At 32.5% G+C, this 144,179-nt stretch overlaps 13 protein-coding genes across 16 annotated transcripts in view; 8 read left to right on the top strand and 5 right to left on the bottom strand.

Annotated features, from left to right (window-relative positions):
* The window catches only part of WDY (WD repeat-containing protein WDY), a 19,031-nt gene extending 3,662 nt beyond the window's left edge, over positions 1–15,369 (top strand). Inside the window, exons 3-11 of the mRNA XM_070634936.1 lie at positions 340–537; positions 645–693; positions 1,616–1,755; positions 2,770–3,554; positions 5,735–5,925; positions 6,197–6,287; positions 12,838–13,087; positions 14,645–15,001; positions 15,079–15,369. Of these exons, the coding sequence (XP_070491037.1) occupies positions 340–537; positions 645–693; positions 1,616–1,755; positions 2,770–3,554; positions 5,735–5,925; positions 6,197–6,287; positions 12,838–13,087; positions 14,645–15,001; positions 15,079–15,213 (2,196 nt within the window). The 3' untranslated portion in view covers positions 15,214–15,369. The remainder of the gene's footprint in view (positions 1–339; positions 538–644; positions 694–1,615; positions 1,756–2,769; positions 3,555–5,734; positions 5,926–6,196; positions 6,288–12,837; positions 13,088–14,644; positions 15,002–15,078) is intronic.
* Positions 15,370–26,252: 10,883 nt separating this feature from the next.
* On the top strand, positions 26,253–26,681 carry LOC139086473 (protein rtoA-like). Its single transcript, XM_070634931.1, has one exon. The coding sequence runs from the start codon at positions 26,253–26,255 to the stop codon at positions 26,679–26,681; it is 429 nt and encodes a 142-aa protein (XP_070491032.1).
* A 9,827-nt stretch (positions 26,682–36,508) lies between these two features.
* Nha2 (Na[+]/H[+] hydrogen antiporter 2) lies at positions 36,509–90,042 on the bottom strand. Of its 4 annotated transcripts, none has more exons than XM_070634507.1 (12): positions 89,905–90,042; positions 49,295–49,523; positions 48,397–48,593; positions 47,489–47,515; positions 47,352–47,415; positions 43,802–43,984; positions 40,258–40,328; positions 40,074–40,106; positions 39,835–40,013; positions 37,681–38,092; positions 37,452–37,580; positions 36,509–37,165 (listed from the first exon to the last, which is right to left on the bottom strand). In XM_070634507.1, exons 2-12 carry the CDS (start codon positions 49,402–49,404, stop codon positions 37,095–37,097), a joined length of 1,476 nt encoding a protein of 491 aa, XP_070490608.1. In that variant the 5' UTR covers positions 49,405–49,523; positions 89,905–90,042; the 3' UTR covers positions 36,509–37,094. The 4 variants fall into 4 exon arrangements, with proteins under 4 accessions (XP_070490608.1, XP_070490604.1, XP_070490605.1 ...); XM_070634503.1 differs by lacking the exon at positions 89,905–90,042 and adding an exon at positions 87,656–88,130; XM_070634504.1 differs by lacking the exon at positions 89,905–90,042 and adding an exon at positions 60,868–61,094.
* A 1,052-nt stretch (positions 90,043–91,094) lies between these two features.
* Positions 91,095–100,735, bottom strand: LOC139086345 (uncharacterized). Its single transcript, XM_070634768.1, has 4 exons — positions 100,196–100,735; positions 99,169–99,288; positions 92,649–92,735; positions 91,095–91,508 (listed from the first exon to the last, which is right to left on the bottom strand). Exons 1-4 carry the CDS (start codon positions 100,433–100,435, stop codon positions 91,137–91,139), a joined length of 819 nt encoding a protein of 272 aa, XP_070490869.1. The 5' UTR covers positions 100,436–100,735; the 3' UTR covers positions 91,095–91,136.
* Positions 93,225–96,192, top strand: LOC139086098 (UDP-glucosyltransferase 2-like). Its single transcript, XM_070634413.1, has 3 exons — positions 93,225–94,177; positions 95,243–95,474; positions 95,536–96,192. Exons 1-3 carry the CDS (start codon positions 93,278–93,280, stop codon positions 96,066–96,068), a joined length of 1,665 nt encoding a protein of 554 aa, XP_070490514.1. The 5' UTR covers positions 93,225–93,277; the 3' UTR covers positions 96,069–96,192.
* A 2,948-nt stretch (positions 100,736–103,683) lies between the features above and the next one.
* On the bottom strand, positions 103,684–109,213 carry LOC139086561 (uncharacterized). Its single transcript, XM_070635043.1, has 5 exons — positions 108,848–109,213; positions 106,613–107,250; positions 105,093–105,500; positions 104,784–104,943; positions 103,684–104,168 (listed from the first exon to the last, which is right to left on the bottom strand). Exons 1-5 carry the CDS (start codon positions 109,142–109,144, stop codon positions 104,055–104,057), a joined length of 1,617 nt encoding a protein of 538 aa, XP_070491144.1. The 5' UTR covers positions 109,145–109,213; the 3' UTR covers positions 103,684–104,054.
* Positions 109,214–111,881: 2,668 nt separating this feature from the next.
* On the top strand, positions 111,882–114,783 carry LOC139086472 (odorant receptor 94b-like). Its single transcript, XM_070634930.1, has 4 exons — positions 111,882–112,385; positions 112,446–112,769; positions 113,739–114,353; positions 114,415–114,783. Exons 1-4 carry the CDS (start codon positions 111,882–111,884, stop codon positions 114,781–114,783), a joined length of 1,812 nt encoding a protein of 603 aa, XP_070491031.1.
* A 1,236-nt stretch (positions 114,784–116,019) lies between these two features.
* Positions 116,020–116,886, top strand: LOC139086470 (odorant receptor 94a-like). The gene is made up of 2 exons (XM_070634929.1): positions 116,020–116,472; positions 116,533–116,886. The coding sequence occupies exons 1-2, from the start codon at positions 116,020–116,022 to the stop codon at positions 116,884–116,886; spliced, it is 807 nt and encodes a 268-aa protein (XP_070491030.1).
* Positions 116,887–116,888: 2 nt separating this feature from the next.
* Positions 116,889–118,936, bottom strand: LOC139086324 (O-acyltransferase like protein-like). The gene is made up of 6 exons (XM_070634740.1): positions 118,796–118,936; positions 118,364–118,735; positions 117,983–118,181; positions 117,558–117,827; positions 117,169–117,495; positions 116,889–117,109 (listed from the first exon to the last, which is right to left on the bottom strand). The coding sequence occupies exons 2-6, from the start codon at positions 118,441–118,443 to the stop codon at positions 116,918–116,920; spliced, it is 1,068 nt and encodes a 355-aa protein (XP_070490841.1). The 5' UTR covers positions 118,444–118,735; positions 118,796–118,936; the 3' UTR covers positions 116,889–116,917.
* A 4,900-nt stretch (positions 118,937–123,836) lies between these two features.
* Positions 123,837–126,251, bottom strand: LOC139086467 (brachyurin-like). Its single transcript, XM_070634926.1, has one exon. It carries the CDS (start codon positions 124,782–124,784, stop codon positions 123,837–123,839), a length of 948 nt encoding a protein of 315 aa, XP_070491027.1. The 5' UTR covers positions 124,785–126,251.
* Positions 125,259–126,313, top strand: LOC139086562 (brachyurin-like). The gene is made up of 2 exons (XM_070635044.1): positions 125,259–126,113; positions 126,175–126,313. Exons 1-2 carry the CDS (start codon positions 125,295–125,297, stop codon positions 126,241–126,243), a joined length of 888 nt encoding a protein of 295 aa, XP_070491145.1. The 5' UTR covers positions 125,259–125,294; the 3' UTR covers positions 126,244–126,313.
* A 1,012-nt stretch (positions 126,314–127,325) lies between these two features.
* LOC139086466 (brachyurin-like) lies at positions 127,326–128,277 on the top strand. The gene is made up of 2 exons (XM_070634925.1): positions 127,326–128,144; positions 128,209–128,277. Exons 1-2 carry the CDS (start codon positions 127,326–127,328, stop codon positions 128,275–128,277), a joined length of 888 nt encoding a protein of 295 aa, XP_070491026.1.
* Positions 128,278–130,924: 2,647 nt separating this feature from the next.
* Positions 130,925–142,813, top strand: lmd (lame duck). Its single transcript, XM_070634739.1, has 4 exons — positions 130,925–132,458; positions 140,865–140,947; positions 141,336–141,414; positions 141,482–142,813. Exons 1-4 carry the CDS (start codon positions 131,139–131,141, stop codon positions 141,971–141,973), a joined length of 1,974 nt encoding a protein of 657 aa, XP_070490840.1. The 5' UTR covers positions 130,925–131,138; the 3' UTR covers positions 141,974–142,813.
* The last annotated feature ends 1,366 nt before the right edge of the window (positions 142,814–144,179 follow it).

Genomic DNA, 144,179 nt, shown 5'->3' with positions numbered 1-144,179 from the left:
ACATAAATTGCATCACTGATAAGTACCTACGTCGTATTTTCATATTCCAGTATGGCGAGTAAATTCGCAGAAATTTGTGCAAACGGTTGAGTTCAATATGCTCGTGTATAAGAAATTCCGCAATAAAATTTTCCTCTGTTCATTTTCTGGGAAATTGTTACCAGCAAATTTTCATCAAATAAGCCAAAACTGCCTCGAAAAGTGAAGAATTTCAATTTATTTCAATTAGATGAAATTCCTCATTTTCGTTAGCACAAAAATATTTTCATGACAGGAAGGAAATGAAAAAAAAAAATGTTTCTGTCTAAACTTGTACAAACTTTCTCATTTTGTATCCAGGGACAATTTGATACGATGAAATGCTTTGAATTTATGAATCTACATAGCGACATAATTCGTCAAGTTTACTATTCAAGCAGCCTTACTAGCATAATATCAGCATCTGAGAGTTCATTGACACCAGATCCTTACCTACCCGGCGTCATAATTACCAAAATTGACATTCCAAATTCTCAAACTGTCTTCAAGATGAACAACGTAAGTAAATTTTAGCGAAATTTTTTTTCATATCACTTAAAACTTTTTCATTTTCCATCGTCGCTGCCTATCATGTCTTCAAAATTAATGTACACAACAACAAACAGGGCACGACATGTTTTGCTCTTAACAAAAGTTCACAAACTTTGGCAACAGGTGAGAGAACTAAAATTTTGTTTTTAGAAGCTTTTATACCTTTCTTCATTTGACTTGCTTTGGATGCCAAAACTTTCATATTTCTCCTTCTTGATTTGAGCCTCACCACTTGACCAATTTTCTATCGTTGTTGGTAGACGTAGAAATTTATAAATTTACTTCATGATGATCATCAATCTCACAGTTTCTAGTTAATTAATTTTTATATGATAGCTTAGGAGGGAGTCTGGGGTTGTTTGACCTTTTTTTATATTTTACTTGAAATTAGGAGGTTCTAAGTAAAGCGAGGATATTGATGGAAATGTTTGAATGAGGAATTAGTTATGACGCTGTTTTGATGATACTCAATCAGCCTGAGGCCATATTTCATCAAATTTAGCCTAAGGCGAGAGTCAAGCTGGACTAGCATTAGATTTTGAGTCTTTTCTACTCCGTGTGCCTTACAGGCTTATGCTAGCATTGACAATTGCAATATTCCTAAGATTAGCTTAAATATACACACGAAATCATCATTATACCCCTTGTGACTGCCTTCCTATTCTAATTGTAAAGACATTCTTTGAAAATTCATCTCAAACAATTTAATTTCCAGCCTAATCAGCCCACCATAGCGACCAGAAATTTGCACATCTCCTCAAATAATTTTCATAAGCATTAACCGTTTCATGCCGGTAAAACGAAAGGCAGTATCGTCTACCCTCTTCAAGAAAATTATTATATCCATCGTCACACTTTTTTCTTTCCTTTTTCTTCATTTAATTAATTCATAAGTCCCTTTTTTTGACGACGAAGATGAGGAAACTTTCCACTTCCAAGAAAAAAAAGGAACATCATTTATAATTATCGCATTGAGCCTTCTCACATTTACTTTCAAAAAAAACTCAGCGAGCGGTAATAAAACTCTCTCATCTTCTTTCAACAGGTGGACCCGATACAATTTTAAGATTATGGGATATCAAGCAACCATCCATACCAAAGGCTATTTTAATTGGACACACGGCCGGCATTGTCAACATTTTCTTTCAAGATGATGAAAAATTATACACGATTGATAAGCTAAAGGTGAGAATGATGATGGGGTTTAAAAGATTACTCTTTTTGGTTGACTGAACGTGATTCCGAGATTTAAATGTGAATGGAAAGTGTAATAGATTTATGACAGCTGCAATGCTGCTTTTTTTTTTGTTCCGTTCGTAACTTGCGTACTGAATGGAATTAAATGGTAATCGATTATCGGTAATTGAATCAGTGATTTTCAATCCAATTTACTGAAGTGCAGGTTATTGTAAGGGTGCTTAAAATGGAGAATTTTCTGTTCATTCAGAAAAGGGTTAAGATTGAGATATGGCTAGAAATTGAGGATAAGGATTATTATGATGTCAAATTATTCAATAATTTCAGGCTTTAAAGATCAAAATTAGTTTAAAATTGTGCAACTAGGTTCTCTGGGGTCAAACTAGTTAAGGATGAATTAAAACACTGTTTAAGGAGTCAAACTAGCATTAAAGAAGTATGAAGAAGTTGATTAAGAAACGAAGAAGTCGAAATAGGTTTGAAATGATCAATTTAAGTTCAAAAAATTCAAATTTGCATGGAAATGAGTCTAGTGGATTAAGTTGAGCCCAAAATTAGTTTCAAGGCTCAATTATACCATAAACACATTTAAGGCACATTTTAAAAATTGCCAAAAATTCAAATACCAAATATTGCGCAATAATACCCCAAAAATAATTAAGCTTACTCAATTTCCAAATGACATTTATCATAAATATTCACAAGCTCATTAATTGTAAAATTTTACCATAAAATCATGCTGACGTAATTCATAAAATCCATTTGATAAAAATCTCAATGACATGCGATTTCCCATCATTAAGAGTGAATCAAAAACAAAAAAGTTTTTAGTACATCCCACGCGAGCATACATTACTTTCATTCGGAAGCTCTAAATAAGCTCAGATAACTAAAAAATAAAATTTTCGGAAAGATGATGCTAATTACTTTCCGTCTTTTGAATTAAAACTTCTTGTTCCACTCAATTCATTTCCTTACTCTCTTCTCTTCTCAAAAATCTAGTTCGTAAAAATCTGGGACGTTGAGCTGCAAAGCTTACAGCAAACATTTGCGGGCCTTAAGCCAATTTTTCCGAAAGATTTACCAATAATTACATTCTACAATGATGCAAAAAGGGAATTGATTGCAGCTGGAAAGAAAATAGCTACACTGAAATGTAATCCACGCATAAATCCAGACACATCCGATGGCATAACACATACAACGCCTGTTACATTAATACTGTTCAATGAACTCTATCAATTTCTAGCTAGTTGCGGCACCGACAGCACTATTATTGTATGGGATTTGTGGCGAGGTCGAAAGGTGAACTGGATATTTCGAGCACATACAGTCTTAAAGCATGGTGAAGTCATACCAATTAAAATTTCTGCTGGGTGCTTTGACACTAAACATCAATATTTAGTGACGGGCGGCGAGGATGGATCAATAAAAATATGGAATATGAATGAAGGCCTTTGTGTTCGGTCACTACATGTTAATTCCTTCGTTAGGAATATTTTCTGGACTAATGATCGAATATTTGCAATTAGTGACGTTGTAACTGAGTTCAATGACAACAACGACTACAAACAGCAGATTAATATTGGTAAAACATGGTTAGGTTTTCATGCTGGTGATATTACATGTGCATCATTACATTATCCCGATGCTCTTGTTACTGCCTGCTCTCATGGTGATTTGATTTTTTGGAATTACGAAAATGGTCAACCATACATGAGATTTAATATGGGAATGCCTACACAACGACTGCAAATTGTTTATCAAAAAAATAAAAACATGAAAACGTAAGTGCCTTAAGACATTTTTGAATGTTAAACATAAACATGAGTATGGGAAAAGAGTTATGATGGTGGAAGAGATGAAGAATGTGATGAAATATGATGAAGGATTTGTGTTGCTTGTTTTGCTTTCTCTTCGTATGTATTTTTGTGTGTTGGAAGAAGAAATTGGTTGGGATTTTAAGGTATATTGGGTTTGGTGCTGATGGTTTGTCTGGCAGCTTAGTTTGGGCTTGTGATGGTTTGGTTGGAATGTGTGGATCAATGGGCTGTGATTTTGGATATGGATTAGACATTGAAGTAAAGTTGGTATGGATGTCCAACTTCAATTTCATTGCCATTAAAAAATTTCAAACCTAGAATCACGACATCACTAAAATGCGCTCCTCAATCATGACATCCTTAATCCTTCATACCAAAATTCACTTTTCCTCCTTTCTGTCTTCATCGAAAGAACCTTGAAAAGCTTTTTTTACTTTTTTATATTTTGCTCTTTTCCGAAAAAAATATCAACAAAAACGAAGTTGTTTAGGCAGAAAACAAACACACAAGCACAAGCACATAAAGCAGATTCCTTTTTTTTTCTAACTGATGAAAATGTCGTGAAAACAACAACAAGAGGAAATATTCAGTCGCTTTTTAAAAATTCACAAGAAAATTGAGAAAGTTAAAATGTTTTCTTGTCGATGACTGTTTATCACATATCGAATTTCGCTGTTTCGTTTCGAATTTTTATGAGTATCTGCTGGGGATTTTTTAGTCGTAAACAATATTTTGATTGTAAGGAATGAGTGAAATTGGAGGATATGTAACTATAGTGTTGTTGAGATCAACAGGGAGCACGAGTTATTCCTTCGAGCACTTGAATTATATTATTTATTTAGGATATACTTCAAAATTATTGGAAAATATTGTAAATCAATCATGAGCCATTTTGAAATGTTGAAGGATCCTTAAAGCAACAACAATTTTAGTGAATTTCAAAATTGATGCTTTTAAAATTTTTACGATTTTAAACCACTTTAAGCACATTTAGTGATTCCCAATGACACACATAAAACCCACAACGATTAGTTCGTAATCTCAATGTCGACTTTATGTCTACCATATGTACAATATGCATATTGAGAAGCAATTTGCATATTGTAATTTTATTTATGTACTGCTATAGAGTGTGTAGCACTAGCAATCGTAAAATTTTATAAATACACATGACATACACATTGTTGTTTCGATAAATAATGCAATGGCATATAGTAACAATGGTAAATGACTGTAATATTTGATATGATTGTAACATATGATGCGTATTACAGCCACAATATTTGTTGGTTATGAAGATTTATGAGTTATTTGCTGCAATTCTTTGTCTTAAGATGGATTTCCTTTTAAATGAAGTTTTGAATTTATGTGAGATTAATGGTGGATTTTGGATTGTAATTTTGGGGATGTTTAAGGAGGATTTCCATCAAAATTGAGTTTTTGGATATTTTAAGGAGCATTTCCAGGTCTGTTTTAAGAGATTCAACATTTTGAGCAGTAAATAGACAAAGAATGTTCTTCTTATGGTCAATTATTCTCGATTCCCATTATTTTCCTATCAAAATATCCAATCACATACAAATCACTGCATATCCATGAATCCACAGCACAGCTTTAAAGCATAAATTTTTTATTCACATAGCAACTTTCATAAAATTTAATTCGATGATTTATTAACTTTATTGTATTTTTTAAATGCACAAGAGACTCAATGTACTGTAAATATTCATTATTGAGTGCATAAAAAAAGCTTCGATATATTTCAAGGATTGAATTTAATTTAGTGGAGAAATGAGTGTTTGTGGTTGGTGTTTTATGGGTGAGGTAGGGAGGTGATGTATGTAGAAAATGGAAATCAGTGTTAAATTCAGTGAATTTTTAAAAAATGTAAGATTAATTATATGAGGTTGAGTGACACTGAGCTGATTCATTCGGCTTTGGGTTGTAGGCTACTTCAAGGAATTGGATTTGCCATCATCCATGCATGTATCATCATTTCTTCAAATCAATAGCTTATGAGTTCCAAGGCCAAATCTTATATATCGTAATCCAAACTTAATCCTTTTCTCCTTAATTCCACATATCCACAAAAGCCTTTACCAACAAAACCTTATCATGAATTCCAATATAATTTTTTTCTGCAGATCATCATCAAGCAACGGATTCAACATCACATCACATTGCATGATATCGCTAAACAAAAGACCATTAAATGTATCAAATGGAACATTGCTAGTATCATTGTCGAATGGACGAATTCAAGTATGGTCGCATCATGACAATACCAAATGTTATATCACTGATTTCAATGCAATTCATGTGGCTGACGATGTCAGTAAGTGGTTAATTGATGTTCATTCTACCAAATTCTTTTTTTTTCATATACTGATTCTATTGATATGATGACTCTTTCTGACTGTATTTTTTTTTTCTTCCTGACTTTTATGCATGCACAACTTCACACTGCTGAATACATTTTTCATGCCATAAAAATTTATGCAAAAAATTTTTTACAAACATTCCTTTTTTTTGGGTGCTGTACAACAAAAAAAATATCAACACATCGATACACTGGACATAAACAAAATATATGAAAAATACATCAGTCACGGCAATGGCAACAGACAGTGAAAATTGTTATTTATTCACCGGCTCATCGTTGGGATACATAAAAGCATGGATGATTGTCAACTTTTGGTATGTTTTCAATGTTCAATTCTGTAGATGATTTTGAGTTGAGAAACATTTATCCTGTATGGCTTCACATGGAATGCTCGTTGTTTAACTATTCAGACTGTTTTTATATGACTTTTTTTTGGTAGAAGTATGTATGATAAAAATGAATTTGATTGAAAGTTGATTATGTGATCTTGGGTAGGAGTATTAAGCGCATTTAAAGGATGGGATAGGGAGCATTAATCAAATTCTTGTGAGCCTCAGTGATTAAACTGTCGTTAGTTTTGTACCTCATGTATCATGCAACTATGTCTCGAACAGCATGCTAATATGGCACACTTGAAGGGCTGAAATGTTAAAAATTGTTTTTATATCTCCTAGGACTAAGGCTGATAGTAACTCTAACTTTGAGTAGAATTTCATACTTCAATCCATAATTTGCATGAGATGTAGAAATGAACCACTTCAATCTTCAGCTATCGCTGCTGAAGCATTGCTGAAAAAAGTCCAAACTGACTACCTAAAATCAACATTTCTACAAAGAGTTTTTATTACTAAAAAGTCATAAAATTCGTTAAAATTTCATGTGACGACTGAGGATAAATAATAATATCACAGAGACTAGTGCCGACATAGGAAGATGTAAAAAAGTTTTAATAAGTGGAAGTACTTGAGTTGTCTGTATACTTTTTGGCTTTAAAACATAGCCGATTCGACAAAATACGTTATAACTTGTTAATGACTAGTAAAAAACTATAAAAATTCAGAAAATTACATTTAAAAAATCAATTTTTTCTGAGCAATCCAACCATTTCCTACAGCAGCATGAACCAAACCAACATGAATTCTCTAGGTAAAAATCACTTTTTCAGTGTCATTCAATAAATTTCCATCTTCAATATCGGATATTAGAAATCAAAGAAACGATTCTGACGGAAATTACGATTATATATCATTGAACGTGCATACATGCACTTACAGCATATACACATGTTGTGCTTGTACTTTCCTTTCGTGTATAAATTTCACTTACAAATTCACTCATGTAGAAATGTTTTTTTGGGGGTGAAATTTTGACTAGAAGTAGGGGCTATACATAGGTGCATGCTCAATATCATTAAATTATGTTTATCATTCCACATTATGATTGTATTATAATGTTAAGGTTCATTAATTTAATAAGAATAGGCAAATCCTTATTCCAAATCAATTCCTGAATAATCCCCAATTTTAAAGTACCAAAGTATCCCAAACTCACCCCAAAAAAAATTTCAAAGAAATATTTCCAATTGAAAAAGATGAAAAAATGTTTTACGTACGTGAGCTAAAAGCTTGTTATGGTTTCTATTTTACAAAAAAAAATGTAATTCGTGCATGAAAGATGTATGAAAAGAAAATATGGATAAATATTTAAGTACATGACTGAGAAGATGATAGGTTGGAGATGAAGAAATTTCATGCTTTTGATTTCTTTTTTTTCTCTTACTTTTCCTGTGTACGAAAGGAAATAAAATTGTTTTTTATTTCCTGAAATGCAAATATGGAAACTTTTATAATGATGATGAATGATTATTTCTGGAATATGATATGCACGTGTGTTGGTGTATTCAATTAATTAACTCTAATTGAATTATGATGAGGAAATTTAAAAGAAATGTGTATTTCTGTTTGAGTTTTAGGAATAGGGGAGGAGTTTGGAAATGACGATAAATTTTGAATTCTAATTTTTGATATAATGCATCATTTAAAGGCCAAAATGTTCACACGAATGAGTTTAGTACCTCCTTGGAAATATGAGTGCAGTTTAATAAGGTTTTGAGATCAATGCAAATTAAAGACATTTTGTCAAAAAAGATCGAGGTCAAAAATCTTAAAATAACCCCTTTTCTCCCTCCTGCTTCTTGATTCACCCCTGGCTTGAGCACCCCATTTCCAAATCATAACAGCTGCCTACATCATAAGCAAACAATTCCTCCAAATTTCTATTAATAATGAATCATTACTCATACAACATTTTTGTCAGGACTACAAAATATACAACTCAGATAATTTAAACACAATTTGGAAATTCCTCAGGACATGAAATTAATTAGACAAAAAATTTACAAAAATTTTTATGACGTAAAATCAAACTTTTTCTAAGAACAGTAACGTAGTTAGAAATTATATTAAGGAGATCATTTTGAAAATTCTTCGAAAATACTTCCTGCTTGCGATTCTGTTCAGTAACTATATATTTTTCTACATTTACCAATCTCTTCGTTTAGTCAAAAACATCCCCTCAAGCTTCTTGTATCGTTTCAAATTCTGAGAGAGCAAAGTTTAACAACATTAAGATAATTAAAGAAATGAACAGCTTTAAATAAACTTTCATATCAACATTGCAGACGTTCATAAAATACGAACATAGAATATATTGAACTGCAGCAAAAGAAGCATCAACAATTTTGTAAATAACATTAAGGAAGTGTTTAAAGCTTATTACAAAGTTTTCGTTTTAAGGAGCCCGGGATGAACAGGAATTTTGGGGATTCTCCTTCTGAGGTCATACTTGACGATTTCTAAAGCTGAGTGACACTCTCTCTTTCCTTACAAGAGCTTAAAGTTGAGTCGAATTCCATACAAAATCCAAGTCGTCTTCGAGCACTGATTTTGAGACAGTACTTCTGAGGAGATCTAAAGCTCTAAAGTATTATTGCTCGGCCAACAAAATGATACTAAGACAGGAAGGAAATTTAATATCCAAATTAATTAAATAATTTGATACTCTGAAGAAATTGAGATGATTGAATTAAGTTTCTAAGTTTAAACAATTTCATTGAAGTACTTCCTAAGAAAATTCAAGTTTTTCTACATTTTTCTTAATACTTGTTAGCAAGTTCATCAACAGTGTTTAACAAAGATTTTAGATAATTTTAAAAGAATTTGTTTATTAAATTTGAAAAACTTTATTCTACTAATTGTAAATTTGTACTTAAGAAGTGTACATAATTCAAAGTTTGAACGCGTTCTAGACAGCATCCGGCTCCATCTAGCTATTAAATAAAGTTTAGAACTCAACTAGTCAACTAGTGTCCGTAGTCAACACGGATTTTGTATGGAAATGCTGAATCGATTCAATATAAAGCTATAATCTTAATCAAGCTCTGTAGAGTCAAAACTTGATTTAGGGTTGTCTGTTTTGGATCTATTATTTACATCCATGACTTACTAATGCTATGGCAAACAATTGTAAATAACAACAACAATAATCTCGCATTTACACATTTAACAACAAAAATTAATTAACTAATTTTCAACATAATCCTTTCCTATAATTTCCAAAAATTATTCCAACTAGAATATATGTAAATTAGATTAAAATGCATAAACACCTCCAATATGCCTGCTCATCAGAACATGTTGATTCATTAGGTTGTAAAAATAACAGTCATTGCTGCAGTATTGCTGTAAAAAGCTCAATCATAACAAAAATTTTCAGTCTAATACAATGTAAATAATTAAATTTCATTGCTCACAGTGCTCTCTAATTAGCACAAAAATTTGAACCTTTTTTTTCCTTCTCATCTCTCAATACATTTTATGTTGTGCTAAAAGCAACAAAAATAACAAAATATTGGGTAGGTGATCTAATTTTTGGACACTTTCAGATAAAATTTTGAAACTTTAATATCTTTGTAATGGAAATAAATTTCAGAATGAAACAAAAGACAGTTTATAGATCAAAATAGAAATATGTTTTCTGATGAGTTTAAATTTTCCATATGTCAAAGGAAAACTTTGTGGAAATTCAAATCAAACTAAAATCAAAAAAGATACGTCGATTTAGTTCAAACTCGCTTTTCTCTAAATTTTTCCACTGAGTAATACTGAATCTTTATCTTAAAATTTAGTACTTACATTAAACTTAAAAGTTCCGTAACTTTTAAAATTTTTCCTTGGAAAACTATCATGTGACGTAATTTTGAATTTTCCTTGTTCAACATTTGAAAAAAATGGAAAATCTCAATTTTCTCTTAAACTAACTATTGAATTGAAAAACTGGATATGCAGTTTTATGCAGCATAACTGTAAGTAAATTTTGGCATATAAAGCTTTTGAAAACACGATACTTTTTTCGGACCCTCCGTACAGGCCCCGAGGACAAGTTTAAATTAGGGAACTCTTTATATGCCAAAATTTACTTACAGTTATGCTGCATAAAACTGCATATCCAGTTTTTCAATTCAATAGTTAGTTTAAGAGAAAATTGAGATTTTCCATTTTTTTCAAATGTTGAACAAGGAAAATTCAAAATTACGTCACATGATAGTTTTCCAAGGAAAAATTTTAAAAGTTACGGAACTTTTAAGTTTAATGTAAGTACTAAATTTTAAGATAAAGATTCAGTATTACTCAGTGGAAAAATTTAGAGAAAAGCGAGTTTGAACTAAATCGACGTATCTTTTTTGACTTTAGTTTGATTTCCCGAATTTCCACAAAGTTTTCCTTTGACATATGGAAAATTTAAACTCATCAGAAAACATATTTCTATTTTGATCTATAAACTGCCTTTTGTTTCATTCCTAAATCTATTTCCATTACAAAGATATTAAAGTTTCAAAATTTCATCTGAAAGTGTCCAAGAATTAAGTCACCAACCCAATAGATGAAAATATGCTGCAAATGCAAATAATACAACTAGAAAAATATTTTATGTAATTCCGAGTTAATTTTCCATTCCGTTCAACAATAACAAAAACTCATGATCATGGATGATTTTAATTAGTTGCATTGCTATGCGACCAGAAACAGCGGGAGTCAAGGCAGGCAGAAATTTTTGTTATTTTATTTTTTTATTATTATTTTCTTCGTTGCCGTATTGACACACTTACAAACGAACGGAATGAGAGAAAAAAAAATATTTACGGCGCACAAAATGTAAATGAACATGAAAAGGCGTAAGCATTTCATAAATGAGCAGCATAACATATCGTGAGTTCTTGTATTTATTTATAGAATGTCAACAAGCTCAGTACAATAGAGTGAAGAAAAAGCAAGTTAGGAAGTGTTTTGTGGGAGTTTGGGAACGCATTTTGATTAAGGCACACTTAATTCCTTTGGTACGTTAGTTAGGGATGTTCAGGACTATGACATGACTTTCTGAACAGGAAATAGACTTCACTGACCTTACAGATCAATTATGATCAATTCTCTCTTCTAAATTGCACCTAAAGTTAGTTCTTTAGTCGACCATCACTTACTAGGACGAAACTGCATCCTCCTTGATCTGTTGCCGCACTGTTACTCTATAGAGACATCACCCGAGTATCTTGCAAGACTATATCAATTTAAAATCCAACTAGATTACCAACTTGTCTAACAATACCCACCAAAATGACTATATCATGCACGCCAATGTCCAAGAAAAGCAGCTAAATACCAAATCATTAAGAATGGAATCTTTTTGTTATGGAAACATTCGTAGCTAATTTTTACATTCTTTTTCATGTCACAGTTACTGTTTTTCAATTTTTCATCGTCCTCACATTCATATCGTGACGATGTTTGCAAAAAAAAAGACGAACAATGGAACAAAAACAACATAAAGTATATAAAAAAATATATGTGGGGAAGCACAAAAAGAAACCTGTCGTTGGGGGGAGGAAATCATAATTTTTACTTTATATGTCTATTTTCTTTAATTCTCTTCATATTTCATGTATTATTGTGAAACAGCGGAAAATATAGTGTATGACAATAATAATGAATGTCTGTAGAGTATCGACTTTTTTTTTTGCTCCTTAACCTTCTTCTTCATTTCCCCTTTTTCATTTTCATTTGTTTCCTTTTTTTGATGCATGATTATCATGAAATTGTGTTTTTGGTTGACAGGTGGTATAGATAAGAGGGAGGCTTTAGATGCTAGTCAACAGAAATTTTGAGGGGTCTTAAATTAGTCTTAATTTAGTCACTCAATTTGAGAAAGCATGAAACTAGACATTACAAGACAGGACTTGTCCTGCAGGCTTATGCACATCTTAATCCTTTGTCATCAAGTCATGGCGCCACTCAACCCTTATTCCGTACATATTTTCAATCCAATCAACCTGGTAATCGTTTAGTTCATTGAAATTTCGGTTGCTTTTATCTATTTATTTCCTTGGTTTCTTTATGTTCTGCTGTGACATCGATGAAAGGGAAAAAATAACGGCACAGAGAGAAACGAAATTTACAAAACATACAACAAGTCAATGCAAGGTTGTTTATTGATGGAAAAAATTATAGACAGTGTTGCTGCTTGCAATTATGGCGGCATTCGGTGTCTTTAAGTTAAGTCTGTTTTTGAACTAGAGACTCCCATTCTGGTATTAAGAAACGAACTTTCTCGGACTTGAGATGCGCTCAGAATTTGAAATATTCTCAATTTTTCAATGCCTCTTCCCAATCACACATACAATTTACCCTAAAACCTGCATTTCCAACTCTGCCAACCACAAAAAAATTAACATGACTCCAACCATGTAAAAGTATTTCTAAACAACCGCAGTACACAACAAAATATTTTTTTTTCTCTCTCCATTCCAAATAGTCATTCGACGTCAATCGAAGCAGCACCATCTCGCCAAATATTAAATTTGCGCTTTCCATTTTTATTGCGTGACGAGATTGAAGGACGTGCAAAGCGAGCGGTCAGAAATCAATTGCATCCATTGTTGTTAAACTCATATAAAGGACATAAGGGAGCATCAATAACAAGTTTAATATATTCAGAAAAAAATCAGATATTGATAAGCTCGAGTGTAGATAAGACTGTACGTTTATGGAACCTTAGTGGACAGGTATGAATGTAAATTTATTTAAACCTTTTTTTTGCTGCTTCCTTCTTTTTATTATCATTCGTAACTGATGTTTTAGCTTCAAAAGCTCATCCTTGTTGTTGTTGTTGTTGGACATGAATATAGATAACAGATAGTTTCTCACAACTTTTTGCTGTTCCACTCCCGATAGACCTTTTTATGTTTCCTTTTTGTTCATTCTTTTTCTGCCTAAAAATTCCATTAAAATGTTAATTTTTCTTATTCTCGTACATTCTGTCTCTGTTTTGTTCAATTTTGGGCTTTTTTTGAGCAGGTTTGGATACTGGAAATTTTTGCTTATTATGCTTTGGAACTAAAATATGCTGCTTTGTTTTTTGAAGCAATATCTCGAACTCAGAGCTTGAAATCAACAAAATTGTAGTCTGATCAAGTCGACTCGTAGTTAATTGACAATAATGTAGTCAGCTAGACGTCTAATTCAGCATGAATCTAAAGAATGAAAGGGTAAGATGGCAAATATGACCTGGATCTGATTCCACATAATAGCTAGTTGAATCTGGATGCTTTCTCGCTGTTCTAGCCATGCCACTAGATTTGTTAAATCCCAAGACTTATTAGTCACATCCCAAAAATTTTCATGATCACACAAACCAGCTCAAGTCGTCAAATCGTCTCCTCCTTAAACCAAACTTCTCTTTTTATCGCTCACCTATTTATTTGCTCCATATAGACCTTGTGCCATTTTCATTTCTCTTTTTTTCGTGAAACGCATGAATATGTTTGGCTTTAGATACTTTTTTGCTCTTTACTTGCTACATCTATACCTTTATAAGCTCCCAATGTGTATAAAAATACATACATACTAAAATCACATGACATGATAATAAGGTCGTGAACAGCAAAAAGGAAAGTTTAGTACTAAGTTTACTCTTTTTTTTCTCTTTATCATCATCATTTGCTCAGCTAACAAGTTGAGTTCTAGATTCTTCTTTGTTTAGTTTCTTTCTTTTTTGCATAAGCATGTACATGTCGTGTCTCTAGCTTTTCATTCATTCTTTTATTCATGAGTAAGCACATAAAGGATAGAAAAGAAAATGAAATCGATAAACATTGACTGTCTCGTTTCATTCTATAACTGTTTAAATCGTCTTTGAAATACAATGTTGTGGAATTTATTTGTTGACATTTTTTTCCAGTTCAAATAACTACAGGTGGATATACTACTAGACGTTGCTTAGTGATTGGTGATTTTGTGTAGTTCAACTATCGACTGCTTTGTTCTGTTATGGAGTTGAAAAGCTTCTGTTGCTTGATATGCATGTTATTTGTTGATGGAACTCTTAATCCGTTCCTAATTCCATCACAGCAACTAATGTTGACCCTCAAAATTCCTACTCAAATTAGCAGATTCCTAAGCAGCTACTTCACGTAATTACCGTAAATCCACTTTTATATCCACAATCAAATCCAAAACTCATTTTCTATTCCTATAATCGATTCCGCACAGCTTCTCTAATTATGATTTTCCTTATCAGAATAAAAATGACCTTCAAATTTCATTTCTCATTATATTTCCAGTACATAAACACAATAGGTAGTCACGTAAAATGGCAAATGTTATCACCAAACAAACCACTGCCACCTGATTTTACATTTAATTTTCCTGCTGATCTTAAAAGCGTCGTTAGCTATACAACGTTAAAAGTCCTTGAAGGTGGCAACATACCGACTCTCATGACACGCAATATCAATGAATTAGAGAAGGAAGAGGAAGAAATTGTTAAACAGCCAAGTAGTCAATTTAGTGTTGAATCCATGGAATCAAGTCAATATGATAGAATCTTAAGTCGACCGGTTGTGAAGAAAGAAGATGAGGAGAAGAAGAAGGAACGACTGCTGTACGAAAAACCTTCGCTTGACATTTCACTTCCACATGTCAGTGTTTCTTATTCCTTTATTCAATTTCCAATTTTTGACAATTTTCTTTCTTCTTTTTCCATGCTTTTTCATAGATTCCAATTTATCGTCACCTGAGAATTCATCGTACGGTTCCAATCAATCTACCTCGTATGATACCGAAAGGTTTGGAGACAAGCAGTATGCCAAATTTGGAAAATATTTCACATCTCGAACCGGAGGAAAGATGAAGAAATGAAAATGTTGTGTCGAGAACTTTTTTTAAGGCACTTCTTATTCTTCTGTTGATCCTCAAGGGACGTTGTTTTTGGATATAAAATTGTCATGTATTATGTTTTTAGATAGAAAAAAATAAAATTATGCTGATGATGTGTATGATATGTGGCATGAAATGATGGCATTTATTTGGTGAATTTTGAGTATTTTGACTTTGCATTTATTTGGCTTGACTTTTAAAAATAATTTGGCATGAAATTCTTAAAAAGCATCTTAATATCGTGTGATAAAGTGGTTCAAGTAGATGATATGGTGACGAGGAAAGGCTTAATAGAGACATAATAAGCATTACACAGGTTTGGCTTGTCATTAAGGACTCATTGAACTAACAGTCCGTTTATGTAATGTCCAACGCCAAACATGCCAAATGTACAGCATCAAATTCCCGAAGTAGCATCTAAACATCAACTATCATAAGTAAATGACCAAAAACTTGCTAAAATCCCGGCAATTTTATTCAATCTAAATATTTTCCAGACAATTCCATTGTATACATCATTTGTACATCCACACGCAAAACTCATCATAACTTTACCGACGAGGAATCTCTCAATTTTTATCACAAACCAACAAACTTAATTTGAATAAAATTCCAAAGTCAAAGCATTCATAGAATAAAATTTCTCAGTAAGCCGTGAGAAAAAAGAACAAATTGTTGTAAATCAAAATTAAATTTTCTGCTGAGTTTCATTGTGATACGCAAAACGTAAAGTGTAGACGACAAACGACAACGGTCAAAAGGGAGTGGAAGTAAAAAAAAAAGCGTGTATAAATTACACACAATTGGAATCATTGATATTGTCATGGAATCAATTCATCGGACACAGCGTCGAAATGGCAAAATTATTATTCAAACATTGCTGGAGGTTGAGCCTGCCACGACTGAAACAATTACTGAAAAAATTTGCTGTGATTTCAATGTAAATTTTTTATAATTTTTTTGTTTTATGTGCTTCTGAATTATTGTACTGGGTGAGGTGAGCTTCATTTTGTTGCAAATTTGCTGTTGTCATGACTTTCGAGCCTTTTCACATTTATTTGCTCAAAGTCATTGTGATGATTCTGATTGAAAATTTCAAATGTTATAAGAATTCTGAGAATGAAAAATGTCATTGAATTTGTTAAAAAGTAACTTAACTCAACATTTGGGGCTGTTGTCAGGGTTATAGGTCGTTATTGTGACTACTGATCTGGGTTATGCTTGGCATTGGTTAAAATAAGATTAGGTCGACAAGACATGTGGGTGGTCTGTCTAGTAAATAGGAATCCATAGGAATCAATGCATAATTGCTTAATCCAGAATATTGACACAATCTAGCCACAATTTCTGTGCTGTCATGAATCACATACGCCGATTTTCAAGACTATATCCCAAGAGACAATTTGAGATTGATGACAAACTTGGACATCATGCTGGAATATCCAATCAATGCTCTATTGTCGCTGTTACCAAAACTTTTAAAAACAACACTGCCAATAAACTTTATATTCAGATCCACAAAAAAATCAATTTTGAAATTCTAAAGGCCAATCGAGCCAAAACATAGAAACAATAAATTGAATTCCATTAAAAACATTTCTTTTTTGCTGTAGATTTTTCACGAGAAAACAAATGTCGAGAATGTCGTCAAGAAATTTATTCGTGAAGGATATTATTCAGGATTCATTGATGCGAATCAAGATAGGACCTACGAATTCAATCGCTCATTGAAGCAAAACGTGGTGCGTGAGAACAACATTTGTACATTGGACATGACGAATAAGAGAAAATTTGCGTGATTTGAAAAAAAAAAGCACAAGCGGAAATTGATGAAGGAATAAAATAAAATTGAGAACGGAAGAAAGAAATTTAATTTAAATTTAAATCAATTTTTGTGCCTTTGCTGACTTTTTTTCAATTAATGACGATGAAATTAAATGTTCATTTGAATAAATTTTATTCATGAGTATGTGCGAGTGCTATAACTAATTTCCTTTCACATTTGCAGCCACGTAACAATTTTTTTATGATTGTTGTTTGAAAAGCAGGTGGTTTTTTGGAGAATGTAGCTGGCATTTTGTCTTTTTTGGTGGCTTTGAGGTAGTTCTTACTAGAGTTAATTGTGCGGAGCTTACAAATTACCTGTGTTGAACTCATTAACTAGGAACAATGATGCAGTAGAGTGAGATCTATGGTAACGAATCTGCTAGTATAAAAATAAAGCTTCTGTGACCGAGAGGAAAGGCAACCGATCGAATATTTGTAATATTCTCTTTTCGGAGATATAGGTTCGACTCCCACCAAGCTAGACAAAATGGGACCAGGTAAGAACGATAGGATAGAAAACGTGATAAATCTGGCCCTAGGAGGGCGTACGTCTGGTCTGATTCATGATTTCATCGAAACTGGGTCAAGGCGAGTCACATCGGTCTAAGTCCGAAATTTCCCAGATCAAGGTTACAGCCAAATGACCAGCTTTTCCAGTATAATTCTCAAAATTCATCGCTTCAACCATAATCAGCACAAGTGTCATTCCAAACTCGTTTTGTTAATTTAAAAATGTTTATTTTTTTATACAACACTTCCCAAGGAACATATGACTTGTGCTTGCTAACAAATCATTATTCTTAAATAACAATTTTCTTACGAAATGTACACATTTTTCTCTCCTTTTTGCTTGCTATTCATTGCCTTTTTTTTCTCATTCGACTCCTCACTTCCCTGAAGTATCTTAATGGATTTTTAATTATACGTGCATGTTGTGAATAAAGCACACGAGTAATAAAAGCTACTCATTCTTCTTCATTCCTTTTCATTTTCATTTTTTGATTACTAAACGACACACAAAAAGAATTTAATTCTTATATTCATGGGAAGTATGGGGGAATGAGAGGGTTAAATGGAAATTTTCTTTTCTCGTCTTTTTATTTCCATTACCGCCATGATGAAGGAGTGAGTTTTCTTTAAATGCTGAGAAGAATTAAATTAAAATTTCATTTTCAACTTAAAACTTTTAATTTGTTTCTAAAGAAGGAAGAACCTCGAGTTTTTTTTGAAGAATTTTCGATGTGGAAATTTTCTTTTGTTTCCATGAGTGTCGATTTAGGTTTGAATGTTATTGTTACTGAATCTTTTGTTGTTATGAAATTTAATTGTAAGTAATGATTGATGATTTGAAGAGATTATGATACGTTGAGGGGTTATTCGGCTCAATTGTGGTTCTAATTGGGAGCTTTTTAGGGAGAGGAGTCATTCTTGAGCATAATGATTCTAATGACTATATTAGGGAATGCACTTTGTTAGGACTTTTGATGGGCGGCAATCTGTCCTGACAAAGCCTCAAAATGTGTGAAAATCCTCTGGTCATCCTAGAATTTAGCAATTTTATGTCATACGTTAGGGCTTTGTACCTTCTGATATTTCCCACTTGAGCTCTTAATGACAATCAAGCACAACTATTCTAAAATACAGCTAAAACTACTTATCACTTCACCTTGACCTCAAGGTACATATTTCGCATACCTCAAGCAATTAAAAAGAATCAATTACTTTAACAAGTCACAATAATTCTTGGAACTAATCAATTTTCATTTCTGTTAACTACCAATAAGTTTTCATCAAAAAAAACATCCGGAAGTGATGTTTACAAATAAACAACATTGAATATTTACCATGATAAATATAACTTGTATCAAATCATCTGAAAGTGATTCCTAGAAATATCTTAAAGTTGACATTTTATCTTACCAGCAATTATTTGTAAGATTTCATGTTGCTCACTTAGAAGTAATAAATTTATTTTGAATTAACGAGTAATTCTCTTCCATTTTCATTTGCTTAAATGGATGCTGCTATTCATTACATTCATTTATATTTAACTATAATTATATCCTTTAGTGCAATGGGGCAAAAAAGTGAACAGCAACAACTTGAGAGTTTAAGAATGTCCTTGTGCTGAATTTCAGGAATACTTTTGAGACTTTTTGAGCATCAGATGCTGTAAAATTCGAATTTTCTGGATAATTTCTGGAAAGAATTCCAAAATGTCGCAAAAAATCCCAAAAAAGCTCAAAAATCCACAAATTCTCTCCAACAAATTATTCTAAAATCACCGCAAGAGCATAAAAGATGTCTAAATCGTTTGCATGCAACTTTCTTATTTCCCAACATCCCTCTACATCCACCGGCCTCGTCTTAATCGAGAATAATAAATTATGTAAACTTTGTCATTGTTTCTTCTTTATGTACATAAATTCTCTTACCTTTACGCCTTTCATTTTATGCTTGAAGGAGATTAAATGAAATTTCTTTTCACTTATATAAAAAAAATAAAGTAAGATGGTAAGCATAATGACACGACTAGTACCAGCAACGGCTTTTATGAATGATCAAAGTAAGGTGTTTTAATATTTTTTTGTACAGAAAACTTTCTTGTGCATCTTAAAAAATTTTTTGCTTGCTCTTTTGTACGATAAATGGATAGAAGATGGAGAAATGGAGCTTAATGGTGATTAAGTGGATGTTAAGTCACTCTTGGCTCAAATGAAAAGACTCTAGGAAGGAGTGAAAATGTAATGAATGGAGAATAAAGGAATTGCATATGAATGGAACTGGAAGTTGCACCGGAAGCTGAGTATTTATCAAAATTGCTTGATTAACTGTGAGAGTTGAGTTCTAAAGAGTTGTGCTTTATTGCTTATAGACCACAAAGTACTGAGGTTTGACTTGAATTCGATTCAGGTTTAGCCTTTACCATATCTTCAACAGTCGGATTCACTTCCATTTTATGATTTAAAGAGAAAATTTGCCCTACAATCACCATTACATCCAATACTATACACAACTCTAAATTTCTTCTTCAAACCCATCCATTTAACAGTATAATATTCGCAAAAACATCCTAAATCACCATTTGGAATGACTTTAAGCTTCTTTAAGCAACAAAAAATAAGGATAATTCAAGGCAATAACCGTAAACATTACCAAGGCTATTTCGTGGGGATAAAAATCATTTCAAAATGAGATTTAAAGCAGTTTTTAGGCATATTTTTTTGGATGTTTAGATTTTCATCTTTCTGAGTAAATCCTTTGCATTAATATTCTTAAATTATGTTTTCAGAAATTCTTCTGAACATTCCCTTTAAGTTACAAAATATATGTGAACAACCTCTTCCTCAAAAATAATTTAAATCCATTAAATATTGAAAATTTTAACCCCATAACCATAAATTGTAATTAAAAATCTTCGACATAATAATTTTCTCATTGAAAACAACCTTTAAAATGCGAATCCCATCAATTTTCTCACACAAAGTTTTAATGAAAATTTTCCAACCACATGAAAAAAAGTCCATAAAAATTCATGGAAAATTTATTTTCGCATACAATACACATTATAGCTCACAGAAGTTGGTCTTTTCAGCTCAATAATTTTTAATTACTCTATTACAATGTGCAATATTATAATATGTTCATGAAAGACCCTTCATCACTTACTATCGAGTCAACCACACCCAACACTTGTATGCACGGTATTCTTTCAATTTTTTTTTTGTCTTGACATGTATTTAAGGGAGTAATTGTAATAAGGATATTGCAATGAAGAATTCTAGAACTTTTGAGGAAACTGCTTGATAAAATTGAGTTATTTCTTAACAAATAGTCATGATTAATTGTTGATTCTCAAGATTTAACAAAAAATACATGATTGACTATAGATTATAATCTTTGTTTTTCATCGACCATCCACTTCACGTTTTCAAACCTCATTATTTATTTCATCATTCCATATTTTAATTTCCTTTTTTCAGAATCTTTTACATCTAATTGGAGCACATAAGAATCACAATTGAAATCATACATGAACATCGAACACCAGTCGAAAAATCAATTACAACATTTAACCTCAAAATAATCACTCAACTTCCCAGGTCATTACAAAAGCACAAAAATAATAATGAAAATCATAACACAACATAAAGTGCGGCTAACAAAATGAAATAGCACTTTCAATTCTCATAATTGCTCTCATTCAACTTGCCAATTAATGTTTTAATTACGTTCAATCACCAAGTGTTGCCATCGTTTCCGTTAGATTGTCGATGTACCATTACATTTATGTAGAAAACTAAAAGCACATCAAAATTTTTCCTCTTACTCTTTCGTGGAATGTCGATGCCAGAAGCGGAAAGCGCGGAACGAGAGAAAAAAGGCGAAATGAAACGATGGATATACTTTTTAATTGCTATAAACTAAGGTTGGTTTATTATTATTTCTGATTTATAGCCTAACTATAATAGTGACTTTGTATGCTTTGGAATAGAGTTTGAGGACCACTTGAGCTAGCTCTTGCATCGAATGACTGAAGCAAGGTGATTTAAGCTTCACAACAGTCAACATCCCCTTGAATTATATTTTAAAATTCTTATCCACTTGTCTCATTTTCACTTCGATGCTGTTGCTGCTATCGACATAAAAATTGCTGTGTACAATTCCACATTAAAAGGCTTGTTGTTTTCTTCCTACATGTCTTTTTGTTCTTTAACTTTTGAACAATTTTCTAGCAAATGATGTCAATTAAGCTTCAATATGAATCACTTTGGCTTTAAATTTCATGATAAGGATGCCAATATCCTCTGACTTCATCCTTATCTTCTTCATTTCTGAGAGATTTTAAATTAATTTGATCCTAGACAAAGTCATAACAATTACTCTTAGTCCCACATTACATGACATAAGTCACCCACTTTTCAGTGTCTTACAAACTTATTCCTTTCATTTTTTATTTGAAACCATCTGCAGTCTACCGTAAATTTCCGATTATGCTTCAGCTAGTCTCGCTCTCATTTCTTGCTTGTTCTATTGCTGCCGCTGCTTTTTTTTCCTCCAATCTTTGTTCTGACTACATTTCTTTGTTCACTCATTTCATTGTTGTTGTTTTCATGCCATGATTCTCATTCCTGTTTTCATGAGTACATTAAAAACATAGGAGAAAAATCGAGGGAAATAGGAATAAAGAAAAGCTATAATCAAGTACCTTTCAAGTCATAACTGGCTTGATTTTTCTTTTAATTTTCCATCTACTGAATGCTGCACAAATACGTGTACAATTGAGAATAATGAAGTTCTTTTCATGATAATAAGAAAATGTGAGGATGAAGCTTCTAGTGAATGATTTGGGAATAGTGTATTATTTTATGGGTTCTGAGAACATTACTCGTTCTCATTACTTTTCAATTAAGATTAAGACTTAATGGTCTAGTGCTGTGTTGTCGTAGTGAACATTAAATTGTATTAAGAGGTCATTCAACTTTAGAGACTGTAGATGCTTTAATGAAGAATGCCGCTAGCTTTGAACATTATTATAGATCATAATAGCATGCTATACATCCATAGAGATACTATAATAACTTATTTTGTATAATTAAATCCTTTTTAAGCTGTCCAGACACCATCATCTTAGTTGCATGATTAAATGAGATTCAAAAATGCAAAATTCTACTTTACATTGATGATTGCGATTCCAGAACCTCCTACTGTAATTATCAATCCATTTTCAAACCAAACTTATCATATAATTAATTCACACCTAACTCAAATGTCATGCAAAAGTTCAAAAACATTCAATTTGTATGACATTTATTAAAAGCACACCCGAGACTCCATAAAAATAATTAATACTTAGTGTTGAAGTAATACAAATAATCGTCCCCCGTTGTCTGACCGTATGTCTCCATAAGAATCAACGACTCACGCGAACCTTTAAAGCATTCATTATTTTCCAATTCAGACTGATGAATAAAATTTTTACAACTTTGGATAATGAAAAGAAATATGAATTAAGTAAGTTGATGCCTTAAGGGGGATTTTGTCAGAATTTCCATTATACTTGAGATAATTGGACAATAAAGGAATACAACGAGAGAAGAAAATTGAAATTATTTTAGTAAATTTAAACCAAAATCAATTATCCACCAAACAATGCCAATCCCCATGTCGAAACCCTCAAAAATCTGAAAATTGTTCCCACAAAAGCACAGCCTATGTGTAAAAAAGCTGTAAACAATTGAATAATATTCCAACAATTTGAACAAAAGAGAGAAAAAATTTTTTTTTAAATGAACACAGCAAAAAAGGAGCGAAACATGGAAGGACGGTCTCATACAAAATCATTACAAATTATACACAATGGTAACAAAAGCAAGAATAACAATGGCATAAGCAGAAAATAAAACATATAATCAGTTGAAATGAACATGAGGATTCAGAGAAAAAGGGAGAAAAAAATAAACAGAATAAAAACATTAATAAATCATTATAATCATGTGAAATGTCATAAAATTGACCCTTTTTCATGCTTTGTGTACTCCACAGTAAGGCCCAAAAGCTAGAAAACTGCTCATTCGGGAAAATTATCAAGAATCTAACTTGGACTTGTAAATACATTTTTTAAATATTAACAAATTTATACACAGAAGGAGGAGGATTTCAGTTTTGGGAATTTTTCATCAAGTTCTGTATTGGACTTGGCAATTGATATCAGCTTTAATGAGAGTTTACAGGGACGTAATCATCAGGGGGCTATTCGGGATTTTTAACACCGACTATATAGACTTTTAATAGTACTCTGAGGAGAAAGGAATGGTAATTGCTGCTCTGAGGAGTCTGAAAGCCCTATCGGACAATCCGAACCTCCTTCTTAGGATTGAGAAATCAAGAAATCGCTATAAAGCGCCTTTTCCTGAACACACAAAGCAATTTAAACTCAAATATCAAAGTTACTTGCTTTTAAGAAGCATAGCCACTCAAAAATCCAAGAATAAATAAAAATCTATGTAGAAATGTATAATAAAGCAAGCAAACGACAACACAAGCACTTAGAAATCTTCAGAAACTCCAAAAATACATCAATTTACTCTCATAATCTAAATCCAGTCAAAATACACAAACAATTTCCAATTCAATCCATATTAAAAGATGCTCACAATAAAAAGCACTTTCAAAAAAATTTCTGGATCGGAAAAAATCGAGGAAATTTCATTCATTTTGCCTTTTCATCCTCTCTTTTCAAGTGTATCATCCGATATTTTCAACAGGAAAACCTCTCACGAAATGAAAGCAACAAAAAAAAATGGAAGAAAAATGTTGGGTGATCATCATAATAAATTACCCACACCCATACACAATGGATTCTACACACTTCTTTTTCACTTTTATTCAGCTGCTGCTGTATTACTTTTGAAAATGAAATAAGTAAGTGAGGCAAATGGAATGAAGTTTTTTTTGGGATCTCCTTTTTATTTCATTATTTGCTTTTTTTTATTCCTTTTTTTAAATACGAAGAAGTTAAGTTTCCATTCTTCTCCTTTCTTTTTAATTGCTACTACTGCTGTTGCTGTTGCTCTCATAAATAACTCAGTGAGATGTTTCCTTTACGCTTCCTTTTTTTCTTCAAATCTGTTTTTTTTTTTTGGTTTTTCTTCTAAATATAAAAGGTGAATGAGCGTATATGCAATGGATGTATGTAATTGAAATTATGTTTTGTTACAAGACATCCAAGAACTTGTATCGAGCTTAAGGCTGCTATCGAAAACATCATATGTGAAAAATCTCTTACAATATTTGTTGCATGTCTTCTTATTTTTGGTTCCTAAAATTTATTTTCGTAGAATCAAAATGATTTCCTTTAAATCATATATTAAGCACAGATCTTGTTCTTTATTGGTTAGGGATTAAAGTACAAGCTTCACTTATGGATCATATAGAAGTAGAGTTGGCATTGTCAGTCTCCATCAGACTCCTTCAGACCACATTGATCAACTTTATTCATCTGCATTCCTAACTCAACTTCTGCTCATTTCTAAGATACGCGTGTGCATTGAAATAAACATAATTAAAATAAAAATGGAAGAAATAATTATTCTTGGAAGGCTTTTATGTATTTAGGAATCACTGATTTAATTTCCTGTAATATTTTTTAGCTGGAATTCTGTTTGTTTCACTCAACTGCTGTTTTTGTAATTTTCGTTATTCATCCTGAGAGAAAACAACTTTAAGCTAGGGATTGTTCTTATGTTATGTAGCTCTTAATTGAATCTATCCTACAGCTATGAAAATATGACGAACTTTATTGGTCGAGACCGAGACTGAGACCGAGACTGAGACCGGGACCGGAACCGAAACTGAGACTGGGACCGAGACTAAGACCTGGACCGAGATTGTGACAGGGACAAAGACTGAGTCAGTGGCCGAGACTGTGACAGGAACCGAGACTGATACCGGAACTGACACTGAGACCGGGCCTGAGACTCCAAGGGAGTTCTTCCAATTAAACTGTTAAAACAGACCAAGATCTTTATTAAATCAGGCTGCTTTTGCTATTAAGTTACATACAGCAAAAAATATTAAATAATTTATTCAAAGTCCGAGAACTTCCCGATTTTATTTCCTCATTTGACATTTTATCTTCCTTAAAATTTAATGGTTAAAGGCTCTGTGACATTCATTTCCAACTCATATCGCTTTACTTCCAAGAAATCAAATTTTTAATTTCGTGCAAATACCAAAAACATCCCCACAAGCTTAAAAGTTTTCCTGGTAATGAAATTTTGTTGAGAAGTCAGATTTAAGGCAAAAGAAAATAACGGTCATACAGGATTTAAAAGATAACGGTTGTTCAAAATTCAAAGTGAAGTTCAAAATTGAACTTCGGGATTTTGGCGGGAATTTTTTGGCGCGAACTTTTTGGTATAAAAGGAGAAATTTTTTGGAGGAAAAGTCAGTCGAGTTGGAGAACTCATTAAGGTAACAACTAAAGGATAAAGGATAAGGATAAAACTAAGGAGTAAACCATAGTAAGGTTTAAATAAGGCTAAATATAGCACGTGGTTTACGGAGTACTTTTCAGTACTATTAGCGATTGCTTAATTAAGGTGTACTTTTCAGTACAAAGGAATCATTAAAGGTTACTCAAAGAGTACTTATCAGTACTAGAGTGTACAGTTCATCGCCACTATGGGCAATATAGTGATACGAAGTATAGTATCAGTTAAGGGATTATTGGACAGTAGTCGTGTCCAGCATACGGAAGAAGCATCGCTTAAGGAGAGTGGACCAGAGACAACAATAAGGTTAAAGGAAAGTGGATCGGAGTCAACAATACAGCTTAAGAGCAGTGGACCAGAGTCACATCAGGAAGATAGGCCAGAGTCAACGGTACAGTTTAAGGAAAGTGGTCCAGAGTCAGCAATTCAGTCAAAGGACAGTAGACTAGAATCAACAGTACAGTCTAAGGGCAGTAGACCAGAGTCAGCGATACAGTCAACAGACAGCGGACCAGAGTCAACAGTACAGTCAATAGACAGTGGACCAGAGTCATCAGAACAGTTAAAGCAAAGTGGACCAGCATCAGCAGTACGGTTCAAGGACAGTGGACAAAAGTAATCAGCATCGCATCAGGGTGATGGGCAACAGTCAGCAGTATCAGTTGAACCAGCAGTGGACACAAATGGTGTTGGCAATACGGCAGTGACAGGACATAAAGAAGGACTTAAGGAGTTTCGTGCAGCGATAGAACGTAAGGAAAGGTTAAGGGAGTTCCGTGCAGTACAGGGGCGAATTCCACGGCGCAGCACTTACAGTTTTCAACAAATTTTTATTCACTTCCATAACTGCCTGCAAAATATTAAATAGGTCTGTATAATAATCTTCATATAATTGGAAACGCAATCGAGAATCATCAATATGTATAAGAGCTTAATCATAATTTACTACCTTGCGTATTTTTTCTGCTTCCTTTTGCCTTCATACATTTATGCTTATCTGTCTTTTATCTTCATCATCCCCCACCTCTACTCACTCATATTCTCATGTGAATTGTTTACTTTTCTATACTCATATCAGTGCCTGCTTCTGCTGCTGCTATTGAGCTGATGAAACATTTCAAGATTTATTATCTCATCACATTATTTATTATTTTTATTATTATTTTCATAAATAAAAATGAGAGAAGTAGGAAGAATGTGAAAATAGATCACAAAGAAGATATATCTAGAGACTAAAGATGCTCATAAGAGCTTTCACGTGCGTGAAATTGTTGTTCGGCTAAAAATGGATTTTTTTTCTCGTTTTTTGAGATTTTTTATTTAAAACTGCGTAATTTAAATGATTCAGAGATGAAGCATGTGATACACAAGATCACATTATAATGCTGATAATTTTACGATGACCTGTCTAGTTCCTTATCAGTGTCGTTTTATTTCTAAATGAATGTTCTGGGTTAATTTTGAATTTAAACAGAGATTTCAGCCCTTTTGACAGATTGTGATGTAGATTCAGATTGATAATTGCGTATATGAACACTGAGTTATGAGTTCATCATAGATAGACAGAGTAACACTCAATGCATTAAAGAGAGCTATTTAATATATTACATGACCATAGGTCTGAAACACAGCATATAGCCCTGTTTTAACATCTTTAAGCAATTTAAAGAGCAAGTCCTCGATCAGAATGAGACAAAATACCTCAAAATCCCCAACATGTTGACAACTTAACTCAATTTGATCCAATAATTTAATATTCCTTCAAATCATCATTTACGTACGATTTTCAGTATTCACAAATTATTAAATTATTGCTGATTTAAAAAGCCCATAAGCATCTGAACCATTTTATTTCAATTTATTCTCAATTTCTTTATATTCTTCACAAAAAGACATTATTTATCCTCCAGCAAACCAACAGACCTGTACCCACACAAATACAATACAAAAATTGTTTCTTTGCTTTACAGTATCAAGAAAAAAAAATCATATAAATTACATTTTATAACTGTAGACGATACAGGCAAGTCAGCTACCAACTTATCACTGATAAATTCGTTTTGGTTCTTTTATCTTTGTGCTTTTCTAGTTTCAACATTTTAGCCAGATTTGTTTGAAGAATAGACTGAAATTTAGAGATTCTTTGTGGCTGTCTTAGGGGAAATTGAAGGGATTGATAATTTTAGAAAGAGATGCCCTTCAAATGTGACAGTGATGCTTCAGATGAATGACTGCATAGGATGACCTACATTCAAAGTAGCTCAAAAATTGGATTTACATTAAAAAAATATTCATGCCACCATCATGTATGCATTATCAATATTGCCAATCGATACTCAACCTTCCAATACCTCAAATTACTCAATTTTTCATATTTCAGTACCAAAAGTCGATAACGAAAGATTTTTTCCATTAGTCCAAAATCCCATTAGCACTTTCCTACTTGCTCCACGTCTCGTTCTTCATGCATCAACATTATAATTTTTTTTCTCCTTGCTGCTCATTGCTGTGTGTCTCTCGCTGCCGCTTCCACAGTGCTCTTTTTTGAATTTCCTTAGCCATATAATTTATTAAGTTTGATAGAGCGATAAGGTTCATTAATATGCTCTCGCTTTTGATAATGAACAGAAAGTGTCATGTTTTGTCGACATTTGCTGGCATACTCGCTTTTGCCTGTGTGTACACGCCACCAAAGCACCAGATACAAGCGTGTACATGAAGAGATGGCAAAAAAATTTCATCTTTTTCTTCTTTCATCTTCTTTCCAATGCATGATGTGAATTTTTGATCAAGTTAATGATGTTAGGGATGTGGTATCTCGGCATAAAGCTTTATCTTGCTCGGCTTTTTTTCTTTTTTGGTGTTGGTTCATATTATGGGTAATAATGAAAGTCCGTGATATAGTTGAAATGACAATAATTAAAAGAATGGAACAAGTGTGGTGACTTTATGGTCCTTGTGAGATTTATTAACAGATATTAAAGTTTCATAGCTTTTTCTATTGAAATTATTGATGGTGAAATTGTAAATAATATTTTTTATTGATGCTTCAATGTTTGGCTAGCAGCTGTTCATAAATTACGTTTATCCCGACCAAGGGATAATCTTTTAGTACCCCAAAAATCCCAAAAATATTTATTCCGACCAATGGGATAATTTTTTAGTACCCCAAAATTCATAATCTTGTCTCAACATCACTAATTTCTAGGACATCACATAACATCCAAACAACCCCTATACTAAAACTTTTAGATCTCAATTGCGCAGTTGACTGCAAAAGTAAATCCCTTTCGGCTATTTGCAAAAATTTTGTAATCAATTTGACTTTTTCTGTCAATTTAAATTATTTTGTTGATTTCAGAACTTCAACATCAATTAATTCAAAAAGTCATTGAAATAACTTCATGAAAATTTGATTCAAACTTAATCGATTCTGAATTAATTTCAACGACATCGAAAGGATTTCTGCATTCAATCAACTCAATTTTCCATTTAAAATTGTTTTAAATCATTTGCCATTCAGCTCTGCATTGATTGATTTTGATAGCATTTAAAAAAAATAGACAGGAAAAGAAATTAATTGAAATTAAATCTGATTTTCAACATTTTTTTTTGTTCATTTGTCAAAAGAAATAAGAGCTGAAAAAATTAATTTAAAGTCTATATTGATGATGTTGATGATGATTGATACAATGACTGTTTAAATTGTTCAATCATTTAAAGCTCAGATTTTTATTTCGTGTCATTTTGAAACGGTAAAGTGATAATTTAATTATTGCTGATATTAATGCAATCAGTGACTTTAAATGAACTCGTTTTGGAGATTTAATGAATAAATGGTGTCAGCAGAAGTTATTGAAAAGTGTAAAGATAAGGACATTATAGAGAATGGAGGTCACATGACATCCAAGTGGCCAGAGATGACATGTTTCCACCTGGAAGCGGCCTCTACCTTTTCTTGTGAAATACGGCCTTTATGGAGACCTGTCAACTCTGTAAGTGGCAATGCTGATGGCAGTTAACATGGTAATTGCCACTTTGATGTCATTAGACAGACACTTGGCTGCCATGAATAATTTATACAGATTGGAAATAGGATTTAAATAGATACTTTCTTATTTCTGGGCGTACAGATCAAGTGTGATCCATTACCTCCCTCAGTCGGTTTCTGAAGCTGGCTCTATCGTTGGCTACTGCTTGCCAATTACCAATTCAATTTTAAATAGATATTAATGTAAAATCGTCCGAAAACGTCCCTAAAAGTAACAAATTCGCTTCGAGCAACTTCAAGCTCCCAAAAACATTCAAAATATCAAAGATTCCAGTTATTCAGCAAAATTTACATCTTTCTTCCCATAAAATCCATCTAAAATTATGCATAAGTGTTGAATAAGAATATTTTTTTACGAACTTTTCAACTCTCATCAATCAAATATATGTTTATGCTTATTTATGTATAAAACATAAAGCTCTCAGAAAAAAAGAAAATATCATGAAAGCTTTCATCAAAAGAATATTTTTGTATCTTTTTTTCTGATCCTTTTCCGCCACCCTCAAAACATTTTCTCTCTCTTGTGCGTAGATATGTGTCATCTAAATTGAAGCAATGATGAAGAACGAGTCGAAAAAAAAATGCTTTTTCTGTGTATTTTATAAGGCTGAAAAAGAAATATTTTAAGGTTTATGATTTTTTTTCTCTCCTTCTTATCCGTTAAGGAATAATATATAAGCTTTTACGTATAAATAAATTATTAGGATGAAGTGGAAAGGAAAGCAAAAGAAGCAGAAAATAAGTCGAATGAAAAGGAATTTTTTTAAGGTCTTCAGACGCCTTTGAGATTATTTTTGAGGTGTGTGAGTTTCTCTTTATTGCCTTCATATTTTTTTCTTTTCCTTGCTTTGATCTAGAAAACGGAAGGAATGCTATAGGAGCTATAAAAACCAAAATATGAGTGAGAATATTGAAATAAATTGATGACAATGGGAATGGATATGACGGTGATAATGCTGGTAATGAATCGTTTTGGTTTGGGGATTACTGTTTTGAAATTTGGATGAGATTAGACTTTTTGAGAGATTTACAGCAATTAGAGCTATTATTCATCTGAAGATACACGGACTAGACAAGGGGACTAAGACCCACGAGACTCTTATCTCAGCTAAATCCTGGAATCAAACTCTTTGTCTTTTAAAGCATTTTCTTACGTTTAGTGCAGTCCAGACTCCTAATATCGCACGAATCTTCTACTATCGCTTGCTTAATCCCAATACAAAGTATCATTGTGTCTCTATTAGCGTACATAGTTGCCTTATATAGATGCACAAATTTCAGACATAAACATAAATTGACAAATTAAATTCAAATCCTCAATTTAAATCCCCCCATCAAAAACCTCTCCAAAATCACTGCATTCAATTGCCTAATCTCCATCTCCAATCAACATTCGCAAACATCAATTGAAGCCTATAACATGCACACAAAAAAGGACTTCATTAAAAAGGCTCTCAATCGAATTGAAGCACTCATAAAAGATGTGCAAATGTCCTGATTAGTTCATTAATACAAATTGAGCATACATTGAAAAAGGAACGAGAAAAGGGATAGACAAAAGATAAAGGCGATTATAAAGAGAATGTGAAGTCTCAAATGATTGGACCTTAATTTTATAGACTAATGAAACACATAATTTGAGGATCTGAGATTAAAAGTTTTTCTGGTGGGGATAAAGGAGCATGGCTGTGCTGATCCATTGTGACCAGTATCCTTACTTATATGGTAACTGATGGCTGTATATGACCTGTATATAGCACCAACTACCATTTTCAGCAGGAATTACGATTCCAATGCCTAAAAACATTAAGTAGGCTTTAAAAACTTGCTAAATTTAAAGCCTCTATCTACCTTTAATTCATTAATCTCTCCCATTCATCTTCACCCCCACACAAAACCTTTTGTGTACTATTCAGTCTTATTATTCATTTGTGCTTACCATCCATCAGCAGAACAAATTTTACCTAATAAAGAAATCCTTCCCCAGAGCGATGAACTGAAATGTTTTTAAAATATTCTTTTTTTTTTCGGCTCACTCTTATTTGATATCCAACACTTCCATTATCCCCATGGACATTTACGGTTTATTCATCCTTTTATATTTAGTAAAATACAAGCATTTCTCCAGCCACTGCTATTACTGGTTGAACTGAGATAATGTTTAATCAGAAGTGTTACAAAAAAAAATCAGTGTTATTTTTTTTATTAAAACTCAATTCACCGAAAAATCTGCTTCCTTTTTACGTTTGAACATTCCAGCACAGAATTCGATATGAAAAGAGTGCTCGAAGCTGTAATCTTGTTATTCATGCCTGCCTCCTTTTGTGTATACACAAATATATATATTTGTTGTAAATTTATTTTTTCACATTTTTCTTTTATCGTTCATTATTTGTTTCTCTCACCTCGCCTTTATGTATTGGAAAAATGAAAATTTACAGCATGATGTAGGGCACATAAACATAGGACAAAGGTATTCAATAGCTTTCTATTCATTCATCTCATCTAATTCATTCATTTCAAAAGCTTCAATTACTTTTAAAGGCATGACGATGACGACGATGATGATATGGAACAGCAAAGGCAGTGATAATAGCATCAATACTCGAAAAGTGAGCAGTAAAAAGTTGGAAATGTGAGGGGATTGAGGTGGTAATAAGCGCATTTTGGGGATGCGGTTTTGGATTCAATTATTAAATGGATTTGGTTTAATTAGGCTGTTATAGTGCATTAACAAACGAATATTTGAATCCATGACCAGTTCCCATTGGTCCACTATGAACTGTTGGTCATTACTGAAGCCGTTGAATAGGTTTATTTTGTTGGCTTTGGTCTTCTTCTCTAAAAATTATTAAGATTCTTCCAAAACTCCATCTATCTTTAACATCCTAAAATAGCATCTGATCCGCAATGTCTGTTCCATGATCCATTAAAGTATGACAAATCTAACCCGATTTATTTCTCTGAAAATCCAGATTGAAGCTTTTGTCAATGTCATCGCATGTATAACTGATTGCAATTAATTTACAGAATTTACTTTCCCGTCCACTGTCCCAAATCCAAAATTCATCTTAAAATCATTATTGAATTGAGTAGGATCATAATATTCAACTAGTCCATATAAATAGACCATTCAATAAAATTCAACTGATTGACAATTTATTCAAAAATTCACTTATCGACTATTCAAATGAGGTTTTTATTCTGTAACCATGAAACAAAATTACATGAAAATCAGAAAATTCTATTCATCATTAATCCTCTCAGCCGGTCAGAATCGAAATAAAATTCCAAAATAACATTTTCGCTATAAATTTCAGTTACAAAGAGCAAAGCTCTCAATGTAAAATTCATACACACATACAAAGGTTCACTCTTACATTCACAAACAAAGGCCTCTGCTCGATAAAACATGAACAGTGATTTATTTATGTGTTTTTTCGCTGTCCATCAGATTGAAAGCTTTTTTTCATTTACTTCATATCTCTTTTCTATCTCTCTGTTCACCTCCCATCCTCCTCTCATTCTCTGTCTCTATATTATATTATATCCAACATCATGTTGTATAATATAGTACAAATAAATTGATGAAGCATGAAAATGAAGGTAGCATAGATAGATAAGCAGTGCGGAGGGGCAAGCAGGTAGTGGATAGCGTTTGCTAAATGAGGAATGAGGATAGCAAAGCGAACGAAATGAATATTGAATATCAATGGTATTAAATTTGCTTTGTACGGACGGAAATTACTGATGATATAGAGAACTTCGTGGAATTTACTTGCATATCAGAGAAGTTCTTTTTGAGTTTAATTGAGAGATAGATGCATTCGGGTATATTTTACTTAATTATTTCATTTGAATTTGTTTGAGTTAAACTTTGACTCGATGGATATGAGAATTTATGAAGAAATGTAATCAAAATCCAACTCCTTCCTTCTTTCATTCCCCCATCAATAAATCCATAAAATTCACCTTAAATTCCATCAAAAAAATCCGATTCAAGCCAGAAAGCTTTCAAGAGAAAAGAAATCATCAAAGCTGACCCAAATTCAAGCCAATAAAAATCCCAATCTGAGATTTATTAAGCACTTACATTTTGATAAACCATAAAAAAAGTCTTCAAAAGCACAAATCCAAAGTGCCTCAATAACTCCAAGGCTCATCCTTTTTTACTCTTTATTCCGTGCGAAATATCTTTAATAAACAAATCCCAAATATCCTCTTTTTTTTTGCTTCCCTTTTTTTTTTTTTGAATGCCACAGATTTTCTCCTTTCAATAACACATCAATCTCTCTGCTTTTATATGCAATTCCTTTTCAATTTACACAACGAAATTTTGATTGTTAGGAAGGTAAGGAAGAAGATTTCTTATTTAAAAATGGAAAAAAATAAATTACATGGAAGTATTTTGTTATGAAGGATGTGAATACCTAAAGTGATACATCATGTGAGATAAATTTAGGACTGAATGGGGTTGGTTGCATCAATGGAAATGTGAAATATGATCTAAATTGAATTGTATTGTGAATTTCTTAGGAATTAGAGTTTTTAAGGGAAACCACTGAGGTTGGTCCAGAAGACCTAGTCTATAGGTACAGGGATTTGGCAGTCTGGACTCCAAGAAAGCAAAGCTGCGCTTCTGAATGGTGTCGATACCCAAAAAAAGTGGAAAATGGAGTCGCCTCAAAAGAAATCCAATTTAATGGATATTTGGATTCAATGGATAGATTCTAGCCATCACAAGCTATATCTTCAACACTTTATAAAGCCTAATGTCAACTTTAATGTCATAAACTAAGCAGAACACTTCATAATATCAATTCATAAAAATTATCACTCAACAATAACAACCTTAAACATATTATCACAAAGATTAATACCCATTACCTTCGGGTATAGTCACGAGCTTCATCTTCACGCACAAAAAATAATCAGAAAACATAAACACATTCCGACCATGAACTTAAAATCATGCACACATGAACATCCAACAGCATCAAATCACAAGAGCAAAGAAAATTTATAACATAAGTTCGGTATTTTATGCTATGCTGCCTTCTTATTTTCCTGTCCATAAATGAAAAGCTGAAAAAAGAAGAAAAGGAGATGGAAAGAAAATCAATTTTTCGCACAATATCCCTTCCGATGGAGATCATCATTGAATGAAAGCAGCACAAAAAAAAGGTTTCGATTTGAACCTTTTTCCTCTTGTTACTCATTTAAACGCACAATGCAAGCAGTTAAGTGAAAGAGACTTGGATGAAAAAAATATGAGATACTTTAGCTTGTCGCTTTATTCCACGAAAATCATCATCGTCGTCGTCATTGTGTATACCTTTAGGCATTAAACTGCTTTCTTGAGATATGATTTATTATTTTTCGTTGTCCTTCTTACAAAAATTTGTCTTGAAATTCCTCGATCTTTATCAATGTTACTGTATTCCTTTCAAAAATGCTGTAGCTGCTTAAAAAATATCTCCGCAGATATTTTATTGTTCATGTCATGCTCTAAACCTGAAGGACACAAATTATACTCGATTAATTTTTAATTTGACAAACCTCAATGTATGTCTTGTTGGCTATAATGCTTGTTAAATCTTGTTTTTTAAAAAGTTGATGTTTATGACAAAGTTAAGATGTTGGCGTAAAATGATCCACGTGTATCAAGAAACAAATAAATTTCAAGAATTACTTAATAAAGACTTTAATAAACATGTTTACATGCTAAACTGAATAAAGAAGCAGAATTTAATTTTTAAGACAATTTAATGAGAATTGACTTTTTGGTGTTTAGTGTGAATCTTCTGTAAGCTGATTTTCGTAAATTAAATGTTGCTTATTTGTATTTTTTGAGCTTTTTTTTCTTGTACAGCCAGTGGGCTAGTGTAATTACCTTATTTCAATTTAATTCAATTTAGTTCAAGACTGAGACACAGGGATTGAATTTAAGAGATATGTCTCTAACATTAAACTTTAGTTCTTAGTCATATCCCTGAAAACTTAAAAAAGCTATTGAAAAATGAAAAAATTCGACTTTTAAATGCATACAACTTTCCATAATTTATTGATTTGAATTCTATAAATTTATCTAAAAATTCTCACTTTAAATATTTCAATTAAGTTTTATTAAGTAAAATATTTCCTCGTTTTGATTGTAAATAAGAGGTTTAAGTACCCAGAGATTTTAATCCTTGATTATAATTATTGATTGGCTAAGTTTTTCTTACATTATTTATCGTAAAAATTGCAAGTTTTGTTGTTTTTATTAGAACTTGATGTCGACTTGAATATTGTATGAAAAAGTCTTGAATTCAAATAAAATGCAAGTCAACTTCGAGCTGGTAAGTATTTTTCAATTTACAAGTCAGAGTTAGCAGGAAGACGCTTTTATGGACTTTTGAAATACAGACTCCCAAAGTCCTGCACAACTCTAATCAAAACAGTTTTAAATATGATTATTTTTTAATTTTTTATATATAAGTTTAAATAAAAGCAAGTGTCTTTAAAGTCACAAAATTAATATGTATATTATAAGCCACTTAAATGCACTTTCTCAATATATAAGTACTCATAAAACTATTCATAATTAAAATTTTAAAATCAATTTAAAATTAAAAATTGATCATTAATCAAGGGTCAGATCCTATCTGGACAATTGCAACATTTGTGCAAATCTAATCCATGTCTTTAATCAAGCTACAACAAGATTCCAAAAAGATCAAAAAACTTTAATTAATAAAAAATAATAAATTTAACTTCTCGCAATCCATTTCATAAGAATTCCATAAATATATAAGTCTCAAGAGCTTAAGCACCCCACATGAATTTATCCATAGCATATTTCATCTCAGCACCAAATCACGAGATGAATGTGATCATCAACATCATTTAGCAGGATAAAGAACAAGAAAACTTAATTAAAAACAGCAAGAGTGGGGGAAGCATCAAAAAAAAATTTCTCATTAAATTAAATTAAACATGTTATAATTCCTCATCGTTGGCGTTTCCCTTCTTCAGCCACTTTGGTGCTAATTTTGTCATCAACAAAGCTCCTGTTGGGTGATGAAATGAAAAATTAAAAAGACACCGAAAATTTTTCATTTCAATTCTTTCAGTTTGTGTAGACATTAATATGTATGAACATGAGCAGGGATGGGGACATTAGGGATATAGACAGGAATCAATTTATCTGCTTTAATCTGAGGTATTGCTGGATGATGGCTAGGATGAATTTCTCAGATATTACAGAAAAACAGATATTGAACCCCAATGACCCCTATGACTTCCCAATTCAAGTTCCCATCCCTGCCTGTTCACACAAAAGACTGTCACATTTACCTAATGGAGCAGTTGAAATGATTGCCAAGACCGATATGACAAGTACACTGTGTGCCAGCGAATAAGTTTCATCGTCTGATTTTTGGTGTCGTGCCAAATCTAATGCAACGGGACCTAAAGCAGCTTGAACTGCAAAAAGATACAGAAAAAAAATTGTGATAATTTTCATCTTTACAATTAGATAAAGTGCACATTCAGTAGATGACAAGAAAATATTTTTTATTCATACCTGTTGCCTTTGGGAAGCCAGACAAAGTAATGTAAGCTTTCTCCTTACTGTTCATATTACCACCACAAAATGAAAAATAACCGGACACAAGACGAATGATAACACCAGCAAGGAGTGCTATCATACCATATAAAACGATGCTGCCATCCAACACTTTAAAGTCAACTTCCTTTCCGATTAAACTAAATGACACTGGCTTCAAGAACTTCCATAATAAATCTAAATAAGTTCCAACTTCTGTTGTAAATGTTGGATCTTTTAGTTGACGACGTCTCCATCCCGTACCGGCGACAAAGCTTGATGTTATACAACCGAGAGCTCCTGCACTTGGATATTCAAGATATTTACTTCCCATCACTGATAAAGCACCACAAAGGACGATCGTTGTAAAGCGTAAGCCATTTGCATATTTCTGTGGATGATGAAAATGAGGTGAGATTTTGCATCTAGCTTCTTTAATAAGCAACGTTAGTGAAAATGGGTCGCATTAAAGTTAAAGCTGAATGTTGTTTGTTAGATAGTTGGGGGTAAGTTCTTTGAAATATGGACAGACATTTCATAAAGTTTTGTGTTATGGTTCTGCATTGAAAAGATTCTTGTTGCTTGTGGATAAAAAATATGATTTTGTTGTGGGATGATTCTGAGATTTTTTTTTACATCTAACGAGGTATAAAATGAAATCCTTAGATTTTGTTTAACTGACTAGAAACTTTTTGTATCCAATTTGATTTTGGGAATTGTGTACAAGCTATGTCTAAGAATATATGAAGGACATTGAGCTTTAATGTGTTGGCTGAGGAGACTGGGTTACGTAATACTGGCTATGTAAGTAGACGAAGACCTTTCCGAGAGGCTGGAAGTCGAGTCAACTAGAAAATTCGACTTGCTAACAGTAAGGATGTCTTGAGTAGCCTCAAATTTGAGTTTAGACGACTTCAATGGATTGCACCTTGTGATTGACCCCAATAGCTATTGGACATCATAAGCAAATGAATCCTTAGATTGAATGCTCTAGAATCTCATATCGAAATCAAGCACCGCTGATTTACTGATTCAATCAAAATTCGCACAACAAATTGTACAAAAAAAATGACAGCCACAAAAAAATTTATTTAAATAAATTCAGAACGCCAAAAAAAGTCATAATCAAAATTGAACAAAGGACGGATCAAAACTTGTTATTATTTCCAAACCCATTAAGTTGCTGCATATACAGCAAAAAAAATATAAAAAATAAAACTATTAAAACTTTCTCTTTTATTTCATTATTTCGGTTCATATTTTAAATTCAGAGCCATCAACGATAACAACCTAAAGTACATTCATGTCAATCATAAAACAAATTATTCTTTTGCCATTGCTACATACATACAAATGTGCATATAAATGTATACGTTTCATGAAATGCAAACTAAATAGTGCTATGATACACATAGGGAGGAAAATGAGTGGAGAATAGATGCATGTAGATATATATATATAGGGAGATGAAAAATGTAGACAAAGGCAAAAGCATGAAAAGCTTTTAACAATGAAATAAGTGTGATTTTGAGTTGCTGTTGATGGACATAGAAGCGCTTAAGGTAGAAGAGAGTCGTTGGATGTTTTTGAATAATTTAAGTATTTGGGTGGAATTTAAGAATGACGTCTAGATAGGAAATTAGATATTATAGACAGTATTGTATGGCTTAGATCGGAACTAATTTCATTCTAATTTAATAGCTTAGTTTCTTTTGGGAATGGTCTCTAAGTGCTTTATTCTAAATTAAGACCGAGACAACCAACCATTGGCTAGATTTATAACCAACTGATGGATGTCCGTTACTTAAGTTGCCGAAACTGATTAAATAGAATCAAGAACGGATTCCCTACTCAAAAGTCCAAAACTCTCACAAAACTTCATGCAAATTGTCAACAATCCTCATCAGCATACTCAAAACAATAGCTATAAAGTATAGCACGAGAAAAAAAATGCAAAAACGAATCATCATCAGATAAAGGAACAGCGAAGCATTTTGCATTTTAAATTGGAAACAATTTTTTTTCCTCTTCTTTTTTTTCATAAAACACCCCCTGTGGTAGTGATACGAAATATTGCATTATATTGTGTTCTCCTGTACCCGACTAAGAGAGAGATGAAATGAATGTACATACCGATTTATCAGATGGAAATTTGAGAATCATCAAGCCAGACACAGCACCAAATACGCAGCCCATAACAATGCCAACTGGTCCTTGCAATAATTGGTGAGTTAAATTGCCCGTTGAGAATGCGATTCCGAGTAGAACGCCAAATAGAAAAATTGCGATGACATCATTGCAACTGGTTACGGCTAGTGGAAGGAGAAATTGTAATAGAAAATTGAAAGATGTGAAACAATTTAATAATTTACCTATAATGACTGTATGAATTCCTTTATTTAAGCCTAATATCCGAATTGTATCGTGAATGCCATAATAATCATCATCATCATAGTTTGGAACGCAATCCCGGAAACGATGCAAAATGAGAATTTAATGATTTGCATTTCAAATTAATCTCATGTGCCTTTCATCTACATGCACAAAAGTCCTTACCTAAACGTTCCTCTTTCAGTTTTAATAAAATAGTAACGACAACATTAGGTGAAATTGCCGTCACTACCAGGCTATGGTAGAGGTTTTGTTTAAAAAGGACGGTAAAAGAAACAAGAAAGAGAGAAAAAAAATTAAAATGAAATGACATTTAAAAGTACATTATGCTGGATGGTGCGAGTAGTAGGGAGGGTAAAAGAAAATTTCTTTCCTTTTCAGTTGCTATATGCCATTGCCTCGCTATGTGTGTATGTGCTTTTGAAAAAAAAATTATAACATATTTTTAGCTTCTCGCCAGCTGCTTTTAATTATTTTTTTTCGTACGCTGTGTTGAAAAGTTTTTCCTTTTTTTGAGAATCACACTGGAATTAGTGTTGCGATAGTCGTTTAAGATGGATAAGGATGGATGAAGGCGCCTTTCCTGAGAATTGGAGTTTTTTATTCGGGAGTTGAAAGGAATTGAGGAAGTATTGTGTGATTTTGAAGGGATATGAGTCGTGTCTTGCTTTAAAATTGTCTTGTCAGCTTTGACGTGACTTCCTAGTACCTGGTTCCATTGAATACTGATACTTAACTGTAGACATGCTCTTAAACTGCCACCTGAAATCTCAGCACAACTACTTTAAAGTTTCTAGCCTTTTAAAAGTCCTAAGTTAGCATAACTAAGGTTTGATGTCAGACTAGATTCTAATCCAGCACCATGCCAAACTTATGCCTCTTTGATGCTGGATTTCTGATCCATTACCCAACTTGTGCTGTTCAAGCTACTAATTAAACTCAATTGCCCTTAAAAATATCATCCAAAATCCCAAACTGCCTCAAAACTCCCAACAAATTCACTTCAAATTATCCAACTTCCTTAATTCATCGACAGAGATTTTTCCCCTTATTACTCTACACAGAATTATTTCATATTTTAAAATTCAAAGATTCTATTTTATGAAAATTAAATTAACCATAAAGAATTGAAATGAGGATGAAAGAAAAACCAAAAGAAGACTAATTTTTATTATCAAACACTTGTGGCTTCTTACTGATGGATGAAGAAAATTTCTCTCATTTTTCGCTATAAAAAATAGCTCCAAAAATTTAAATTTCTTCTTTATTTATGCCAAATGTTTTTTGGAAATTTTTTTGCTTTTTGTTCAGTTGGATGTGAAAAAATTTTGTAGATGCGCAATTAAAATGCTTGATTTCCTTTAATTAAAACATTATAAATACGTTGTAGATGGTTAATGATGGCAATGGAGAGACATTACATATAAATAGGATTTACGGTAGATTAAGGATGAAAATAATTTAATTAAAATCGTGCTTATGCTTTATGAATGTTTAGGTAATTCATGGAAATTTGTGTATGGATATTATGTTATATGGATAAATCATAGACAAATACAGCTGCTTTACTAGATTATATCAGGAGATAGGTCATTTCTAATAGAATCATATGGATTCTAATGTTCATGTTGAGTCTGATCCTGAATTCTTCAAATATTCAGAACTTTTCAGAGTATTTCCACAAATGCTAATTGATATACTTCAAACATGGCAAAAACCAACCATAATTAACACAAAAACAGCATTTTGTAAACAAAATCAAGAGTTTACGCTCCAAAAAATACGCAACCTTCGTCATTTGAGTTAAATCATATAAATCTGCACGTACTCAAAATACAGGCGGATTATTCAAGTTTTATAAATGCGAACACTTTAGTCGTACAGAACTTTTTCATCCGCAAAAAATGCATACATGGTAATTTACTCCACTCACTAAACTTTTGTAAAAGATTTACTAAAGGAAGTTGTTTAGTCATAATTGGCTGCATTTCTATATGCATATTTAAGTGTCATTCTCAACGCGAGGAATTTTCTTCCTACTTTTTTTAAGTAGCTTATTGTAAATGCTCACATCGTACGGTTATGTGTGAATTATGTAAATGCATTGCATAGTCTGTAAACATCAAACAAACTGGTTGAGAACTATTGAAATTTTATTCTAGTTCTTCTAGTGGTTTAAAAACTGTGCTGAAAATCTAATTAAAAATATTCAAATGTCATTAGAGCGTGGAGGTCAAAAAATTGGGTTAACATATAAAATAGTCAATGATATCTGATGAACATGATATGATGAGCCAGAGGCACGAATGCCAATCTACTATGTTTAATAAATTAAAGCTCAAATTTCTATTTTTGAACTTTAAATGAAATTGAGAATTATTGAGCTTTCCCACTTTAATCTACTGACGTGGGTTCTGTGTATAGACGCTTCCCCCGTAACTCAATTCTCATCCAAACAAACTATTACCACTTTGTCATCATATCAGCCATTTCCCTCTTTATCCATTCCAATTTAACTTAAAGTACTTCATATTTACCTTGATGTACACAATGCACCCTCATTTCATACTTTTTTTTAAATTTTAAAAAATATTATATAATCGAGAGAAAGTAAACCACATACATAGCAACAAATAGCGATACGAGAAGAAAAGAATCATTATGCAGCATAAAGTTGTGTATATGCAGAGCAATTTTTAATTAAGATTTCATTTTAATAAACCCCTCGGTTTCGTATTGCGCTTTTATTTCGATCTGATTTTTTATGGATTTAACTGGAAGTTGGTACTGAATCTGATATTGGATATTTGGGATGACCCTCTGATTTCCCAGGGCCAGATCTAGAATTACTACATTTTTTTACATTTTCTACCTCAAAACCTCATCACTGAGTCTTTAACACCCAAATTATGCCTCAACATTCAATAAAACCAAAGCAGTTCACTCAAAAGTTCCCATATCCTCCCAATATTAAACACAGTCCACCCCATACATTCCAAAAATGAAAAATAATTTGCATTTTTTTTTTTTGTGTCGCTTCAGAATTTTTTTCTCTCCTCTTTCATCTTTTTATCCAGCTCGTAAGAGCACAGAGAAAAAAAATTATATAAAAGTGCATTCAAAATACTAAACAAGGCAACAGCAGTACCGGTAAGAGAACCAGCTCGTATTTCAAATATGGAAACGATGCTTGAGCGAGAAAATGAAACAAGTGAGGTTGGTGTGCGAGTGTGTGGTGATGTAAGCTTTTTGTATTTGCTTGTAAAAGCATGAAAAGCTTAACACTGCATGTTTACAACTCTCTTCTCATATTCCAGTATGTATAATAGCAGTTGTTAGTGTTTTTGGGTGAAAATTATGTAAATTTTGTCAGGATTTGATTTTTTTTCGGTAGTTGTGCTTTTGAGACTTTATCAAATTTGGCTTATTGAGTCGTGTGAAAGTGATGTCCATCCTAAGCATGCCAATTTTCAGCTACTTAAATCTTCTATGCTTTACATCATAAGCAATAAATCCTTCGAAACTGTTCCTAAACCTGACAAAATTACCGTAATCACACCAAACAACCACCTTATAGCATAGCAAAAATCGTATATAAAGCAATAATAGCTCGATTGTGTACAATCCGATGCACACATCCACACAGCTCCAGGATAGCTTTTATGTAATTTTAAAAAGTAAAGTAATATGAAAATTGCATGCGACTTACCCCAACATTATACCCCACAGCCATGGAAAATTTAATAAATAATGTACACATACAGCAATGACTGCAACTTCTGTTATCGTTGGAATGAGTGTTAATCTCATTATAATACCAAATAGTGCCTTCAATGCATCGAGATCGAGGCCCAGACCTGCCAGCAGCATAATATTGACTAATGCCATCTCACTGTATGTTTATTTTTGTGGGAAGAGAAAATATCAATAATTGAAAATTTTTGATGACAATTTTGAATAAATATTGTGAAATGTTTGTTAATTGGTTAGAGGATTGGGGTTTAGCATAGTGTGATGGAATGATGATGATGACGAGCTATGTTGAATGTGAAATTTTGTTGGAAAACTGCATAAAAATTATAATTCAACACCAAAAAGCTTACACAGTGTTGCAAAGTTTTCTTTCAAAACAGCTTAATCACGAGTAAATCAATAAGGGATGGTTCATAAATGATGTGTATAGGAAACTGGAAGTTTATGAATCTTACGAAATCACAGTTAACTCGACTTAGAGACTAAGTGTGATTTGACAATTTCCCGAAAGGCATGAATGGAGAAATGTTCATCACGGAGCTTTTAAGCTTCTCTAACAATGTCATATGGATAGTTGCCACATAGAACCATGCAAGGCCACACAGAGGCGGCCATTTGGTGATGATAAAAGAGCATTAACAGAGCAATAAAAGCTCAGTGACGAAGCCTTGCCCATTTGTGTACAAAATGGGCAATTCCATGAATTATCAAAAACCTTCTAACCCTCTCTAACCAAAAATAAAACCTAACATTTGAACAATCCCCAAAAATATTTCCAATAATCGTATCAACAACTTCACAACAAAGCTAGTTACACAAATGAATATTCATTACCCTTAAAACTTTTCCATAAATTCAGTTATTGAAAATTATTCAGTTTTTCTTTATCTTCTCAAAAATTTTCATCATCTTTTCTCGGTTCCAATAAGTTTTACATCTTCTTTCGCTGCTATAAAATTTTCTTTTTCATTAAAAAATTTTTCCTTCTTTATTTCTCATCATAAAAAATTTTCCCATTCTTTGATGAATGAACAATACAGAACTGAAGGCATGTTAAAAAATTGACATTGTTTCTCGACAAAAGAGAAAAATTTTTTTAATCTTCTTAGTCTGTGATTTATGATTGTGGCAATTGAGAGATTGTTTGCGACGTCCTTTTTCCTTTTATGACACAAACTGTACGCAGCAAATATGAATCATTGAATATCTTGTGTCTAGACAAAAAAAAAAATTTGAAGATCGATTTTAGAGAACGAAGCATGAGGAAAGGATACTTGAAGAATTCATTGGAGACTTTGACCGGCTTTTTGAACGAAAAAGGACTGTTGACATTGAAACTTTTACAAGTTTGCAGCTTGTGTCTTAAAGTCAAAGAGGAGAAAATTTTTAAACTTTTATTTCTTATGGTCGGAACCTTCGTGGCAACAAATTCAATTATTGATGAAATTCTGTTGAAATTGAAACTTGTTCAACTTGACTCTCATGGGAAGTTCTGACTCAGAACACATATTGGTCATACATAGTAACAATCAAGCTGTCGTCAGGTTGATGTATAGTCAAGCATGGCATGAAGCTGATGCTAATACGCACTGACATTTTTATAGGAACGGATCAGGTCATTTGCATCCCTTTTGGTCAGCTTAGACCATTCAGATCAATTCCTTGCCCTTAGCCAAATTCCTCACAATTTAGCATCATTTTGATTTAATTTTTCCACTTCCAAAAGCCTCCATCCAAACAACAAGCCAAAGCAGCCATAAATAAATGTGGCTTTTACCACAACCAAGACAATACAGCATGCTTAATGCAATATTCATCCCTTTTCCAAACAAAAATCCCATCTTCTTTCATAATACAAAAATATATTCTCGCATAATCTTTGTTTATTTTTAAAAGCCTTTAAAAGGCTCTTCGACACAACCTCAAGTGAGAATAATAAAGTCATAAAAAATGAGAGGAAAAAAAAGAAGGCAAAGAATGAAAAATTAGGTTTTGGTCGCTGTAGAGTGTCTGTATGGCTTGTGCTATCATTTTAATCTAAACGAAGCATCATCAGTTATGCGAATAGGAGATAGAGTAAGAGGCAGAGCAACAACAAAAAGTCAAATGCCAGCCAAAGAAACAGAAAAAAGCTCATTTCACTCGAGAGACTTTAGAGGAACCGAGAAAATGAGGAATGGAGGAAAAATGCGACAAACGATAAAAATAATCTCATTTAAATTGGACCTTTTTGACTGAATATCCTGTGAGATCTCATTTTTTTATTTTTATATCATTTCAATGATACGACAAAAGAAGCCTGTGGATGAGAAAATATCTAGCTATGATTTAATTTCATCCCTTTTATGTCGCTCGCACTTGTGTGCCTTCTTTCTACTTTTATTTTTTTGCTTGAAGTTTACAGTTCTTTTATTCGACATTCATCATCATCATCATCGTCACATAAAGTTGAGGAGCGTAAAGAAGTGATTCATTAAAAATTCTTTGTGGATTTACACTTTGAATTTCTTTAATTGTAGGCACAAAAGGTGATATAAATCTTGACACTTATGAAGTGTAATTGAGAGGTATGTGATAAAGGATATGCAATTATGAGAAGTTAAAAAGATAAGTGAAAAAAATTAATTTGAATCAAATTATGAAGAAAATGTTGAAGACAATTTGGAAGTTAAAAAGCTGCTTTCAATGCTTTTTGGTTTCTTAAGTAGCACAAGCTGGGTGGCACTGTTATATCGCCTAATTTGCGGATATTGTCCATTACGGCTGCTTTTGGTATATTTGGACATCAAAATTTAAATTTATCTTAAAAAAGTCCTCGAGAAAATAGGAATTTTTGACTGATTCATGCTATAAAGTGCATAGAGCGACGTGTTACTCGAGTTTGTCAATTGTCGAAGAGTCTTTCACATTTTTTAGGTTTTACGACAAATGATATTATGCCTCAATCAACTAATTTCCTTAAAGTTTAAAAATGTGGAACTAAACGACATTAGTTATCATTCTCAATCTTATAAAATTCATGAAATTGCATAAAAATACTCAGTATGTCTCAAAGCTTAATTGTCTTTATGTTATGTCATACATGATGATTAAGAATCTTCAAAAAGCTTAATTAAGTGCATTAAGTATCAAAAAAACCTTCAAAGTAATTCAAATTGCATAGTCAAAATTCATGAAAATACCATTTCTGTGATAATTTCAGCTTATATGCCAAATCCTTTTTATTTTGATTTTAAAAGAATTTTAACAAGTTGCAGAACTACAAAGTAAATTGCTAGAAACCTCAGCTCTTCCTACATCATCACTAGCATTGGATTACGTAAATCATTTCGAGAATGTATATGTTATCAAAAGCAAACCTCTGCATTTACAATGAACAACCACAATCCGCAACATTCTTGCACTTTGTATTTCCATCCCACTCAAAAGCGCATAAAAACCCATTCACATTGCTTGCATCATCATCATCAATTGAATATAAGAAAACAAACTTTTCCAACACTCACCGCAAAGCCGCTTCAAGCTTCTCATAACCATCAAAGTATCCGACACCAATGTTTTTATAAAGAACTGCAAAATACAAAAAAAAAAAATCTTGTTCATCACCGAACAAAAAAGCCACAAAACGCTAAATTCATTTTACCACCGAATCCAATCATTCCAAGCATATCTGTTTTGGAGAGAGTAAAAAAAAGTGAAAAAAACGAGGATGAATGCGATAAAATAAATAAGTTAAAAGTTCTTTATTTCTATGTTGCTGGATTCAAATGAGAACTAGAGGTGTGGGTTGTATATTTATGTGTAAATTCATGAAAATCTGTTTGATAGAAAAAGTTTTGCGTTATCCAAAAAATAGAAACAAGAAGGTTAGAAAGGAGGTGATGGGAATGAGATTAGTTGCGCATTTTTTGAGGGAGCTTTGTATTTAGACAGACTGATTCAGAGAGAGATTAGAATATGATAAACTAGATGGTAGACTACATTTTTGAATTCTGACTGGTAGATTACCACTGGACTAGAGACCAAAGCTCAAAGTCGACTCGGATTATGGGTATGGAATAAGACGACTCATATGCCATGCAGACTACATCCTTCCATATTTACTAGGCTTTTTACAAATGTTCTTAGTTTTCAGGTTAATATCATAGATGAAGACTTGAAATGAAGCTATTCAGCCTAATTTGAATAACTCAGTGACAAATGAACTAAACCTAGACAGGCAGAATGCCAGCCTAAATCCAATTTAGGTCTCTTAAATCTAAACCTTTCTCGAAACTAAGAAACATCCGCAAAATCACCAAACCAATCAAATAGTATCTAACCTCCTACAAAAACCAGCTAACTGATCCCTTTCATTGATCCCCATAAAAAAAAACCTTTATTGCATCCCATCCGTAATGGAAAGAGAAAATAAAAAAGAAAGTTGTGAATGCGACAGATAGTTGCTGAGAGAAAATAATAATGACAAACAATAACTATAACGATATTTTAGGATAACGACAGAAAAAGGAGGTTGCTATAGCAGTAAAAATTAAGACACGAATCTCTTACCTGGTAGCCCAACAAAACTAACCAAATATCCGCATGCTTGTCCACCGATGAAAAGAAAGATTATTCGCATTATGGTTGAGTCAACATAAACCTGACCCGGAAATACGGATGAAGCAATGCCCCAGCTTAAGAAGAAAATTATCACCAATGCAATCGGTTGCGATGCAACTGGCCAGTGCTTTATTAGATAAAGCCATCTAGAGGAAGAGAAAATAAGATAAAAAAATTGAACATTTTTAATTTTATAACTATAGTAAAAAATAGTTTTGTGAACTTTTTGCTGTTTCTGAGGGTTGAATGGAGAATGTTAAAGTTTTCAAAACTTGTTGTTGTTGGAAGTGGTTTCAAATTATTTTGATTAAAATATTTGTTGTGCAGTCAGCAACAATTTATTGTTGGAATGAATTTGGAGGGTATTTTAAGGTGACAATAGCTCAATTAGTGACTTATATCTCATTAGATTCTTCAGTTTAGTAGTTACAACAGCTTTTTGAGCTTTGGATAGCTCTGATTCTACAATACATCACTCAGGTTAATCTACAGTGCTTTAGGATGCTAAACTGTATTTAATTGAGATTTTATCGCGTACCTTATGACAGTCACTAGGTTGTAACAAGTATCAGTGACTTAGTCACTAGTTTACACCCATACTCATGACAGCAACAACCCCTAAACATTGCATAAGAAGAACACATAAGTTATAACTTAAATTCCATCAAAATCCCCTCAAAACCAAAACTGACTGCAGCACAAGTTCATCCCTTAACTCTCTTCATTTCCAAATAACACCCAAACAATTCACAAAAGACATAGAATATGTGTTCATTCTGTTTTTAAATGCCACAATGGAGTTTAATTTAAAAAGCCACTAAAAAATTTTTTTTATTCCTTCTCTTACATTTTTGGTGCACTGTTGCTTCCATGTGTCTCGTTGTGATTCACATGATTGCTATTTTGTACTTGAGATACAATCTTCTGTCCCTCCTCGACGTCCTGTATTCTCGACATTTCCAAGTCGATTGAAGGTATCGTTGATTGTTGACTTTGATCGTGTTCTGTTGGTGGATGGTGATGATTGTGAGAATGGTGATGATGATGATGATGATTTGTATGGTGAGGGTGGAGAGCTGGAAATATTTTGAAAAATTGAAATTTTGATTAGAATTATTAGGAATTGCTTAGAGTTAATTGAGGTGCAGATGTAAATTATGACACCAAAGGCATATCATCGAGCTGCTTATAATCTATTGCACTAGTCATTCCCCTGTCCATAATAACCTAAATTGATTTTAATAGAATAGCTTTTAATGTCAATTTATCGATCATATGATTTCATGACATTCACATCTCCCATTTCAATTTATACATTATAGTGTTAATACCTCGATATCAAATATTCAAATATATTCAACTTGTGTAAATGTAAATGACATTGAAGTAAATTTCTTCCGAATTCTGAATCTTTAATAGGAAAAAGATTTTGTTTACGAGTTGTGAGTGTCATTTTGAGTTGAATAAATTAAGTGCGGTTTAGGAGTTTATGCTGAAAATACGACTGGAAATGCAGAAAGATTGTAAGTAGCAATTTAGTTTCATGAAAAGGCATTACTGAATAATACAAGGATATCTTCTTATGAATAAATTATCATTTAATTATTCACAGTATGACAAAAGCTTAAAATCAAATATATAGGATGTAATATAGGGACTTGTACAGTTATGATATCCATCCAACGTTAATTTCTAGTTCAGATGCGTAGGTGACAGTGCATGACATACTTTCTGGTAAAAACTTAAAGAAAATTAAGATATGGTCCTGAAAAGTGGATCAAAATTGATTCAACTCAATACCAAATTCGAGTCAGCATTAAGCTCTGATCCCAAATAATTTTCCCTTAATCTGAACTTATCTTCCGATCAAACAGACACCTAATGAGGCTTGACTGCTAATAAAAACTATTTTTCAAATCAACATCCAACAAACTATCAACAGTAAACTTCCCAACACTCTAAAAAGACAGCAATAATCGCCAACATATCACCAACACATCACTGTCATAATCAAGGCAATAAAAGAGCGTCCATACACTTATAGTACGTAGAATTTATGTAGCAAAAAGAAAGTTTTCTTCCATTAATTTCCTTTCAACACTGTTTGCCAACTCATTTCTCTTTATTATGTTATGTTACGTATGTAAAACTGTCTAGATGAATATAGGTGTGTATATTTCATTAGTAAACAAATAACAGAAAAAAAAGACGAAGAAAAAAGCACACAAAAAAGTACAAAAGTAGAAGGGAAAAAAACTGTCTGTGATGAGGTGCTAATTTGACATCACTTGTTTGCTAATTAATTAATTAATTAATTAATTTGTTTTCCTCTCATTCAATTTTGCTTTTCTATTCACATCGTCTTCTCTCTTATTTTTAGCTCTGCCTTTTCTCAGCTCTTAAGTGGATGATGCACTTAAAGGAAAAACTTTTCTTCTTGCTCTTTTTTTTTCATTTAATTGACTCGGAAAAAAGCCTTTTGATTTGGACTTTTCTGTGAGACAGTTGATGTTAACTGTCATATTATTTCACAGATTTGATGCTAATTGGTTTGAATGAATGAATGACTTGGGAGATATTTAAAAAATTTCATGATATTTTACTAATTTGTGTTGTTAAAACAGTGGACTGATGGATATTATGGGAATTTTATGGATACGAGAATCAGTAGAATTGAGGTTATCGATCTGGATGAGTAAGAAGACTATGAAATATTAGTAGTACTATGTCTTGAAAGAATTTGAGTCCAAGACGTGGTAATCAAGTATACAGATTTCATTAAAGGAACCTATTGATAAATAATGTATGGCATTATTAAAAGTAGCATATGACAATCGGTAATCAAGTATTATATAAAGTGTCCCAGATTCAAGAAAAGTTGAAGAGGATGGATCATATTTGATACGTACGATCAACGAAGATTGAAAGGAAGTCCAATTTTGAGCACTCAAAGAGCTAAAGAACAACATCTAAATTTTGACAGACCTCAGACCACCTATGAGAGGCTCTATGCTGTCTTAAAAACCCACGAAAATTCTCAAACATTAAAAATATTTCAAAACATTCCATAATCCTTAATAATCATAAAAAGTCATCACAGACTAGCGCCATTATCAAAAATTGACCGTTATTATTTGAATGAAAAAACGGGGATAAAAACTATGTTTTTGACCTAAAAATCCCCGAAATGACCGTTGAAATATTTAGTAAAATCTAAAAAATAATTTGTTAGTCAAACAAAAAGTCAAAATTTATTTAAAGAACTGATGAATGGAAGCATGTTTTCTTTTAAATAAGCAATGTTATGACAATGATCATTTGAATCTTAGTATCCATGGAAAATCATGATCAAGAATTGGTATAATTCAACAAATATTGTAAAATGTCCAATTTTCGTTGTTTGCATTTATATCAACGGTAAAATTTTGACATTTTTTGAATTTTCGACACCTAAAATTGAGAATGCTGTCTTCGAAATCAAAAATGTCGAATCTTTTTTCAAAACATGAAATTAATAATCATAAAAAGTCATCACGACAGGATATAGATTCTCATCCAAAAGACAACATCTAACCATTAAAATGACATCACAAAATCCCTCCATTAAATTTCACACTCGAAACTAAATGAAACAACACAGAAAAAACTTTCTCTAACCTCTCATCCGTTTACGACACCTGTGACACTAAATCATTTGATATCCCCGCATCATCAAGACCACCAACAGCGAGCCTCTCTCCCGATATCCCATAATAAAGTTAGGAAAAAATGAAACTACTTAAAAGTTTGAAACAATCAATTTGCTTAGTGCTCAATTTTCTGTTATTCCTTCTTCTTCTACATCTCCATCTTCATTTAAGTAATAACTTAAATCTCATAAGACACAAAACTAGCATGAAAGGAAGCATGAAAAGTTTTTTACGACGAAAAAAGGAAGAAGAAGAAAAAAAAAGTCAAAAGAGCGAAAGACGTAAAAAAAAATGAATGACAGAGTCAAAAGTATCAAAATTCTTACGTCTTACGCTCAAAACTGGAGAGGAGTAAAAAAAAGTGATACAAAGTAAGTGGAAAGAAAATAATATCAAATATGAATGAACATGCCGCAAGAGAGATCTCTCATGATGATGAGAAACAAAAGTTTTGGAAGAAGAAGTTTTTTTTGCATTCAGTCAAGATGAAAAACTTTCCAACGTCTTCCGCCATTTCTGCAACTTTTTTTTTTCATATTCTTCGACTAGAAAAATGTCTCTTTCTATCTTTGTTTCCTCATATCTACCGCTGCCATCACCGTATGCTGTATGGAAAAAAAAGAATCTTCTTCATGCACTTATGTATGCACAAAATCTGTCTTGTCGCATATAATATCTATTCATTTCTCTTCTTAGTTAGACTACTATGTCTTTAGAGAGAGTATTAGGGGTGGGAACTTATCAATTTTCATTAGTTTTGACATCATCTGAGTTTCCTCTTTTTTTCATGTATTTTGTATTTAAAGTAGTTTTTTATGAATTTGCACCTGTGAGATGTGCATATACATGCTGTATTCTTATGAATTATTTAAAAGATACTGGCAATTGTTTGGAAATAAGTTGTGATTTTATACAAGAGATTGGGTTCTTGATAATAATGTTGATTATTGAAGACAGTATGAATCTGGTTTAAGTGGAATATTGCAGGTAAATAGGAATGAACATTAATCTCACTGCTGACTGATTTTATATTGAAATTTGTTAAGCTGACAATTGAGTTAGAGATTGCAGAAAGCGTAGATAACAAGTCAAGATTTTAAATGGTATAGTCTTATAGAATAAGGTTCGAATCCCATTGAAAATGATCAGATCCTTCCATTTGAACATCCCCAAATAGCACAAATTGGTTAAACTACTCAAAAACCATCACCATGACTTCGGCATGACTAAACTGAATCTGACACCAACTGAGAATTACTAGTGTGCTGCATATCCCACCCCTGAATATCTTCCAAACCCTTTCTTTCCTTCCTCATATATTCATATGCTGTTCAAAAAGTATTCTGGCATCCATGCATGCTTAAGCTCTCTATAAATGTATGTGTGAAACAGGAAACTGGCAACATACTTGTGAGACACACACGGAGTGAATAAGAAGAAACAAAGTTGAAGGAACACGGAAGTCGTTATATAAATTATGCTTCCATCCTTAATACCTTAATATAATATGATTCATTCAGCATCCACTATTCGGTTGGAAACTTATGCGCTTTTTTTGCTCTCCTTTTGTTCGGGGTTTTTTTTTATTTGAGAGCTTTTGAGGTGCTGAAAAGAGGTGAGCTTTTGATATTTGTCTGTAGATTATTTGCTGCTGTTGTTGATTAATTTTTGATTTATTGATGCTTAGTTGTGAGATTCGAGTTGATCATTTGAAGATCCTTTTTAAATGTAACTGAATGAGCCTTCATCATGCTTGACTTTGGTATTAGCTAGCGATCAGTTGAGAGATCAATAGGTAGTATGAAGGACATACATTCAAAATCAAGTCTAAAATCCTCAAATATATTGAATTAATTCCAAGTTTCAAGATCATATCTTCGTACGAGTATTTCTTATCAAATAGCACTGTCCATAAAGCCTCAAAAAAGCTCAATTCCCAATAATCACCACCATTAAGATGCGTCAACCACCACGTGCCTCCTTATCATTTCCACTTCCTACTTGAATCATCATCATCATCATCTCATTCTTATACACACTTCTAATGCATGTCACATGTATATATGTCTACATACAGATACTTATATCTGGATGGCATATAGCATTGAAAAAAAGCTGCTGCTCTCATATGTGCAAAAGGCGACAGGCATAGAAAAGAATGAAAGAACAAAAAAAGAATGGAAAAAAGTTTTCTTTATGATCTTCCTTACTACAATGATATTCTTCTCTCTTTTTTTTGTTATGTGCTATAATATATATCGGAAGGATTGAAATGAATCCATTTATTGTGTCTCACACACATTCACAAACATTTTTCTTCCTTGTCATGTTCTTGTTCTTCTTCTTAAAATGAAATTAAATTATTGAAATGTGAAATGTTTGTGTTTTATTTTTCTGTATTGGCAGATGAACTTTTTTTATTTTGTTGGGGTGGCTTCTTGGCATCTCAATGTCAAATGGGCTTACACAAGGAAAGAAAAAGGAGATTAAGTGATTGTGGAGCAATGGAAATGGTTTTGAAAATTTAACAAGTATTGTGAATTTATTTTTGGAAGAAGTAGAAGAGAAAGTTGATTTAAATTTGATGAACCATGAAGAAAATTTGTGAAGTTTTGTAAGACATGAGTTTGTTGAGTATATTCTTTTTTGGGGAATTGTATGTCATTTAAAAGATTTGTGAATTATTTTGTAATTTATTTTTGCAAAATCTTCATTTTTTTGCTTTAATTTAGTCAATTTAGTCATGTAGCTTAGAGACAGTGAAGCATTTGGTGTTGGTAATGGGCATAGAGCAAATAGCGACCCTAACTGGCAAAGAGACCGCGATTAGGGATTTTTGTGGTATTTCTGTTCCATGAGAGCATAATCTTTGCCTGATAGGAATAGAGACAGCTATAAACGCCAACTGAAAGAGGCCATGAATATTACAGACAGTCTAAAAGGCCAGTAAAGTAAGTAATAAAGTCATACAACCTACCCTAACAGGCAAAGAGATCACTTTCAGGTACCTTAGTGGTATTTATGTACCATGAAATTATGTTCTTTGTCTATTAGGCATATATCAAACTTTAGACGCCAATTTAGAGCCATGGATCACAGATGGTCTTTAAGACCAGTAAAGTAAGTAATAAAGTCATACAACCTACCCTAACAGGCAAACAAACACCTTTATGTACCGTAGTGGTCTTTCTGTATCATTAAATAATGCTCTATGCCTGTTAGGGTTAATTATTGCGATTTCTCAACAGATAACCAATTTAAGATCTCTTAATAACTCAACTTATTTGCAATATCAAATCAACAACCCCTTGAGCATCATCGTCATCCTTCATAAAAGTTAAAAATATTCAATTACAAAACTCAATCTTCTTCCATTTCTCATACTTTTGATGTTTTTCTTATTTTCTCTCAACAAATCGCTAATGATATCCACCAGCTCATTTAAATTCAAAAGTAACACATCTCATTACTGCACGAAATAAGAAGTTGAATCCCCATCCATAATGATTTACTTATGGAAAAAATAAATAAAAAAGAGAGAGAGAAAGAAAAACACACGAAAAATTTTCTTTCTCAATAAAGAACTTCAGAATCAACAAAATAAATAAATATAAAGAAAGTTAGCTTCATAAAGCTTCATGCTGTTCCACATCCCCCCTTCTCGTGTACGAAAAATAAGATTTCTTTTTGATCCAAAAACGACAAAAAAAAAACTTTTAATTTGAGTTTTGAAACTTGAGGAAAAGATTCTTATTCCTTATTATATTTTTGTCATCACCTAGCATGTGTATAATAATGTATACGTATCCAGCTACGGATGTACGTGATAAATAAGATGAAGAAAATAACAAATTTTTATCAATTTGTTATTATTGCTAAAATGAGATTCTGTATTGAATTTCAACTCAAACAAAAAGTTTATCATTTTTATTATCTACTTCCATATCCATAACCCCAAACCCATCTCTCATTGTGCTCTATATTTTCACAGCTTCATCAACTTTCATATTGAAGACATTTATTGTCATTTCTCATTTTTTTTTCTTCTGTTCTTCACACTATTTCGCTATTTATGACTGCACCAGAAACACACATGAATCAAGCGCAGATACACTATAACCCTATTTCATTGTCATTGCCTTGAATGTTTGGTTTCCAGAGAGAGAATGAGGAAAGAAATGATAAGAAAATGAAAACAATTTTTTATCGCGTTATACACTATGTATGGATGTGTGTTGAAGATTCGCTTTTTTTTTTCATCTTCTTAGTCGTTTTTCATGCAGCGGAAAAAAAAAATAAAGTTAAACGGGAAAGATAAAAAATAGTTCAAGAAATATGGAAGCAAGTAAGGAAGAGTATGATTATGGTTTTGTGCTTTTGAATCAATGGAGGTGCTTTTGTTTACGTCAACCTTTGTATGGTATCTTTGTACCATGTCTTGGTGTCTTAGTGTCTTGGTGTCTTGGTGGTGTCTTGGTGTCATGGTGTCATGGTGTCTTGGTGTCTTAGTGTCTAGTGGTGTTTTGGTGGCATGGTGTCTTGAAGTCTTGGAGTCTTGGTGTCTTGGTGTCTTTAGTGTCTTTGTGTCATGTTATTTCTTGGTTGCCTGAATATTTTTGTGCCTTACTATCTTAGAGTCTTGATTAGGATACCAAAGTGTCTCAACACAATAATTATCCAAATTCAGCTAACACTTCCTTTCCTCAACAAAGCAAAAAAACTGACAAAAGCACAGCATCATAACGCAAAATGTCAATTACTGAATTAATCAGTATACTTATGACATCCTACAAACTGATCTACATCGTATAATTAAACAATCTATCTCATCTTTCTTTATCACTTGCCAAAAACCTACACATCAAAACCTAAATTTCACTCATAAAAAACCCCGCTAAAGCCAAAACCGAGGAAGAATGATGAAATTTTGATCTTGTCAGTATGGCTTTTATGCATTTTTTCACTGTCAGCAATTTTTTATTTTAAACTTTTCTTCTCATGTTGTTTTATGAAGATTATTAAATATCATTAGTTGGAAGTGAGGTTTTATAAAGATATTTTTTAAATTAAGTTGAAATGAGATCAGAGTTGTAGAGGAGGGAAAGGAACAAGATGAAAGAGGAATAAAATTTATGAAGATGGAGAAAAAAAATATGCGAGGAAGTTTCTGTTTCTGCTTCTACTTCTTGATTTTATGAGAAAGACGAAATAACGAATGAGATAATAATAATGAGAGTTGAAGGAATATAGGATGTGATATGAGATGATTAAAGAAAGAATTATGGAGATCACTGCTTGTTATGCTTATGAGGTATGTGGATGTCTTGTGGTATCCTTGTAGATTGATTTTGCAGCTCATGCGTGAACCTCTGGTGGTGAGGGATGAGCGACCTGTGGCTCATGGCATACATGGAACAATAGTGTGCCGCGGCATACAGTTTGAACAACACTGCTCTAAGTGCTTGCTCAGTTAAGTTATGTTCGAGCCAGCCAGCAGGACCTTCAAGCAAATTACTTTTAAAATAATTCAATAAGTAAAAGAATCTAGAATTTCAATAAGAATCCTTACCACATCCCCACATTCTACCCCCCAAGAAATATTGAAAAACTTTTATTTCAACAACTTAAATTAATGACACCGAAAAAAAAGCGCTAAAAAATCATAAAAAATACTCTAAGCCCCCCTGTCATCCCCTTTTGTACTCGAAACAACGTGCAAAGTCCAATTTATGATGCAACAAAAAATAAGAAAAGCTTTGCTGCATGAGAAAAATTTTCCATCTACCAAAAATATAAAATAATTTTCTTCACCCTTTCAAGAAAACTTTTTCCTTTTTTTTCAATTCCTTATTTCTCTCTGCATTCACAAATTTCAATTCGAATAATTGTAAATTTTTCCATTTAACAATTTTATCCATTGAAGAAAATAAAGAAATCACAAATAAAGCCATGGTGGGAAATAAAATGTAAAGTAATATAAAAATTTATTGTGAAATTATTCATTGTTCGTAGGTGGGCACGAGAGAGCAGCAAAAAGAGAGCAAAGAAGCAGAAAAAAAAGTTTGTTTTTTGTTATAAAATTGCATTAAGCTTCGATTTAGTTTCGAGCTTTCTGCCCTTGTGATGATTTTAGGGGGATATTTGAATGGAGGAAGTTAGAGTCTAGCTCAGTCTAAGAATTTGGAACTGTTCATTCTTAAGCATATTATGTGAATCATCAAATCGGTTGGAAATCGAACCCACGTCCTCAAAAAAGACAGACTTCCGGTTTTCTGCTTCAACATTCGACCACAGAAGCCTTGCTCTCGAACTGACGATTTCTCCTACTTCTAACTCTGCACCCCAGATTCCACTCTACTTTGACACCACATTAAGAAACTAATGCTCAATTCAGATCAGATTACAGATAATCACAATCATCTAATCTCATTCCAATACTATACAAACTAGATATCAACCCTATCATCCACAATAAGCCAGTAAATTAAGGCATCTTCATTATAACCCCCCAAATCTTCATCCAAAAATTCCATTAAATTTCATCCTATGACCTTCTCTCTTCATCACTGATACATTTTTTCAACATACCGCAATGTCCCATAGCGGAATGTTTCATCCACTGTAAAAAAGTGCAGCTACAAAAAAGAATCCCAACAAATGTCCGAAGAATGAGGAAAGAGAAAAGTTTTGAGTATTGCTTTGTGTATTTCGGTTATTAAAAGTTTTTTTTTTGTTGCAAATTTTCGTCCATGAAGTTGTAAAAAAAATGTTTATTTATGACACAATGAGTAGAAGTTCCATTTTATTTTGTCCTGTTTCACTTTTATGCTCTTCTTGTTCATGGTTTTTATTTAAAAAAAACTAAATGAGGAATGGGCACTTGTGGGAAATATATGAAATTTGGCACTGTTGCTTATTGATGCTGACTATCATAGATTATCACGATAGCCACCTTAATGACAGTTTAAACTCACTCACAATTTGATTCACTGTATTGAAAAATCAGTCAAAATACTTCCAATATTTTTCCTCTGAGTGTAGAAATTGAACTAAACTGAATTACCTCAATTAAAGCAGATGTGCATGAACAATCTTGTCTTATCATTAAATTGTCTATAAGCAATTAGCAACCATTATATTTGAAGAACTTTATGACACTAATTAGTGTAATTTTGATCAATAATTACTGTTCATTTTTATTTAATTGGGAGCAATGTCACCTTAAATCTTAATCTAGATATAATTGATAATTTTGAGATGATAAGAGCAGAAGTGCTGTTCAAAAAACTACTTGAAAACCACTTTGAATCTGATAGACAAGAAATGCACAATGTGGCGAATATATACGTCAAAATCCTCAACTTCGAGCTCTGATGCGATTACAAACTCTACAACATATCATAAAGCCATTGTGGATCAACAAAGTTCGAACCCCTTGAAATTAAAATGTCAAGCATCAACAACCCCATTAAATATCAAAAAATTAACAAAAATGCTTTAATATTGCCAACAATAAGCATTATTTTCGTCTACAAGCATAAATAATATTCCATTTTTTTCCACCGCACTTTTTTCCCATTCATTTTTTATTTAACTTCTTCTTCCATCACTTTTGCACAATAAAGACATTGTATTGAGGTAGAACTTTTGTTAAAAAATCAACCTTTTGTGGCCATTCTTATGCTGGAAGTCACTTGAATGAAATAAAAATTTACAAACTTTTATTTACAGGCACAATAAATGAGAAAATGTGAAAGGCACACGCGAGACTGACAATTTATAATAAAAATTCTTATCTCGCTTTAATGTAGACAAATAGTTTCAACTTATCAATTAATAATAGACCCGACTATGCTCATCTCATCGCAATTAAAATTCTCACACTGGCTCGAAAATTCTCTCAATTTTTTTGTCTATTTGTGATCGCACAAACACATTTTTTGATTGCATTCTAAATTGAAAATGATGAAAAAAAAATTATTTAAATTGATATGCATGCATAAAACAAATTGATTTAATGAATTTAAATTTTTCAATTCAATGAATATCAAAAGTTTGGAAATAGATAAGAGTGCGATGGATTGGACACTATGGCTATGTATTTAGCAGACATGGGGGCAAGTTTTGTTCACTTGTTACGTTCTCATGCTCTTAAGGAGGGCTGAGGGGGTCGTCTCATGTTACAAAAGACCTAAGTTGACTCATATTCAATTAAGTACATCTTGCCAATATAAACACAGGAAATTACAAGTTATTCGAATATGGTGACACTAAATGGAGTCTCAAGTCGGTTTGAGCATCCAGTCAGGTCCGATAAAACTGGCAACTACTAGGCACGATGGTGATTTTAGATCAAGTCTACACATTTCCAAACTTATGAGAAAACACTTCACTTTCAAATTAAATTGATCCTAAAAACCTTTCCATGTCTATTCCCCTGGTAGGATTGAGCTCAACCCACACAATAACCTCCACAATTTTAGCTCATAATCCTTGATTCCATTCACAAAACAAAGTTTTCTTTTCTATTTCATTTCATTTCATATTTCAAATTAGAGAAATTTATTTTATAAAAGAAAACTTCCTCCTTTCTTCTTCCTCTTCTTCATTGGCAAGCAAAACTTTTTCAATTCCCTTCTATTTTTTATTCCAACGGCACTGCATTCGCACACATTCACAAACACACACAAAAATTCATCAAAATAATTTTTTTTGAATAAATTCAACTCACTTTCTAAGTTTTTCATCAGTCAAAATTGCATAAAAATTTATATATTTTATTTTATCTTTTTCAATTCATTTGCAAGTTTTTTCTTGTAGTTTCACAGAGCATTGGGCTCATCTCTTCAGCAAGAGAATTCAATCATTTTATGTAGATTAAATTAGATGCACAAAAAAATGAATTTTTTCTTCTAAAAAATATTTTATTTTCTATGCCAAACGATCGGGGAAGAGGAAATTCACGGAACTAAGGCATTATTTGTCCAAAACAGTCTATTTTATATTCAAACATATACATTGAAAGGAAATTCAATAGATAAAGATGGAATTGAAAATTAAAAAAGATATACAAAAAGTTTTCTTCGTTGTATTTGTCTTCATTGTAAACTAAGGTCTGAATCATGGTCATAGATAGTAAAGAGGGTGTGAAGGATGCAATTAAAGTGATAAATTAAAATCAGGTGCTAAGTTACTAGATGTCTGATTGAAGAATTATAGTAAATACCTAAAGAATTGATTCAATTAGGCTAGCCTTTAATTGATTAACACAATTTGGAAAATTGGAAGCTTTAAGTGAATTAATTATCAAAATTGTGACTTGATTAGATTGAAAATTAACAAGATTTTGATATGAACAACAAATTAAGATGCTTTAATGTTGTGAACAACTTTATTGAATGAAGATCAAAACCAAATTAAACGTATCTGTGAAGGGAACTAACTTTCATTACTTCACGGCACATACAGATCAGCTCCGTGTCTTCTCTTATTAGAAGTCTAAAACTAGCTCTTTGGATGGCTATCCTTTGCTAATTGCCAGTACCAAGCGCTACAATGTCCTATCAACACCATCCTCAAAAAATCTTCAGCTTATAAACATAAAAGTGATAATTGATAAAACTCAAATTAGGAACTGCTTCCTCGTTAAAAATCCTCTCTAAGATTGCAAAATTCATACAAAATCTAAAAATTACTTCTAAATGTCCATAAATCTTCAGCATCCTCTCTAATAATTTAGATACTTCAAAAATTCTTACCAAAACTTTTAAAATAAGGAAATATGAATCAAAAACAATAATGTCCATAAAAAAGTTATATTTGCCATTTTTTCTCTCTCATTTACAACAGTGCCAACAAGAAACACAAATAAATTCAATTTAATTTTCATGAAAATTTGTGGTCTTTTGAATGAAAGTTTCATATGCAAATGAGAAAGAAGAAACTTTTAATTAAGTTTTTTTTCCCTGTCGTTGTAGCCTGAAGCTTAAAAATGAAGAACTTTTGCGTATTTTGTACCTTTGAAAAAAAAATTATTTTTATTTGCTTAATATGCACACATTAATGAACCAAATATGAGAAAATGAAGAAGGTATGGAGTGTTGTTAATTTTTATAATTTTTTTGTGGAAATTTTAAATTTATTTATGAGTGTCTCGAATATAAACTTTCAATTAAAAGTTTGGGATGCTGTATGTTTTATGCAGATGCTGGATTTTTGTAAAGTTTTTTCTCAATATTTACATAAAAATTGAAATTTAAAGTTTGACCAGCTTTGAATTTGAATTTAAAGTCACTAGCATCAATTTGACATTCTGGTGACCAGCTTTAACCACTAAGCAGCTTAAAAGTTAATGATTTATTACATTGTAAATCGAACTCGGAAAAATTAAACAAATTTGATCTCAAATTACCTCGGAAGTTCTACAAACAAAAATGATTTTACTGACCCAATTAGCACTAATTAGCAGATTGATTCTGACTGATATTATCATGTAAATGCAGTTGAGCTTATTGCCGTGAACAACATTTGCTAATTAAATTACCAAGGGATGGACAATTTATGGAAATAAAGCATTTATGGCCCAAAAATTCTTTACAATCTTCTGACGAGTGCCTGAGCCTTTCTTCGACCCCAATCATCAATCACTCCGTCAGTTCCCAACCATAAAATTTCAAAAAATGCCCAATTCCCAAACATTCATTCAAAGTTCAACGACTCACACACAAAAAATATTAACAACATCCAACTTCTGTCCGTTGAATTTGAACTTTTCATTCATTTTTTTATTCGACTCTCTATTGACTAATGAAAAGCTAATGGAAAAGTTTAAGCTTAAAAAAAGTTGACTGTCAAAATATTTGGCAAGCCTCTCTCATTCCTACTGTATACTTTTAAAATTAGCCGCCGGGGAAATTTACAATCTGCAATATAAAGTAGAAATTTTATTCATTTTTCTCTCTCTATCTCACTCACGTGAATGAATTATATGCTTTAAAAAAGTTGTGGCCGCTGAGGCTTTTTTTATGGCTCAACAAGTTCTGTGGCTTTGGATTGATGTTGGAAATATTTATTGATTTTAGTGGGATTTGGTATGGAAAATTTGTAAATTGAAAATATTTTTAAACTTTTAAACTTAAAGGATGACCTAGATTTGATTTGATGCTATGTTATCATGTATACAGTTGTTGCTACATAGGACTGACACGAATCGAATGTCAAATTGTAAATGTAATCCCAAGACAATGCAAAATCGGCAATTAATGTAGGCATTTTCTAGCTGATGAGTGATACATTTGAAGATATGGAGCTTTGGCATGAGGTCAATGTTATACCTGAATAATTCTAAGGAGATAACTTGCCGATCGTCAATATTAGCCATTCCATGAGTCATGGTCCATGACAGAGTTAGCAACAATGGCAAACAGCAGTTTCTAACCTTAACTCTCGATGGCAACGTAATTAGAGTAAGTAACAAGGCTTTTCGAGTATAATCATGAATTAATTGATTGTTCCCAATTGGCATAGATTGAAAAAATCCTTCATTAGCTCCAATCTTGAAGACTCAGACCTTTAAGCAGATTTTGAAGTATGGAGTAAGCTTTAGACAATGCAAAAATGTTCCTGCACGTGCTATGCCTATGAAACAAAGTAACTAAGTGGCCATCCCTAGAATTCCCTTCATTTTTACACATACAAAATAGTGAACAAGCCATTAAACTTTTTTTAATAATCAGAAAAATACAAATATTAACACATTAAAAATAATGTAAATATTTACCAGTATTAAGCATAACCTTGCAATTCAATTTTCCGATCTCATTTAATTAAATTTTTAGTTCCTTTATTAAAGTTATCGCTTTATTGAAACATCTGAGTCCACACAGAATCACGATAACAAGACTAATTTAAATAAGCATATTATCATTTATGTCTCGACATATTTCTGTGTGAAATTTATGCTTCTAGTTTTTTGTTTTGTAGTCAATAAATCTGAGCTCCTTCAATTTTCTGTTTATGACTGTAATTGCCGGAGCATTAATTTACTTAATTGGATGTAATTTTTCTTTTCTCGTATACAAAATGGATTTTATGTCCATATATATTTAGTAAGCTTTAAGTTCCACTTATGAGAGTGAATTATATGATTTGGAAATAAATACAGCACTTTTTTTGGCTGATTTCAATTATCATAAAAATCAATTTTGTGTAGATTTGAATATTTATGATGGAAATTAATGGAAATTTGCCTCAGATATATGAAATTAATGGAATAATTATGGGGAGTGTGTTCAATTATTTTAGAGCTGTATTGATATTATGATAATTAAAAGCTATTGAAACCAAACAGCTGCTGCTGATTGAGAAGAAAATTAAAATTTGGAATTTTCTGGTCGGTTCTTTTTTGGGTGATAATTAAAAATTCTTTTTTAGCTTGATTGTGATGGGCTTTGTGGTTTGGTATTGGAACTAAAAATTAAGGTTTGATTTGGGTTTGATGTTTTTGGAGGGTTTGGGGCATGTGACGTCTTTAAAATGACACTTAATTTGACTTCAGCTATTTCATTGTAGAAGCTTTAGCTTTCAGCTTGGCTGAGGCCGCTTGTGCATTTATTCTATCTCAATTTTGACCTTCAAACCCAAGTTCTATAGAATATCCTTAAGTCTGCATCACCATATCCTCCAAACTACAAACTTGTTGCCACATTCCTTCGAATTTCAATAACTCTTCCAGTCAACATGTGCACAAAAATTGTTTCGACTTCCACAAAAATTTCATTCATCACCGATCCATCAATCAACCACATCCCATTGAGTTTCTCTGTCATTCTGTTTGATTCTTTTATTTCATCTTTTGAATTTACCCTCAAAAAATGTGTCATCGACAAGGAAAAAAGTAACGAGGAAAATTCCAAAAAAAAAGTGACGAAGAAGAATTTCCTTTTGTAGTGAAAAGTGAAAGAAAATTCAGAGGAGCAGAAAGTGAAATTGAATTTTTTATTCCTTTTCAGCTTAAGCAGCCATCGCACCATGAATTCTTTCCGTTGACAGTCACAGAATTGTCAAAAAATGAGGAATTTTTCTAGCATCTCCAAAATTACATTTTTAAGTTCGCATGAGCGAAAAAAGATAAAAAAATAAATTCTTATCCATCAGCCCGGAAATCAATGAAGAGGATGCTCAGGATGTTGAATTGAAAATTTCGATGGATTTTTCTACTTTATGGTGGAGGAAAAGATGAGGATGTAAAAAGTATTGTCAAGAGCAAAAGCTATAACATTTCATAAATTTAATAATACGACAATATCTCTTTTGTTGAATGAGAATAAGCATTTTTGATGCTGCTCTTCTTCTACTCATGCTTTTTTTCCTATTCATCCATTGAAATTTACTTTTAGAACCTGTGCAATGCAGGGAAGGGTGAATGGATTGGTTTTACGTTTTAGGTTTGATATCATTCACAAAACGTGGTACAGTATGTCCTAAAGTATGTCCAAATCATGTCCAAATGTTAATGAAAGTTACCTCCTACACACCAGCTCCCCAAAACCCAACCTTCAATCCATATCATCTACAGCAACAAAAAATATCCAACGCAATGGTTGAAGAAGTGTTTCACTTCGATCATTCAAACATCCACATGAGTTTTCCATTATACAAAAGAGACAAATATCACACATGTACACACAAACACGATATGGATGATATTGAATCCATAAGAATTTTTTTTTTTTTTTTTTTCATTCTTCTCCAGCAATTTTCTTCCCTATTCTATTGAGATTACATAAAAAGCATGAAATTGGGGTTTCATCCATTTCAGTTCTTTATGTCTTCTGTGACTAGAAAAAGATGAGTAAATATATTTTTATCATCATAAAGGTACGGAGGAATTCTATCGCATATGAGAAAATTTAAATTTTTTTCTTCCTTGCAAGTCTTTTCAATTTTTTTTTGCCGAACAAAAGGAACAACATCGATACATTACATTACGTATCCATATGCATGCGACAACCATATATTGTCTGGAATGGCAATTTTCAGGCTTGTGACTGAAGCATTAGCAAGCAACAAACATTGTCAATGTGTAACATGAACACAAGAAAATAAAGAAAGAAAAATGGAATGGAAGAGTGAGAGACTAAATTGAATTTTTATTATGTGTATATTGTACATTGAAAGTACACCATCATCAAATATTAAGAGGAGGCTGTGTTGGGAATGGTGGATGAATTTTTTCCACTTTTCACAACGTCAATGTCATGATATTCAATGTCTTTAGGCGTATCACACAATGACACGGAGAGAAATTTCTTTTTTATGTATTTTTACTTGACTTTTTTTAGAGGATCAAGTCGGTTGTGCATGGTTTTGAGGATTTATAACAATTGCAAGGATCCATACAGGATTAACGACATAGCTACAATTAGACTAGAAGGTATCCGAACCTTCTTCGAAATGGCATTCATCACAATAGATCTGTATAGCCAGCAATAATCAATCAAATATTCTGCAGAGCATAGCCAAATGCCTTCATCAACATCAACAACTCAATTTTATTCTAAGAAACCACAAAATGTCTGACCTCTTAACTTTAAAAGATTCTACCTAAAATATACCACATCCATTTTACTTCTTAAATTTATTTTAAATTCTCAACAAAAAAATTCTCATTTCCTACCTAAAAGCACCCATTTCCAAGAACCCCAACTCATATTCACCAGAAAAGAGAAAATAAGAAAATAAATCTATTACTAAGTGTCTCCTTCACTTCTTTACCATGTAACTATAACACTTGTGTATCATTTTCGTTCCATCTTACTGCCTTGAACCCGAGGAACGTATTATTCTAGTGCTATACTTAGTTGAAGAGCTCGAAATCAGCTACCATTTTATATGGAAAAGTTGTCGACTCGAGTTAAGTTCGATACTTTTAGACTAATTTCATAGAAACCACACTCAAGGATTCTTATAAAAATCCATTCACGTGAGTGGAACACTCGGATCAGTACACTTACTCACATATTGTACTAAGATATACATTATTTTCATTCAAACCCGTGTGGAGTTAGCCACGGAATTTCAGCCACAATGGTCGGCCGATATTTGGCGTCTTTTAAAGTCTATATACCCTAAAAAATTAAATACTGACGATTGTAGACTGGCAATCAGCCGACCATTGTGGCTAAAATTCCAACACTAACTTCACCCAAGTCTCATTCTATACATCATTCTATTTCATTCTTTCCGGTGTAAGTAGAAATGTTATTTATTCTTTTACTGATGCTTATTGATGTTGTTGTGAGTATATGACTTTATGTATTGATGTATATCCATTCAGTTAGTCATTCATTCATCATTAGATTGGTAACTGAGGAAGATGTGGTCATTCTTTTTGAAGTATCATTGGGGTAATGTGTTCATCATTTTGTATACTTTACTTAAATGTTCCAGTTTTGTGTTTACAATGTTGCTTGTAAGCTTTAGGGTAGTAAAAGGATGATATTGCTTGGAAATTTCTAGGAATTTAAATTCATTCCTTGTAATTTTTCATATAGGCAGTCTAATGCGGCATGTTAGTAAGTTTAAATTCTAGGAATATCAAAATATGTCTTTCCAGATTGTCAGGAATGAGTCCTTAATTTTTATAAATCAAATCTTCAGATTCTCCGTATGTCATACAACCAAACCAAACAAGTTATTGAAAAAACATTCCCTGAACATAACAAAATTGCCTCCAGCTAATAATGTAAGTCAATATTTTTTGTCGAATTTTTTTTTAAAAAGAAGCTAAAATAAATTTTGACAGAAATTTCTTAAACTTCCTGAATAGGATTCGAATCAAGAATAAGTAGGTGGGAGAAATAAGAAACTTTACAAAATAATTTCATTCTTATAAAGTGAGTAGGAAAATAATTCTTTTCATATATGACATATAGCATATCACTTTTCTCGTCATCATCGTTGTCACATTCGAAATTCAACACATAAGAAAAGAATGAAGAAAAATTTCACTTTTGTAGAAGATTCTCTGTGTGCTAAGATACATGTGGAGGAAGTTGATGAGGAATTGAGAGGTTTGAATGTTTAGTGGCGCATTTAGAAGAAGCAGAGTTGTCGGATAGGGGACTAGATGTGTATTAGTAGCTTTTATCATTGACTAGGCATAACCTAGGCCAGTGCTGCTCAATAAATCCTCTTCATTTGCTGCAACGCAATTTTACAATAAAAAATTCTTATATTTCAATCTTCTTAAGCCAATACATAAACAGCAGCCTCTTCTTCTTCAAAATCGGCACATAAAATATATAAACAGCAACGATATACTTATCAAACAACCAAGTGAGCAAGAAGAAAAGGTTGAGAAAAAATAATTGTGTTTTGAAAATATTTTGTCATATTGAGATACTTTTTTTTATCATCCCTTGAGTAACATAGTATATACAGCAAAAGGCAAAATAAGAATGAAATTTACTTGCTGAATGAGAGGGACGTGTACATAAAAAATATTGTTGATGTATAAAAATATATTGTCATGAAATTTAAAATGATGAAAACGTTTTGTGTATATACATTCGTGTGGGAAGGTTTTTAAATATAATTGAAATAAGAAGAATTTACAGCTATATACGAGAAAAACCTCTTTATCTGTTTGGTTGCGTCATTTTAACTGATTGCCGTCAATATGGAGACGTGGCGGAACCCTGACGACCATCTCTGCTAAATTCAATGCTTTAACACAGTGATGGAAAACCTGTGTGTCGCGGCACCCTAGTTTTTGAAAAACATTTTTGAAAATGCCATGAATCGTGAAGAGTGAAGCTTCGCTCGAGCCTAAAAGTTGCCCACCACTGACATCACAAATCAGCACCCAAACAAAATTTCTCAATTTCCCTCCAGCAGTTCCGATTAAAATAAATTTTCTAAAAACAACTGTTACAAAAATTATATCCACAAAACCAACTACCCCACATAATTTCCATCAAAAAGCAACAGTGTAAAAATATGCAAAAAATAAATGAACAAACTGTAGCATAAGGAAGTAGGAAAAAAATTCAAAAAATAAAACATTTCCATCAACAGCAAAGGTCACAGCAATATCAGTCACGTCATTAACACTTGATGCCGACAAAATTTCAATTTTCTGCTTACAAGCATGAAAGAAAAACTAAGTTAAAAAGGTCGAAAGTGCAAACAATGTCCCGATGCGACCGGTCAGTATCCTCAACAATAGAACTAGAGCATGGAGAGTGTTTAACAAGCTGAATAAACAACATTGGGCCTTCCTTCATATCAATAAAAACACTCACACTTCTTCATCAATTCTATTTATCTACAAACTGAGGCATTGCTGATGTCAAAAGTGCTTAGCATTCAGTGCGAGTAGATTTAGGATGAACACAGCACAAAGAAGCCAAAATTGTGTATTTTCGTATGTAAACGACAATGAAAATATGTAACTAATTTCCATTTCCGATGTACACACATGTACAATGTACAATAAGCTTTTCTTTCTTATTTTTAGGATATATGTTGACTTATTGTTGTTCATGCATCTCTCATTCCAATAAAAATCATGTTATCCACTCAATAGTAAATTGAAAATGGAAAATCAAGGAGATGTGATATACAACATGATCCAATAATGTAAACTATTGGAATTATTTTTAGCTACTGGATACTAACTGTTGTGTCTAGGTGTGGATAACTTGGAGTTATTTGAAAAGAATGTTCAATTGTGATTCATTGTCTTCGTTAGATGATGTCTGAATCTGACTCTGTTGCTGGCTATCGTTTTCTAATTAGAATTGCCAATATCAAGTGAATATGATGGGGTATGGATTGATAGTTCCCAATCCAAAGTATCCGGGCTTTTAAAAAGTTACTCGTAAAGCTCAAAGAGTTTCTACAGGCATCGCTACGCCGCCATATGGGTAGAAAATCGAGGTTACCATGACGGTACCTCATGAAGGCTGATTTTGATCCACATTGTGTCATTCGAGTTAATTTTGAGCAAGCTTATTGCCATTCTGTATTTTATTCTTACAAACTAACTTGTTAATGCTCCTCTTATAACTAGAAAATATTAAGCAAACTCATATCTTAAAAGCATCATTCAAAATGTAACCACATTCCAAAAGTCAAAGCTCCATAATCCCCAAATTAAATGAAACTCAATTCAAATATAAATCCTCATCATACTAAACCATACAAAATTAACTCAATGACGTCAATGGATCAGTGTCCATCTATCCAATCGAAACACCCAAAACCGAACACTATTGTTGATTGAACGAACAAATTTTCTCTCTATATCTATCGTATTGTACCTTTCTTCGATTGTATGCACTTATATTTAGATAAATACGATGAAAGACAAGTAGGTAAGTATGTAGATTTAGTCAAGCATTGACATGCAAATATTTGAGGAAAGTCGAAATGAATTAATGAATTTTATGTAAATATTATTATTTGAACGAGATTGAATGAATCGAAACTAATTTCTTACATTTAGTGCTCATATAGAAGATGTAATTGGATTTATTGGGAATGAGCTTTTGTATACGTAGAAGAAAAGTAGATTTTCTTATGCTGGATGAATGAAATGAAGCATGTAGAAATAAAATTGGTGTTTTGGGTGGAGAGAATGAATGTTTACTGTAGAGACTATAAGTTTAGTATTGTTGTTGATTCAATAGCACCTTTTCATAGTAAATAGTTCAAAGTTGATGACATTTGAGTCTGATTGAATTGATTTTGTGAAGTAATGAAGGCTGTATGAAGTGTCGATGAAGTGTATTTGATGTAACACCTCATACCTTCTTTGTGACATTCGTAGGTAAGTCAACATAACTTGGAACCACTTTAAATTATACCGAGTCAGGCTTTAATACGATCTGAAGCAAATCTGAAGCCTGATTTTGTTCAATTAAGGTTTCCTGCTAAACTACATGTGTAAATAACAATTTAAGCAATTCCTGGAACTTATATTACACAATATAGTCAATAAAGCATGGATACGATCAAATCCTATTACTGTCAAATCTCCTCAAGCTACAATAACTTCAAATTACATGAAGTATGCCACAATATATTGATGCCTGCTTCATTTCCTTCCTTACTATACCTTTAATATTTCAACTCAATAAATTATTATTATTACTAAGTATCAGTTCCAAGAAATCTTAATCTCAGTCATAAAGATCTCAATCATAATATTAGTAATAATAGAAACGAAAATTCACTTATTGACTTCCATCACAATAGCACACAACTTCCATAAAAAAATAAATCTTTTCGCTTCAATAAAATTGATTTTCAGAATCCCCATGAGAAATGAAGCCTAAATTCTAGGAAGATTAGAAAGTGTAGCCAGCATTATAACACGTTTTGGATGAAACAGCAAAAAAATAAGTTCGAAAATAGAATAGGATAGAGATTAAATATTTTGGATCAATTTTATGGACCTTTTTTGATTCAAATCAAGCATTTACATTTAATATTATTCAATTCAATCTACCACATAAGCTGTTACCAAAAATACAGTTCCAAAATGGAAGCTAGAGCGTCGATGATAGAAATTCTTCAACAATTAATAATTAAAACTCTTGCATACAATTGTGTATTTCCAATTTTACGATTCAATCAACATCCCAACAATCGAATCACAGCATTTATACATGATGTAATCCATACCACATGAAATGATTGCCAATCGAGCGTTTATAAAACATCGAAAGGAAAATGACTGCATCAACATGAAAATGCACGACCGAAAAGTCAACAATCATCATGCATTATGTAGATTATATGTAAAGCTGCAATAGAAAATTCTCGAATTTCCTCAATTGTATGGCACAAATACAGCAGTTCCTGTTTCCTTTCTTGAGAACATACAGAAAAGTTTTGTAAGGACGAAAGGCAAATAAACAAATATTGTAATATCTCAACCGTGATGTTATTGATGCTTTAAGCGCACCAAGTATTGAAATTTTCAAAGAAAATTCAATTCATTTTCAAATATTAACTTTAGCTACTCCATATGCTTGTGCATGTGTATGGGGATGTGTAGAATATAAAAATTATTCAATAATTCTGTTGATTTAACCATTTCTATACATATGAAAACATTACTACATGTTCTTGCTCTCGCTCTTTAGACAGAGATCAGAAGTCATGAGGAAAATGGCTTGATATTACAATTCTAAGCTCATTCACATTCAGAGGCTTTATTCAATTGATTTTCATGTAGTTAGTTTATATGCCGTTGTATGTGTTTTATTGAAAAGCTTCTGTTAGCTGAATATTGTGGATTGTATGGGGTCAAAGTGAGGTATATGTGAGAATGAGGCACATATTAATGAAAATTTGGTTATGATTGCCATTGAAGGTGAGCCTAGCTACCTTAAATGATCTAAATTTGAAGATATAACCTAGATCCTTAAGCAAAGACTAGAATCTGGTTGACACTAGCCACCCAGCTGCATAAAGTATGCCTAACGCCAATACAACCAATTCAGCAATCTTTAAATGCTCTTCAATTCAACAATTCCCAAAAACTCGACTTTCATACTTCAGTATTTTTTCCTTATCCTATTCAGCCTAACTCTCCCACTGACTTCATTTCACATGCATGTGAAAATTCACATAAATACAATTCTTTTCATCTCTTGCCCATTTTCTTCCTTCTATCTCTAAATTCCCTCCCTCGACAAGCCATTCATGACGATAATACACAATATGTGTGTGTCTGGATGGCCGTCGGGTAGGCTAACAGAGATACTAAACGATAATGATGTTGGATGCGTATAAGCATACAAAGATATCCATTCCATATACCGTGTATAGCATAATAAAATTATTGATTATGAGCTATAATCATAATAATGGTCATTGGAACATAATATGAATATATGAATAGATAAATACATCCATTGACCTTACAACTCACATATAAATTGACTATAATTAAGATAAAAGAAGAAGAAATGAGATCGTCCGTAAAGACGTCTGGATTCTTTAGTGCTGCATCATACGACCAAAGTCAAAGTTCTACACTTTAAAATATCGATCAATGTCTACGAGCACACAAAAGCCACAAACATTTAGAAAATTTGCATAGTGGATAGATGAATTGGCTCGATAGAAAGATGGTACGAAAAATAAAAGGGAGAAAAGGAGTGAAGTGAAAAAGGCAAAAGCCTCATTGCAGGAGTTCCTTTGCCTTTTTTTGCTACTGTTAAGAAAATTTAATCATCATTCAAAGCCACTGAACATTAAGGGACATTAACCAGTTCACTTGCTGCTTTTTAGGGGTGTGATAAGTATTTGAAATTCTTTGATGAAGAAATTGAGGTGCTGATTGGGAGGATGAGGAGATGGATATTTTTTAGAGATGATTTTAGAATTTTGAGTCTGTGAAGATTTATTTGATTTTTATTTTTGCTTGATTGAAGCTTATTGGGATGTAAGATAGGGTTGGTTGGCATATAATTAGTTCTTGTAACTAGGCATTGAGTAAGGCATCAACAAGTCAAATCTGCTTGTTAATTGTCCACCTGAAATTGATTTGAGGACTTGGATCTCATAAGGAAGCTATTGGCATAAACTGTATGGCATTTGTTATTGGAAATGGACAATCGAGAGCAAGCGATAAAGACCAATTTCAAGTGACATCTAAGGGTGTTCATGGGTCACAATTGACCTGTACGGTCAAGAAATATATGTAAATAAATTAGCAAGACTAGAATTTAACAGTACAATTCCTAAAGAATCCTTTAAATCAATCGAAACTCAGGTTTGAACTAGGAACCTCCAAACAAATGAACTCAATCCTCTATAAAGTCGTCCAATGACGTCACTTTAATCTTTTGGATCGATCTAATGAAGTCAACCTCATAAAGTACCACTAATAGCAATCATCCAACCCATAACATCATCCTTTACTATCTTATCGAAATTCTTCATGATGAAAACCTCAAAATAATATAAAAATGCCAATCCTCCCATTTTCTCTCTAAAAGCATCAACTAAAGCACAAAAGATAACAAAAAAAGAAGGATAAGAAGAAAATTTAAATTTTCAATTTTGCGGTTGCTTTCAATTATTCAAATGACAAAAAGCCTCTTTTTAAAATTATCATCATAGGTCGTATAAATTTTGTTCTCTGTACGTGCACAATGCTTATGCTTCTGTCATTTTTCATGTTCTTCTTTAATCGAATTTTCTTTATTTGCTTGGGCATTGTGCTTTTAAGATGACGGTTCGTTTTTGTATAAAATTTTAAAATTAAAGCATTTTAAAGTCTAGCTTGTAGAAGAAAAATTGAGTTATTTCCTATAAAGATTTAATCTAAATTTAATATGTGACTCAAAATAGTCTCAACTGTCATCAAAAACCCATTACATCCATCACAGTCATACCAAATTATACCGAAAAAATAATCTAAAAATATCTAAAGTGCTGGAAAAAGCACAATCAACTGTATTACCCTTCCACGTCCCACACATATACACATACACACACGTTCTGTCACTGAGTTTCTCATTTTTAATTTAAAAACCTTAAATGACACGAAAAACTCATTTGATTCACGTTTTATTTGCCAAAAAAGGTTGATTCAATAAAAAGCATTTGAAATAAGAAACGGAACGAGACATGACAAATAGGAGCGAGCAACAAATGTAATGAGAGTTTCAATTGACGCTTTGTGCATAATCTCGCTGATGTTTGTCGACAAACTCTGAAGCTTAATCAAATTTTTTCAACATGTTTGAGCAGAAAAAAAATCAAATAGCTGATGGATTCATACAGGTATAAGTACGACACAGAGACACTGCAAACTGTTCCAAGAACATAAAATGATTAATGGACATAAAAAAAGCTTTTCGCTGCTCGCAGTGCTTTGTACATACATATGTTCACTTTTATTGATGAACATGCATTAAAAGCATACTTTTTTGTCTATTGAAGAGTAAAAAAAGCACGCTGAAATCTCTTTATGTTCTTTACATAGCTACAAGCTTTAGTCTTTTTTTTTGCATGGATGTTATAAATATACGCTTGACGAAGTCTATTTTTATATGATGAAAATGAGATTTTATGACAGGTTTTCCGACAAATTACATTGTAATAGTCATTGGTCGAGCAGTGTAACCACAAAGATTTAGTAGAATAGCCTCAGCATCGGTGATCATCCTGATTGGACACAGATACATTAGAACTAGTTCAGGTGCTTTGACAATTAATCCATTCCCCTGAACTTGTCATCAACTGGACATTAACTAGCTAAAATCTTTTTTTTTTCAATTCTTGCTTACATGCTATATATGTAATAAAGTCCTTAATAATGAACATCTATTTAAATTGAGTTGTTCAGATATTTTTTTATTTGAAGAATTTTTTATTGTGATATTGAGTGTATTTCCGACCGACACATGTCAAAGTTTCGTTCACACGGCAGCTAAATGTTCAATATAATTAGGAATATCCCAGTATGCTGATGAGTTCTGATCAAACTATCCGTTTTGTCGCTGATTGAACTAAATTCATTGAATTTCTATTAAAAATTTGGTGTATGGTAGTCAATTTTTCACAATTTTTAATTGTATCGTATTTAATTCTGGATTATAGAATTGAATAGCCGTTAAAAGTCAACTTAATTTCAATAAAAATTAAAGTTGACTCCAAGCTTTAACATGATCCATGTGAGCCCAGAATAGCAGCTTTAGTAAATATCAAGTGAATGTAGCTTCCATAAAACTCAAAATTATGAAACATCGAAGTCAAAACAATCAAATCCAGTCAGAACCACTTAAAAATTTCATTCAAGAAAATCCATTTTCATCATAACAAAATCAAAAACAGAACAGAACAGCGAACGAGCTAAAACTTTTGAAATATAGGCAAATATTTGACAATGAAAAGCTTTCAATAAAGTAAACCTTACCAAAAATGTTTCGCAGCATAAGAGTGAACTGTGTTGATGAGTAGCAAAAATTTATTTACATATCAGAAAAATTGAAACTTTCCATTAAACTTTTTAAAAAGTGCTGAGTATCATGAATATATGCTGTGTGTAAGCAAATCCATTATGCGCTCATATATCGCATCTCAATTTATGGAAAATTTTCCTCCCTTTTTTTACACTGCTTTCTCGTTGTTTTCACATTTTACTCTGTGTATATTACAGGCATGACATGATATATATTTTTGTTTCAATAGCAAAGAAAAGCTTTTCCTTTAACGACATGCTCGCAGCGATTATGAGCTCGTAAATATGAAACAAACAAATGAAAAACGGAAAGAAGAAAAGCAAAAGAAATTTTTTTATGGATTTTTTTTTTTTTTTGAGGAAGTTAAATTGAGTTTGAAACTTTAAAAGACTTGAAACTAAATGCAAATGGTTGATGCCAAATATTTTATTGTAAAGGAATTGCTTAATGGCATTGTAATCTAGATCTGCAGTTCCTTAAAAGCTCTTGTATTGACCTCATTGTTAAGGGTTTGAGAGAGAGAAACATTGCCAGAAACTTTTGGAATTTTTTTAAGTCAAATCCTAACAAATTGGGGAAATTGAAGGAGCAGGAGGAGTTTGGACTCCAAAGACACCCATGAATATGCTTTTGGTTCAAGAAACAATGAGAAAGTTTCGAATGATTTGCAGGTTCTCTCTATATTATTGAAAGATCTAAGCATGGGATCAAGTCATCGATATTTCTTAAAGCTCTGTAGACTGAACATGAAGCACAACGCACAATACTTTCCAAAAACATAAAGCTCATCACATTAAGCCTCAAATTCCCACATTCCTCATCTCACCCTGATTCCTCATTTAAAAAAAAAACCAGTTAAAGCATAAATGAGCTCAATAAGGAAGTTCAACTGAAAGTATCACAAGGGCGAGCATTAAATCATGAGGAAACACAAAAAATTTCTATTCCTTCTTATTATTCTTATCGAAAATCCTAGGTGTGCTGTTTTTTGAGAGCTAAGTACATAGCTGAGAATATATATGGCTAGATATTAAAATTTTAAATAGCTTAACATAGAGACAAATACGTACACATAAGTGTATGAATCACGGAAGTGGAATGCCTGAAGATATTAATACTGCCGACGCCTTATAATAGATTACGAAAGCGCAAAGTTTCACACACAACGGCATTAAACGACTGACGATGATGATGGTTGTAATAATAATAGTAATAATATAGGCATGTTCATAGATATGTAGGCATACATAAATTTCATGTGAATGCTCATATGTGCGTAGGTATAGGAAGCTTTAAGTTTTCATTTCTCTTTTCCCACCTATAAAATAAATTTCTATTTTGGTGGTCGTTTCTATTTTTTATGCTTCCTTCTTTCTTTATTTTTGTTCATTTTTTTCTGTGTTTTTTAGGGTACAGTGAAAAATTGTTTATGCTTTTGTTTAGGATAGATGAGAAGTTTACCAAAATATGTAGCACAAGTCGGTGCAAAATCAGCACCAGGAAGAGGTAACTCTGGTATGGTGAAAGGTTTAAATCTAATTCGGCGTCAAGTCAGAGTTACGACGACATGGGACGGACTTTTAATCGATTAATCGGATATGGTAGTTCATCTCTGTAACTAGACAATGAATAGATAAACCATCTTGTTGTCCAATCGGAACAGTTGTCTAAGATTGTTCAAGATTGAGTCAGAATGAAGAAATCAACAACTCTAAGAAAGATCTTCAAACAATTGGGAATGATCCACAAATCTAGAGCATTTAACCTGCTTTTATGCCAATTCCAATTGAATCTATCAACTTAAATTCACAAAATTTTGATTCCACTTTAAATACCTTCTACGTGCTACTATGTTATCTATTCCAATTCATTTAATAGCTCTAAGAAATCACATCCTTCATTTAATCTTCAAAATACTCCTTCCTAGAAAGAAACTACATGTTTACCGTATTAAGAGCATACAAAAAAAGAATCTTAAATCTGTATCAAAATGAATTGAAAAGACTTCAAAAAATTTCATAGGCATTCATATCCACACGCATGCAGGAACAACATATCTCCTCAAAATTGAAAGCTTTTCAAGCTATTTATCGTCTTATCGCCATGATAACATCTAATCTTCTTCCATTACTGATAAACAAAGTCTTCACATCAAGATTTTTTTTACCAAGCACTTCTGTTACTGTAGATTTCAATTTCTCACATCATCTACCTTTTATTCTCATTCCTAATAATACCCAACCACCCACAATACTGTTACCTCCCAATTCCATTAAAAGCTTCCAAAAAGCATCAGCATTCAATACATAGAATTTCATTTTGAAATATTGAATGCCACAAATTTCAAGCACAACCGCTTCTTGACACATACCGCATCCATTCGTGCTATATTTCACCTTTCTTTCTTTTCCAATTCTTTTATTTTTTTTTTTCTTAACCAATTTTCAGAAGGTGAATGAGTTTTTTTTTCGGGGTATTGTAACTTAAGTGACTGCCTGGTTTGTTGATTAAGTCAGGTGGATGAAGTTGTATGGACAATGGAGCAGCAGTTGTCTGTTTGCTGATGATAGATGGAATCTAAGGTTTGATCCCTTAGATACACCTTTCTGTGATAAACTCATGAATCCTTTAGATATGGCACTATGTAGGGAACCTGACCTTAATTGACTAAGCTAGATTGTTAAGTCGGATAAAGCCATAAACTGTCAATTGCGTATTCATGAAGGGGAAGAGCATGTTTACCTACCAAACTAACTTTCCTTTTTTTGAAGGGCTTTTCCCTATTTTACAAGGATGATTCGAGACAAATATCCAAAAACCTCCTTTTCAAACTAAAAGACGCCTTAAGCACCAACAGTATAGCCATCTGATCTGTCAAATTTCCAACTTTATTCTTCATTTTGTGAAAAGAAAAATGAAAAGCAGAAAAGAAATTTTTCTTATGAATGCATTTTCGTCCGTATTCAATATGTAGTGTGTGTCTATCTATCCACATGGGTAATATGTATGAAATCATTTCACATTTTAAGACTAGAATACATTCATTTTTATATGAGATAATATTGAATAGATGCGGTTAGACAAGACTCCATAGAGAGATGGGTTAAAAACTCTTAAGTCATTGAATGGCATAAGACGATATTTATATAATTTTTGGTGGTATGAGAGCCAATCGAGGTGAGAAAAAGACACTTAAGTGAAGAGCTTAAACATTTTCAAACACCTGCTTATATTCGTTCCATTGTACTAACGATAACATCGACTCCCATTTATATACACCCACATTTTCATCGTCTTTTCTCATTCATAAAATGCCATCTTTACTCGCTATGATATGGAACTGAGTATAAAGAAAACCCTTTTATTTTATGAATATGTGTCTTTATACTTTTCGCTACATTTTGGCAGTAAGGTAAATGGAAATTATTTTTTTTACTTCTTTTACTTCTGGTAAATTGTAAGATGACATTTTGACGAATTTGGCAAACTGTGAAGTATTTTATGGTGCATATAATGCGGTAAAATTTTGCAAGTACTCCTTTGAAGACTTATGGATATATTTTTAAATAAATTTTAACAGGAATGGATGGATTTTTAATCTGGGAAGTATTATTAGGGATTTCTCTGATGAACAATGACGTTATTAAGGAAGTAGCACACTAAAGCACAGTTTGGTATGAAAATAGGTTAAATTGTATCCTGTTAGACACTGCAGTAACACCTAATAGGACTATTCTGTGCTATTTTTGAGCTTACTCAAAGATATACTCAATTAAGCTGACTTCGACCCCTAATTTTTGCTATACTTACAATAGTGTTGTCCAAACTATGTGCAACGGTACACTAGTGCCATGAACCGCATACTGTGACGCAAAACAGTCTGGAAAACACTGACTTACACCCTAATATGCGCTCAACTATTTCAATCACCCAAAGCACCTTCCCAACTCACCTTATGTGTTTGTTAGTTAAAACAGCACAAACTCTTTATGTTACATTACAGCATAAAAAAATATTTTTAATATATTTTTTATATCCCTCAAACAAACTAACCACATCTTTTCATTAATAAAACTTCTCATTCACTTTCTATAGGGAGACAGCAGCAGCAATAGTCGAAGTTGCAACATCACCAAGAGTATAAAGAGTAAAACTTTATCATTTGATATTAGAAGTATTTATTTAAATTCCATTCTATGTATCTACATTGCCTATCAGCCTTTATTTTCATGCAACCATGAACATATTTTCTAACCATGTCTACCTTGTGGATGGTTCCATAAAATAAAATTATTTTTAAAACTCATTAAATTCCCTTCGAGAGAGACATTCAATAGCACTTGTGAGTCTCCTGTTTCTGGGTATAATTTTTGAATATGAAGGGGAGGTAATTTTTATATCTTTCGGAATGAAGGTTGCTTTTTTGGACAGGTGCAGAATCATGACAACGACGATGTCTATGGCAAACGATGATGATGATGATCACTAAAATATTTCCTCTCCGTTTCGTTCTTTTCATATAATTTAATTAATATGCAAATTCAATATATTCTAGTTTTTTCGTCTCAAAATTGTGCATTTCTTGAAGAGAAATATTTTCTGATATCAATCTCTCATTTTTCTCCCTCATCTATCTCGAGGAGCTTCTTTATATCTCTATGTGTGCATTCATATATTGAAAGAGAAAAAGTCGCAGACATGAAATAGTGAAAAAACTAAAATAATTTAATGAAAATGAATGAATGAATAAATGCATGAAATATATGAATGGGAGAATTGAGTATGAAGAGTTACTGGATTTGTTGGGAGATTTTGAACGCATTTAGGAAGTTTGTGAATTTTTTAGGATCTTATGACTAGTACTACTAATATCACTAAATAATTAAGAGTTATGATCAGCAAATTGATCAAAGTTTAAAAACTTAATTCAGTACTGAGTTCAATTCTCAATAAATATATTCAGTATAATACTTGTCGCTTGTCAAAATTGATTTTTTGTTCACTTTTTTGGCAATATTTTTACCTTGTAAAACCCGACCAGATGCGTCATCTCAACCATAATCATCCCATCCAACAGCACTTCCCCCTTAAAAATTCTGCTAATATTTTACTCAAGCCTGGCAGCATATGCACAATTATATGATGCCGAGACATAAAGGTAAACATTTATCCACAGAGGAGGCAGAGGCACTTTAATATTGATGACATTAAATATTGATTCCATGTGTATTTTAATGTTTAAACTACAGCTGTAGCCAAAAAAAAAACCAGCAGAGAATCCATTCAGCCACGATACAAGCTTCCTAATAACATCGACAAAAAAATTAATTTTTGTTCTCAGTCATCTGACATGGATATTATGACAACATTGGTTGTTGAATTTTCATCTGATTAACTTTTACCTCATTCACGCTGTGTGTGCTAAGGCGATAGTAGTTGGAGGTAAAACTGGCAGTTGTAAAAACTGGCTCCCTTATACAATGTCATAAATTTTGATTGTTAATAAAACTCAGCCATGGAATTTTGAGCAGCAGTAAAATGACGTTGAAAAATTTTTCAATCACAAAATTCCTTTTTTTCCTTCGTCTTGTGACTCGGCAAGAAAAGGAAAAAAAGCAAACAAGTTGCTGCCGCGTACTATGATTATGTTACCGCATAAATGTCTACATGCCACAATAGTAAATTACATTGTCGCGTGTTAAACATGAATTAAAGGAATTCTTCAAAAATGAATAGGTTGGGGTGGATAGAAATGGAACTGTGAGAAACAGGAATGACGGAAGAGGGGTTAGGTGCAGTCTATGAAGGGTTTTGGGGGTTTAAACCCACTCAGAATTGAAAATTGCATCAAAATATCTTAGAAAATGTAAATCTAAATTCAAACTCCTTCTAGATCCATTCAACATAACCTCAAAAAGTATCCAGCTCCACCCCTGACTCACTCGTTGCATGAAAGCAATAAAACAAATTTTTTTACATCCTTAAAGTATATTAAGCATATACTTATATTGATATCAACATAAATAAACTCGACATTATATTACTTTCATGTAAAAACATTTGGTAAACAGTCAGGCTTGAAACTTCTTTTTTTTCCTCACTCGGACAACTGTGAACTCCTATGACGTTATAACAACTTCACAACGCACGGGGATATTGAATCAATGTATGTCCATACATGTGTGTGAGTGAAAATTGTATTCAATTAACTCGCATTTCAGATAACATGAAGCTCTGTCCGTTGCGTTGCGTTTCATATCATGTCTATGGATTATTTTGTAGATAGAATGTTAATGGCATGTTGAAATTTAGATTAATTCATGATTGATTTATTGATGGAGGTGTTGTTGTTTAGGTAGAAAATATTTAGTTTACGATGTAGGTGAGGCAGTAATGACTTATTTTATTGGTGAAATTGGATCAGTGTGGGAATGTTTTTTGCAAGAAATGGACGGAAAGGTTGACATGATTGTAAAAAGGGAGTTTTGGATATGGAAAATTGGAATTAATGGATAAAAGGAGCAAATGTAGATAATTAAGGTTATGGACTATATTTAGTAGTGAAAGACTAGCTTTAACAGTTATGGACTAGCTTTAACGGTTATGGACTAGCTTTAGTAGTGATAGACTAGCTTTAAAAGTTAAGGACTAGCTTTAACAGTTATGGACTAGCTTTAGTAGTGATAGACTAGCTTTAAAAGTTAAGGACTAGCTTTAACAGTTTAGGACTAGCTTTAGCAGTTAAAGACTAGCTTTAGCAGTTAAGGACTAGCTTTAGCAGTTAATTACTAGCTTTAACAGTTAAGTACTAGCTTTAGCACATAAGGACTAGCTTTAGCAGCTAAGAACTAGATTCAGGAGCTTAATACTAGCTTTATTAATCAGATTAATTGTATATAAGTTTCAATTAGCTTCAATTTCAAACTAGCTGATCAATCTATCCACTAAGTAACAAAATAATGTTCAATACGTCTCTATTTAATAAAACAATACAAAGACTACAATGAGCAGAATCAATTTGTACTGACTTTCACACAATAGGACAAAAAAGTAACGCCTACATAAAAAAGAGAGGACAATGATCATAGCAACAGCTTTAAAAAAAGCTTCGACAATTTTTCATGCCAACAATGAAGCACATAATTCAATATTAAAAAAATACATAAAGTAAATGAAAATTCATTTGTTTTCAATAAATAATGGGAAAATTTATTTTTCAGAACAATTTCAAGAACAAACAAAAACAATGCAGAGAGAGAATTTAATGAAAAGTTAATTATAATACATTTTCATATTCATTACTATACATTAAAAAATATTGTTTAAATGAAAATTTTTCATTTGCTCATCATTGAATATTTTATAATGGATGAATAAAAGGAAAAGCAATTAATTGACTTCTCTATAGACAATGCTCATATATAAAGAGAGAAATCATAATAAAGGGATCGTTGAAATGTCAATAATATTGATGACCTCGATTTTTTTCGTACACAAAAACACCAACACTGATTCACACATGATTAATTGAATGGAAGTGAGTGTTGAGCAATTTGGGAAAAATGTAAAAGATCTTGTGGGATGACTCATGGAATCAAAAACGCATTTCTTTGCTTTATTGTACTTATTGACATCTGGTGCACTTATATCCATAAAGGAGAGCTGTCTTGCAAATTATTGTATCAAGTATCAAAGGAGTTTGTCACAGAGTTCGCAGTTCTTTAATAGTTCGAACTACAGATGACTAAAAGGTCGCTAGAAATTCAGAGGGTTAAGTACTTTAGTGAAGGACTCTAAAGACTCAAGTGAAGGACTCACAGAACTAAAATCAAGGACTTTAGTGAAGGTATCTCAACATAGCGTCCTGTCAACATTGAGGAGTACAGTTGACTCAAATCGATTTTTCACTCAACAGATAAGGATCCCACTTATTTTCTAATGGGAAAATTTGATTTTCTGAGTACAGCACCCCACTCCCCTCCGTAACAAAATCTCGACCCCTACCCTTAAGTGTGCTACGTTATAAGTGAATGACCCCTTATGGCTATCAAGATACTTTAATTACTCAATTAATTATTGGAATTATTAAAGTTTTAAAAAACAATGAACCCCACCCATACAATCCGCCTACAAACTCCTTACCCACTCCTACCAACTCAAAAACTCTCAGAATTGTGTTCCCACAAAAAGCAATAATGTTTCCATAATTGATAATGTACAGAATGAAAAAAATATATATAATAATTACAATCATATCAATTATAAATTTCTGATATTTTTTTCGGTCCATTCGATCACCAACAACATAAATAATTGATTACATTTCATGATATAAATATACTTGAATTTCACTGGATGGGGAGAAATGGGAGGAAATTGAAGAAATATTTTTTTATGATTTAATTAAAATTCAACGAGCGAAAAATGAGAAGAAATTTTTATGTAAATTGTAATTGTAATTTAAGGAATTTTTTCTGTGGTAAAATTTCAACTTTTTTTTTGATGATGATTCCATTTCAGTGTCTCGGAATGTATAAATTTAATGAGTATCATCTGAAAAATGGGAGGTGGTTGAAATGTGATGAGAATATCAATTAATATCTGTGTACATACTGTAGGGTGGTAGAATTGCGATATTAATGTTAATTTTCTTCAATTTTTTTGCCCCTAACCTCAAAACTCAAATCATATCCACTAAAAAATCTTCCCCAACAAATTTTAATAAATTTCTGATTCCCCAAACTGAACAATTTTCTGCATGAAAAATCTTCTTTTTTTCCTAGCAAATTTTTAATTCATTTAATCTTTTTTTTCATAGCCGCAAAATCAAGACTAACAAATTTTGTGTGCATGTACATATTCCATCTATGCTCATATGTTTGCATGGGCTTAAACTTCCTCAACATTCTCATATCATCCGGTATTAAATTAAATGTTAGCTTAAAGGAGCATAGATGCTTTCAATTTAATTTGGCTTCTGAAATGAGATGAAGGAAATGCCTTTTTTACAGCAATTTAGTCTTAAATTTTTTAGAAGGCTTCAATTCGGTTAATATGAATAGGTTGAAAGAGTTTATTTTTTTGGTTTTGTAAATTTTTTTTATGGTTTTATGCTGAATAAAATTATTTTGAAATGGTTTTTGTTTATTATTTGGAATGGAGCTGCTCACTGATTATGTAACGGTCTTAGGGATGGGGGGAGGTTGGTTTGATTCCATCCCAGTTACGCATCAAACAATGAGGTAAATAAGACTTTTAGGTACCGTAGAGACATTATTGTGTCATGAAAGCATGCTTCTTGTCTGTTAGGACAACTTGCATCAATGTAATAAGTAAAGACCCATCTCCTAGCCTATATCCAGACAAACCTAGTCATAAGTACTGTTAACCTGTACCTATGTGTTCAAAAATATATAAAAATGGACACAAATACGTCATAACTAATTAGTTCAAGTTATTATTCAGTTAATGTCTACATAGTTAACAAAAGTTACATAAATCTTATACCTAATTGTAAATTCACTTGAAGAACTGCTTCCCTATGACTTACAACCTCTTTTAATCTCTAGTAATATTAAACATTCAGAGAATATAACAAGAATATGTGGCATAGAAGAGTAAGAATGCCCTTATAGTTGGATATCAAGTCAAAAACTCAAAAGCCTTTATCCAAATCCACAAAAACTGTAACTTTATATCCAAAATCTTCATCCTCATATTATATAATTTAAAATTTCCAAAATTATCAAGAATTTAATTCCTTCATGACTATCAAAATAAATAGCAATATCATGTTCACTAAAACTTTCTCAATCTCCCTCAAAAATCTGCAAAACTTTTATATCCACTTTGCTAAAATTGAAATTTAACAAGAAGCAACACAAAAATCTTCAACTGGAATTAATTTTAAATTTTAATAGTAAAGCTCAGTTTACATTCTATATGAGAATTATTCTCAAGGCATAAATACGAAAGCCAATAGTTTACTCAATTCCTCGTTCGGTTTAAATTATTTGTATAGACATGAAGATTTAATGTAGCAACCGCACATCCAAAGCATATATCCATGAAAGTGTAGAAAAAAAAAATAATTTTCATCATCAAACAAATCATGAATTTTGAATGTGTCTATTTACTTGAGATTGTGGATTTATCCGGTAAAATACGATGATGTTCACATGGGAAATAGTTTTTATGTCTGTAAATATGCAAAAAAAAGTATTCATCATCAAGTTGTGGCAAGGATCTATGAACGAAGTACATAAGAAATGCTGAGATGACGATAGTACAATTGTTGACGTAAAAACTTCACACTTGCCATTGCTATATTCTTATTTTTACAGTCTCCCTTTTATGTATTATTTGTATAACTTTATAAATATTTTCTCAGAAACAGCATCGAGTGTGTGTGTATTTGCTGCCATAGTTACCGTTACACTCGTGCTTTGTTTGCATACAGAGATTTATTTAAATTGAAAGTAATCTCATGTTTTTTCAGTTATTCATTTTTTGGTTTAAAAAGCTTTTTGTTGCTTTTTTTTTTGTTTTGTTTTGTTTTGGCAACGCAAATAAGATTGAGTAGATTTTTGCAGTGGGAAGCATTTAATGAAGATGAAGAGGAAAGGTATTAAATTTCCAAAATTTTATTAGAAATTGAGAGCTTTTTTTGGTTGAAATCTGAGACGATCGAAGCCTACGTGCTAGTTGATATCCTTATTATTGTACTAAAATATTCAATATAGAACAGAGGTGGGGAACTTCTTATTCGCAGCACCCATTGATGGTAAGCCTCGACCAAAACCGCCATGTTCGCGGCATTAACAAACAATTTTGATGACACATTAATGTGCCGTCGTACTCAGGTTGCCTTCCACTGACTGGTTGCCTTACCCCTCAACCTCCTCTTATTCAACCCAATTGCAAATCTTAATTCTACCCAAATAAATTATTATTCATATTTTTTCCATGCCTCTTTTCACTAGGAAAGAACTTGCTTTTTTATTGAACATTGGGAGCTTGATAACATTTTATTTACAGTCGATAATAAAAAAAAGTATATTTTACTACCACGCCGTGTTTTTAAAGGTGTATACTCAAAAAAGAATTCATGCTCAAGTCTTTGTAAATTTTATGAATAATTTCCTCAATCATCAAAAAAAAAAGAATTCTTTCCTACGGTTTAATTTTTTATGATAATTTTCACCTTTTTAAGGAGCTTGAGGAGTGAAATTGTTGAATTTTTTAAGGTTTAATGGAGATGTGAGATATTGTATAGATTTGGTTGAACCTTCAAACTGGGTCTAAAAAAACCTAAACAGTGTCCCATCGCAGTAGATTGTGCACTGAATAGTCAACCTTATATCTAGGTAAATCAAGTGTATTCAGAGACATCAGGTCGACTAATCGTACCCTGACCCACTGGAGCTCAAGACATCATCTCGTAATAATGACATTTTCCCATAAATCCGAATAAAAATTCATAATTCCATCTTAAAAACCAAATAAAACCAATCTGGAAGTATCACTCACCAACATGATATTTTCGTTTTGCTCGTCCCATTGTCGATTATCTCTTATTTATGCAATTGAATGTATGAACTTGTCAATTTTCTTGATATGTATTTTAATTAATGGTTTTTGTTATCAGTCACTTAACACTTTGCGAATTATTTAAGTACACATCAATTCACAACACTTGAAAATGCCATGAATATGTTGATAACAAGCTGTCAAGGAAACATTTGATAATTTTTTTTTTTGGAAATTACTAGAGATTCTTGTTATGTTTATCAATATTACACGATTGTTTTGGTTGTTGTTGCTTGTTATTAATGTTTAAAGTTCGAGTTTGACTGACGTAACGGATTGAGTGACAATTATTTAGCAACACTAGAAGATGGAGTCTGACACTTTAGGAAAAATTATATTGACCTTGATTTATAAGAATTATTGTTTTTGGATCTTCTTAAGCAATATTTTGAACAAATCTTGAATAAATTCTGGATTGAAACACATTTTCAATTCTGACTACACAGCGACTAAGCGAACAGTGTAAACAGAAACAAGCTGTATCTAATTGATAGTGTGAATTACTTGCTCCAAATTTGGCAGACGCTCAGAAGACACTGTCAAGTAAACTCAGCTTGATTCTGATTATTCTGTGAGCATGTGAACAAATTTAAATACAACAATCCGGCCTAAAGCTAAGATGTCCACAAAAATAATTTATTTCTAGAAAAACAACTTTAATGCAGCTCTAGTTACAGCTACCGACAATTATTTAAAGTCAGAGTCACTTAATTTTACATAAAGTGCACAATTATTTTTAAAAATTAAATTTTAATTAATGGTCACTGAGATATTTTCAAACAATATTTTGATCAAATATTAATTTGACAATCAAGATTTAATCAAAACTGTCAAGCAAACCTTGAAAATTTAAGAAATTTGAGGTTATTTTCTACAAAACTCTAAAGAATTGTCCAAAAGAATTCAAAAAAACAAAAATTTGAAATTATTCCCAAAAAATCCGTCGCTTTTTTCAAACTACAAGAAAAATCAAAAACCACTCAAACAATACGCGACAACGCACGACAATGTGTGAAACTGAATTGAGCCAAATATTTATTTTTTGATAACAGATGCGGAGTCTATATGAGTCAATAAAAATTTATCTTTATTAACTGCCTTTCGCTAACACAATAACCACACTCGGTCTACTTTACACTAATTAATTAGTGCACGTGATTTCATTGTTGCCTATAGAACATTCAAAAGGAGGATATTTTGGATATTTATTCAAACTATTATCATTTGCATGCCTTTTTTAAATACAAAGCACGTCAATAACATGGTGCTAATTAAGTTAGTGTTTATAATTTCACTTCTGTTGGTCAAATATTGAATAATTAACGTCCAAAAAATTAAATAATTATTTGTGAGATTTTTGAGTAGCTTTGTGAGATTCTTGGGGCGTTACGTATAGCCTAGATGAAAACTTTATTTAGGTAGGGTTGAATGATCGACTAAGTTTGAAGTTCTGAGAAATTTTTAACAACCAGAGCTGCAGTTTGCAGCAATTCGCATATTTCGACGTAAAAATGGATAAAAATCAGACATAATGGTGTCTTTAGAGGCACATCATGTCATACCGTAAATAAGACTGCATTGCGGTGCTCCAGAGACTCAATAACAATACATTGTACTCAATAATTGACACTATGACTTCAAATCGGTTCTCAAAATTCCATTACAATAATTACATTCATGCTTGGGGTCAAGAACTCCAAAAAAATTTAAATAAAATTCAAATGTCCATAGCTCCTAACCCTTGACATAAATTAAACAATCTCCATCCCATACAATATACCAATTCCAGTCCCAATCCAATTTAATAATATTTCCATAACATATTTCAATAAACTAATTTATGAGGAAATGCTTTAAGCATATAAAAAGCATTCATGTATGAGAACTTACTGTTCCTTATTCTCAATTCCGTCTTCCCACATTCATATTCAAGTAACGGATATTTATCTTTAAATAAATAATATTTTCTCTCAATTTTTTAGTCCACATAAAGCTTGACTGTTGGAAATTGAATTTTCTGTGTCCTTAAATTGTTTTATTTTGCAATATCCATGAGGTAAATACAGTAAATTGAAAAAAATACATAAAAATTGAATATTTTTCAAAACAAAATTGAATTACAGTCATGATACATCAACATTCATAACATCGATTTATTAGCAGACAATTTGGATTTAAAATGTACTCACGTATTGATGCGATTATAAAGTTTTTATCAGGATTTAATTAATATTTGTTATCTCAACATATTGCAAAAGTTATTCCGTATGTATTTCATAGAGAGCACACAAACACAGACTGAAGCTCTGTAAATAAAGCGACTGGAGTTCTACACTACCGATTTTGTGGAGGCTTAAAAATTAGAAAACGAAAATGTGGTATGGGAGAATTTTAACGGAATTGAATTTTTGATGAAGAGATGTGATGAATGTAATTTTTTTCTGGAAATTTTGACAGTTTTGGTGAAATTAATATGATTTTATTGAAAATGCGGTTACTAATGTCTAAAGTATGATCAGCTGGTCACATGCTGGTCACTAAGTGAATTTTTTAATGAATATTATGGTATTTTCTAGTTGAATAGTCAATAAAGTTAGAGAATTGCCGGGAAAATTATGTAAATAGCCTGACCAATAAACCCACGCATCATATGGTCAAAGCAACTTCGAATCTCACCATTATTACGCGATGTCCCAGTGCCCCAGGCAAATAAGCTGTGCTGTTCATGAGAAAGCTACAGTTGTGACCAGTAATTTGATCAAGTAGCACCTTTTATTGCAGCTAGCATGACAGTTGCCATATAGACGCAATTTGGCACCATAATTTGTGTTGATCGGATAGATTCCTGCCAACTATGAGTTGAATCAAATTTCAAAGAAAAAGGTAAGATGTATAAAAGATAGTGTGAACTCTTCAAACACCCAGATGACGACGTGTTTCAAAGCAGAAACACAGAAAATGTGTAGTATTGTGCTGCTAGGGTGTCCTTAGTTTTATATCAAGTTGTCAGAAAAAGAATACAACAGAAAGTCGTATTAATAGAAAATAATGTCAAAGATGGAAGAATTAACGAATGTCAAAGAAAGATCAGAAAATCAAAATGAGTAGGAACATATATAGCAAAAGATATGTTCCTAAAGTGAAAGTTTATTGATGAATTGGAGGTAAGAATGTATTTTCTTGCATCTTGTAATCTTGTGGACCTTGAGGTTTTAATACCTCCCTTATTTGAAGCATCCAAAAAAAGCTTCTGAAAACTGAAAATATAAGCAAAATTTCTTCAAAACAATCATAAACTCATCATCATTAAAATTTTGTTTTTTATTCATTCACAAAAATAAAATTATTTTTCACAAAAAATATAAATAAATATCCATCTTATTAAATCGGCAAATAAACAAACCGAAAAGAAAACAATCTTTTACGTCGAATTTCTCCAAAATGTCACAGATCTAAATTTAAATTTAAACGGTAAACATGATCTTTTAACATGTAAATTTCCTTCCTCCGTCGTCGTCGTCTTATTGTCATTCTCCATATCATTTCCCGTCGCCCTCCGACTCGATCGATCATCAATTTTCTTCGACATATTTTTTCCGACATCACAACTGCTACCGCCAATTTTTATCATACTATTATTTTGCATATAACGAAGAATTTTATCAGCAATGAGACATCGTCCCCTTCCAAGTTGTACCCGACATGTGGGACATTTGATAATTTTCCAACGACATTTCTCGCATACAATGTGCCCGTTTACACATTGATATGTATATGTTGGTGATTGCGGTATCTAGTTTTTTTTTTGTGACAGAGAAAAGGAAAAATGGAAAGATGATAAATTTCTTTAGATTGAATTTTTGCAGCTATTCTGTTTGTGTTGTATCAGAAATTGGCAATTTTTCTTTCGATGACTTCTGGCAGAGGTAGAATTTGGGGTGGTAGCTATTGACTTTTAATATTTAAATGCTATTCAGAATTAACATGAATTTTAAGAAATCATCTATAGCCGGGTGGAAAGCGATGTTTCCATCCAATTCATATTTACACTGCCTGACGTCAGTATAGTGCTTATAGATTCTCTAGAATCAAGTATTACGTTTATGGGGTCACGAAGCGAGGAAGTTTGATCTGATTTACTAACAAGTGGGATAGATCCAGAAAGAAAATTGAGAATTACTCCTTCCCAGAATCTTGAACTGATTAGTATCAGATCTGTGTCACACTTCCACACAAATATGATCTAAATCCAGAAATTGACACTTTATTCCCAAAACTTCCTTCCACCTCTGCCGAAGAGATTTATGATAAATAAAAAAATATGTCATGGAAACAACAGCATAGACATATGTAAATAACTATTCATGACATAGAAACATAGATTCTTCTAGGAACAAAACAAAAGCAGAATAAATTTTATTTAAACATCAGTAAGATAAATAATAGTAAGGAAGGTCATGCTGTGATTGAATCAATGAGATTGCCATTTCCATATGCTGGGCAATTAATTAAAATAGTTTCATGGTAAAGCATAATCATTCAATTTTATGTGAATAACTTAAATTGATAATGATAAACTGTAAATATTGAGGATCAGATTTTATTGCAATCTGGTCAAGAATCTGGTTTTTGTGCTTGGGAATGAATTAATTGAGGATTTTTGAGAATTTTGAATCTTTCCTTATGGAAATTAATTTAGATTATATTGCCACAGACGTCACAAAAGGTATTGTGAGCTCAAATATCCAAAATATAAATTTCCTGGTACATAATGTCTACAAGTTGCTTCAATTTTTGACACAAATATTGATTCAACCTGAGAAACTGATACCAGAAGGCTTCCACAATTCCTCAACATAAATAGAATCAAGCTACAAATTTTACCAAAATTACCCTAAAAGCATATCAATAAAATCAACATGACATCACATACCTCCATGCAAATAGGACATTCCATCATCTGTAGTATGTTAATAACATCCGATATGAGATTATGAAATAATTGTGGTTGATACCCTTGCTGGAAAATAGAGATGAACATGAGTATGAATTTCATTATTGCAACATTGTTCAAATACAGGAGCATAAATATATACACATGCATGTTATCTTATCGACATCCACATTCTTCTTCATCATTGACATTATATGTAAAAGTATTCAATTATATTTATGAACAGACACACAATCAGGCAGTCACTCATACAGGTGAAGTTATTTAGGGTATGATAACAGAGAATAGATAAATGAGATCGGAATGGCTGATAATGAAGTGATAGTAGCGGGTATTGAGGTGGATGGGATGAGTATTTGAAGGTTATGGATGAGCTTTGTGGACTTTTTCAGAATTTTGAGGTTAGAATGCATTTTAGAATCATATTCATAAGAATTCACATACAATTGATGCTCTATATTACTGTCCATAACCTTACACAAAACATACATCCATCTCCTTCCCGATTAATCCGCGCTCAAAGAAAATTACCTTCAAGGTACAAATCAACAACAAAACAGAAAAGTAAATTGAGAACGAAAACATTTTCTCAGTCAATTTCCATCGAAATGACATTGTCGGCAATGTGTACAGTACATAGATTTATAATAGTGCTTAGTGGTTATATTTTCATCATCTCAACCACCATTACCAATGTTGAGAGTGCAAACATTTTATTTCTATTACCAGTGCCATCAGCAAGTCACAGATTGTGGAATAATGTGTTGATAGAAGGTTTAGAAGAGCGAGGACACAACCTTACGGTTCTAACTGTGGAAATGGAACGTTCACGGCAAAATGTCACGTTTATTTACATGAGGAATATTTATGAATCACAAGATGAATATTTTAATAAGGAAAATGGAAATACAAGGTTTAATTTAAGGCAAAAGTCACCGCTGACAGTTATCAAAGAGAATTATCAACTTGGGAATTATTTGAGTAGAAAAATGTTTGCATCAAAAGGATTCGAGCAACTCCTAAATTATCCAAAGACATTCAAGTTTGACGCAATCATATTTGACTATACCATGGGACAGTCACTGCTCGGATTTGTTGATTATTTTGGCAATCCACCTCTAATTTCAGTCTCACCACATTCACATCCCTTGAGACTTAATGCCGCATCATCAACACAAATCCTTCCAAGCTACATTTCACATTACTCAATGTTGTCAACGACAAAATCACTAAGGGAAGCAATAAGCGAAAGATTCATGAATGCATTCATTTATCACACATTCGATTGGTTCTACGCGAGTCACATTTACATGAAAAATGAAAATCTTCGTGTATGGAAAGTGTTTGGTATGAAAAATGAAAAGCTTTTGAGTATCGACCATTTGGAGTATTCGGATCTCGTACTCATAAATAGAAATTTTGCTTTTGATGATATTTTTCCATTGCCGCCTAATGTAATACCGGTTGCCGGACTTCAGGCGCAGAGGATTAATGAAGTACCTAATCATGTGAGGATGGTTATTATTTGGATTATGGGATTTTTTTGGGGATGTTACTAGTAGTCCGCTGCATATAATATCAATATCGCCATGTAAATGTACCAAACCCTGCCTTTAGGGCACCTTCGTGTCGTTTTGATGTGTTACTGTCAACGTGACGAAGTTGAGGTGCTCTATCAGCTTCTTGTGCTACTCGCGGTCGGTACTGGATAGAAAGTGTACATTATTCACATAAAACCTATCAAATTGCATGCAAAAAGCTTTGATTTATACCAAAAAAGCTTTCCAAAAGCTTGGGAAAGTTCCTTCTACCTGAATATCAATTCCGCTCTAAAAATTCCTATTTAAAATGTTTGCTACTTCCATTTTTCATTCATACCAATTCAAACAACTTTTTTCGCTACCATTTATTGAGTCTGCAAACTTTCAAAAATAAAATCTTTAATCTTTACTGCACATTAAGCTTTGTTGTGTTTGTGTGAATGTGACTATGACTATTGCATTCTAAATGTGGGAAAGCATGAGATGATGTATTTTATATGAACAAACTGAGATCTTTATGTGTATAATAAACATTCATTCATTCGTTTGTGCAGATTTGTGTGGCTTGTGGTGAAAATTTGATGGAGATTAATGAACTTAAGTTAGGTCTATTGCCATTGGTTTAAGTGAGGTTTGTTGCCATAAAATTCAAAAAGAGAGTTAATAAGAATTAATTAATCTTGTCACGTAAATTGATGGGTATAGTAATTTAATTATTGATCACGTACATCTTACGACATTGTCATGAACTATTTTATTACTTAATTGCATGTTTTATGCATTTTTAAATGGAGCATCTGGGTGGGTTTTGAGGTAAACTATACCGAGTGGGATTTGCTGCAATAAGTCGGGTATATGTCTAGCCATCATCTTGTTAGTCACCTGAAGTAGAGCTAATGAAACCTGGAATCCCTAAAAAATATGATTCATGCTTTAAAACATGTTGCCATCAAATTTCACCCCAGACCATCCACTACAAAAATACAAACAATTCACATTTATGAAACATTAAGCAAATATTCTCATTCATAGGATGTCATCACATTCATTGAACATTCAGAGAAACCAATTATCCTCTTCACAATGGGCAGTTCTATGTTGGCAGAAGATTTAGGATACGAAATAATGCATGAGATAATGAATGCCTTTCGAGAGCTCAACGACTTTAGCATCATATGCAAATGCAATGAAAAATTTATCAGAAAATCTTCTCGGCCACAAAATGTTTTATTTGTTGAATGGATGCAGCAGAATGAAATATTGGGTATGTCTGAAAAATTCTTGACATCAATTAAAGTCAAAAAACAAACTTTTTTTTATTCCAGGAAATTCAAAGCTTCATCTTGTCATCACTCAGGGTGGAATGCTGACAATTCAGGAAGCAATTTGGCACGCAAAGCCAATTCTCGGTTTACCAATTCAAATCGATCAACATCGTAACATGAACAGAGCAATTGAATTGGGCTTTGCTGAGTCAATCAATGTCCGTAATTTTACAGCAATTGAAATTGTCATTAAGGTTCGAATGATGATTGAGAGTCCAATCTATCATGTGAATGTAAGGAAGGCATCAGAGCTCATGAAAAGTCAAAGTCCACTGATGCCGAAAGAATTGGCAATATTTTGGATTGAGCAAGTAGTCAAGCATAAAGGACTTAGTCACCTGCAATCAGAAGCAAGAATGTTTAACTTCTTTAAGCTCTACTTGATAGACATCATCTCAATCATTGTCATCATATTCCTCATTTACATTCTCATCATACAATATCATATCATTAAAGGATGGCTGCTATCGAAGCACAGAACAATAGATGAGGACAAAGTCATGAACGAAATAGATAAATTAAAAAATGAATGATTCATGATGAGATTTATAATAGAATGTAGTAGTAGAAAAAAGAAGGCAGAACAAGAATGAGAATGTAAGTCATTGACAATAAAGAATAGAATGAGACTAATGCGTGTAAGTGCAGCTATATGAGGAGATTTTCTTTCATTCTTTTGTGTTATTTATGATTTATATTGTGTGAATGACTCAGGTTGATTTCTTAGTTCTAGTGACACAGATTTGATGTCTTGGGGATCTTTTTGATGGATTTGGATTCATTTAAATTTTGTGATTTGGATTTTTGGAGTATAGGAGCTCCTATATTGTTTAATAAGAGTCTAGTCACTAGCTCACTATTATCAATCGACTACAAAATACTAATTAAGCTATTACTACTGTACATAGTATTATTCCTACATTAGACATTTACCCAGTAAAAATAATCACCAGCTATGTATGAAAATGCAGCTTTAAATGAACCGTCTACGATGCTATACCATTTAATCCGCTTTATTATGTTGTTAATGTGGGTGTTAAGCTTTCCAAATCCGTGGAATTTCATACAATTTCCAAGTAAAAAGTACCGTTACCTTAACTATCTTAGCATGTAGTAAGTCAGTGAAATTGCAATCTATTTTCTATAGATTCGAAAGACTTCACGACTACATCTCAATATTCCTATTGAATTGAATCTTTTTTATGTACTTTATCCCATGTCATCATCATCTGAAACACATTCTTCCAATCAAGATTTACACAAGCATTTATCCATTGTCTACATCTTTACACTACTCATCCACTTCCATCCGTTTCACAAACAATTCAATTTGCTCATCAAAATCAATTAATCCATTACTTTAAAGATATTTCTTAAGTACGAATTAGTTTTTTTTTCGGATATAATTCATCTCCACGTGTAGGCAAAGCACTTTTTGTTGAGAATAAATTTTCTGAAGAGACTCAAATTATTTATGAAGGTCGAAAGCATGCTGATTCTCTCCATTATGAAAAGGTTATTCATTCCTTTTTAAGAAAAGGATAAAATTAGAATTCTGAAAGCGGATGAGAACCCAACAAAGAAAAAATGAGGAGTAATAAGGTAGTAGACAATTTTTTGATAGATAAATCGTGACAATGAACTCACGTTGATGGATATCTTTATTGTGGAGCGAGGGTGACACTCAAATTAATCCTAGTGACGGCTTTAAAGAGATTTACTTTGTGAATAATGAGATTTGTATTTGAAAGTTGAATTATTGCTTATTTGCACTAATTTGTATCAATTTAAAAGGCTTATGAATGGAAAGTATTGTTGAATATTTATGGAAATTAGATGCTGAAAGCACTGAATTAATTGCAGCCGAATGAAAGGTTCTTATTTGAAATTCTGATTCAAACTTGACGTATCTACTCTATTACAAGTCAAATAAAAGACTCTATTGTCTAAAACACTTCATTAATAAAATTCAAGGATATTTGTAATAGACGGACGTCATTATAATACCTAAAGAAGCAATCATCCTCTATACTACTCAATTACATTGTATCTAGTTCCTCTGATCATTTATGCCAACTTAGAACCGCAATTAACTTAATCACTAAATTAAAATCAATCATTTAAAATCAATGTCTTAATCGCTTGACTTCAGATGGAAACCTCAACTCTAATTACTCATTTTCCTCATTCTAATTCGATAGCTGCTAATAAAATCGTTTTTCCATTCCGCCTGCAACAATCACCGACAACTTAGTGAACGAATGACAGTGACCTTCACGGATATAGAGAAATATTTATATATATGCAAAAGTGCTCACACAATTATGATACAGACTTGATCTTGTTCGTGAATGAAGGCTCATAAAAGCACTCAGTATTTTCTGCGTTACTGATTTCCGCAATCATTTTGAATAATGTGTATTATCTTATTTGAAAGGTATTTTTTTAATAACCTCATGGATAATTTAATGTCACTGAGGTGCAAAGCTTGTAGCACATGTTAGAGCTGATTATGTGAATGATCTCATCAAAACAACTTTAAACTCATCCGTCAATTTTATTGTATATTGTTGTTTATTTATATTTTATTGACTGTGGCTGATTTATAGTTTTGATCAGATGTTTGTCGGTTTTGTTTGGAATTTGCGGCTCGCTAGGCTGCAGACCATAAACCATAAAGAGCTCTTCTTCTCCGTCTCCGACTATGTGACTTGGACTAACGGCCTATCACCACGAGAAGGTGGGGTTGGTACGCAATGGTGTTAAGCTAAGTGCAGCCCTAGACTGCATCAATTCCACACTCATCACCTTTCAGTAGTCACTTTACCTAACGAGCTCTTACTCTAATTTCAAAAAAAATCTTCACACAAATAATTCCATCTTCAATAGAAGTAAGCCAATGATCTTCAAAAATGTGTGGCATCATTAAACTTACAAGTAGTTTTTTTTAATTGCCAATAATGCAACCTTGAATTACAAATTGGATTACCATAAATGTTTTATATTTTTTTTTACAATTTCAAGTTTTTACGGAGCTATGGATTAACACGTTTTGTGTTTAACACGTACGAGTTATTTTTAGAGCAGCTTGTAATGTTAATTATTGTAATAAGGTACATTATGTGAGGATTACTTTTGCGGATGGTGTTTTGAATGCTTTTAATGAAGCTGCAAATCCGCGTGGGTCCTGAAGCTTATATTATCCTCAAAATGTCACTTAATTACAGGATATAGGAGATCACATACTGTCTTAATATTATGCATTACTTTTTAAGATCAACAGTCACCAATTAACACTCATATATTGTCCAATAATAATTTCTCAATTCACTCAATACACATTCACACTATTAGTTGCAGCAACAGATCTCTTAGACACAGCCACAATATCAATAAAATCATGTCCATTCAATTGTCCACGTCAATTGCATAAAAAAATCACTTTTTGAATTACCATTTCAAAGCTATAAGCGCACGAGTCACACATTTTACAGCAGCAGTAATAAAACTAAAGAGTGTGGAAACTGCACAAAAGCAACAAAACATTCAATTCACTATTTTTTATGTTCATTCAATAATGTGTGCAGCTTGACAAATGTATGTATGATAGAGAATATAAGAGAGCTTGCATACTTGCGAGTTCCTAGCGCGCCATAACAGTAAATTTACTTCATTGTTGTCATCATCTGTTTTATTGTGTATTTGCTCTGCTATTTCTTGTATCCGCCAACCCAGCACATCTTGTCCATTAACCTTCAAAGTTTTTTTATATCGTTTTATTAGTTTTTTAAGTTGTTCTTTTTTGCTTGACGTTGAGCGGGTTTTTTGCGCAGAATGGGTGATTGGGATTAAGATTGTCATTTTTGGGAGGATTTGTTGAAGGAATGAGTGGAAGTCTATGCAAAATCCGAGTCGACCTTGAGTTCTGGTGCATAACAAAAGAGAGCAACTACTCGAATTATGATCGTAGCCTAAAAGGTCATGATTCATACTTCCGAAAATTGAATCATCGGCAAAACTTGCTATGAATAAGCCTTTTAGCTTTATTTCCACCTATATTCTAGTTAAATCAATCTACACAAGTCCCTACATAAATATTCAAATTCATATAAATCCCAATATAACTTATTCCAATCAAAATACCAAAAATATCTCAATTCTAGCTTCCTTAATCTCTTCCATAAACATCAAAATACTCTTTGATCTTTTCCTGCAATTCAACCGAATATAGCAACACAAGAGAAAGTGCAAAACAGCTGTTTACATAATAAATATGATAAGTTTATGCAAATTTCCCAGAGTATGTCACGTGTTGATCGAAGATTTCGCAATAACTTTATTGGTAAGCTGTTGGAATATTGAGGTACGTATTACGATGAAGGAAAAGGATTGGAAATGTTAAGTTGTTTAATGCGATTCCATGAAATTGAGTGATTTAAATATGATGATTGGGATTTCACATGAATATTAAAGAGAGTTGTCATTGAGACATGCTTGTCATCCAAAAACCTAAGAATCTCCTCAATCCTCTTCAAAAATGCGCCATTAATACCAACAAACTCCAATATCTACTCTCAAACTCCAAGCAATATGCTTTTGCAAAGTTCCCGCTCTTTATTCTCACAGTAGGAACTAAATTCCAAAATAATAACAACAATACCTTCAATAAACAATCACCAATTTGTAAGTCGTGCTGCTGTTCTCTCGTTTCATCGACAAAACTTATAAACGGATACGGATCCCATGAACTTTTACTAAGTTTTATACCCAAACCATCAGCACCGTTCTCGATACAAATTAATTTCAAATTGGAATTATTATTATCATGACATTCACTCGTCCCATCCTTATGTTCCATAATTTCATTCATTGTTGGGTTGTTATCACATATTTTATCCATTACGTGTTAAGTATACACATATGTGCGTACTCTTAAGTGGCAAAATTTTACACTTGAGACAATTTCAATCTATTCTAATCGCTATTTAAACATTCACTTTAATTGATATTATTTTTACTTCCTTTTGTTTGTACTTTATTTCATAGGATTAGCGGCAATTTGTGGTAGCTGACATGTATATACACTCACGAAATTTTCTATTAATCTCTCTGCGAAATCAACTCGATAGAATTTTTTCGATACACAAAAAAAAATCGCTTGAAATTCACCAGATATCAATAGCTTCGCGGCAGCGCGTTTACTTCCTTTCAAAATCGAACAATATATGTGAAAAATGAAAAATATTTCTTATGCCAAGCAGAAAATAAAATAAAAAAAATTATTAAATCCTCTCTCTTAATGCAGAGCTAAAGCTACAAAGTCGAGAAAAAATCACGTATGACTCTTTAAGCCCCCCACCATACACTAGTCAGAGAATAGCAGCACATCTCTATAATTTTTTTTTTTTTGTTTGAGTCTGAACAATTGCAAGACGAGAATTACCGCATGTTATTTGCACAAGTTATAGAACCAACGGCAAAGCTATTACATTACTTAACAGAAAGAAAAAAACGTGTTTTATTGCTATTACCGTAATCGTATCGATACTTACTATATCCATTTACTTCTTTCTTTACATTTATTTACTTCTTTTTGCTATATTTACCAGCCAGCATGCTGATGTGTAAAAGGTATATTTGCAATAAACCCGGAAATAATGTCACAATCTTAATAATATGCTGGCTTGCTTACTCAAGCATAAATATACGAGTTGAAGAAAAGACATTTGAACATGCTGCTGTGTGCTGGAAACCATAAGTTCACATTTTGTGTGTCTACGTTTTTGAGAAGGAAAACAAACTATAAAAAAATTGGATTGAGAGAGCACAAACAGAGCATAATCAAGTGAGTTAGTTGAGATACGAGAAGTAAGTTGGAACTACTAATAGTTTAGGAGAAGATCAATGAGAGGAGAGTGAGAAATGACTGTTTTGTGGCAAGAGACTAGTTGATGTGACTTAGCGGAGATGATTTTGGTGAAATTCATTACGATTGGAGATAGAATTGAAATTGATTTAAGAGTTTGAAGTGACCAAGCTTCGAAAATTGGGATCCGAAGCCATAACTTGACCCTCGCTACACCCTTCCCCCCTAAAACCCAAGACTATTGATCTGAAAAATCCCAATAATTATTAAAAATCCCAAAAAAACTCATTTGCAATTAAAATTCCAATTTCCTGATCAATTTGCATACAGCTTCATTTGCCTAAACAGAGTAACTCACTAACTATTCAGCTACGGAGTTCCCCTAATAAACCATCAATATTTATTAACACAATTTAAATGGGTTTCTCCGAATAGATTTCTCATTAGAATAGACAATATTATTTGTTTAATAACTACGTCATGGTAAATTACAAGTCGGAAGTATGAACCAGAAAATTTGTCATTTCCTAAATCATTACTTAAAGTATTCAATATGACATTGTATTATTAAAGTGTTATTAAACTTGCAATATTAAAACTTATGAACGCATAGTTTAAGCTTTATGTTTTTTTTCGATTTCACGGTCATGTCTACTTATTGTTGCTGAAGTAGTGGAATGATGATGCTGTTTAGTTACTATTATGAATCAATTGGATATAAATGAGGTGTTAAATATAACAAGATTCGACAAAAATGAATGTGTTAATAGACAGATGTGTTTTGACATTATCTGCGAATTGGATTGTGATGTTAAGCCTTAAGGACATTGCAATTGTTAACAAATAAATGAACAAGTGTACTGCATTGTATGATTTGATAATGAAATGTAGAGAAGAGATATATTTCGCATTTTGCCAAATTTCTCATCAATATAAACTAGCTTAACAGAAATGAAAAGCTCTCAAAAAAGGGTTCAAATCCCAAATTTCGATTTTTCATCATGAACGCCTTTTCGAAGTCTATGATTCTTTTTTTAATTTTTTTGCTTATAATTTAAGCAACAATTCATTTAAAATACACAAATCCTCATACATCCTCAATTACACCTGAATAAATCCCTTATTGTTCCTCTTAAATCAGTCACACAATGCGTAATAATTAGTGAATAATCCTAAATGAACGACGAGGATGCAACAATATTGCAGATTATAAAAAAACAATGTTGTGATTAAATTTGCAACAATCATATTCCCTCATTTGAGAATCAAAAGTCTTCAAATAACTTTAAATAATTAAATCTACTTCTGCTGCTGTGCTGCAAATTATGTCGTGTCTCATGTGAAGTATTAAAATGGATTTTAAAGGTTTTAAGGAATCAAAGTTGGCACATTGAAGATGAAATTAATTTAAAACTTATAGACAGCTTCCTGTTTAATACAAGATGCTGTGCTATAAACTCAAAATTAATAAGCTTTATTGATTGCTTAGATATGATCTTTATTAATCTTTATGTATTGAATATGTGGGATATGTTCATGGAAGTTAAAAGTTAATGTGTGTTAAGCTAAATTAATGAGGATTGTAAGTTGGGAATAGGAAGTGTTGCAAATCAGAAGAAGCAGGGATTATTGATTTTTTTCAACTGCAGAGCTTGAATTTAGTACGAGTTTTGGCGGGTAAACTTGATTCTACACCTGAAAATCGAGTTGACTTCAAACTTCCTTGAAAGTTCATTGACTTATGGCTTTCAGCAGTTTACCTTTAGATGCAGTCGAGTTGACTTGAATCGATTTTACCATCCACAGTTTGAGTTGACTTCCAGCTCTGCCCTGTTCGATTTCCATTATACTTAATTCGCTGGCCGTACAGATCAACTGTTATTCATAACCTCCTGACCATAGAGGACACCTAAAACTAGCTTTATTGCTAGCTCCAGCTTGCAAAATCTCGATTTTCATTAGAAGCATTCAGTTCATACTTAAACATTGCATAAGAAAGCCTTGATAAAGTCATGACGGAATCATCTTCTTCATTTGTGTCGCTAAGCATTCACATGAGTAAATGAGCGTTGCCTGAAAAACTCCACTCAAATCCGAAAAATTTCCACTCAAAATGGCAAAAAAGTTGATCAAAAAATTTCCATTCATCCATTAATAATGCATTAAAGATCTGATACGCTTCCCAGAAAAATTTTCCACTCATATCAATAATCTCTCAATTTCACATCTTTAATACCTGGATCTGTAAAAAAAAATATTAATAAATTGATAACAATCAATCATAATTAAGATTTATCTTGCGACTCTTTTTTGTGTGTGCGATAATTCACTTATGAAATTTTTGCAATTCCACCTGTCACACGTACTGTGGCAAGATTGATTTTTATTTTAATTAATATAGACAGATATACATCATAGCTTGATATAAAAAAATCTCTTAAATAACAGACACACAGATAAAAAAAATTAATTAAGCCATCCCCGTATATGCTCACAGTTAATTAAAAAATATGAAAAATGCACCCAAAAGCAGGCACATTTTTTGCACGCAGGGGTGATTCAAGCATCAGATGCCTTCACTATGGAAACAATAAATAAATAAATTTTCATAAACTAAGTGAGCTACGGCGACTGTTAATTGTAAATTTAATTATTATATATCCTCAATCCTTTTGATGGAAACCTGCAGATTAATATCATCACCTGCAAACGTTGCCTGAATATTATCATCAGTAAGTTTAATTCCACGTTGTGATGTGAATATTTCCTAGTAAAATAAGCATAAAAAACCTTTTAGCTATTCAGATCTTTAAGATCCAGAGCTGCGCTTAAAGATAAATGATTGTTTAACGAGTGAGGGTGCGCCAGACCACTGCACTCAATAGACCTACAGTTTATTGGATCAGTTTTGGACATGATTATAGTTCAAGGTCTGTGAGCCGACCAGATTCAGGACATGTCAAAAATTTCCCATGCCAAGTCTCGAACCCATAGGGTTCGGGCAATAACCGCAGTACTGCCATTTCCTACATTTCAGATAAGCATAAAGTGTAGATTTTGACTACATCTTAAAGTTCATCCAGAGTGATGCAGACCTGAAGTTTTTGACTATAAACTAGTTGACTTTCAAGAACCGCAGGTCTGCATTTCTGCAATTTTGGACAAACCCTATTCTTAGACACCTGTGACATTCTTGTCAATATCCACTAACTACTTCCAGCAACTAGTAATAACTCAGACACATAACTAAACACATCAACCAATCAACCCCCTATCCTCCAAAAATTCAGCTAAAGCTTCATGTAATCCCGACGTGTGGAAAACAAAATAATAAAGAACCAAAAAAAAAGTACAGCATAGGAAAAAAAAATAATTAAATTACCTGCCACGACGTGCTTTCCATCGAATAAATCTCATTTCGATTTATCAACTGTACACCGAGAATTTTATTGGCAACTTTTCGTATGGCAATCTCAAGAATGTATTTTGTTGTGTAATCGAACGATGCTTGCATTAGACACGAAATGAACAGGTCATTATTTCTGTATGGATGTACAAAAGGAAAATAAAATGAAAAAAACAATACAATTTGGAATGAAATTTTATAGCTTTGCAGAGAGTCATAAAACTTTCCAAAAAGGGATAATAACAGTTAAATACAGGCTGAATGTACAGCATCAAAAAAACTTACGTAACATTGGCCACAACTTTCACCCAAAATTGCTTTTCATCGAGCTGTAAAATCAATGACGCATTCTCAATGGGCAATCGTGGCGGTAGAGAAATTTCCGCACTTGATGTGCCGAAAAAAATTGTCGGTAGGTGATGGATGGAATTTACATGCTGTATCAATTCTGATGCTTTAAGCTTATCTTGATAGCAATGCTCACTGGCTGGACAATAGAACAATTCTTGATCGATTTTTGAATTATTATCATTACAATGAGGCATGAATATAGGCAAACTTTCTGATGACACATTACATGAACGTGGACGTTGAGTGCCCAGAAGGCTTCCATATGAATTTGATAGTTCCGAGCCGAGATTTCGTGTCATTGATGGACATCGAATGACTGCCATTTGAGTTGATTCCGCAGCACTAAAAAATGGAAGAATAAAAATCAAAAAAATTGTTCTGGTTCTGTGGTGACGAGGGTTCAATTTTGCAATCAATAATAGTCATAATATCCAACAGAAATATATATCCAAAATACTATCCGGCTTATGATTTTTTATCTCAAAACAATTTTGTTTAATGTTTATGGGAATTTTTTTTACTGCCACAATTTCTGTCATTTTCTTCTTGTTTCTACATGATTGAATTGTTTATTTGGATTGTTGCTACAAATGAAATTGTTTCAGCTGTTGATTCGTAATGTTAATGTCCATCAATCATTTCTTGAGAGGTGACTATTGGGGTGTATTTGGTTTTATAGATTTGAAGCTTTAGATTGAGAATTTTTGAAGGGACTTTGATTTCTTTAAGATGGTCAGGGTGAGGTTTATTGATCTGACAGAAACAGTTTAATTCAGAATAATGAACCGGAGTGGAACTCAAACCCACGTCTTACGACAAAACGTATCCGACATTATAATACATGTCATATGGTGATTGAGAAATCATATTCTGAAGGGATTTGAACCCACAAAATCACAAAATGTGCAAATAAAGATTCCTGATCTTTTTTCTAACCAATCGGCTACAAAGGCCTTGCCCTCGCACTTACAGTATCGCATATTTATGGTTCGATACACCAAATTCCATTTTGCTCAGACTACAGCTCAAATTGTGCTAAATTTTCGACTTTATACTTCCATTTTCCAAAAATTCATCATTTTCAAGATCAAGTGATAGAACTTGTATCTAAGTCACCCCCAAAAAAGCAATTACAACCATAAATCCAAGAAACACTTCTAGACAATTCACCAAAAATCCATCCCACAGCATTTGTATATTCTAGAATTTATACATCATTCTAGGTATTAATAAGAAAAGTCCCTCCAAGAGCAGAAAGTGAACGTGATTCTGCGAAAAGGTCACAGCTTAATGCGATGTCTGTATAAACATCCATCCGAACAAACACATTTTTATGATGAATTTCAAAATCTTTACCAAGAAAAAAATCAATTCCGTCCGGTTCTTTAAAGTTTTGTCATAAGAATCTTCCTTAAAGCTAGCTTTCGCTTTTCAATTTCACACTATGTACGTACCGAGGAAAAATGTTGCTCGCTGACTGTGACAAAATTTTGTTCCTTATCATTCCACTTTCCTCATTGTCAATCTTCTTGCAGCCTTTTTGCTGACTCAGACTCTCCATTGACGACGCCTTGCCCATAATTTTAGCAAGAAACTTTTGTGTATGCGAATGCATTTTCGGTGTTGCGGTTGATGTTGTGTGTCTATCATGTTGTGACTTGCATGTTTTTGCACCAAAAATTTTCTCTCGTATTTTTCCATGCGGACCATCTTGCAGGTTAAAGGTTTCGATTAATGTCGTGTAAATTTGTTCCGCCAATAAGCATCGAACCACACTGTAACGATCCCGACATATTGGACATTTATCAGATCGTGCACGACATCTCAGACACAATAAATGTCCATTTTGACATTGTGTGAATGGTGATGTAATCGTGTTAAAACAGACAGGACATTCGATAGCTGTTAGAATTGTTTGAACTGTTGCTGCTAACTTTTCGTAATTCAGTGGCATTGGACCGCAACATAAATTCGATTCGCATTGTTGATCCAAGTTAGTATTCCATAGCAATAACGTCACATGGTCGATTTTTGATTTCACTAAATTGGCAACATCTGCGACTCGCATACCTAAAACATCTTCGCCATTTACCTAAAAAACAATGAAAGATATTAGAGACATCTAAATTGTGTTGATGATGATGAGGAAATGATATTGAAATTTAATGGATTGTAAATGTGCTGAAATTTTAGTGACATTTTCGCGAGGGTTAGCTTAATGAGTTTAAGTAATTTTTGATGTCTTTGAAGATTGTCGTAAATTATTTTAGGGATGAAATTTCAATTTTTTAGCAGAGGCTTGTTAACTACTCTAAATTATTATGCTTTAAGATCGAATTCTAAATTGTGAATTTTTATGAATATTTTGCGCATTTTTGAAGCTCTTAATTAAATACTTGACTATATACCAGCTCATAATCCTCAGAAAACCTCAATCTACAACATATACCCAGCATAGCTGATTCAAAATCATTGTACATGTCATACAGTCGACAAAATTAATCGACTCATGTCACATCTACTTCTTCCTCTATCTCAAGACCTTCAATATCCTCACTAACTAGCACTAATGACTTTGAGTCCAAAAATGGCAGCATCAAATGGTTAGTTCCATTACAAAAATTCCAGCGTCTACAAATGTCAGCTTCCAAAATTCACATCACTTCTCCAAATTACACATATTGGTTTTTAAAAACTATCATAGCTTATTCATTTCATCTCATTTACACGTCTTCACAGACAACCTTGCCACTGTCTTTAATATAATGCCTATGCACAGCAAGAAATCACCAACCATCTTTGCACACAATTGTCTAATATCATCATGCCATTTTGGAGATTATTATGGTTATTGTTTGTCTAACAGCATTATATTAAGTTAAGTTGATTCACGCATGATTTGTGGATACAATGGATGCAGAATAGTGAAATGTTATCATGTTGAAATTGTATTCAGGTTGAGATTTGATGTCTGCATCCGAAAAAGGTACGGCGTAAAATAGGTCGAAAATCCGATTCCAGCCTGACTTGACTTTGGTCTAAGATCAGAATTCATCGAGTCTGGCCTGGAGTTAGAGACATGCTAGCCATTTTTACGCATTGTACCTTACGGAACAGATACAGCAGTTATTAACCAAATCAATCTCTGCCTACATCAGCATACTGTTTACTCTATGATCACTTCCATAGCAACAATCTTACTCTCACGCGCTTTAACCTTTAAACAACTTAATTTAGCTAATTACAATCCAATTTTAGCTCCAACTCCACATATCAATATTTTCAATAACACCATCCACAAAACGTGAGTCATTTAAATACAAATCAGCATACATGCACAAAATCACATTATACTTGAACTTGTTAATCAAGTTACAAGCGTGTAGTAGTCCGTAAATTCTCATTATATAATCGATTATTTTTATCATAACATTGGAAGTTCTTCATGCGCAACAAATATATTAAGAATACTTGAGTCAGCATCCACAAGAGTAGCAAAACAGAGAAACGAGAAAGATCAAGAAACACATTAGCAACAACTATTTTATCTCTTTCTTCTTCTCTGTGCGTCCTTCAAATAGTTTCATGTCACTTTTTTCAGCTTCAAGTTCACGCGCACAATAAAATGTGAAAGAGAAAAGACACAAAACTGTAGATTGTGCCGTTGTCGTCGACTGTTTTTTTTTTACCTCCAAAACACAATCACCTTCCTTTAATCCTGACGTACTTGCAGGCGATTCTTTATCAATTCTTGATATGTACGGATATGGATCCCATTTTGAGCGCGATAATAAAAATCCAAAACTTGTCGCAGAATCAGATGCTTTTGTGATATTCACAAGGCGAACAGATGGCGAATAATGATCAACATTTGTGATTAACTGTTCATTGACCTCGTCACTTTCGCGATCTTCTATAAAAATTACTGGAATTGTAATTGAACTTTTTGACTTGACATCTTCGTCTTCTGCAATTGTCTCGACCATTTTTACATCCGAACTGATCAACGTTATAACTTTAACTGAATGCACAGTGAGATTTGTGGAAATGAGTGAGAGTTTTTTCTGCAAGAACTGACCTTACATCACATTCGTTATTACCACAAATACAAGCGTATGATGTGTGGATGTATGGATTAGTAACACACAGGTGAGAAGTTGCTGCATGCTCGTGTAGAAATGCCGGTTGCGGCAGTGCTTTACATGGTGGAAATTGTTGTTATGATTGGATTGAATTGTTAAGTTTGAATATTCAGACCGTGGAAATTATTGGAATTGATTGATTTAACTGGTTTACGATGTTTGATGATACCAAAACATCCAAATTTACACATCCTACATTCTTATACCCCAAAAAAAAATCCCCACACACCTAACAGCATGCAAATCACGGTCCGAACACAAACAAACTTTCAAGACACAAAAAACTGCTCCGCAATTGTTTATGGCAACATCCAACCACCCATGACCTTAACCCACATCATTCATGTAAATATTTTCTAATAATTTTTGAATAACAAATAGAAACTACATGGCGATGTAGATGCGCAATCAATCACAATTGATGCATTTAGTAATTGATAGTGCCTTAAACGCTACCAATAACATTTTTATAAGTCTATTCATCTCTAGTCAATAAATCACCGGGTAATCATCTGACCTTCCTATTAATTGTCGATTATCAATTATTAGTTGCTGTATGGAGGATGTGTTGTTGACTGACTTGTACCTTTTGTGGTGTATTATTTCATTATTGATGGTGTTTGTATTGAGAATGTGATATTGAAGTGTGAAGGATTGGATTGGACTTATAAGGCAATGGGATTGGCGTGGATGTGCTTGACAAGTTCTTGAATGGCGTTGACGGAATTTTATAGGCTTTTAATTAAGTTTGACTTCATTAAATATTGTTGGGAATTTTGAATTGATGTAGACGTCATTTTTGAGAGGCCCCAGGCTTGTCACAAGGCTAGCAAAGTCTCAGATATCAAACTACTCAGCCTAAGAGTCGCATATGCCTCTATATGACTAAATACTTGCTTAATACTGCAAATTCTACAAATCCTAAACCTCTTCAAAATCAATTAAAATTCCAAATATCCTAATAAATCTCTATGCTCTACATCCACTCTATAAATTAAGACACTATAAACTCAATTCACACATCAACAACTCAACTAAAAACCTTTCAATTATAATCCATTAAAATGTGATATCTGCAAATTGCTACTCAAAATCTCATCTCGTAAACAAAACTCACTCAAGTTCAATGACATTCTCTATCCTGACATTTAAAGCTAAATTAATCTTTCCATTCGTGTCTGTATGAACAACAAAAAAATTGTTGTCTTGTGGCAGTTTTTTGCCAGCTCTTGTCAAATTATTTTTTTATCTAGCTGAATATTTTTTGAAGACATTCTGTTTGATATTTGATGAAAGACTGAAGTTTTGTTCCTTTCATTCAAAAATTCTATTTCTATTTCATGTTTTTTCAAATAGAAAAAAAAAGTTGTTAATGACACATCAAAATTTAGTTGATAGTTTTATGGAAGCACATGGTCTATGTCATTATGATTTTAATAATTTAACAGTGTGCGCAGTCTTAGCTAATAGTGAAAGTTTCATTAATCAATTTTGGAATTTTAAAGTTTTAACAAGTTTTGATGGTTGAATTTTTTAAAGTGTAAAGTGTTCAAAAATTACATGGATATCCTTGAAAATTTTCATTTACATTTTGGATGCATTTTCAAAATAGAAGGGAAAGGTTTGACAATGTCTAGTTTTGTATGAAGTCAGGTCAACTTAAGACGACTATACAATAGAATCTTCTCAATACTAGCATTTTGGGAAGAGATACAATCCTGCTGTGCTGATCTTTGCTGGAATCCACTCTTGAAGCAACCTAGGCTCCAAGTCGGAGCATGATTTCAGTAAGTAAGTAAATAATCCTAGCATTTATGTTCAGAAGAGTCCGGCTTTTTAAATTCAATGAATATTTTAAAATATTCACACCAAATTATTTGAAAATTGAATTGTTCTTCAGAAAATTATAGTATCTGCTGCACGATCATTTAATGACAACCTTTGTAAAAAGGATGAATTCAATGTCGAACAGGATTTAAATTTTTTAAGGGCAATAAAGATGACAGGACCATAGCAAATGTGTCTGGTTAAAAGTTTTTCATTGTCAAGAATAAATTCGAATTTTATTCTTCTTAGTTTGGGATGGAACATACAGAATGATTTGTCGAATCATATAAATTCAAGAATATTCATAAAATTAGATAAATGAAGCACACATTTCAACTAACTAGCCGACAGCTATAGTCGCGTAAAAATTTTTAACCTAAATTGCATAAAGTTCATCAAAATGGTAGATGAGTATTTGAAAAACATCAATTCCTGCTTCAACATATTCAAAATAGTCGGGATCTACCGTCTAAATGAAGTCCACATTGCTTATAAAATTTATGGATTTATTTCTCGACTCATCCTAATTGACATTTTTCTGATTCTTCAAACAATTTACTTCTTTCAAGTTGAAAATATCATTGAATTTGCAGACTTGTTGTCAATGCAGCTAACATACGTTGGAATAGCCTCAAAGTCATATTATGTAATAAACAATTTTCATAAAATTGTCGATGTTGTGTCTGAACTGCGAGAACTTCTTACATTTGCGAGTGAATATCAAATTAATTTTGGTGACTGTATTAGGAAGCGAATGAAAGCTATTCGAAAAGTATTCTTGATGTACTGGAGTACATGTCCAACAAGTATAACTTTGGCATTCGCAATTGCATTAAAGGATGCTCAATCACCTCCATTTATGACTCAATATAAAATTTATTCACCGACGTTCTTCAATTTTGAACAGAATTATCTTTATTTTGTCATAACTGAGATTTATGCATTGATCAGTGCTCAATTCGCTTCAACTTCCGCAGTTGCAATGGACTTTTTGGCGGTTTTCTTCTTTAGCATTGGTGCTGGATTGCTTGAAGAGTTGGCATCAAGAATTGCTGAAATTGAAAATGTGTTAGATAACGAAAATTCAGGAAAGGATCATGATGACAAGACTATTGATGAACTGAATAAGTGCATTCTAATCCATGCAAAAATCAAGAAGTTTCTCGTTTCTGCTCAGAATCTAGTGTCACCGATTATCATTATCCAAGTTGTTATCAGTACTGCTGTTATTTGTATGACTTGCTATACAATTTCTATGGTGAGTTTGAAGGATATTCTGTAATCAACTGAACCTTAAATGAACAATTATTCCCCACAGTTCTCACCAGCCGATGGCGCATCCGTCTTTTTCCGTCAAATTACCTACATGATTCCGATGGGTCTACAAATCTTCATCCCCTGCTACTACGGAAATGAAATCATGATTGCTGCTGAAAGATTCTCGATGGATATTTTCCATACAAAATGGTACAATGGCTGCAAGAAATTCAGAACAGCTTTCAATACTCTTTTGATTCATGCATCCCAGCCATTGATTATGATTTCTGGAGTATTGTTTCAAGTCACTTTGGAAAATTTTGTGGCAGTTAGCAGATTGTCTTATAAGTTTTATGCTGTTATGCAGAATATGAATGCTAAGCATGTATAATCAAATTTGAAGTAAGGAAGTTGAACAGACATAATCAAGGAGGAGCATAATCAATTATATTGATTGACTATACTCAAAATCATGGTCATTTAAGTTTATATTCTTATTGTCTGTTAATGATAGTAACTAAGCATACAATAACAATGTGGATGAAGTAATACTTTACATTTATTAATGCTTATAATTTAAATAAAAGTATGAAGTAATGTCAATAAAGTTTGACCTATTTTACTTTTTGTTCTAATTTTCCTGTAAACTAATAATTAAATTCAACAAGGGTGACTGGATATGGAACTTATCCTTCATCCTAAACTGTTCACAACTCATTTTATGGATCGTATAGTCATCCTTATCATAGCTAATTACTTTCTTAAAATCGGATAGGTCAATATGTTTTAAAGTTTCAATGTTCCTGAATATGTACACATAATGTACATTCCAGGCTATTCCAGACTAAGACAACTCCTTAAACTTTACGAATATAATTGAATGGTCAACAAATAACATTTAAAGTATTAGGATAGGAAAGGAACTTTAATGTATATAAATTGATGGATTGAATCACATTTGATTTAGATAGTTCCAATAATTCGGATCTTAAAGTGTCTACTGCAATAAAGTGTTGAAAAAATCAGTGTAAAGTGTTGAAATTTATTCAATTTGAGCATTTAAAAGTATCAAGTCATGAAGATAGTGGATGAATATTTGAAAAACATTAATTTTGTGTTTAGAATCTTTAAAATTCTGGGACTTTATCGACCCATAGGTGTTCATATTGGACACAGAATCTATGGGTTCATTTCTCGCTTGTATTTCATCGATATTTATTTACTTCTGCAGACCATCTACTTCTATAAAGTCAGGAATATCATTGACTTCGCAGATCTGCTATCTATGCAGCTTACTTGGGTATCACTATTCTCAAAATCATATTATATCATTTTTAAATTCGAAACTCTGCAGGATATATTTGCAGATCTTCGAGATCTTTTAGAAGTTGCAAGCAAGAACCAAATTAAATTTGGACATTTCATGAAGAAGCGAATGAAAAAACTCAAAATAGTTTTCTTTATTTATTGGAGCACCTGTCCGTTCACAATCAATTTAGCATTTATAACAGCAATTATGGCTGCTAAAGAACCTCCTTACATGACTCATTATAAGCTATATGCGCCACCATTCTTCAATTTTGAGCAAAATTATTCTTACTTTATACTTGCTGAATTATACGCAAAAATTGGAGCTGAATTTGCAGCCTCAACAGCAGTTATATTGGACTTTTTAGGGTGCTTTTTCTTCAGTATGGGTGCAGGGCTGCTTGAAGAGTTGGGAGCTAGAATTGCGAATATTGAAACTGAATTGAAGGAAAAGATTACAATTGAGAACGGCTTAATGTATCATAAAACTGAGAAGGAACATGATAACGAAACTGTAAAGGAACTAAAAAAGTGCATTATCATTCATGCAAAAATCAAGAAGTTTCTCGAAGCAGCTCAGAGTCTGGTGTCACCAATTATTTACATTCAAGTCGTTATCAGCACAGCTGTTATTTGTATGACTTGTTATACAATTTCTATGGTGAGTTTGAAGGATGTTTGATGAACATAATCATTAATCGAAAAAACGTATCATTTTTCAGTTCAGTTCTCGTCAGTTCTCATCATATGAATCCGTATGGGCCGTTTTACGTCAAATCACCTACATGATGCCAATGGGTCTGCAGATATTCATCCCATGCTACTTCGGAAATGAAATCATGATTGCAGCTGAAAAATTCTCATTGGAAATTTTCCATTCAAAGTGGTACGATGGCAGCATAGAATACAGAAAAATTTTCAAAACTCTTTTGACTAATGCATCCCAGCCACTGGTTATGATTTCTGGGGTACTTTTTAAAGTCACTTTGGAAAATTTTGTAGTTATAGCTCAGTTGACTTATAAGTATTATGCAGTCATGCAGAATATGAACGGAACATCAGGAATGGAAAATATGAAAGGTGGAGATTAATATGTGATATTTAAGCTTGATGAATTAAACTAATTTAAAAATTTATTCAAGGTTTTCAAAGAGTTGCTAAGAAAGTTTAATGTAATTAATATTATCGAGAATGCTTAAGTAAATCAAATTTGAGCCATTCGCAAAGCATGACGAGTCAGCAATTATTTGTCCCATTTTGCAAAAAAGAACTTCAATGCACAGATAGAGCACAGCAGCAGCAACCGTTTCGATGATGTATGTCACTATTTTAATCTGTAATGTATAATAAAGTGTAGTTTAATTCCTCGTTAAATCCAAAAGTCGCATTTGGTCTAAGGCTTCTTACACTTTTATCAACAGGGTATTTCATTCCATTTGCATGATCAACCACTCTAGATCCAATATAGTGTCCAACGTAATCATTCATAGTGTAAAGTTCCATAGAAAAAGGCATGAAATATTTAAATGACAAATTTTGGTTCTCTGATTCCATTTCCAAAGTCAATATCAAATCAAATTGTCCTATAATTGAATGGTATGACAAAACTGTCGTCATGACATTTAAATATTGATTGATATATAAATATTGATCTTGGCATATAGATTTTTTTAAGTAAAATTTAAAATTATTCCATTTTTTAAGGATGGAACTTCAAAAACAAACTTTATCGTCATAGGATTTATTCAATGTATATAAATTGATGGATTACATTTGATTTAGATAGTATTTAAACCTGTGTTCTTAAAGTGTCAGTAATATAGTGTTGGAAAATCAGTGGAAAGCGTGGAAATTTGTTCAGTTTGAGCAGTTAAAAGTATCAAGTCATAAAAATGGTCGACGAATATTTAAGAAACATCAAATCAGTGTTCAAAATCTACAGAATCTTAGGAATCTATCGACCTAAAGGTGTTCATATTGGACATAGAATCTACGGGTTCTGTGTTCGCTTGATCTTCATCGATATATACTTACTTTTGCAGACCATCTACTTCTATAAAATCAAGAACATCATTGACTTTGCAGATCTTCTATCAATGCAACTTACTTGGGTATCAATTGCCTCAAAATCGTATATTGTCATTTTTAGATTCGAAACTCTGCAGGAAGTGCTTGCAGATCTGCGAGAACTGTTAGAATTTGCAAGCCAGAATCAAATTAATTTCGGACACTTCATTATAAAGCGAATGAACAGAATCAGAAGAGTTTTCATTATTTATTGGAGCACCTGTCCATTCACAATCAATTTAGCATTCATAGCAGCTATTATGGATGCAAAGGTTCCACCTTACATGACTCATTACAAGCTTTATGCTCCGCCGTTTTTCAATTTTGAGCAAAATTATTTTTACTTTTTAATTGCTGAATTATACGCAAATATTGGAGCTGAATTTGCAGCCACAACTGCTGTTGTAATGGACTTTTTGGGTGTCTTTTTCTTCAGCATGGGTGCTGGGTTGCTGGAAGAATTGGCAGCTAGAATTGCCGAAATTGAAACTGAATTGAAGGAAAAGATTACAATAGAAAATCGCTTAAAGTTTCATAATACTGAAAAGGAACATGAAGATAGAACTGTAAAGGAACTAAAGAAGTGTATTTTAATTCATTCAAAAATCAAGAAGTTCCTCATTGCTGCTCAGAATCTGGTGTCGCCGATCATTTTCATACAAGTTGTCATTAGCACAGCTGTTATTTGCATGACTTGTTATACAATTTCTATGGTGAGTTCCAAAAATGCTCTGTAATCAGCTGAACCTTAAATGAACAATTATTCCCCACAGTTCTCACCAGCCGATGGTGCATCCGTCTTTTTCCGTCAAATCACCTACATGATGCCGATGGGTCTACAGATCTTCATCCCTTGTTACTTCGGAAATGAAATTATGATTGCAGCTGAAAAATTCTCAATGGATATTTTCCATACAAAATGGTACAATGGCTGCAAGAAATTCAGAACAGCTTTTAATACTCTCTTGATTCATGCATCCCAACCCATGATTATGATTTCTGGGGTACTTTTCAAAGTCACTTTAGAAAATTTTGTAGTTATAAGTCAGTTGACTTATAAGTTTTATGCAGTCATGCAGAATATGAATGCTAATCAAGGATTGCAAAGTATGAAGGTTGAGGAGTAGGATGTGAATTTATTTCAATTTTTATTTAATTTTAAACGTTTTCGGATTTCTTAGAAAATTTAGTGTAATTAATTTTATCAAAAAATTTCAAATATGAGCCATTCGTAAAGCATGACGAGTCAGCAACTATCTGTCCAATTTTGAAAAAAGGGACTTCAATGCACAGATAAAGCACAGCAGCAGCAACTGTAGCAATTGTGTATGTCACAATGAACATTATAATCTGAAATATATACAAAATAAAGTTTTGGTTCTTACTTGGTAACTTTAAAAGCAACTTACAATTTTATCAACTGGATATTTCATTCCATTTGTATGATCAACTACTTTAGCTCCAATATAATGTCCAACGTAATCATTCATAATGTAAAGTCCCAAACAAATGTTAGAAAATGGCATGAAATATTTAAATGACAAAATTTTGTTAATTATTCCACCCCATCCATAATGACAAGCATGAATAAGCCAACAAATTCCAAGTGGCCATATAATCCGGATGGCATTGAAAGTTGTGGTTAAATTGTCAACCGATTTTTCTGGATGGAAAATAATTTCAGCTGGTGATAACAAGATTCCAATAGAAATGATCCAGAGAGGGATTTTTAGGTACTAAAAATTGAAAATTTAATTAATGCTTGAACTTTAAGCTTTAACTTCATCCAAATGCTCACCTTTGAAACTTCCTTAACTTTAAAAAATTCATGATAATATAACACCCCAAACAAGTACGGATATGACCTTGTTATTGTGTCTGTGTATCTTTCCAAAACAACACGCGTACCAAGTGAATGTCTGAATCCCGGTATAAATGTACAAGCTAAAATAGTTACAATGAGAAACATTCTAACAAGTCGGTTGGAAAATTTTAAAAGTTTTAGGATGATTGGAGTGATGATGAAGATATGCCAACATACAGCAGTAAACCAGAGAGGTCCGATGCACTGAAAAGTTGATAACAGTTAGATCATCTTGAAGCCAGCATTAATTTTATATGAATCTTAGAGCTCAAATCTTAACCTAAATGACTTGTAGATCTGTCAAAAAACTCTAAAGCCTTTTAAAATTCCAATACCAAACGAAACTGCTCAATACTCACAGTATTATTAGGATTATAATAAGTTTGAATGAGAAGCATCGATGTCCACCAAAAATGTTTGCAATCACCACTCTGACTGATTAAATATCCATCTAATCCATGAATATTCTTGACAGATATCAAAGTTATTATTAGAAATGCTGCAGTTGGAATCAACCTCATGTATCTTTGGAAAAGTATCCGCAAATATCGACAAATTCTAAAAATGTAGATAATAGCTGAATAAATACAAATAGCAAAATTATTAATTAATATTTAAAAATAGCCAGGCATAGGTGTTTAAATAAATATGTTTGCCTTTCTAAGAGGGACAGTGCAAATTAGTTAGTAAGTGAATTTGACCCAACTTAGCTATTTTCTTCACAACTCATCAATACTCACGTCGAATCCTTCTGTATAAAACATTTCACTGACAAAAATCCACTAAGCACAAAAAAGCTGTCAGTCGCTAGAATTGTCATTAACAACGATCGGTGCTTGAAATGTTTCCATTCATTATTAAGTCTCAATGAGGTTGAATTAAAGAGAATTTGGTATTAATGATGAAATACAATGATCATCATCGAAAGCGTCTTTAAGCCATGAATACAGCTTATTGAATTTTCAGGTGCGTCAAAATTGAATAAACTCTTTCCGTTTGTGTAAAGTGAGAAGATTGTTGAAAGTCTCTTCTTTTTTGATGAGTTTCTTGAGCAAATTAAGTCATCGAGTGTGCTCACAATTATTATTAAGCACAACAGATAAAGAAAACAGCTGAAAATATGTGGACACACCTTAAAATGTAATTAATGAATTAATCAGACAGTTGATTACTCAAAATATGACAGATCCATAGCTTCTGTTATTCCTACGAGTTACAATTTTCTACGCACTAAACACAACCGTTTAATTACTATTTAGCTGACATACTGGAGATAATAAAATATTTCTAATGAATAACAACATCTCGCACGAGCGACAAATGAATTGTTTTTAATATTCGGCATTATCATGACTACAACAGATAAGGCAAGTTTTTATCAAATTTTACCCATTTTACCTGTACTTTCTAGTTTTTTAGGGGACAATAAAGTTTATCAGTCAGTGATTGTTTTATTAATTTTTAATTAATCATTGAGTCGTTGGATGTCCACTCAATATGTAACGCTCTTAAGAATGAGGAGTTGAGTTAAATTATGTTACGTCTCAAAAACATTGAAAACGAAGATTTCGCACCAGAAGGGGAAGGGGTGAAAAATTACTCAATTTTTTCCGTTACTTAATAACTGGACGAACCCTAAACAGAAGGAAGAAAAATGTACAAAAGCATACACAGGAAAAAAAATTTCATTTTTTATCATCCTTTGAAGTCACTTTCTGTCAATCAAAATAAAGAGAAAGAAGTTTTGTTTGTGATGTCTTGTTGGATTGCAACGTGAGTTGCAGAAGCTTCTGCAGTTTGGGTGAAGCTTATTTTGTCGGCGTATTGTGATGCCTGGAGCAGTGTAATGTTCAGGGTGCTCTAATGTCGTCGCATTGACGACAAGAAGTGAAGGAGGTCTGATGACTAAGTGATAGCTGATTTTGGCATACAATTTAAGAATAGTGAACACACAAGCCGAATTTGAAAGACCAGAGCAGTAACCGAGTTATATCCATCAATATGAATCAAAAGCAACCATCAATGTCGCATCAGATGACAATTTTGATATTTTGCAGCCATAACAACGACGAAGAGGTGCACTAGGTAGACATTGCACTAGGTTTTGACCTAAACCATTGACAGCAGAGCTACATCCATTAAACACTTTAAATACTGATGATCTTGACAATATAAACAGCAATCAACACTTCAACAATCATTTGAATGCAAATCATTCCAAAATGCGCCATCAATTCTCCCTTGAGGACACTTTCATGCTGCCGTTCTATCTTCTATGCAAAAGAAAAGCGTACTTTTTATTATTCATATTTCACTTCATCCACTTCTTTTGTACGTAAAGTTGAATGCAAAAAAAATGAAAAAAATATAAAAAGAAAGATAATTTTTAAAAAAAAAAAAAGAAATTCTATGCACGATGTGTAAAATAAAAGGATGAATGACCTGAAAACCTCGAACTCAATTTAAAAATGCAAAAAAAAATATAAATGCATAAGAAGGAATGAAAATAAATCGTAAACATCTGCATTTATATAAGCAGTATTTGCAGATTGTTATGTGCAATTAATGCCAAATGGAAAATGATGACGATAGGAGCGAGAAGAAGGAATATAATTATTATGGTGCAAAAAGATTTGAGGGGATTAATAATTTCACTTTAGCATTTGTCAACGGATTTATGTGTGCATGTGCTATTAAGTTTAAGATGTTGCGTAATTTTTATTGTATATTTTGAGATTTTTTTGTTTAATTTTTGTCAAATTATTAAATACTTTTTATGTAAGAAGAAGGTCTGTTTTGTAAGAAGAATGTCTGTTTTGGAAGTATACAGCTGTAAAGTCAATAGCAAGTGTGTAAAAAGTGCGTAAATGAAACTGAAAACAACTCAGGATGGCACAACATATAAGGAAATACTCAAAGTTGTGTATCTCAAAAGAGGTGTAAATAGCATCAGTAGTCTAAGTCCTTAAACGTTGGCCTTAAGTGTGAAAAGTCCTAGGTTCTATTCCTAATCATGTTTAGTTGGAAGCTTACTGTCCATTTCATCAAACTCAATTTAGTCATGGATCTAGATTTGTATATTGTTAAAGATTTAGACACGGACCCGAAAAGCACGAGTTGTTTGCGAGGGCAACAAGGAGTTAAGTAACCGTATGAGCGGTAAGACGCAAAGTAGCCCTGACAGGGCCGCATTTTCCTTCTCAGAAGAATGCGATTCGTTTGCTTGGTATACAAGGACGTCCTAGCTTCAACGACAGAGCTTATAATGCATATTTTGTCAATATATAGGACATAAGCCAACATAAATGCCAAATCAGAAACAAGAGCTCTTGAAAAACTCTATAATAATCAATTAATTCCAAAAACATAATCATCCAAAGCCTGATCATCATCATTACATATCCCATTCATATCTAATTTGTCATCATAAATGAAAAACAAAGTGACAAAGACATAATAAGAAGTAAGTCATAAACGTGATTTTCATCATCACCATAAGTCATTAGTAATCTGAATCATTAAATGAAGTCAAATAAAATGTATTTATTTTTAACGGATGAATAACAAAATAATTGTTGATGCTACAGTTATTACTCCTATTAGTTACACAAATATAAATAAATATGAAAATTTATGTGGAAAGTGGATGGAACATCCAAAAAAAAAATTATATTTTCATAAAATATCACTCAACAAATAATGAGCGAGAAACAAAACAAACCGCATCGAAGTGAAATGGAACTAAAATTATACAATTTTTTCTACATCATCCATGAAAAATTCTGACGTAATTCTTTCTCATTTTCATAATTCTTCTTCTCGCTGCTCTATGCTGCTTTGCCTACAAAATTAAAAATTGTGGTAAAAATAAAACAATTATTTCCATAAATCATCTTAACAAATTATAATTTTGTCAGAAAATTTTCCACTTTTCTCTCGCTTTTCACTGCATTTAATGGAAATTTCTCTCCTTTTTCATGCTTCTTGCTTCTTCACTCGAATGTCATTGTGGAAAAGTATAAAAAAAATTGGAGTCAGATGGGCAATTAGGGGTGTTTCGGGGGTTGTGTCTTTATACAGCCTTGCTTTTCAACCCTTTCCTAGACATTTCAGTCCATTCCTTCCATTTTCATCCAGTAAAATCAACAAAAATCCCAAAATTACCCCCAAATACCCTCCAGCATCTAAAACCCCCAAAAATATTCCTAAAAAAAGGCAAAAGTCATCAACCCACCTCAAATGAGAAGCAACCGAGTGAGTGCGGAAAAGTGAGAGATGTGTAAAAGATGCAATAAATTATCATAAGCGCTCTGCATGCACCGAGTAACGGAAAATGTATCAAATATCAACGTAATGTGATATGCACAAAATACACAAATTTATGTGTGTTTGCATGGATATTGTACAACAATAATAAATATATTGTGGATATATCTTTGTGCATATGTATAATTTGAATGGATATTTGTTGTATGCATATAGATATGGTACAGGCAAAAGTCAAGAGAACTTCAACATGATATCTCTAATTGCACATTGCACACATGCATCGTTAAATTTACATTTTTTTATAAGGAACGGAGTTTTGTGGGGGAATTGACTGGGTATGGTGATCGGTATGGCTGGATTGGAAGAAGTTAGATGATTAAAGCTTAAATTTGAGTGTTTTGTTCCTTAAAATCTCAAAATTCATTCAATAAGCGATTGACAAATGACGTCCAACTTCTATTGCAGGACCAGATCACTAGATGGACCAAAAATTCCCTTAAAACTTCAAATGCGCTTCCACCAAACCCAACTAATTCACTTAATATACAATTTTTTTCAAGAAAAACACAAGAGAATAAAATTATTCTTAAAGCCTCAACAGTAGAACAATTCATGTTGCGATAAACACAGATGTACACACAGAAGAAAGGAGAGAAAAAAATATAATGTTTATTGCAATGAAGATAGAATGAAATGAAAGAATGGAAAAAAGAAATCATGTGTCATTATACTCTGAGCATTATGTGCATAAATAAACATATCATCTCTTTCCACTTTTTTTGCTGCTTCTTGTTGTGCCTTATATTTTAGCTTATTTTTTTTTTTATGATTTGACAATTTGAGTATGAGATTTGGATGAGGTTTGACGGAGATTTTGGTTGAATAGCCTGAGATTTTAAAGGTATATCCTTAGTGGACTTGATCATAATCCGATGATGATGCTAGAGTCCAGTCTCTTTGTTCCCCTCAATGGATAGATTGCTTATAATGTAGGATAGTCAATGTTCTGTACGACATACTCTAAGATCATCAATCTGCCAACGTTTTACAGCCTAAATACTACTCAAGGCAGGGAAGGACAACCTGAGTGCCGCGGTACACTAGGATGCTGCTTAAAATTCATAGAAATATCATGAGCCGTATTTCGTTCCAGACTTACTACCTAGGTGCGCCTCGAAAAATTGAAGATAAGCCTCCCCTGCTCTAGGAAACTCTAGCTAACTCTATGCCTGGGTATGTTCAATAAGTATAACATAAGAATGTAATCCGAACAGACAAACAGCACACTCATGAGTTTGCTACCAAAAATGAGCTTTTAGATGAGTATCCTCATTGTCTTTTCTAAGTACCTTAGAAAACCTTAATATTCAATTCTATGACTGCAATATGCGTCTCAATCAATCATATCCCACGACACATTCCAACTACTTTTTCGTTTTCTCACTGTTGTTATTGTATTTGGATGAAAATGAAAATCTATTCTTAAATGAAAAGAAATGAGATGAAAAAAAGAGAAATTTTGTGTGTAAAAGGCAATAAATTAATTTTCTTTTGTTTATGCCTTTCCTCGTTTCTCGTATTCAATAAGAAAAGAAAAATTATGCCTGAAAACATGCATAAGAAGTTATTACATGCTTGCGGTATTGAAGCAAAGGGGAAAATTTTGTATTTATTGATTTGTTGCCTTTTGGATATTAAATATTGAATTCAATAAAAGCTTTGCCATTGGGTCTTTGATTTTGATATTGAGGTAAACGATTGAATATTTTACGGGTTTTGTGGGTATGCTGCCTTAATTCAATTTACTTAAGACTATTGAGGCATGTTTGATTCATTTTCAAATCTTGTTATTGTTACCACAATTTGAAATGGAACTGGATAGATTTTAATTAAGATAGTGGAAATAATTTTGATTGCATTTAAGGATTTATTCAGTTAAGGCATTTAATGCCCAAGTACATCAAAATGGTCATTATCACTAATCCATTCCAAATACTCGGTAATTCTAGCAAATCCAACTGGTCTTGAAGATCCACAAATACTACCCCAATTAACAATACCAATCTGCACAGGTCTAGTATCTCCAGGTCTTGGAACTGTCAAACTTCCACCAGAATCTGAGCTGCATGCACCTTGCCTGTTTGTTGATGTACACACTATTGTTGGTAGCACTAGCTCCTCTCCCCAAATAGCAATGCAATCTTCATTTGACATGACTGTATTGTAAGCTGCATGAAGCACAGGATTTGTACCTGATTCAAGCCCAGTGATACCCCATCCAACAACTCTTGATAACTCTCCAGCAAATGTTTCATTTTCTAAGCCAATCGGGAGACGTGCTGGAACCACGTATGTATTAAATTCTAAAGCAGTTGGCAGTAATACAATCCCAATATCATCAGAAAAGGTCAGTCCACTCCATCCTGGATGAACACGAAAATTTTCAAACTCTGAAGATCGACGCTGCTGAGTAGGTTCAAGTCGATGGATATTGTGACCACCAGCAACAACTGTGACTCGTGGAAAACGATAAATGCAATGTGCTGCTGTGAGTATAGCTTGAGAATTAAGAATTGATCCACCACAAATTGACGTTCTTTGTGGATTAACTTGAATAAAATAAGCAACTTGATAAGGATGACTGTTTGGTACGACTTCCTGGCCTCCGAAAATTCGCCGATTTCTCGAGTCTTGATGTGCTTCTTTTGGTAGACTTGAGAATAAATCTACAACTTCCTCAATCGGAATGATTTGTGAAAAGTCAAAAGGCTTCCAATCTTCTGGAAGTTCTTTAGCTTTGACTGTTGAAACTAGGAGAATCCAAAATATTAAGCTGATTAATAATTTCATTTTCAAGCACTGTAATGACTGGCAATTGAAATTTCGAGACATTTTATACCAAAAGCTTATCTCAATTGTTCTTGATAATTTTTTTGGTTTCTAAGCATTTTTCGGTTTTTCCAAATTTGGAATTGCTGATTGGTTCAAATCATCCGTCACTTAAGAGTCGGGGCAGCTTGACATCTTGTCATCACGAGACGATGTAAAGACTTGTGCCTGACTCTGCCTAAAGCTGAATCTTCAGACCTAAATCTGCCTTCAGTTCGAGATATTCAGTACCACAGCAAATGATTCCTCGAATATACTGACACTTAGATGGAGTATGCAGCAACTTATATCGTCACTCCATGAATCTTAATAAAATCAACTTATCGACGTTATTTCCAACAAATCTCTGATTCGTACTTCTCATTCATCAACCTTAACTTATCTTAACTTTTTCTCTTATCAAGTCCTTAAAATTGGCTATCAGGTGCTGATTAGATATTCTTTTCCTTTAAAACCTAAGTTCAATTGTGGATATTTCATTAGTTGTGCTTAATTTTTCATAAAAAGTGAATCATGAAACTCTTGATTTTGGCAATTTTTGCTGTTGCAGTAGCATCAGCTGTTGAAAATTATGATGGACCAGAATATGATCCGGTTGATTGGTCAAGAGTTGTGCCAGTGTATGACTTGCCCGGCTTTTGGGAAGGAACAGTTTATGAAAAATTAGCACCAAAATCAAATCCAAGATCAAGCCGTATTGTTGGTGGACATGAAGTTGTTCCTCATTCACATCCATATCAAGTTTATTTACTCTTGGAACTTTTACTTGGAACATCAGCATGCGGTGGATCAGTCATTAGTGAAACAGTTGCCCTTACTGCTGCTCACTGTATTAACACTGCTCGTAGAGTCACAGTAGTTGCCGGAGGACATAACATCCAACAAATTGAACCATCTCAACAAAGAAGAACCGTTGAAGCTGTAAATCTTCGCGTCCATCCAGAATACAGCAGAATTAATGTCCTTAATGATATCGGAACTATCATTCTTGATAATCCATTGACATTCAATGAATTTGTTCAGCCAAGCATTCTTGAACCACCAAGCTCAAATACATTCGTTGGATTTACATCACAAGCAACTGGATGGGGACGTGTTGCTGATAACGCACCAACATCTCCTGTCTTACGAGTTGTCAATAATGTAATTTTGGCTAATGCAATCTGTGCTGAAACTTATGGAAATGTTTCAATCAATAATGCTACAATCTGTATTCAAACTACTGGTGGACGTGGTGTCTGCAATGGAGATTCCGGTGGACCATTGACTGTTGTTGATGGACAAAGAATCCAAGTTGGAATTGCTAGTTTCGTACACTCTGCAGGATGTGAAGTAAGTGGAACTTTTGTGATAAATTTTATGCAATATTTAATATGCTTTTTTAAATTTATAGTCTGGATTCCCTCATGTTTTCGAACGAGTTGGTGCTCATTTGGATTGGATCAGAGATAACAGCGCTTAAACAAAATGGATTTATTGACTGATAATGATTAAAAATCGAAATAAAATAATTTTATGTAAAATAAAGTGAATTTTGTGTTTTAAAAAATGTGAAAATTTCACGCCTACCTCCTGATTATTGAAAAGTAGTATGCAATTTGAACTTTATATTTTCATCGTTCATTGTTATCTAATCTAATAAATTAATTAATTATCAGAAATTAATTTTCAAAGGATTAAGTTGATTATAATTTTCGAGTGTTCTGATTGTTGAGATTTTGAGCTTAACATTTTTTAAATCTGATACCCCAAACAAACAAAAAGTGTCAAATTGTAATCAAATTGCTATTTTTAGGTTTTTTTGATCAATTCAAGACGTTATTGGACTTGAAACTAGAGAACTGTTTACTATTAGTTTAGACAGAATAATACCTACCGTCTAACCGACAAAGAGACCGCTTCTAGATACCGTAGTAGTATTTCTAGACTATGAAATTATGTTCATTGCCTGTACTCACTAAAGGATCAGCCCCACAAACAGCCTACTAAATCCAGACTGAATCACTTATTAAGATACAGAATATCGAACTTTTTTTTCAAAAATCAGCAATCGAATTCATTCCATAATAGATTTTCCAGTAAGTGACATTGATTGAATACCCTGGAAAATTATCATTTCCCAAAAAACCCATACAACATGAGTGCTTCAAAAAATTCGCCGACTTATTACAATCTCATCGGTAACTCAAAAACTGGTTTCAGATAAGGCATCCTGAGGTAGATAAGTAAAACATAATTGTTCTTATCAATCCGGATATAGGAGTTTCTTGGGGTTTTCCAGACTTCGCCATGAATTCGCAATTTTCATTCATTTTTTGATAAACGCTCTTATCAACAAGCACGACAGTTCGATTAACGATCGTAAAAATACTAGCTTTAAACTATCTGACTACGTCTCATGACTATATCTCATCCACTATTTCTTATCAATGAGATTAAGTGCTCAATTTTTGATAGTTTTTAGTGCTATAAAATGATTAAAAATTTTGAAAAATCTTCAGTCTAACAATATTTTTCAAACCAAAATCAATTAAGGAACCAAAAATGAAGCTTTTAATCTTAGCAATTTTTGCTATTGCAGCTGCATCAGCAGTTGAAAACTACGATGGCCCAGAATGGCAACCAATTGACTGGTCAAAAGTCGTACCTGCATCTGAACTACCAAGCACATGGGAAGGAACTGCTTACGAAAAGTTCGCAATAAACCCAAATCCAAGAACAAGCCGCATTGTTGGTGGATATGAAGTCGTTCCACATAGTCATCAATATCAAGTCTACTTAGTTGTACAATTGCTGATCTTTGCATCAACATGCGGTGGTTCACTAATTTCCCATACTGTTGTATTGAGTGCTGCTCACTGCTTCACAAATGCAAGAAGTGTCACAATCGTTGCTGGTGCTCACAACATCCAACAAATTGAACCTACACAACAACGTAGATCAGTTGATGCTACAGGATTCCGAGTCCATCCAGAATACAACAGAGTCAATGTCCTCAATGACATCGCAACCATTATTGTTCCAACTCCATTTGTTCCTGATGCATTCGTGCAAGTCATTCGAATTGCACCAGCAAATGCTCCTTCATTCGTTGGATTTACAGCTCAATCAACAGGTTGGGGACGTGTTGCTGACGGTCAAACTGGATCTGATGTCTTGAGAGGTGTCACTAATACAATCATCAATAACTCAATCTGTGCTGAAACCTATGGCAATGTCTCAATCAATCCAAATGTAATCTGTATTGATACAACTGGAGGACGTGGAGTTTGTCAAGGTGATTCCGGTGGTCCATTGACAGTCAATGAAAATGGAAGACTACAAATTGGAGTTGTCAGCTTTGGACACTCAAGTGGATGTCAAGTAAGCTTTGATAAAATTTTAATTAATTTCAATTTAATTTATTAAATTTATTTTATTTACACAGTCTGGTTTCCCACACGTATTCGAACGTATTTCAAGTCATAGAGACTGGTTGGACAGAAATATGAGCTAAATTTGAACAGTTGGTGATGATAAGTGACAGAAAGTTTGTTAATTAAGATAAATGTATTTGAATAAAATTAAGTGAATTTCAATAATTTAATTTAGTAAGCTTTGAAATTTTCCGACCTTGCAAGCCATCTTGACATTCCGCCGATCATTCACTTCCCTTTTTTATAAGACGGAAGAAATCTTTAATTGCCTACTCAGAAGCACTGATTAATTAAACTATTAATTTACTACCGTATACGACAAAAATGCTGTTATCTCAAAAAGCTCCGGTAAATACTTAACTTTTGTGTGATTTAATGTCCTATAATTTATGATAGGCGCAAGGTAATAACTTATTTTATGATTTACTGATTAATATTTTTATTAATGGGATGTATCAATAAATCAAGTGTGAAAGGGAAAATTTGGTTAATATTTGTGGGTTTGATGGTGTTTGGGGTTGTACAGTTATTGAGTCAGAGGAGAGCAGGCTGGCTAATTTTAAATTTTTGTCTGTTCTCATCTACAAGATAGCAAATATGTGAGCCGTTCATCATTATGAAGTCATTAACAAATGATCATTAGATATCAAGCAACTCACATAGTTAATTCGCTGGTCATAAAGATCAATTGTGATCCATGGACTCCCTCAGATGATGCTTAAAGCTAGCTATGTTCCAGTAAAGCAATAATCAATGGATTCAACATTAATCCTTAGGAATATACTCAAAAATCAGTTCCAATCCAATTATCATCTCAAAATCCTTTGAAAAAATCACATAAAATGTCAAAAATCCACGGCATGACAAGTCAACCTTCATAAATTAATCACAAGAAAACTTCAGAGGCATCTCGTCTTGGGTCATTAACATAACAAGCAATAGCATAACACTAATGATCAACAAACGTGGCAAAGAAAAAGAAAAATCTTCCAAAAAGTTGTAGAAAAATTGTATATTGACCCTTTTTGACTGCAAATGTGTTTGTGCACGGCTGAAAATTTCCATAAACGATAACTTTTTCAGTGCCTTAAGATTACAAAAGGAAAGAAAGAGAAAAACATAAAATAACGCCTCTAAAAATGTGGCAAACATACACGCATAGAGACATAAACAAATACACACACAAAAAAAAGAAGTCACTGATCACAATATTATTCTTGTTAATAATCACATGCATGCTGACTCCAGAATCTATATCTCTCCTTCTTCCATATATTTCCATATATACACATATGTGTGACATATAGAATATTTTGTGTTGGAAAAACAGAAGCTCATCATCAGTTCTTCTTTTTTTATGTTTCTTCTTTGAAGCTGTGGTTTTGAAAATGATGATGAGTTTTGGGTACAGATTGTCTGGTTGGATGAAAGATGTGTTTGAGGATGTGATCGTTTGGTCAGGGAGCATCAGGGATATAATATGGGATTTTAAGAAATGTCAAGCTTCTAAAAGCGTTTTCTTGGTTGGTTAGGATATTCAGCTAATAGATCCGCAACATACATAATCTAGAGCAGAGGTAGACAACCTGTGTGCCGCGGTACACTCCAAAATATGTCATAAATCGTAAGTCGTATGACGTTTGCTGTTTCAGTCGACACTTACCACCAAGGTGTGCCGTGAAATATAAAAGGTTGTTCACCACTGACCGAGAAGTATGACTTAAGTTACTACCTACCGGTACTCAAAGAGGAGATTCAAGGATACTCCTGCACAAAGCTTGAAATCGACTAAAATTGAATAAAATTCAATAAACCAATTCAAATGCGCTCCATACCCAAAGCAACTTAATCCTCACAATCCCTACTTACAGTTCCTTACACATATATTTTTCTTATTCCAATTTTTATTTTGTTTTTTTTTTTTAAACTTAAATTTGTATTGGAGAGAAATGAAAAAAGATTTTTCTTATTTCTGTTTAAAATGAAAACATTAGCATCTTAATTCTAAATAAAACAAGACGTTCTTTCCAATTAGTAATCAATTTATTTTCGTTTGCCGGTCGCGCTGCAAGAAGTGTGTGAAGAGAAAAATTTATTTTTATTTTTCCTTATTTTTTTTATTATTTGAATTTTCTTCAATTTTGTTAAGTCGCGTCCGTGTGAGAGTTGAAAAAGTTTAAGTTGTGGATTTAAAGAATTAACATTTTTTGCACAATTTGGAAATATTTGAAATTTTTGAATTGAAAATTAAAAAAATTGTGATTTTTAAAAACTGGAAAAATTAAAAAAAGTGAAATTTTAAAATTGAACAATTTTTAAAATAAGTTTAAAAAGTATTAAAAAATTTAAAATAATTTGAAACTTTTATAAAAAAAAATTAAACAATTATCAAAAATTCAACGTTTGAAAATTTAAAAAAGTGATTTTAAATTCAATTTGAAAAGATAAAAAATTTAAAAAATCATAAATTTAAAAACAATTTAAAAAAAAAAAAAAAAATTTTGAAATTAAGAACATTGAAATTTAAAAAAATTAAAAAGTTTAAAAATTTTAAAACAATTAAAAATATAAATTGACAATAAAAAAATTCCCATATTTACCAATTTAAAAAAGGATTTAAAGTGTTAAAAAATCAGAACAAATATTAAATATTAAATATTAATCCATAAAAAATTAACTTCCAACTCATCATAAAAATTAAATAAAAAACTCCATCAATTAATCAAATTATAAAATTATTCATCCAGTGATTTTTTTTTTTCATCATCGCGCAAATGCTGATAATGATGGCAAACTAGCAGCAACAATCTGACATCTCAATGTGATAATAATTTCGCATCTATTTTAATTAATGATTCAATCAATCAATTAAGTACTTTACGGACTATTAAAATACTGCCCGTCATCACTCGCGGTTGACAACTTTAAGAAAAAATTAAAAATGAATTTCCAATTTGTGCCATTAATGAGCGTCTCATCACCGTCACCAATTTGCGTAAAGAAGGGCGATTATTCATCATATGATGCATGTAATGATGTGAACAATGGAATTTTAACGCCAACAACACCTTCATCGGCAATGTCATCAAAATTAATTACGACAGTTGTGAGTTCATCATCGCCATTCTATACACCACCTCCATTTCAGCCATTTTCATACTCAAATTCACCTCCAACAAATAATTATTATCATCAAGTATCACCAATTGAATTTTCACCATCCGATAAGCCCACACAATTATTATACAATTACAATGATTGTAATGTCGATGAATGCGGTAGCTATTATGACAATTATTCAAATTCCGTGATTGATACGCCCGATTCCATTATATTTGATGATGATAAGGGAAATCAGTTTAATGAATATGATGATACATATTTTCGATTTGATGCTGAAACAATTGAGAAATTTTCATCGACAATTACCGACATACCATCACCATCTGATATTTTGAATTTGGATACAGATTATGTGAATTTTAATGAAGATAATTGTAATTCCAAAAATCAATCGCCATGCTCCTCACCATTGGATCCATGGATTATGTCGAATGCAATGATTGAGGCATCAAAATCGCCAAAAATTCACAACAATGTTCAACAACTTCCGTCAATAAATCAAGCATTTTCGCACCACTTTCAAGGTAATGGTGTCTGTGAAGGATATGAGACACATACGGGATATGAAAATAACGCAGGATATGAGAATCACAATAATATCCTCGATTCATTCGATTCGTCATTTTTCGATGACTTTACTGTGTCAAATATCAAGTCAGAGGAGTCATATGTTAATCCTGCTAACTACAATTACATCACTTATACTGATGACAAGCCAAATCGTGAATTTAAAAACATTTGGGAAGACAATGAGGAATCAACAAATCAGCATCAAGAATATCTACAGGATTTCGATGAGGAAAAATTAACAAATAATTCAGAAGTTCCACAAACAAAGCCAAAAAGACAAAAGAAGCAACAAAAACCAAAGGAAATTGTAATTGAGCAGCCATCATCATCCGAACAATCAGACTTACCACAACAACTAATTTGCTTCTGGGCTGATTGTTATCAAGAATTCAAAACACAATCGGCACTTGTGAGTCATATTGAGAAGTATCATGTCTGTGTGATAAAGGGTGAGGAGTACACGTGTCTATGGACGGAATGCCCAAGGCAATACAGGTCATTTAATGCTAGATACAAATTGCTGATTCACATGAGAGTTCATTCTGGGGAGAAGCCGAATAAGTGTCCGGTGAGTGAAAAATTTGATGAAATTTTTGATAATGGGGGTTGTCCATAAGTTACGTCTGTGAAGGATTTTAATGTTTTAGGGCAGTTCCTACACTCTGGCAGTGTATTTTACCTGAACACATTAGATAAAGCTAGGCAACTGGCTTAAGAAGCTAGTTGGACGTAACTGATGAACAATCCCCAAAATATAAAGTTCTACGTGCAATTCCACCATACAAAAAATATATATTCTGACAGTTAGCTCGCGAAAAAAGAAATAATTCTGTAACTTACCATCTGCAATGTGCTAAACATTCTCATATGACACAAAAAAACTGTCACTTAAATTCAGCTGATTTTCATTCTTAATTCTGGAACTTCTTCTTATCCGCATATTTATTTTTGAACAAAAAACTTCATCCATAAATAAAAACTTAATAATAAAAAATACCCAAAAAAAAAATTATTAATTCCTTAATCACATGCCAAATGACAGACGTTTAGCTTGCAACATATTTTTATCATCTTGAAAATTAGAGAAATTTTCTTCATTATTTGACGACATGATGTCTTCATAACGCATAAAACTTAACTATAGGAACTAATAAATCATCTCTTAACCTCGTTTACACTTTTTGTGCTGTTCGCCAATCTCTCAACTTATGGTACCCATTCAACCTATTAGATGATTGTAGAGCAAACATGAAAGTCATCAAAAAATGTCACGATTAATTTAACTTTTTTTTTATTCTCTTCCTTGCTTTGTGTGCCTTTTTTATAAGAGGAAAATTTTTTGTTGGAAGTTTGAAATTGTTATATTTTTGAATTTAAAGAGCATTTTAAAGAAGTTTTTTAAATTAAATTAAATTTCAAAAATTTATTTTTTAAATAGTTTTAAGTTTAATGTAAGTACTAAATGAAAATTCTGAAAAATTTAGAAATTCAAAATTTGATTTAAAGTTTTCAAAAGTTTTAAATTTTTCAAAAGTCAGTTTTCAAATTTTTAAATGTCAATTTTTGAATTTTTTAAACCTCAATTTTTAAATATCAATTTTTAAATTTCAAATTTTAAATGTCAATTTTTTGAATTTTTAAACTTCAGTTTTTAAATTGTTTAAACTTCAATTTTTAAATGTAAATTTTTGAATATTTTAAACTTCAATTTTTAAATTTCTTAAATTTCAAATTTTAAATGTCAATTTTTAAACTTCAATTTTGAAATTTTTAAACTTCAATTTTTAAAATTTTTTAAAATTTAAAGTTTTAGTTTTTTAAAAATTCTCCAAAATATTTTTTAAGTCAGTTTTTCAATTTTATATTTTTAAAATGTCAATTTTTTCAAGACAAACTGCCAAAAAAGACATTCCAAATTTCAAAATTCACAAAAACCCTTAAAAAAACACAAAGACGAATGTTCACTATCATCCTCAAGCCATATGCTCTTAACCTCAACGATAATCACATTAATGATGATAAAAAAACTTCTTGGTCCACAAAAAAAAAAAGAAATATAAAAATATTTTGCTTAGATAAATTCTCTAGTTGATGTCAAACATTATCAATATGAAACAAGAGAAGTCACGAGTTTTAAAAAACATTTCAAGTCAGGCAACAAAAAAAAAAAAGAATCTAAAAAAGTGCAAAGAAGAGAAATTTTTAATGCTGTGTATGGATAACATATGGATATTTTTGAAAATATTAGGGATTGTGCCAGGCATAAGTTTATTTACAGAAAAAAAAAATCATAAAAATTTTTTGTTATGTTTATTTTAACAAGAAAATATTTCATATCATCCACAACATCCACAAAAAAATTCAATTTCTGGAGTGCCAAAAAAAAAATAATTTTTTTATCAGCCAAGAACCATCATTTTTAAGTGTCTTGTCGTTTTGCTTCATGCCCGACACGTGGTCCATCAAGTATCATCATATTGTATGTCGTTCGTTTCTCGCTTCTCATTTTCAATAATGCTGTTCTCTTGCCGTTTTTGGCATCGCTTCCTCATAATGTAAATAAAAGGAATTGAAAAAAAAAAACTTAACAAGCAATTGTGGATCTACAAAAAATGTATGATAATAATAATAATCATAGTCTTTGGTGCAGTTTTGAGAGGATGTTATGATGATGTGGTGTGCAGTTTTTCTCGGGTTTTGTGTTTTTTGAGGATATATGGCAATTTTGGTCAATTGTTTGGGTTAGAAAAGTTGTAATGAATTTTTGAAGCTATAGTGGGTTAGAAAAGTTGTAATGAATTTTTGAAGCTATAGTTTGGCATAGTTTTGTGTCTGTAGCTTGGACAACTCAAGGGGATGCAATTTATCAATGTTTGTGACTAGTGTTGGACTTGAGTATGCCAAAATGTAAGGTTTAGTCCAGTTTATTTATCAATGTTTGTGACTATTGCTAGCTTTAAGGCTATGGCTATGAATATGGTTTATTTAAGATATTAAAGTTGTGAACCGATTTTTAAGCCGCTACCAACAAAATAAGGTTGAACGCTTCTATTTCTAGTCTAAGCATCTCCAAGCATCTCTAGTCGTCATCCCTAAATCAATATAAAATGCGCTCTATTCCCCAATCTACTCCAAAATCAGTCCCCAAACTACACGCTTAATATCTTTTTTTATGATTTAATATACATGAAGTGGATTGGATGTGGTTTTGAAACTAGAACAAAAAAAGCACTATTAGAGTCTATGAAGTGGAAATAATTGAAAAATTATAACTCAAGAGGAAATCTCGCTCGATCTCACTTGACTTTCATAGTTTTTTTTATTTTATGCTTCATCCACTTATTATTATTATTGAATTTGAGGGAAAGTTCTTATGAAATCGAGGGGAATGAAATTAAAGTGATGATGGGAACTTAATTGGCTATAACAAGAATTTTATTTTTCTATCAAAACTTGGTAATTTCTTTTTTCCTCCTTTTTTCTGTTGTTCCTTCCTTCCTTTGAAAAGTTTTTTATGTGAGTTATGATATCAAATTTCAAAAGATGTAGTTTCAATCTTTGTGGATAAAATTGATTGAATTATAAAGAAGTTTTCAATGGCTTGTCTTGAATGTTAAAGGAGGTTTCTAGATGGATAGGCAAAAAATCACTTAGAAGTTGTTTGTTTGCTTTATTGACATTTTGACTTTTTGATCGATTCTGGGGTTGAAATTGATGATTTTAGCAGGATTTGCTGTCTTTGTCGTTACCTTCTGCTAGAGTTTGAAGCCGATTCTGATTTTGTATGGAAAAGTTGACCGCATATAAAATTTGGGGGTTCTTCTTGTTATGTCTTCTGCAAAATATCGGGCATTTCCTTAAGAATCGATAAGATTCAGAAAACTAGCAATTGATAGATAGCCATAGTTTCCTAAATTCACACGATATGATAGATCCGACTCTAGTCTGAGGTGTGTCTAACTTGTGACGGGAATCCAGTAAATCTAACCTCAGGTCTGAATCACTTTAATGTGTCGTTCATGTGCCTTCTTACATTTTTACACCGTGTGCTTTCCAAATTACTAGCGAAAAGTCCATCTAAGCATTATATTCGAGTTCGTGAATCAAATAAGCTTATATAAAAGCGTTGCTATACTTACTTACTTCGCTTGTCATCCAGATCAAATGTAATTTATGACCTCATTCAGATACCGCCTGAAACTGGCCCTATCACTGACTTCCGCTTGTCAATTTTCAATACCAAATGCGATGAGCCACGTTTAAGGTCAGTTCCCTAATTTAGCATAATAATATACTCTATTTAAAATTGAAAACAATCATAAATGTGTGTACAAAAACCAGCATTCTGACAAAAATAGCCCATCATTAAAACTCCATTTACATAATTGCCACACATTCTCTCCAATTAAATTGGTTCACATCCTCATCGACACAAAAATATCCAAATTAAAATATGAAAAAAATTCACAACAAAATTAAATTCCTGCATATTATGTGTGTAAACTTTTAAATTAATCCTTTTAGTCTCTCATTCCAACATACATACATTCCCATGTCACAAATGCCATCGCTTACCACACTCACCACAGAAAAAAATTAATTATTTTGTATTATTTCCAAAAAACAAAAAAAAAACTTCACATCCGAGAACTAAAAGAGATTAAAAAATCAACAAATGTGCACGAAAATCGGATTAAAAAGATGAAAAGGAAGTAGAAAATTTTGTATATTTGTTTTGTAACAAATTAGCCAATTAATCATGTAAGCCTATACAGTTTTTCCCCCTTTTTATTGCGTTCGGTTTCACACTGAAAGATGAGATATTGAACTTGTCGCATAAAAACCTTATAAACATCCATCATGCACATTGCATCCCCCAAATAATATAAACTCAAATTTAAAAATGTTCTTTTTTTGACAATAAAACATTTAGTTTTTATAATACATATGTGGCTTATTGAGATCAGTGACTGCAGATAAACTTTTTTTTTCCACCCTTTCAAATGGTCGTTTATGTTTTTACGGAGCTAGACTTTCACTACGTCTGTGTTTATGTGGAGATATTTTATATTGCGTGGAAATAAATCTCAACTTTTTTTGTTCTGTAATAAAAATGATATACAAACATGCATTTAATGGGTAGTTATGAGAAATGAATATATGAAGCAATATGAAGCACAAAGGGGGATTTTTTGAAAAAGTTTTTATATTTTTTTAGGGTTTTGTTTTATTTATTTTGATGTGTTTTGTGTGCATTTTTACAATTGTTTGAGTTTGCAAGCTACATGAATAATTTTGATGACTTTAAGTTTCCAGCTTTTTGACATGAATATGTTGTTTTGTAGCTTGAATGCCACATACTCGTCTGATTCACTTCATAAGCAATGAGAATCTATAATAGCTTATCTGCGCATCACTTGATCTTGTCGTGAATGCGATTTTCTAGTAACTTTGGACAGACTTTAAAGGACTTTAAAATTCTGCATTTTTGTGCAAATCAGACTGACTTCAAAGGCAAGCAATAGCAACAAACACAATTGTGAGAATTTCCACCCAAACTAATTGCGTTTTAACTTAAATCTGCAGCTGCAATATGATGCTAATTTTTGAAAAATCTTGTAAAGACCTGTTTTACAGCATATTCTTACACCATATGTCCATGTCTAATTGTTATGCATCACTTTTGCATAGATCATTTCGGATGTCACATAAATTAGTAATTCTGACCCGAAACAGCAGGTTGCTAAAATGTTGAATTTTTAGATCCTTTTTAAAAATATGGAAATTTTGAATGTAGCATTAGACAAGTGTGGATTGACTTAATTTATGATTGTCTTGGTCATTGTTAGATTGCATCTGATTGCTAATTTATCAAAGCCGTTGAAAGTTTACTAGGCTTACTCTGACGAGGAATAGAATTTAGTATTCACTGACCAGTCTGACTCCGACAAGAAATCGGATTCGATAAGATCAGACTACAATTCAATTTTTCTAAGTTATTCAAAATTTCACTACAAGACTCAATAAATTTCCAACTGCACCTGTTAAACAACCACAAATTGTCAAGATTTACATACAATCTCATAGCAGCAGTTCCTTCAAAACACCTTGCGTGCAACAAAAAATATCAATCAAGCTAATAACTTACTAGAGATTACAATATCCATAAAACAACACATTAAATCCCCTTTGCACCCCATATAAAAATGTAAACATTTTACCCTATTATACATAATATTTACCAGCAATCTGTCACAGTTGCCATTCCATGCATAAACAAATAAATATTCAAAAATATAAATCATCAAAGAAACCTAAGCAACGGTGAAAGTAAGGAGTCACTTAAGTGCATTTTATATCCCCATTTATTTACATGAAATTTATCATCATTTTATGATGGATATCATGACAAACCAAAAGCAAAACTAACAGTTTGCAGTCAGTACATCGAGACAAAAAAATTGTCAACCAGAAATGTCTTTTTTTGTTGCCTTTTTGAGATAAACCACACACTTTAGTACAGTAACGCACCCGAGAGAAGTGAAAAGGAGAGTTTTTGTGTGGATATATATGAATTACATGTGTCTGTTTGCCTCTAAAAAATATGAAAAAAAGGAGCATGAGTTCTTTAATCTTCAATGTTTCTTTTTTTACTTTATGTAATTTTTATGTCACATGTGTTCATCTTTATCATTCATATATATGAACTCTTGACTCTCAATTTATACTTTCTGCTTTTCCTCTGTACAAATATGGTTGACGGGGTTGGTAGTTGTGTGGATTTGGGTGATATGTGTCATAGGGTGCTCTAGGAATTAAGGTTATAGGGAAATTAGGTATATAAAATCAAATACTTAGCTTTGGACATGCATTAAACAGAATTTTTAATGATCTGGATGCTTCCAATCTAAACCATAGATTAAAGCATGCTGAACATGCTTGGCATTCTAGATCCTTACATGGATGTCCACAGATTAGTGAAACTAGAGCTACAATGAAACCAGCATACAGAATTACTCCAAATAGCACATTATATTTCCTAAGACACCACTTCGTCACCGCATCAACGTTAAGACGTGCAGTTGCCACTCGGGTATGCGGATCTAGTTCCAACTAGTCTTAATTAGCTTGATATTAACTGCAAAGTTCCAAACTATATTAATTCCAACCCTGTCCAGCAATAATAACTAGAATAAGAAAGAAAGAAGAATGAGAGAAAGAAAGAACATTATACACACATGATATATGCTTTAACCTCGCTTTTAATAACTTTTATGACTGCAACGAAAAGAAAATAGTTTGAGGAATGAAATGAAAAAAATACGGCAGCAAAGGAGTGTGATATGGATTGAATGCTGGTTTTAATTAGTTTATTTTGTTCTGGGACATTTAGATAAGGGAGGTTAAGTCAAGTGGTTAACGGTTAGTTCATGGTGACTGCAATTAGTGAGGTTCTTGAAATATTTTTTTAGAGAAATTGAGGATGTTGAAAATCTGAAAGATATTAATGTAATGCTTGAAGTCTGGGATACACACTTTTGAGAGGATGAGTTATTGAGGGTGGTACCAGACATTTTGGAATCTGGAGTTTGAAGTCTTTCTAGAATCAATTGATTTGAAGCTATTTAATCGAATTTTGAGTTTTGTTGTTCAACACTGGCACATTAGCTTAAAACAGTGATACTCGAATTTTTTTGAAACTGACGTGGGCAGCTTCATGATTTACTGATGTATCGTGGAGCAAAGGTTGACATGAAGGCGTCTAACTTTGCTATTAATTAGTATACATATGTAGACTCATACCTAGATTAACTTAACCTGCCTTTTGTGCACCAAAGTACTTCGCTATTGAACACCTAGTCCACCTAGCCCACCTATCCCACTTAGCCCACTGCAACTCAAAACCACTACCCACAATACCTTCAATAATCATGCAGTAATGACATCAAACATCTAGAAAAGCCTACCTACATACACTAGTGTAGCCTCAAATTAATATTAAATAATCATGCAAATTGTAAATCCTGAAACAAATAAATTCCAATGAATATTCATCAAATTAGTCAAACACCAGAAAATCACGAACGCCTCTACATTTACAGTACAAATAAAACAAATAAATTCTCCACGCAATCGATAATAAAACAGAAAAATAATGAAAATCTCATTCACGAATTCATTATAAAAACAACTAAAATATTAAATTTCCATACTCATAAAATAATAATATAAAAACAAAGTTAAACACATCATATAAAGCATACATAAAAGCCGTTAATCCATAACATCAAAAATTAATAGTTTCATGCAGTTTCAATTTATGTTGTGTTTACGGTTTTACAATTTTTTTTCTTCTTCATCCTCAACAAAAGCTATATGTAGCTGTTGGTTGTATACACGAGGAATAAAAGGATATCACCACTCCATAATCTACATGCATACAAACATAATATATTTTTGTTTTCTTTAAAGATTTTAATGCACTTGAAAAAATGTAGAATAATAAAAATATTTTTATGATGTTGGAACTGCGGACTGTATATATGTAAAGTATATTATTATTCAAAACTATAAAATGTCAGGAAAAATATTTATTTTGTCACACATATCATGCACATTTACAGTCACGGAATGCAAGGGCCTTTAAATTCCATTTCTCATAAACTAGATACACTCTCCCTATGACTAACTCCTATACATTATCTTAAGTAACATAAGATGAAGACATAACGAAGAGAAAAAAAAGGTTTCTGGGGTTAATAACATCGACGACACTCATAAATGCCACTTTTCAAAACACATAAAAATCATTAGCTGATTATGTTTTGAAACCCCTATTGAGTAGATGTTAAGTAGACATGGCCATAAAATGAATGTTTATAGCACATCATTTCTTTTCCTAGGAAAATTTCACATTAAAAATTTTCATTTCTCATTAAAAAATTTCTCATCTCTTCTCTTTTTTTAATTACAGTTCCCAGGATGTCCAAAGGCATTTTCACGATTGGAAAATTTGAAGATTCATCAGCGTTCGCATACAGGCGAGCGTCCTTATTGGTGAGTTGAATTGATTATAAAATAATATTATTATCTTTTGTGATGATGCTTGTGTGGATATGGAGTGATTGATTGGACTACAGCGAGTACATTAAGGACAAAGTATTTGTTTAGTCCCAGTTAATTTGGAATAGCTAAACTATCGACTTTTTCCTTTGTTTTCCTTCCATTACTAAGGATGAAGGTAGATGCACTTACAATATATCATGATTAACTCCAATTTATCCATTATGCATCAAAAATCCAGACATAAATCAGGAATTTCCAATCATATCCACTACAAGCTTTTACAACACCCCATTCATCTCTGGTAGTATTTAAACATCCTCTACACAATCATGTACACATCATCTACTCAACATACTAATAAAATTATTCTAATCCACAGCTGTACCTTTCCAAATTGCACAAAAGCCTTCTCAAACAGCTCCGATCGTGCAAAGCATCAACGTACACACTTCGATACGGTAAATTAATTAAATTTTCTATGTCAAATTGTCAATACTAATTTCTCTCTATTTGTACACACAATAGCGTCCATATGCATGTCAATTACCTGGATGTACAAAACGTTATACAGATCCATCGTCGCTACGTAAACATGTTAAGAATCATGACTTTAAGGGAAGAAGAAAATCACAAAATAAGGAAGCAAAGCTACAAAATAAATCAAGAAAATTATCTGAATCATCGTCAACATGTGCGACACCATTGACACCAATAACACCACACAATAAACAACAGAAATTTGATTTCGACGATGTATTTGAGGGAGCGTCTTCGACATCGACACAACATTGTAAAATTACAACAGGAGAAACATCAATGAACTTTGAAGAAATGTCAAATTGCCTGATTACCCTAATGGATCATTCAACCATAAATGGCGATAATGTTGTTGTGACTAATGGCAATAGTCGTCTTGAAAATATCGGAAATGGTTATAAGCCGTGCGATAATAATTATGATAGTGCGATAAATTATAATGAGCAGGAGTCGTTGAATATTTCACAATATTTTACATGAGAAGTATTTTGTAAGCATTTTATGTACGCCTACTTTTTATGTGGTGTATGCGGTGATGTGGGTGGCTAGATGAGTATAGACTGACTAAGGTGTTTGTAGACTAATTGGTCATTGAGTTCGATTCTCAAAAATTTTCATAATTCAGCAATTACATCCATACAAATGACCAATTTCCCAACAATAATCCCATGTCCATAGCATCTATAGCCACCCTTACAACATTCACACATAAGAAACAAGCTGGGTGAAAAAAAAGGCAAGCAGGAGAAAACATGAGAAAAAAAAAATATATTTTTATGGAACCCAAGGCATAGTTAAGATTAGCATTAAACTGCTTTATGGCCTCAGCCATTAAAGCGACAGTTTAGATAGAAACCATTTATGATGCATGGTTAAGGTTTTTTGAAATATTACCACCACACTTGCTTGTGCTTGTGCTATTTGTATAGGATATAAGAAAGACGTCAGTATGGTATGGGGCGGTTGGGATGGGATGAAGAATTTTCAAGCAAGTAATTTTGTATGTGCCATGATTACCAGAAAATTTAATTATTAAAAGAACAACATAGAATAGGATACGGCACATTGATGCATATGGATGTATGAAAATAGCTCCTGAGGCGCTTTTTATCATTAGCTACATGCTGTTCACTCGATATGTGTTTGGATGAACAAGGCTTCTAGATATTACATTACTTACTTACCACAAAATTTTCTCTCTCTCGTTTCTTTCATTCTTTCGGAAACGATGAAGACGATGAGAAATTCAATATCACGAAAATGTTGCAGATATAACACAAAATAACACAAAAAAAAAAATTTAAACTCTATGAAAATTAATTCCTACATGTAACATTCTTGTGATTTTGTGATGAGCTTTATTGTGAAACTTTATCATGTAAATAGGGAAAGACTTTAGATTGATAGATCGTATACTATACTCTTGTTAGAATTTTATTTTCTTTTTTCTTTCTTGTATGTATTGACTTTGAATGATGTGAATTTATGTGCGGATATTGAGACTTTAGAAGTTTCTGATTCCGAAAAGTTTGTGGATTTTGCAAAATGTTGTTGATTTTTGAGTATTTATGTACTTGGAAGTACTTAGTTGAGTGAGATGATTTTGTAAGTTGGATGCTTTTGGTCCTTGACTGTACATGTTGAGACTGTGGTATCATTTAAGTAGACCAAGGCTGATTATTTGGTATTCACTATTCTGGGGTACTTAAGGGAACTATAGTGCATATCTAGGATCAGTTGTGTCTAGTGTGATGTTGCTTACACTCTTAAAAGACTAGACACCACCGATTGTTGACGGTATTTGGATGACTTTGTACTAGTTATCAGGGTAGTCACCAACTTGTTAGTTTTTAAGCATTTGTCCAAAACTGCTGGCTTGTAGCCTTTGACCGACAATAATCCTGCTCATCTAAAACACTTTAGTTCTGGGCCAAACTCACTAATTTCAAAGTATACACGGAATGTCTACAAATCCTCAAAATGACACCCTATACCATTCAAATGCCGATTTCCCAGCAATATATCGCTAAGGCACGAAACTATAGAAACAATAATTCATTGCAAAAATTCAAAAACTCTGCATTTTCCACATCATTCAATTTAAAATGTATCAACAAAACTTTATGGCTTCCATTAGAAAATTTTTGTACTAAACTAATTAGTGTTAAACAATTATAAATATATATATAAAAAATATGAAATTTAGAATTAAAATATGAAATATATCAAAAAAGTTTTAATTAGTTTTATGCAATTAATTTGTAGAAAATTCTCGTTGAAAATGAATCTCATCATGCTTTAGTGATCTCGAATATATATATAAATATATTTTTTTTTGAATAAACACATTTTTTTTTAAATTGATGAATAGAAATTTATGTATATGTACATAGTTGAGTAGTTTGTAATAGAAACTGATGAGTTTGATGCAAAATTGGAAAAGTTTTGCGGAAATTATTGACAGGAGTTGCAAATATTTTTATGCTGATTAATTAAGGGTGGTTGGAAAATATTCGAAATCGTTCAACGAAGCATGAAATTATTGGAAGAATCTCGAAAAATTGCAATTTTGCATCAAATAAGTTCTCTAATTATTAAATATAAAATTCTAGTAGAGTTGTTCATTAATGATGTCTCTGTAGTTATGAGGTAAAGGATTTTGGAGCAATGCGACTGTCTAAAGTTG

Source organism: Chironomus tepperi, unplaced genomic scaffold (genome assembly GCF_022539635.2).
Source record: "Chironomus tepperi strain 1889 unplaced genomic scaffold, CSIRO-AGI_Ctep_v1 contig_85, whole genome shotgun sequence".
Taxonomy (NCBI): Eukaryota; Metazoa; Arthropoda; class Insecta; order Diptera; family Chironomidae; genus Chironomus; species Chironomus tepperi.
This window is presented reverse-complemented; position numbering and strand designations above follow the sequence as displayed.

Bases quoted from the DNA above. Each gene is read 5' to 3' on its own strand.
- LOC139086473 (XM_070634931.1), top strand. From the start codon at position 26,253: ATGGGCAATATAGTGATACGAAGTATAGTATCAGTTAAGGGATTATTG.
- Nha2 (XM_070634503.1), bottom strand. From the start codon at position 87,686: ATGGGACGAGCAAAACGAAAATATCATGTTG. The intron at 38,093-39,834 runs GTATGTACATTC...CATCATCCACAG, and splicing joins AATTTCCATCTGATAAATCG to AAATATGCAAATGGCTTACG. The intron at 37,166-37,451 runs GTAAATGTGACA...ATCACCCAACAG, and splicing joins CATTTCAACTGCTCCATTAG to GAGCTTTGTTGATGACAAAA.
- LOC139086098 (XM_070634413.1), top strand. From the start codon at position 93,278: ATGACATTGTCGGCAATGTGTACAGTACATAGATTTATAATAGTGCTT. The intron at 94,178-95,242 runs GTGAGGATGGTT...TCTCATTCATAG, and splicing joins TTAATGAAGTACCTAATCAT to GATGTCATCACATTCATTGA. The intron at 95,475-95,535 runs GTATGTCTGAAA...TTTTTATTCCAG, and splicing joins GCAGCAGAATGAAATATTGG to GAAATTCAAAGCTTCATCTT.
- LOC139086345 (XM_070634768.1), bottom strand. From the start codon at position 100,435: ATGGATAAAATATGTGATAACAACCCAACAATGAATGAAATTATGGAA. The intron at 92,736-99,168 runs GTATGCAAGCTC...TCTATTTTCCAG, and splicing joins GGCGCGCTAGGAACTCGCAA to CAAGGGTATCAACCACAATT. The intron at 91,509-92,648 runs GTATGTGATGTC...AAAAAAAACTAG, and splicing joins AATGTCCTATTTGCATGGAG to ATACCGCAATCACCAACATA.
- LOC139086561 (XM_070635043.1), bottom strand. From the start codon at position 109,144: ATGGTCGAGACAATTGCAGAAGACGAAGATGTCAAGTCAAAAAGTTCA. The intron at 105,501-106,612 runs GTACGTACATAG...TCCATTTTTTAG, and splicing joins GCGAGCAACATTTTTCCTCG to TGCTGCGGAATCAACTCAAA. The intron at 104,944-105,092 runs GTAAGTTTTTTT...ACATCCATACAG, and splicing joins AAAGTTGTGGCCAATGTTAC to AAATAATGACCTGTTCATTT.
- LOC139086472 (XM_070634930.1), top strand. From the start codon at position 111,882: ATGAAAGCTATTCGAAAAGTATTCTTGATGTACTGGAGTACATGTCCA. The intron at 112,386-112,445 runs GTGAGTTTGAAG...TATTCCCCACAG, and splicing joins CTTGCTATACAATTTCTATG to TTCTCACCAGCCGATGGCGC. The intron at 114,354-114,414 runs GTGAGTTTGAAG...ATCATTTTTCAG, and splicing joins CTTGTTATACAATTTCTATG to TTCAGTTCTCGTCAGTTCTC.
- LOC139086470 (XM_070634929.1), top strand. From the start codon at position 116,020: ATGGATGCAAAGGTTCCACCTTACATGACTCATTACAAGCTTTATGCT. The intron at 116,473-116,532 runs GTGAGTTCCAAA...TATTCCCCACAG, and splicing joins CTTGTTATACAATTTCTATG to TTCTCACCAGCCGATGGTGC.
- LOC139086324 (XM_070634740.1), bottom strand. From the start codon at position 118,443: ATGACAATTCTAGCGACTGACAGCTTTTTTGTGCTTAGTGGATTTTTG. The intron at 117,828-117,982 runs GTGAGTATTGAG...TCAACTTTTCAG, and splicing joins ATTATAATCCTAATAATACT to TGCATCGGACCTCTCTGGTT. The intron at 117,496-117,557 runs GTGAGCATTTGG...TTCAATTTTTAG, and splicing joins AAGTTAAGGAAGTTTCAAAG to TACCTAAAAATCCCTCTCTG.
- LOC139086467 (XM_070634926.1), bottom strand. From the start codon at position 124,784: ATGTCTCGAAATTTCAATTGCCAGTCATTACAGTGCTTGAAAATGAAA.
- LOC139086562 (XM_070635044.1), top strand. From the start codon at position 125,295: ATGAAACTCTTGATTTTGGCAATTTTTGCTGTTGCAGTAGCATCAGCT. The intron at 126,114-126,174 runs GTAAGTGGAACT...TTAAATTTATAG, and splicing joins TACACTCTGCAGGATGTGAA to TCTGGATTCCCTCATGTTTT.
- LOC139086466 (XM_070634925.1), top strand. From the start codon at position 127,326: ATGAAGCTTTTAATCTTAGCAATTTTTGCTATTGCAGCTGCATCAGCA. The intron at 128,145-128,208 runs GTAAGCTTTGAT...TTATTTACACAG, and splicing joins GACACTCAAGTGGATGTCAA to TCTGGTTTCCCACACGTATT.
- lmd (XM_070634739.1), top strand. From the start codon at position 131,139: ATGAATTTCCAATTTGTGCCATTAATGAGCGTCTCATCACCGTCACCA. The intron at 132,459-140,864 runs GTGAGTGAAAAA...TTTTAATTACAG, and splicing joins AGAAGCCGAATAAGTGTCCG to TTCCCAGGATGTCCAAAGGC. The intron at 140,948-141,335 runs GTGAGTTGAATT...TCTAATCCACAG, and splicing joins ACAGGCGAGCGTCCTTATTG to CTGTACCTTTCCAAATTGCA.